Raw genomic sequence first — 144,179 nt, 5'->3', positions numbered from 1 at the left:
GGTGGCTCACCTGATGGATGGTGTGCAATATATCCTCGGGGTCTCCATGTTCAAAATGAAACTCATACTCTTGGCTTCCCTATGAGAGTGAGAGCAAGAATAAAACAAAAATATTGCACTATCATTTTACAACCCAGAATAATCATACCATATTCTCTGGATCATAAGGACGCACTCTTTAATTTGTCCTTCCCCCACAACTCTGATTAGCATGGTAGGCTAAATGCGGTGCGAAAGAAGTTCACACAGACACCCTTCCTCCTCCACCCCCAAGGCATTTAAAAGTAAAAGTTGGAGTGTGCATTCTAATCCCAGTAGGTATACGTGCGTGAGAACAGAATTTTTTTATATAACTTTGACACCCAGGTCACAAATTTGGGTGCGTCTTACTTTCCAGAGTGTTAAAAATCTTAAGAACAAGGCAACCATAAATCCTTAAGTGTTATTGTTTGTATCACCATCCTACAATAAAACTCATCAGTACGTTTTTCGGAGACTGTGTATCCCCCAAATGCAAATCAAGCTCTCACGTTGAAAAAAATTGTGTCAAGATAATGTGGGTAATAGAAAACGCCAGGGAAACTTCACGTTTCTCACATCTTTATTCATTCGGCAAAACAAGGTTGCAACTGTCAACCCCACAGAATAAGTGTGATGGGAAGAGTTTAAGGGTTCATAAAAACCTATTAAGAAGATTAGCAGAAACATGTTCTGCTCGTTTTTTTTATTTAACAAGGTTACAGGTTATATATTGTACATGGCACATCAACAAAAGCGGAGTCCTTTCTCCACGATGTTGGATGGATACGACTCAAGTGTTGTGTCTGACAGACACTCATACAAAATCAATCTCTTAGAATTTAATGCAGACGGCTACAATTGTATCCGGGTGCTATTTCTCATTATTGCTACCGTGACACTTTTTTATTGAACAGTAATGAATCTGAATTAAAATGGTTATATAGGTGACCTTGCCCTAAAAATATTATCAAGGACCCATGTAAAGTTCAGGAAAAAATTAATAACCTATATATTAGAAAGACAATTTTAAAAGAACCGTGTCACTATAAAAAAAAAAATTTATATGCAAATGAGACGAGCGTTTCCAAATAGCATGGGTTTTCTACAAAAACCTCTTCACAGGATATCAGATTACACGTGTCACATCCACTTTCCCCAACTCTTATTCCCAGTGCCTAAATTGATCAATCATGCTCAGAACATGAATTTGTGTGTCATTCAATCTCAGGAACCATATTTCCTCAACCTATTACACATAAAACACACCATCCAGCACCACACTGCGTAGGTTCTTTCCATTGTGTTATTTAGCACTCCTATGCGTGGTTGGATTGCATACGTATCTATGAACTTGTTGTGCACCGGACATAGCCAACGGTGCTATTCGGAGGTGCGAGGAAAGGACAAACACAATAAGGCAGTTCTAAAATAATTTAGTTTTCAATCTAGAGGATTTAAAAGTGCATAGATTCACAGTTGCTTCCTAATATCGGAAGAACGTTCCAGACGGCCGCAGAAGCACATCTGAAAGCACACGATGCAGTGACCGTCTTTGTTCGATGGTTCGCAAGAAGCCACGAGGATGACCGGAGTTTGCGCGATGGTTTATGCCCCTTGACGAGATCAGCAAGGTATTGTGGTACCACGCAATTTGTCGGCAGAAATTCAAACTAATTCTTCCACGTGCCGAGGGCTTATTCAGGTACCAACCTTAAATTCAGTTCCTGAAGTTCCCACCACATGGGGAAAAAAAAAACGGTCGGACATCGTGCCGTGTGTTTTCGGTACGACCCGAAAAAACGTGGCAGAACTATCTGCCATTCAACGTTATAGGATTCTCCAGCAGTTGTTTTTATTATCTACCAGCCACCCAAAAATAATGCATCCACTACATTTGGGTTATGCCCCGCACTGTTAAAGACATGAACGTAATAGAATTATTGGCAGAGGCAACTTATTGAAGACGTGTGGTCTTCAACAAGTTGTCTTTTCAACATTGTAATGTGCGATCAACATTATAATTTTGTTTGAAATATAAATTAGTCCATTTGGTAATACTCCTTTGATTATTGAAGGATAGGGCAAGTACTCACTCAATAGCTACTATTAGCGTAACTATTCATATGCCAATTTAAAAACGGTTTATGAGAAAACTTACACAATTCTCATATGGAGGCCCCATGGTGTTAAGTGCAGGCTCCAAAAATCTTATCAACTATATCGCTAATATTGATATTTTTAGGCAGTGTTTTGCTAAATGTGGAGTTTTCCTTTTCCCAACCATGCGACTGTTACTATACAAGGGTGATGATTCACCAACCTTGTACCGACCAAAATAAGTGAAAGGTCTGGTTAAATATTCAGTCGGAGGTTATATTTTGATGCCCGATTAAAGCACATATCCCACAATAAACCCACACATGGCAAATTGTTGGGGTTAGCCACCAACACTGGGAAGTTTGTTAAATTTCACAGGTGTAGAGAACAACAGAACGAAGCTCAATGTAATTTTTGGTGGCATGGTTATCAGGATAGAAAGCACCAAACCGTGAGTAACACTTGTGTTATATTTATCTTAATCAAATTAAATTTGAAGCCCATTACCAGCACCGAAAGACCCACCGGTTAAGAAGAAAATTGAATAGCCATCATAATCCACATGAAATGTGAATATATTCACACGTAATCATTTAATTCCAATTACACTGTTACGAGTTTAAATAATTTAGAACTCTCACAATTAGCAGGGCTCCAGTGCGATGGAGAATGGAGCCAAAAAGATACCATCGCTAAAAATAATTTCAGAAGAAAGCTTCAGTAGCTTATTCATCCACACAAGGGGCACAAACTTAAAAAAAAACCACCTGCATTAAATAGAGCACATTAATGCAAAAAAAAATATCACATTATGATTTGTGTGTTTATTGGTGACCAAGCCAAGACCATCAACTATCTACACTTTAAAACTCGGTTCAATGGTAGTTGGTAGCCCAGATTCAAATACAGGGGTTCTCAGAATTGCCTGCATAGTGCTCCGGACACGTGGCATGTCTGGAAGTGAAAGTGTGCACAGTCAAATGCAAAAAATAGAATAAATTCCCCCTTACTCACACGGCTTGATATGTATGGTGCAATTTCATTTCCTTTCTTGATTTCCAAGACCTGAGAGCATGGGGGGAAAAATAAAAAATTCCAACCATAAAGAGCTCCTGCTCAAGAGATAAAAAAAAACTCACACTCTGGCTTCTCCATGTGCTCTGAAGAGCCACTGCGCATTGCATCCTCTCCTTGCACAAGGCAGTGTTGACAAATGCGCTGGATAGTTTTGCTGTTTATGCACCACTACAAACGCAGCAGTATCAAATAATTTGTTGCGTACAGGAGGATGATGCGTGACCATTGGGGTGGATTTAGGAATTTTAGAAACTGAAAAGCTCGTGCAGTTACACATGTCACCGTATGCAACACGTATGTGATCGTGCTCGCAAATTTGCCATAAATTTTGCGACGGATTACGATTCCGAGGCACGTGTCATTCCACGGCTGGACGAAAGCCTCGCACATTGCCATGGCGGTCGTGGGGATTATTTGACCACACTTGTCATCATGCTGCTGCTCGGGGGCAGGTTTGGTGAATGGATAGCGCATGGATGGTTCAGACATAAAACACCATCGATGCTAGCCGTGGCCAGGGATCAGCCTCGGGTCACTGGGTTTAAAAGCAGTGGTGTGCGCAAACCTGTGCGCCATCACTTCCCCGTGAAATGTTAAATGGAGGTTTTTATTATCATCTGAAAGTGATAGCGCAACTACTTCATAAGCAAATAACCACATAAGTGATGAAACGAGAAGTAAAAACATCATTACCTGCTTACAAACCAATCCACAGCCAGATCCTTTCGGTCTGAAATGTAGGGGAAACAAAACACGCTTTAAGACGATTAAGATTTACACTGTTAGCAACAGTACAATCACTATGTTTGCTTAAAATATATATATATAAAAATGTTGGCACAATAACCGACAAAAAAGCATCACCGATTATACGAACAAAGCCCACAGCTGTATGCAGTAGGAAATGACAACGTCCATACGAGCCATAAGCGGTCAAATCAATTCCCCAAGAGTCACATGCTTAGGGTGCTAGGATAGATCCTATCACATTAATATCCCTTGGTCGTAAAAGGGTACACGTGCAGCGCTGCAACTGCTTGCTCAGCCTCCATCTTAGTGGAAGCAACTAGACCAGCTCTTGAAAACCTTTGGAGAGTATTTGGCCTACTCTTCCATACTGGCCAGACAACTTGGGGGGGGGGGGGGGGCAGATCTGAACCCACAATTTATCCCACCAACACAAAACCTACCGATGGACTATTTTCAGTGGACCTCACATACACGGCTAAGTGGATGGAGGCAGTGGGGAGGGAGATTTAAGAAACTTGCCCCATTGTATCAACAGCAAAGCCAGGAAGTCTAATCAAACTGGCAATCTTTGGAATGCAAGTCCTAAAGTATCAAGTCGTGCAAATCGTACATTAAAATGGTGTGGTGCCAAAAACAAAAGCTGCTTCTACGAGCTTAATCAACGTTTCACCGCACATATGTAACAATGAACACGACTGGTAGTAATCGTGAAGCGTCAATATTGGATTGAATCGTTGCCTTGACCAAGCTGGCATTTAGTAGTGCCAAATCGGCAGGAATTCATGTACTTGTATATTTACTTTATTTTATAATATTTCGTGACTTGCTTAGGTTTTTCCTTCACTTTGCACTCCTATCGTGTGCCGTGTATCTTTTGTTGTTGCAACTCGCTGACCTCATGCCCCTACTGGACATCTGTAAAAGAAAAAAGCTTCATAGCTCAGATTCCTCCAGGATAAACAATCGGATTCAAGAAATCGATTATTTCCTTTAGCAATGTGGCATGTGTAGAAGCTAGGTGGCTGCAGAGTTTACATTAACCAATTAGATACACCCAATGTAGTAAAAATAACTAATAACTTACAGCCCTTTAACAATCCACTGCTGGAGGAAGACCTCCTCCATGCTAGTCATAGTGTGGTGCAGAATAGTTACCCAATCCCCTGACACATGCAAGGTGAAGGTGGGTAGTGCCCAGCAAAAGCCATATTGTACTGTACTCGTATACTTCCACAACTATGCCCCGTGCCTTCATTAACCTGCACTGAGCGGCGTGGTAAAGTATGGTCAAATAAGCCTTAACCCGCACTGGCATGGCTCGGCCCTCATCCAGCAGCGGATTGACAAAAGTGTTGTCCATGTGGACGTATTTTTATGCACTTCTTGCAGCTAAAGAGTTATTGGGATGGGAAAAAATACGGGTAAATAGGACCCACAGGACATAGCAAGCACCCACCCACCTCGGCATGAATAAGAGGAGTTGCATTGTAAATCACGGGCTTTGGTAAGGAAAGTACACTTGGCATCGAGAACAGGAAACTGAATGTATTTTCAAAATCATATATTGATAGATAGCACAACAACTCACTCATCAAATGGATTCAAGGTATTTACAAAGCCAATTTCTTCAATCTTGGTGCAGTCCTTTATGGAAAACTGAAAAACAATTACATTAGCACAATGTCACATACTACTCTGCTATTACTATACCAAAACCACAATGTTACGTAATTGGTCGCAAATAAAGTAAAATTATTACGAGTTAAATTAAAACTTGATGCTTACCTTAATTATGGGCTCTTTAATGCTCTCTGGCTCAAACACCAAGGACTTGGAGCAAATCTTAAATGAACCTTTCACTTTTCTGGGGAAAAAAAAAATGTTGCAAATACAAAAACAAATCTTCATTAGTTATTGCAAGAAAAGGGCAACTTGAGACCTATTTGGGCTCCACACACAGCAATTAACCAGATACACAGCCTGTGAATTATTAAAACACCTCTTTCAAAAGGATCTGTTTATTGGTTGTGGTGGAATGGTGTGTTTATGTGAAATGATTAATACCAGGTGTGTAAATCTACCCACCAGCAATTATGATATTTCATGGATTGAAAAATCTATTCATTTCGTTTACTTATTTAGCATCCCATTTGTAACGCGACTTTATATTTTTCTCAGTTTTTTCAGCTTTTTTTTCCCCCCAATCCCTTGAAGTAAAATGTAACGTCAGAAAATCATCCTCAGCCACAATCTATCGAATAATGGATAAAGGCCCCCCCCCCCAAACCGTCACCATCTCTCACGGCTCGCGATACCACGACCCGCTGTCAGTCCTGCACATGAGCACATTTGATCGGTTCATCTAAAAAAGGCAGTTATTGAAGGCATACCGGGATCAATACAATGAAATCAAGCGGTGGACAAGAACAAGTTGGAGTGCTTTTGGAAAACTGAACTTAATAATAAATGAAAGGCAACATTCAAGTACTTCGCACATATTACCTAAATTTCAAATCATTACCATATTATTTGGCATACAATTTGCATACATCATACATTTTAAAAAATGCAAACACCGAATTCGTTGCATATACAGGTGAAAGCAACCATAATAATAATAATTGAATGGACGTGTTGTCACATGCTTAAAAGACCTGGGGCTACAAATCCTTAAGTGCAAGGGAACATGCACGGTAATGGGCTCGAGCGAAGTGCCTTGGGGCAGGCTAATCAAATTGTGTGTATCATATCTATTTATAATGGGAGAATCCAATGAGCTATACAAAATCACATGTCCACTATGAGACCTCCTTTACCAGTGGCAAAATATAGAAATAGGTTTTTACCCTTTAAACTGGTACAAAAACTGACACCTTTATACAAGGCATCATGTTTGCAAGAACCACAACACAAGCAGTCAAAATGCAAACAAAAAGAAACAACTCTGATAATGATATGCACTGTCCTTGAAGTTGATTAGACCACACCCGAGACAGCGTTTCTTAGAGCCTAGTCTCCATTGGTGTTGGACCAGATGACGCCAAAAGGCGTGCAACTCAAAGATAGCGCACTATCAGAGTATTGAGAGCTCGGGGTAAGCATTTACACTGAGACCTCCTTTACCAATGGCAAAATATAGTAAGGTTTTTACCCTTTCAACTGCTTGTGTTGTGGTTATTGCAAACATGATGCCTTGTATAAAAGGTGTCAGTTTTTGTACCAGTTGAAAGGGTAAAAACATTACTATCACAGGTCCAGTTGGTGCGGGTTAGAACGTTAACAATAACAAATAATACACAAACACAGATAGGATTGCAAAGTACAGGAAAGGCAAACAAAATCACCCAAAAAAAACATACGAATAAAACTAAACCATCCCCATCATTTTCGATTTAAAGCTTTCGTGACTGCAGGGATTCATCTTCTTGGTTATTTCGGTAAAGTCACGTAGAAGGGAAATAATCTATATATATAAAATCGCAAATCTGTCTGTCTGTGTGTGTGTCGCCGGACCATACGCAGTTTCATTGGACGAAATGTGAGGGATTTGCGAGACACGATTGGTCCGTTTGGTTTTCCACGGCAGTTGCCCCTGGCAACGGGTAGCGACGCATTCGCTGCGGGGTGGACGCCATTTTTAATTCCCGTTAAAAATATGCGCACGCATTAACACGCGACTCTGAGGTAAATTCATCAAAGTTTCACGTCCTCTTCACTCCCCCCCCCCACCACAATGTGTGCAATTACTATTATAGGGTCGGTAGATTATAAAATTATAGCGATTAGACAGTATTATTGTAGCGCGGGGGGGGGGGTAACGGCCCCAGTACCCAGCCTCAGCCGGGTGGGCAATCTAGGCGAGGCCGGAGGCTCTGCACGGTACTAGGCCTCGACACCCCACCCGTGTCAAGCGACGACTTTGTGGTATAAACTCGATATACCCAGCGTTGCCCGGGGGGAAAATACATTTAAAATCTTCTGAAAACTTTCAAACATTAAATACCAATGAAAAAACAACTGTGTAATTACTTTTAAACCCGACGCGCCAAGAATCGATTCTTTAAATGTTGACTGTACAAATAGTCATTAAGCTGGGTGAGCGTACTGGCAGTCTATAATGTAGACTGTAGCCTGGTTATTAAGCTGGGTGGGTGTACTGGCAGTCTATAATGTAGACTGTAGCCTGGTTATTAAGTAAAGTGAGTCAATTTGTAACACGTAGGCTTTCGCGACCATTATTCATAAACAACGTTATTGGGTTTAGATCGCCTTATTTATTAATGTGTTGTAACCCTCCACCACCCGACACGGCCAATCAGTAAAAAAGTGTCACGTTGATAAAAGACTAATAGTTCACTGCTTTAGTCCACCGGTGTGTTGAAGCGTGAAACCACAACAATTACCATTTCAGAGTACGACGTTTCGCTGATGCTGGATGCAATTACCAGCGAAACATCGTTCTCAAAAATTGTCTGTCCGTCTGTGTACGCTCGCTTGCGAGGGATTTGCCGGGAGGCACGTCTCGTGCCCCGCGATGGGAATAGGCATGTCAGTTTTTTTATCCGTCACCTTTAAAGTGGTTTAATGATCGATTTAGTGATATTCAACTTTATTTATTTATTTGCTCAGGTAAAACTTTGTTTTTACGGGTTATACTTATTTTTTTATTCATGTGCATGACCATCCCAACTCACGCGCCTTTCGTAGGGGAGACGGCTCATGCCAAGTCGCACGCTGGTAGTGAGGGGAACATTTTATTTTGCGTTAAAAATGCTTTAAAAATACACTAAACGCTCAGGTAAATTCTTCACTGCGTGATGTCCCCCCCACACCGATGCGTGCGGTGATTACTACTATACATTTGCTAGATGCTACCACTATAGGCCGTAGATATTACTGCACAGCGGCCGAGGAGATCGTGGCTGGGGGGGGGGGGCAGGGGTAGCAGCCCATCTGTGTATATATGTAAGGTTATTAAGAAATATATTTTTCACCCGGGCAACGCCGGGTACTTCTGCTAGTAACATAATAAAAATAAGTCACGTAGAAGGAAAATAATAAAAGAATAATTATAAAACATAATAAAATAATTCTCACGACGTTTCGGCCACAACGCAAGCAGCCGTCCTCAGGTGAAGACCAGGTCTGTCGGGGAGACAGCGTCTGGTCTTCACCCGAGGACGGCTGCTTGCATTGTGGCCGAAACGTTGTGACTTTACCGAAAGAACCAAGAAGATGCATCCCCATCCTACCTGGCAAAGACCATCAAGGAATTAACTTATTTTTTAGAAGAGACATGGCCACAAACGAAAGCTCAACAAAATGGCTGATCATGTGCACATGTATAGCAGCCAAATCATCTCAATGCACGTTTCTAAAGTGTGTGTAGATTACTCTGTGGGTGTATATTTGGGCATTCCAACGACAGGGCAAGCATATGCCTCTCATACAAACTTTCACAACTGGTACGATACAAACGACAAAACTCGGTGCCGAAAAGTTGCCTATTTTTTCCCATTTTAAGACCACACCGCGTGTTGCCTGCGCACTGCTGTCAAACACAGCCACACCAAATCGTTCGTATTAACCACAGTTCCCTTTCAAAAGTCAAAAATGATTACACCAAGAACTTACTTGGACTCAAGTTTAATGAATGAGTGGGTAATGTATAACTTTAACGCTAATTCAGTTGAAATTATTATATACCTGCCAAAAAAGTGTTTACACTTAAAAAGAACGTTGGAAAAATGGAAATATGACAACACGGGTTTTTGGTTAGATTACATGAGAAATTCAGGCAGAAAACGTCCTCTGCATTGACTATACGAGAATTAGATTTCACTTGCAAAAGATTACTACACCGTTTGAAAACACAATGACAGCTCTCCTTTCACTTGCAACGAGGATTGAGTAGGAGCCAAGTGGCTGAGGAATCCACGATAGTGGCACCACTGGTGAGATTCTGCCCGCTGTGGTCAAACTGGATTCTCAAGGTGTGGCGAGTTCATGGTGTCAGTCTGACAGCCAAATGACAACGCAAATAATACTTCCGCAGAAAGATTCAGTTTAGTACTTAAAAATGTGGCCCAATTCCTGGATCTGGGAATTGTTTTTGAATCAAAATCAGGTGTAGTTGCCACGTGACAAACATCTAGAACCTAAATACAGTAAGTAATCCTGAATGTGCTCCATCTAAATCATACCAAAAGCCAAGCAGGTCGAGCCTGGTTATTGCTTAGATGGCTGCAGCGACCAGGGCTTTCCCAGCGTAGTAGGTGGGGGGCTGCGAGGTGGTCGAAAGAGAGCAGTGATAAGCATTACCTTATTATAAATTAAATTGTTATTACATGCGAACGTTCTCTTCCGGTACCACGCTTTCCTCCCACAAACCAAACACTCGTCAATCGAATCGGCCAAACAACATCCCAATGGTGGATTCTCCTAAAAACAATAATATGGCAGCGTGAAAAATTATCGCACCTCCGATTCGCACGGCTGGTTACGTATGGTGTGAAAGAAGTTCAACATGCATACATACATCTGCAGGCTGGTGTCTACATAGGGTGATGCAAAGCTCTGAAAGACTTCTGAAAAGTAAATGTCTTTATCTCGTGACGCAATGCCAACCGCACCAATCCGACGTTAATCCTAACTCAGAGAATTGAAACCAGCGTACCTGCCATCCTCCTTACTGGTGTAGAAAGCAGAATGATGCTCAAAGTAAAACTCGCCCAAGTCAAGCATCAAAAGGGAAAACCTGCAAAAAGATCATTACGAATGAGATTAAAAAAGTTTTGGCGAATGTACAATTAGTAAAATCAGGCAGATTTCACGAGTGAGATTTCCAAGCAAATAAATCGTAGAATACAATACAAAATCACAACAGAATCCAGTGTTGTCATACTCGGTGCCAGCAGCACTATGAATCCGACAATCAGTTCGATTCTTTGCCACAGCTAACACGAGTAGAGAGCCGTTCATACCCCCTCCCAGCCACCCCTTCACCAACTTGCAATTATCAGTGTGGTGAAGTATGGCCAAACACTTTTCAAAACCGACATAGCATGGGGAGGCCACTGGTGGATTTACTTTTTTCCAAAATATTTCACCTGGAAAATCTCATTTGTAAATGCACTTGTACAAACATTTAATCAACTGCTGGAATTGAGCTGTACGTTTAAAACAAGCCAAACAATAGCAAAAAAAACACAGCCATTATGCATAAGAAAAATAACACGAGCATTTCCTGAAAAAATGCTCATTGGCATTAAGACTCATCAGCACAGTATAGTCACCAATGATCACTGGTGCAAAGGCGGTCTCTGAAACCATATGGAGTCTCCACGTTCAATAAAAAACTCCACCACGGCATCTGGTATTTTCCAACTCCCAAGTACGATGTAAATAGCATTAGACAATACAGTACACAGTTGTGCATCTGCTGTTTGTAGGGCAACTGACGCTAGTCCTAATAAATCCTAATGTATCAACTTCAACATCAGTTGCAGCATTATCAACGACGTAGGAATAAACACCTTTTTTAATCAGCCAATAGTGTAATTTGTGAACATGCTGACCAAACACACAGCAGTACACAAAATGCGATTTACATAATGCAAGCTGACTTTTTGGAATCGACAAAGTCCGGACGTGCGATTAAATATTGACAAGAAGCGATCGTTGATTTGGCCAGGCACTGGCACAAAGAAGAACATCTACATTTAAAATATTACAGCCCGGATAACATAAACATGTTGGACAGTGGCCCAAATCGGCAATAAATCTCGATGCAATTCCGTACATTATATTTAAATGAGGAATGGCCCAAAGCGGGCAAGTTCTGCCAATTAGGCAATTCCAGCTACATACAATTGTATTATTATTTGGCCAGCAATGGCCCGAATCAGGACATTTATGATGGTTAAACCCCTATTTGTTCACATTTGGCTCAAAATGGATAGAAACAATACACGACACTGACAATGGGTTATAATTAACGCATCTTAAAATGGATACATTGTATAACCGGTGCTGAATAAGTAATTATTTCCAAATGGAAAGCTTGCGCAGTGCTAACAATGGTCTGCGAGCCTAATATTAACAAACATTTCACATTACCGACAATGGCAAATCTGAAAAAAGGTCCAAGCATTCATCTTAAAAAGGGTACATACAGACGCATAATAAATTTCGATTTAAAGCTTTCGTGACTGTAGGGATTCATATTATTGGTTCATTCGGTAAAGTCACGTAGAAGGGAAATAATAAATTAACAAAAATACAACTTAATAAGATAAAATTCTCACGACGTTTCGGCCACAACGCAAGCAGCAGTCCTCGGGTTCTTCGCCGTAGTGATAATTTTATCTTATTAGGGGTTATTTTCATTATTTTATTATTTCCCTTCTACGTGATTTTACCGAAAGAACCAGGAATAAGACGCATAAATCAGCACTTGCAATGGGCAAAAAGCATTATACAGAACTGACGGTGAACCACAATTGCATTGTGATGTTGCACAATGATTGCAAAATTACAAACTATTGACAATAACCTCACGTTTAATAAAATAATATAAACTAGTGACAATGAACTTTAGTTTATCAAAAGATACGACTAGAATTGTCCCCATGTTTTGAAGGCCCTTAAAACTGCTTAAGTGTCTGCAGCCAAAACTTTTTTTCTAAATCAAAAAATATAACTGCAATCCTTCATCTTGGTGGCTTACGGGAGGTTATTACAATAAATAATCATTTTAACGGAATCTTACGAAATATGGAGCTACTTAAATGTTAACTTTAATCGAATTTACGAGGGGACATTGCGATCGTTAGCCTAGGCCTGCAGGCCTCACGCGATTATTTTGGTTCTCCGATTGAAGCTAAATTGTAATTTTTAAAATAATTACAAAACAACCACTCCAGGTATATTAACAAACAAAACTGTATTGGATTACAACGCATTGCAGAGCACATTGAAAGCAGCATTGCTAAAAGTACTACTCACCTCTCCTTCTGCCCGGGCTTTTTCGCCACGAAAGCCATCGCGTAGAGCCCCCCGCGAACGCCAAATTAATACGGAAAAAAACCCACCTTGAGATACTTTAAAACTCAACAATCGACGCAACTTTAAACGCTATCAAACACAGGCCCCTCGTTGCAGTACGCGTTCAGAGACACAATGCACACACTCACCCCATTCAACCTCGCTTTTAGTTCCTACGTTAATTACCAATGCAAACCGGCGCGTGATAGTCCACCAATAATCACCCCCACCCCCTCCCCGTTCAATCGACGCACGCGTTGATCAATCGACTCATTGAAACGGCGGATAATTAAACGGCAGCGACGTCTCAACATCGACAACCACCGCAAGCAATTTCTGAAGTCAGGAGTGGACCGGCCTCCTTTTTAATTCCGTAGACCGCATAAGCGGGTTCGCAGTGGATGTCGCCGCCTCCTGATTGGACCCCACCCGACGGGCCCAGGCGCCCCGCCCCTCGCCCCCCACCACCGTGCGCCAATGCGGACTAAGAGATTGAGAAGGCTATCGAGACCCGGCTCAGCTGATCAGCGCGCGCTTCCTGGTGCGTCACGTAAACAAGAAAAAAAGAGTTCTGTAGTGCAACGGTCACACAAACACCAGCCGCTCAGTCAACACGAGTTCGGTAGTGCAACGGTCACACAAACACCAGCCGCTCAGTCAACACGAGTTCGGTAGTGCAGCGTTCACACAAACACCAGCCGCTCAGTCAACACGAGTTCGGTAGTGCAACGGTCACACAAACACCAGCCGCTCAGTCAACACGAGTTCGGTAGTGCAGCGTTCACACAAACACCAGCCGCTCAGTCAACACGAGTTCGGTAGTGCAACGGTCACACAAACACCAGCCGCTCAGTCAACAAGAGTTCGGTAGTGCAGCGTTCACACAAACACCAGCCGCTCAGTCAACAAGAGTTCGGTAGTGCAGCGGTCACACAAACACCAGCCGTTCAGTCAACAAGAGTTCGGTAGTGCAGCGTTCACACAAACACCAGCCGTTCAGTCAACAAGAGTTCGGTAGTGCAGCGTTCACACAAACACCAGCCGTTCAGTCAACAAGAGTTCGGTAGTGCAGCGTTCACACAAACACCAGCCGCTCACTTCACAAGAGTTCGGTAGTGCAGCGTTCACACAAACACCAGCCGCTCAGTCAACAAGAGTTCGGTAGTGCAGCGTTCACACACACACCAGCCGCTCACTTCACAAGAGTTCGGTAGTGCAGCGTTCACACAAACACCAGCCGCTCAGTCAACAAGAGTTCGGTAGTGCAGCGTTCACACAGACACCAGCCGCTCACTTCACAAGAGTTCGGTAGTGCAGCGGTCACACAAACACCAGCCACTCAGTCAACAAGAGTTCGGTAGTGCAGCGTTCACACAAACACCAGCCGCTCACTTCACAAGAGTTCAGTAGTGCAGCGTTCACACAAACACCAGCCGCCCACTCAACAAGAGTTCGGTAGTGCAGCGTTCACACAAACACCAGCCGCTCAGTCAACAGCAGTTCGGTAGTGCAGCGTTCACACAAACACCAGCCGCTCACGCAACAAGAATTCGGTAGTGCAGCAGTCACACAAACACCAGCCACCCACTCAACACGAGTTCGGTAGTGCAGCGGTCACACAAACACCAGCCGCTCACGCAACAAGAGTTCGGTAGTGCAGCGTTCACACAAACACCAGCCACCCACTCAACAAGAGTTCGGTAGTGCAGCAGTCACACAAACACCAGCCGCTCACTCAACAAGAGTTCGGTAGTGCAGCGGTCACACAAACACCAGCCACCCACTCAACAAGTGTTCGGTAGTGCAGCGGTCACACAAACACCAGCCACCCACTCAACAAGAGTTCGGTAGTGCAGCAGTCACACAAACACCAGCCACCCACTCAAGACGAGTTCGGTAGTGCAGCGTTCACACAAACACCAGCCGCTCACTCAACAAGAGTTCGGTAGTGCAGCAGTCACACAAACACCAGCCGCTCACGCAACAAGAGTTCGGTAGTGCAGCAGTCACACAAACACCAGCCACCCACTCAACACGAGTTCGGTAGTGCAGCGTTCACACAAACACCAGCCGCTCACTCAACAAGAGTTCGGTAGTGCAGCGTTCACACAAACACCAGCCACCCGCTACAAACCTCATAATAATACACATTAATCGTCGTTATTTTCCACAATACAAACCTTATCAATTGGCTGTGTCGGGTGGTGGCGGGTTTAACGACACATTTATATATTTACGCGATCTAACCCAAAATAGAACCTGTATTATGGATGATATTGGTTGCGAAAGCCTACGTGTTAAAAATCCATCAGTTAGTAATATATCTCAAAATCTCAGGCGCGCTGTTCATCTGCAAATTCGATCAACCGCACGCGGATCAACTAGAGTCGACTGTACTTGCAATAATTTTGGATGATTATTTAAATTATGCATGTTTACCCAGGAAAGCCCTCACTCTTTTAGCAACATGCGTTTAGATTATTTTGCTGCTTTACATTTCCACATGATGAGCCACTTCGTTGAGCTATGATTTGTGGCCAGGAAAAAATTAACCCGTAAAAACAAAGTTTTTCACTATAAATCCTTTATATGCGTGTTCAATGGGCCACAACCCTGCCCACATTGGTCTTTGAAACGGGCGGCTAGAGTCCTCTCGTCCTCTGGCTTGAGATGGCTGCCACCTATGGGTCAGATGATTGCCTGCCACCGTTAAGCAATTGGTAATTAAATATAAAAAAAAAATTCCTAAAAAGTGTAAAGTTATGGAATTTTTTTTTCACGAAAAAAATTGTCACGCACAACGAGTCTGTGTGCAAAATGTCAGCTCGATTGGATCACGGGAAGTGGATTGAAAAACGACCGAAAGATTAGCACCGTCGTAAGCACGCAAGGAAGCGCGCAAGTGAACTTAATATAAAGGATTTAAAAATACGTTTATAACTCAGTGGACTTTACCTGGTAAGGTAAAAAAACTGTTTAGTTGTAGTTGTCTAAATTATTTTAAGTGATTTCTTTATCTTTCCTATACTTAGCACTCCTATCGTGTTTTGTATTGTTTGTTATTGTAACGTTCTAATCAACCCCTACTGGACATCTGTGAAAAAATGAACCCGTAAAAACAAAAATTTTCACTCTAAATCCTTTATATGCGTGGCGGCTAGAGTCCTCTCGTCCTCTGGCTTGAGATGGCTGCCACCTATGGGTCAGATGATTGTCTGCCAGCATTAAGCAATTGGTAATTAAATATTTTAAAAAATTTCCCTAAACAGTGTAAAATTTTGAAAATTTTTTTTCACGAAAATTAATTGTCACGCACAACGAGTCTGTGTGCAAAATGTCAGCTCGATTGGATCACGGGAAGTGTGTTAAAAAACGACCGAAAGATTTGCACGGTCGTAAGCAAGCAAGCACGCAAGCACGCAAGCAAGCAAGCGAACTTAATATAAAGGATTTAAAAATAGCTTAATAGCTCATGGGATTCCTCGAGTATGAATTAATATTCTGAGTCTCATGACTCTTCTTAAAGAAGGTCCTTCCCAAATTAACAGATGCAACGTTTGCCCAACGTCCCGTTTGTTTACTGGAGTGCCGAGTTTGTGTCGTAGGGAGACGATTTATTGACTTTATTTTCCAATTGAGGGGCCGTCCATTAATGACGTCACGCACCTAGGGGGAGGGTCAGACATTTGTGACGATGTGTGACGAGGGGGGGGGTGTTTGAGAAATGTGACGTCACATCAAAATGCGCAATTTTAAATAAATAAACACAACACGTTCTACTTAATTAAATAGACTTTTTAATAAATGTTTTCTCCTACAACATCAGAGTGCAGCGCCACATTAAATACGCACTACAACGACAATAGTTTAAAGCGATTCGAAGCATGTTTTATTTTCAAAATGGAAATATGGATTTGGGGAGGGGGGGGGCGAGCTTTGTGACGTCATATGTGACGGGGGGTCTGACTTTTTGTGACGTCGTGTGACGACAAAATCGCGTGACGTTATTTATGGACGGCCCCTGAGTGATTTGCGGGTAATTTGGCAAACGAGGATCGTGCCACTGACAACACAATGGCCTACTTTTGCGAATGATGTGCTTGCCTGTAGGCATCTGGCAGTTCACTATCAAGCAAGTCAGACTACAAATGAGACATAATGATAGGTTTTTACCCTTTCAACTGGTACAAAAACTGACACCTTTATACAAGGCATCATGTTTGCAATAACCACAACACAAGCAGTCAAAATGCAAACAAAAAACAACAACTCTGATAATTATAATGTATGCACTGTCCTTGAAGTTGATTGGTCCACACCCTAGACAGCTTTTCTTAGAGCCTAGTCTCCATTGGTGTTGGACCAGATGACGCCAAAAGGCGTACAACTTAAAAACAGCGCACTATCAGAGTATTGAGAGCTCGGGGTAAGCATTTACACTATGAGACATAGCGCCACATTAAATACGTGTTTAATGTGGCGCCACATTAAATACGTATTTAATGTGGCGCTGCACTCTGATGTTGCAGGAGTGTTGTTTAAACAATTAGTGTTATTATAACAATACTATATTTATTTAAAGTTGCGCATTTTGAAGTGACGTCACATTTCTCACCCCCCCCCCCCTCGTTACGCATCGTCACAAACGTCTGACCCCTCCTCCCCAAGGTGCGTGACGTCATTTATGGACGGCCCTTTATTACAGATCAATTCAGACCTTATTGGTCACCCCGTGCCCTTATAAATCTCAACGTTCACCCTACAAGGTCCCATCACAAGGGAGAAACAGAAACACATATATATATTTAAGATATATTGTAAATGTTGTGGATTCGCTCTCCAAAACACCGGTGTGCTGTACTAGCAACGAATTGGCCACGTTCTGTTTCCGTGACAAACCTTACGAATGAGCTATGTCGGGTGGTGGTGGGCTTAACGACACATATTTCCGCGATCTAAACCAAAAACCTGTATTTTCAATACATATATATTTTCCCCCGTATTGAAACGGCTGTACGTTGTGTGTGGACCTGAAAACTCAATTTCCCTGTACAAGAATACGGGTTTTAACCGCGTGGATTGACAGCTATGAGTCCAAATAAACACACTCCTGCGGAGGGAGCTGGTAGGAACGTTGGGTTGCTCGGTCAATGGCCAGGGTCAACGGCGGCGTGGTGTATTCCACAAATATGCCCGACTGTGAGGGCGGGCACAAGCCGGCGTGAGTAGGTGAAACGTTGAGTTTTATAAGGGCACCACGGGGTGACCAGCCCCTCCCCACTCAGCCCCACCCCTCCCACCCCCCACCTCCCCACCAAGCCCCTCCCCACCCTCCCCTCTCCACCCAGCCCCACCCCTCCCATTGTTGGATTCACGACGGACGGACGGACACAATAATCCCCTGTGGGCTGGTGTAACCAAGAGGTTCCTACCAGTATAAATACAGTATTCTGATTCTGATGTATAATGACGTAATCGCGCACCTGCTGGTGTCGCGCGTGCGTGGTGACGTCAACGCGTTACGTCTCCGTGCAATTGCCATGCGTTGACGTCATCGCGCAACTACGTCATCACGCAACCCGTTGTCTTCACGACGGTTGCCGTGACGACGCGCGTCGGCGTCCCGTCTCCAAAATAAAACTAGCTACAGGCCCACACCCTCCCCCGTGTGTTCACTAGACGCTTAGATGGCACGCTTGTTACGTCCGTACACTTCTTAACGTTTTAACAACAATGGCAGAGCGCAAGCGAGCGAGCAGCGCCGGCTACGAAGTGTTCAGGCTACGCGAGACGGTGGCGAGGTTGAATCGTGAGCTGATTGCTCTGAGGGCCGCGGTACACTTTGGACAGCAGCAGCTGGGATGCCTCACGGGCCTCGTTAAAAGGTGAAGAAATCGTCCAGATTTCATAAAGCTAATCGTTTTTTAAAACATATATATGCATATTGTGTTGCTATTCTGGCGGGAAGAGGAGCGTATCGGCGATTTGAACGGTCCTAAGCGCGTATGGTTACCCTGGAAACCCGCGCAGCGACACGTTGCGTAGCAACGGAGGGATCGTCATCGTCGGCACGATCTGCCATGGTTAGTCTACTGCTGGATGAAGGCCTGTTCCAAGCCGCCGCAATGTAGCAGTGCAGCGAGCAGTTAGCAAGGCAAATACCACCCCCCGTAGCCTTAACAGACTGTTGGGGCAAGTGCTGTTAGCGAGCACCTATGATGGCTGGAACGGCACACGAGGGAGTGGGTGGTCAACACCACGTCTCCCCAGAAGCGATGTTTATACACCGCACCAGGTACTCATTTGAGGTTGAGTCGACCTAGGGGAGGCCCAGCACCGGTACAGATAATCATCACCGTGGCCGGGTTGCTACACTGCCTCTTCCCTAGCAGCTAGCAACTACCTCCACACAAAGATGATTTCACCGCCACATCTCCACTTCACTACAGGGTTTGTGACAATGTCAGTGTGTTGAGTTTAATTGTATGGAATTACATTTCATGACATCACTGGAGTTATATATTAATATCTATGGCCACGCTCAAGGTGTCAACAGATCGCACGGCACACACTCGGCTTTTCTACAATTATTTATGGAAGAAAAAAAAACTATTACAAAATGCCCGTGAAATAAAGTACTGTATTGCAAAACACAGGTAAGGCACCGTGACTGAAAAGTGATCGCAGACTTTCCTTGACATGTCGTGTTTTGCAGTGAAGTTACTGCTGAGTACAGATGAGATATTACTCCGCTTTCTGAATGCTTACTCCTTATACAAGTCAGTTGCCCGAACCACCAAGGTATCACAATGTCAGCCAGTCATATTACAATGTCATTGTGTGCCTTGAGGGTTCTAAACGCGTCTGTCTTGGCATGGGTTATGCTAAATTGAATATTCTCGCTGTGTTGGGTGCTGCGAAGGTTACAGTTTGACAGTGATTAATTTGTTGGCAGCAAATGGAAATGAATTAATCCAGAGATTTGGACCATCCATCTGGTGAAGTTAAATGTGAACACTTACATTTAAAATATTGAAATTCATCAATCTGTTTAGGACTTGAATCTGAAAGATGAATTTCAATCTCTGAAAGATGGATGAAGAGTTCCTTTGCACCTCGTAAATTACTTAAAAATATAGTGAACATTCTCACCAACATGCCTGCTCTTTAGATTATCTGTATGTATATTTAACTTCTTTCGCACAGTACGTAGCCAGCCATGCTAATCGGAACTGCGGGGAAAGGACAATAAACTAAACACAAAAAGCAAATCTAAACAAATTATTTTTCAATCGAGATTTAAAGTGCATAGCTCCAGTGACTTCTTAATATCGGAAGGAAGAGTGTTCCAGACGGCCACAGAAGCGCATCTGAAAGCGCACGATGCAGTGACTATTTTTGTTCGATGGTTCGACCTCACAACAATGCACTTGTTCAACTGAAGGATGCAAGACAGGGTTTCATTTGTATTCACGTTTGCATACTTATGTAGTGAGTTCAACCGAGTCGCAGACGCACTTCTTAGAGGCAACACATATTTATTATACCAACACACGGGGTTAACAAGCTAACAACCTATGGTGGTGGACCACCAGGCTAACTGCACTAATTACTCTGTAACTAGCTACAACGGACCAGACCACAGCGTGGGTCCGGGTCCACTTGTTAGTGAGTCTTCAGGACGTAGAACGTAGAACGTGTAGATTCTTCAGGATGAATAACAGCGGCCGGTCCCTCTCAGGGACCCGGCTTATATCCTCTGTGGCGGGGCTGGCTCCGCCCTTAGCCACGCCCACCTTCTCGAACCCTCCAGCAGGATCTCGACCCTGACACGTGACCACCCCTAGCCCCCACCTGGGGGCCCCTTTGTCGACTTTACCGGTCACGTGTCGTCTAGGGTCAACCAGAGTGCCATGGCCTATAGTAACCCCATTCCCTTGGCCGGCAACCTCATACCCCATCCTGTAGGGGTCGGCACTGCACGCTGAGCGTGGTGCCACTCAGCGCTATCATTCATCGCACGCCGTGCCTCTCTAGGGCCGGCATTAAAAAGTGACGTCCACGATGTCACTACACTTACACAAACACTGAATCATTGTCAAGGAACTACCTGCAATATATCACCCTCCATGACCTGATGGTGCACAGTTCATCATGCTCTTTCAACTTCTCCTGCATGCTGCTCCTTCACGCACTCCATGTGTTAGAGAACGGCACCGCAAAACATAATAATTCACAACACTTCATAAATGGCCTTTTTAGCCTTTGCACCAAAGGGTTCTCGGTTTCAAAGGACCCATCTCGGCAAGCTGGCCCTGCCTGGTCAATGTACGCGCGGCCCTCTCTGGCAGAGCCGCTATCCGAGCCAACATTGTCTCCCCACGGTCTACGCACTGCTTTCTACGTGCACGCCGTGAGCGCTACCGTTACTTTTGCTCCTTAAATAATTTCAGGGGGGAAAAAAACGGATGTTGGAAAGTGTTACAGAATGTATGCATATATACGAATTTCCTTATTTATTTTTAGATCTGGAATTTAGCGAAATAACGTGCAACGCCAAGTTTATATTATAGGGGTTTTTTGTTGTATCGATCAGGCTGATACCATCAACTCGCTACGAGCGAGAAACTGGTTTAACCATGAGCAGCTGCCCTCGCTTGGAACTCAGACATCAGCTCTGCAAGCTCATCGCTCTGACCTATGATTCACCGGGTTACCTCGATCTCACAACGCTTGATGTTATATTCTTTCAGCTTCACAACGCTTGATGTTATATTCTTTCAGCTTACTCAATAGCATGACAACTTTAACTATTCGGGCATGGATTTGCACATTCAAGTGCACTCTCCTTGTTCGCACTTTGCTGTTGAGTCTGAAACTTTACATTGATATCTTTTACTGAATTAATATCTCTACATTTTTCTTGTTTGAGTAATCTTAGTTTCTTAAAAGTGGTATGCTAAGTGGATCCATGCAGGATATAAGTACACACCCAACGTTCGTATGATCTTGGGCATAGAAGATAACTTCAATCTAGATCCGAAGTTTTCGTGACTGCAGGGATCCATACTCTTTGGTTCTTTCGGTAAAGTCAGGTGGGTATAAAATAAATTAAATCTCGACGTTTCGGAAGCAACACAAGCGTCCGTCATCAGGTGGGAAAGCCACAGCAAGAAACAAATTGCTGCCCACTACAGCAATTTGCTTCTTGCTATGGTTGTCCCACCTGATGATGGATGCTTGTGTTGCTTCCGAAACGTCGTGATTTAATTTATTTTATTTTATACCTACGTAACTTTATCGAAATATCCAAAGAGTAGAAGAGAACTTATCGGTTAATCCTTGCAGGTAGGGTATATAAAGTATACAATTAATCTTGGTGTACCTGCAGTGTCAATTTGAAAACTTACCCAATGGCTCACGCTCTTGTGAGTAGCTCATATGTCACCGGGGATTCCAATGACAACCGGCATTGGGGGCTGATTAATTGACAGTGTTCCGTGTTAGGCATATGAACATTACATTTAAATGAGAAATTTTAATGAGAATATTTCAAGCGCTGGATGGGAGAGTGACACTTTCAGCTTATGTGCTGATTTATTGGAAATGCCAAGGAATTATAAAGCAGCCGAAAAATTTAATGGGATTATAACTGCATTTCAGAAGTATTAAATATGTGTTTCTGGAAGCAGTGGTTATAATTTATGGGGTCAGGCCCCAATTTGCTTGCATGAGTAACACTTCTTTCATGGCGAGAGTTGAAGTCTTAACTCCACAAAGTTACAATGTTTGAGACATATCATCATATGTATGTTGAACTTCTTTTGCACTGTATGTCGTCAACCGTGCTAAGCAGAGGTGCGGGGGAAGGACAACAATCGAAACACAAAAATCAGTTCTCAAGAAATGAGTTTTCAATTTAGATTTAAAAGTGCATAGCTCCAGTGGCTTCCTAATATCGGCAGGAAAAGCATTCCGTACGGCCGCAGAAGCGCATCTCAAAGTACATGATGCAGTGCCTGTCTTTGTTTGATGGTTAGCCAAAAAGTTTGACGGTTGGCACCTTCAGAGACCACCAACATAATGCCACTAGAACATAACCTCAACATCCTCATGCTGCGTTGTTACAACGATCATTGGGCTGCAACCAGCCCATTCACTAACCGGTGAAGTGACCGTGGCCTGGATTCTCGTGGCAAGCCATACCAGCCCAAGCCAATTCCCACCTGGCCATGTAGCCACTTCTTATGGGCCACGTGGCTCGCTTTGCTAAGGGAGCTGGACAATTTCATCTGGGCTGATTTTCCACTTTTGGGGAAGAAAATTGTAAAATCACAATTGCTCAGCACAGGCCCAAAGGTCCAAACTGCTAGGCGACCAGCAAGTAACGGCGCTATTGTAGGTGTGTTAGATAGTGTATTGAATTGAGCAAAGTAATACCAACTTTAGTGAATACACGAGATGATGGGAGGGGATTCCAAAGTCTAGCAAATTCAAGGAAATATGAGAGTAGTAAGAGAAGTCTTTGACCTGCGGTATGGTGCTTGAACGTCGTATGAATGAGACGAAACGATCAGTCTGGGTAGTCCGTGTCTTTGACATCACGGGGTCAACGTGGCAGAGAGACACGTGTTCAGTAACTTCTCTCATTTACGTCAATTTCAGGGCTGTGTTTTTTTTGTAAGAATATTGTGCAAAATTACGTACAATTTTTTCTTTGAGTACCATAACCTAGCTCAATCAGCCATGGCACGGACGGGGGTGCAGGGGTCAAGCCCGTGGAGCTTCAGAGTTTTTTAAGTGTTGGGAACAAAAACTAAGCCATGCTGTACCGAGAACTGTCGAGCACAGCTCAGCTGTGATGTCTGGTCTCCATGGAAACCTCGCATCAAACTGATTGACGAACCCACACGTTAGTCACGTGCAGCCAGTCGAGTATTTAACAACAAAAAGGACCACCTGTTGAATGTCATACTCTTACAAATATCACTTCTGGCATCATCAGAATAAGACTGTATTTAAACTGTAGGAATCCAAATTTCGATTTAAAGCTTTCGTGACTGCAGGGATTCATATTCTTGGTTCTTTTGGTAAAGTCACGTAGAAGGCAAATTATAAAATAATAAAATAAAACAATAAAACTCTCACGACGTTTCGATTGCAACACAAGCAATCATCATCAAGTGTGAAAACCACAATTATCATCAGGTGTGAAAACCACACCTGATGATTATTGCTTGTGTTGCACTCGAAACGTCGTGAGAATTCTATTGTTTTATTTTTATTATTTTATTATTTCCCTTCTACGTGACTTTACCGAAAGAACCAATAATACAAAGGAGTCTTTCAATTAAATTGCACATTAATATGAAACTATCGATACCACACGTGTGAGGATTAAAGTTACAAATTAAAAGGCACCACCAGTAAGCACAAGGCACCACATATTTTGTGCAAAGCCAGTCACAGTATTTGAGGAACCATGGATATCCTGGTTTGATTAATTTTCTAAAAAAAACTCTAAAAAGGGGAAGACAAACGATGTAGGCTGCACAGTAAGGACAATCTTGTAAGGGATGTGTATGCCGATATCTAAATCGGCTCGCGAAAGTACAATTGCTTCGTCTGTGTTGCGAGGATTTGCAGTCTTCTGGGAATTAGTTGAGAGTGGCAACAAGAGGTTGGAAGTAGAGCGGCTACCGTACGTCGATAATCCGCTTTGGCCGCAATTTAACTTCACACCGCTCTTTACAACTGTGTGCACGTTCCCCTCGCGGCCCATAACCCGAACAGCTTGTCCGTGTGGAGGTGTCGGCTTGAAAAGTCGAGTTGAAGACTACTCAACGGTCCTTTCGTCACCAACAATTCAGGGGTGATTGTTTCGAATGCTTCTACCATTTGCTGTTGAAAATCACTCAAGATTTGTCGTAAAAACAACAGCTTTAGGACACTACTGTATCGTTTATGAGGAATATGTTGGCAACATTTCAATCTTGCAGTTTAAACTGCGGTATAATAACAGTTTACAGTGTAATGGATAATACCTGCAATATTCTAGACATCAAACGCGTGCGATGCGTGTCAAGTTCAAGTTCATTTATTAGGTATAGCCCTGTGAGCCATTCGGCTCTTAAATCGGGTGCAACCGCAAGAAACAAAAAACAAAAACATGAAAAAGAAAACATCTTAGAGTGAATATGTGACTAAGTGCAAACAGATAATCCAAGAAAAGACAGCAAAATTTTGCAGAAAAAACACCGTACACCAACGCTGTGTGCAAAAATCCAAGTGTCATAAAAGCATTGCATGCAATTAACTCGCGTCGTGATCATTTCTGTACCGTAATGTATAAATCTCAGCATTCCGACGTCAACAATTTGAATTCAAAATGAAACACATTTTAGGAAGTACCTTGACTGTTTTTGCACAGACATTTGCCAGAAGGTGACGACATGGTGCCACCAATATGGACAAAACGGCTGATTTTACAAGGGAACACAAATGGAATTAATTTCAGTTCATGTTATGGTAATATTGAAATTATATGCTGCATAATTTTTTTTTAACAACTGTCTTGAAATGAAAAGAAAGATCGGATGTTGACTGCAATTTTGATTTTACAGGGCTTGGACCGGCGACGCTGCAGCTGCAGTTCACGTTGCAAACATAGTTGGTAATGCACAGCACCAAAACACCACTTCGATCAAACGCCTCTCCATGTATCGACCCAACTCAATTGTTCGCACAAAAAAAACACAAATGCATACGCGATTTTAAAGCAAGAAAATAATAATAATTTGCACATTTTCAATTATCGATGACATTTTACGATAAACATTTATTGGCGAACATCACAAAATGTGAATGCATGACCTGAAGCACGTAGCATGGTACCACCAGCGAACATGGAACCCGTCACACATTGACATGCTAAACCTTCCGTTAAAAACAATCAATGAGACTCATTGATACTTTCATGGATCAACAAATGGCATTACACATTGTTTTGTCGTCTCCGTACTCCTGCCAATGCAATCCAATATTTTTTTTACGTCACAATTTTTTAAGACAAACTCGTAAACATGTATTTACAGCATCAATAAAGTTCAACGAGTCTGGCATTGAATCTAAGCATGACAATAGGTAATAGTTAAAACCCGCTGTGCACAGCTCATGTTTTAATTATATTTGTCACGTACACTAATGTACACAGTGTTTAATTTTACATGCCTGTTTGCAGAGGTGTGGACTCGAGTCATGTGACTTGGACTCGAGTCAGACTCGAGTCATGAATTTGATGACTTGCGACTCGACTTGGACTTGCATAACAATGACTTTGTCCCACCTATGAGATGTGGACTCGAGTCATGTGACTTGGACTCGAGTCAGACTCGAGTCATGAATTTGATGACTTGCGACTCGACTTGGACTTGCATAACAATGACTTTGTCCCACCTATGAGATGTGGACTCGAGTCATGTGACTTGGACTCGAGTCAGACTCGAGTCATGAATTTGATGACTTGCGACTCGACTTGGACTTGCATAACAATGACTTTGTCCCACCTATGAGATGTGGACTCGAGTCATGTGACTTGGACTCGAGTCAGACTCGAGTCATGAATTTGATGACTTGCGACTCGACTTGGACTTGCATAACAATGACTTTGTCCCACCTATGAGATGTGGACTCGAGTCATGTGACTTGGACTCGAGTCAGACTCGAGTCATGAATTTGATGACTTGCGACTCGACTTGGACTTGCATAACAATGACTTTGTCCCACCTATGAGATGTGGACTCGAGTCATGTGACTTGGACTCGAGTCAGACTCGAGTCATGAATTTGATGACTTGCGACTCGACTTGGACTTGCATAACAATGACTTTGTCCCACCTATGAGATGTGGACTCGAGTCATGTGACTTGGACTCGAGTCAGACTCGAGTCATGAATTTGATGACTTGCGACTCGACTTGGACTTGCATAACAATGACTTTGTCCCACCTATGAGATGTGGACTCGAGTCATGTGACTTGGACTCGAGTCAGACTCGAGTCATGAATTTGATGACTTGCGACTCGACTTGGACTTGCATAACAATGACTTTGTCCCACCTATGAGATGTGGACTCGAGTCATGTGACTTGGACTCGAGTCAGACTCGAGTCATGAATTTGATGACTTGCGACTCGACTTGGACTTGCATAACAATGACTTTGTCCCACCTATGAGATGTGGACTCGAGTCATGTGACTTGGACTCGAGTCAGACTCGAGTCATGAATTTGATGACTTGCGACTCGACTTGGACTTGCATAACAATGACTTTGTCCCACCTATGAGATGTGGACTCGAGTCATGTGACTTGGACTCGAGTCAGACTCGAGTCATGAATTTGATGACTTGCGACTCGACTTGGACTTGCATAACAATGACTTTGTCCCACCTATGAGGTGTGGACTCGAGTCATGTGACTTGGACTCGAGTCAGACTCGAGTCATGAATTTGATGACTTGCGACTCGACTTGGACTTGCATAACAATGACTTTGTCCCACCTCTGCCTGTTTGTAATGTGTACCCACTGCTGAATGAAAGCTCAACAATAAAATCGGTACATTTTATTACCAGTTGAAGCGATGTTACTCAACGGAGCAATAACCCCAGCGCCTCCTTGCAACTGTTAATATACAACTAATAATTTTGAAATACTGCTGCATTGGCAGTGGTGCACAGATACAGATAACACAAAACTCAATTCATTATTCAATAGCGCTGCCTTTAAAGGTAAATTATAAAACGCAGTCACGCATGCTTGCCGGCCCTAACAATTTAATCAGTGGGCTGCCGATTTCTAAACCATTTCACCGCAGTCTAATTGTCAAAGCAAACATTTCCTTTGCAAAAATTTAAGTGATAAGGTTTTAAAATCAGAATGCGGTAAAAAGGGTTCAATAATTTTCTATGGTTTTTTCGGTAAAGACACGTAGATAGAAAAAAAAGTGATTAAAATATCACGACGTTTTGATCGAAACGTCGTGATATTTTTAATTGCTTTTTTTTCTTCAACCTACGTGACTTTACCGAAAGAACCATAGAATATGAATTCCTGCAGTCACGAAAGTTTGAAGTCAAACTGTAGGGTTCAAGAATCTACAGTTTACAAGCTACCCTACAATCCATAGGGTTGCAGACTGTTATATTAAGAAATATATTGTAGCACAGTACTCTCTGAAACATTTAGAACATGCTTTCTTAACTACGACATTCAGTAGTGGCTATGTTATAATACATCGTATTACAATGCAATCAAGGTGTGCGGTCGACTCCACCTGGTTTCGCTTTACATGTACAATATCAAAAGTTTAATTGATTTTTAAAGGTTACTCTGTGTTCATATTCTTAGGTTTTTTCGGTAAAGTCACGTAGGTAAAAAATTTAAATTAATTAAAGTAAAATAAAAATAAAATAAACGACGTTTCGGAGGCAACACAAGCTTCCGTCTTCAGGTGGAACAGTCACAGCACGATAGCTGTATCAAGTTTTTTTTACCTACGTGACTTTACCGAAAACACCTAAGAATATGAATCCTTGCAGTCACGAAAACTTCAAATCTAGAGTTACTTTGTGTATTGCTCACAGGAGTGGCTCCACCTCGGCTCACGGTGGGCGATGCTGCAGATGGACGGAAGATTGTCATGGCTCACATCAAGGTGAGTCTTCTGTCAGCAGGGACAAGCAGTGTCCACAGAACCGGCCCTAGACCTTTGGGGGCCCTAAGCAAAATTTGGTTGGAGGCCCCTTTGATGTATGATTTTTTTCACCCACTCGCGAGCAGTGACTCTAGGGGGCCCTCTGCTGGCCACGGGGCCCTTTGCAATTGCAAGGGTCGCTTAGTGGCTGGGCCGGCTCTGAGTGTCCACATTAGTCCTGGGGCTCCGGTCACCCTCGCAGCAGCAGCAGCATCTAACAAAGACGGTCACCGCATCGCGCGCTTCCAGACGCACTTCTGCGGCCGTCTGGAACGTTCTTCCTCCCGATGTTAAGAAGCTACTGGAGCTATGCACTTTTAAATCACCTAAATTGAAAATTAGTTTCTTTAGAACTGCCTTTTGTGTTTAGTTTGTTGCCCTTCCCCCTCACCTCCGATAAGCACGATTGAAGTTCAACATACATAAGGTATGGTGGCTTTGAAAAAATAATTGTGGCATTACAGCAGGCTCCAGGTTAAATATGCAACGAGGTCCCCATGTGGGTTTTCCAGTCTAAGATGACAATGCGTCAAACAGGAGGACTAATTAATTAGTATTGTTTACCTGGGGAAGCCTGAGGAAAGACTGTGTTTCAGGAGGGTCCTGCCCAGATTTCACAGTAGGGAGCTGCTGCTATGTGTAATCCCAATTGAGCAATTTCCAGGTAATTTTTCAGCTTTGAGGATATCTGGCCAACAACAGCAGTGACTAACAGCAGGTTTGCTGCACGAGTCTGGCAATGCCAGAGTTGGGGTTAGAACATCCAAAGGCCACACGGAACGGTGCCCAAGGTCGCAATCAAACTGCAGAGGCCCTTTTTGCCGTGAGGCACACGCAAGTGTTACCACTGCACCACTCTGCCACTCCAAAGACCATGTGTGGTGATAATGCATCAGTGGCGGGCTCACACCAGATTCATTCTCCTGGGAAGCTTGCGTGGGCGGTGTGTGCCCCCATTTGATACAGAAGGCCACTGCCAACACGTTCCAGTTTCTTAATGAATCCAAGCGGACTGCAACACAAAAACCCGAGGCGGATTCATTGCATCCTCAACCTGGAGCCGTAGTGTCACTAATGCCGTGAGAATAACACCACTTGAAAATTCTTACCTGTGAAAATCAATTTTCTTCTAAGAATGCATACTAAATTGACCATGAATTGATTGTTCATGCATTTGTGTGGACTATGCTTTGCATGTTAACAAGCGTAACACTTAGCCCAGCAATGACAAGTCTCAAATATAACCTCACCCTAATCCTTGTAAGTCTATTCACTACCCTAACCTACTGATACTAAGCTTATCCCTAGCAAAAAAAAAACTACAACAATGCTATTCCTTATGCTAACTTCTAGCCTAGCAAGCCTCTTACTCTCATTCAAACACACCTAGCCTTAACCCCTAGCCATACCTGAGCCAAGCTTCAAGGCCGCTAAGAGGTTCCTGGAGACCCGGGGCACAATGCCACGTGCGGTCCCCTTATTCCACCATCTGCAGGCCTACTATGAGGCCCTCTTTTGTGTAAGGCCCGGGATAAATAGTTCCTTTTGTCGCACCCCCTTCAGTACGTACGTTGAACTTCCTTCGCACCATACGTAGCCACCCGTGCTAATCCGGGCAGTCCTATTGAGTCTGAACCCATAACCACAACGCCAAACCATTTCAGGTCCATAACCGTAATCTGAACATTTATTTAGCCTTCATCTATAGTGCTGAATCGTACCTCATACATTGACATCTTTCTATTCATAATATTCATTCAACATGGTAATACAGTGCAGCAGAGGTGGGACAAAGTCATTGTTATGCAAGTCCAAGTCGAGTCGCAAGTCATCAAATTCATGACTCGAGTCTGACTCGAGTCCAAGTCACATGACTCGAGTCCACATCTCATAGGTGGGACAAAGTCATTGTTATGCAAGTCCAAGTCGAGTCGCAAGTCATCAAATTCATGACTCGAGTCTGACTCGAGTCCAAGTCACATGACTCGAGTCCACACCTCTGCAGTGCAGTATAACACATTCCTGCGGACGGAGCTGGTAGGAACGTTGGGTTGCTCGGTCAATGGCCAGGGTCAACGGCGGCGTGGTGTATTCCACAAATATGCCCAACTGTGAGGGCGGGCACAAGCCAGCGTGAGTAGGTTAAACATTGAGTTTTATAAGGGCACTACGGGGTGACCAGCCCCTCCCCATCCAGCCCCACCCCTCCCACCCCCCACCCAGCCCCACCCTCCCCACCCAGCCCCTCCCCACCCTCCCCTCCCCACCCAGCCCCTCACTGCACGACGGACGGACACAATAATCCCCTGTGGGCTGGTGGAAGCAGGAGGTTCCTACCAGTACTAGGGTATACGTGTACACAGTGCTGTGTCTCAGACAAAATCACCTGCAATGCACCCAATCTGATCTTCGGAAGCTCAGCAGATTTTAGCCTGCTGTATACTTAATGGCTGAGTCACCACTATGATGCAGAATGGATATTGTAAGTTGTGGGCTACAATGTGGGCCGCAAAGGGCAGTGCAGCAACATCTATTGTCCTGTACTTCTACGCTCCCACATATGCTCCCTCTTTGGTCATACCACCTTCACGACATGCACGGCAAAGGGGGAGACCTTCATTCAGCAGTGGATTGACAACAGGGCTGTACTACTACGGTTACATGACTAATCAGGATATTTTGCACGGGAACACTTCTCGTCCGTGTTGGGAATCTTGCATCTCATACTGACACCTTGTGCTTAAATCCGAGTACAGCAACGGTTCTTCAACATTACAATATACATTCGATGCACACCTCTTCTCATACGTCTGGCCAATGTGGAAGAAGAGGCCAAATACATTCTAGCAGTGGCTCTCTAGATCTCCCTCTAGTGGAGGCCCTTTCTCCAGGCAGTGGCGTGAGCGAGCAGTTGCAGGGCTGCGCCTTAACCTTTTATATACAGGACCGTGTGTCAAGCACAGGGGCATGACCACAGGAGATGAGATCAAAAGTAATTCAGTCCATTAAGTTCAATTAACCATGGCGCACTAAAAGCTATGTGCATGCTTCACAGTCTCCTACATCTAACCTGCTCATTACGCCTGTCACACACCTCTAAATTATCTCCCTTTTAAATTTAATCAAATTTCCTCGTTTTCTTTTGGATGTAGTGTCACAATCCACGATCTAATTACTTGTTTCACTGATAATGGCGATCGTATACTATACGTTTAATTGTCGCGCATGAAACTTAAACCGAACTTGAGGCTGACTCTGCTTTGGGCTAACACAGAGTGTCTTAGATGTTTCTAGTTACACTAATTGCCTCAACGATAATACATAAATAAAACATGTATAGCCCTATGTCATACCGCTACTGGATGAAGGCCTGCCCATGCTGAATTGGTCGCGAGGGTTGTTTGAACATACTTCACCACACTGGTCAGTATAGGTTGGTAACTCACTGGTCAACAAAAAAACAAAATTCTGGCCTGGACTTTTGCAGCTGTTTTGGACTAATTTCAGGGTGCTGATTCCAAATCTGATCTCAGATTTGCTCTATCACATCTCATTTTTATACTATCGGCATACCCAATTTTCATTGATTTTAGCCGAAATTAACTCTGTCACTTATGATTGCAAGTTGTTGCGAGTCAGTGACTGCTTTAGTGTTAAAATATGGTGCTGTATTTTTAGGAAAGTGTGTTTATAATATCATTTTATGTAGATATCCACATTTATTTAATATTTTTCTTCTGCATTTTTTATTGAAAATGCAATATTTGATATCTCAAAAACCTGACGTGATAGACAAAAACTGATGCCAGATTTGGAATCAGCACCCCAAAATTACATTAACACCGTTGGAATACCTTATGCCAGAAAACGTGTGTTGACCAGTATAATGAACGGGGCCTGAACCGGGTTCTGACATCGCTGGCCACTCGCCGTGACCACGGCCAGGAATAGAAACCAAATCACAGGGTTCATAGTGCAACGCGGAAACCACTGCGCCACCATTCCAGCCCCTTCCACGTTCAACTTCACTGTGTTTGTGAGACCTGTGATTTTGACTGTGTAATATGAAAATCCTCTGATTAGAAACAAATAAAAAAAAGTTTAATTTGATACCAATTGATGTGTTGCTTTTCATTTAAAAGTTTAGGGCTTTTTTTTTCCACCAACCTGGGTCCATCCACCTCTCTCTCGAACCATTATGACCCCAGTTCACCATTAAGGACTGGCCCAGGTACACGTACTGTAATGTGTATTTTCGAGTATCTCCTGCTATCACGTGGATCCGAGACGTTGGCAAAGAGAATGTAACATGGAGTTACACTGAGAGAGAGAAAGAGGAACGCAATGGGCAGAGAGAGCACACGCAAGGTAGAGATATTTATAATAATCCCAAAAACCTTTCTCTTGAATAATATTGGTCGCGAAAGCCTACTTGCTAAACAAAGATATCGTTATTACTACACTTGTTTACCCAGGAAAGCCTCACTCAATCTCAAGAATATTTTTCAGGTGAGTCCTGCCTAGTTTTCATGGTCGGGGGTTCTAAAATCGATGGTGTAATTTGCAAGTATTTTTGGAGCATTGGGAATTATTGGCCAATATCCATCCAGAACAGGGGGATAATATGCAAACTCTATGCAGAACGGCACCCCGAGTCAAGGATTGAACCCGTACCGCTTCTTTCTGTGATGCAGAAGTGTTTACCACTGCACCACCCCGCAGGACTGTCATCATATTGACCGCAACGACGAGTCTCGGTTTTGCTCATTCTCTGTCCTCGCCCCTCTTCACTGGAATAAACTGCCCTTGCTCGTCAAACAATCACCCTCTCTCACTACCTTCCACTCCTCGATTAAAACCAAATTATTATCTGCCTCACCAATACATACTTCACCTGGAATGGAACAATCTACAAACAAACTGAAGGCATCCCAATGGGTTATCCCTTGTCTCCGGTTGTAGCCAATATTTTCATGGAAATGTTTGAGACGGACGCCATCCAGGCATTCACTCTACGCCCGTCCCTGTGGAAGAGGTAGATAGATGACACATTTGTCATCTGGCCACATGACCGACCAGCTCTGAACCAATTCCTCAACCACATCAATTCCATACACCCAGCCATCAAATTCACCATGGAGGTAGAAAAGGATGGCATGCTACCCTTCTTGGATGTCCGAATCAAAAAGAGACCAGATGGCCCAATGAGCCATTCTATTTACAGGAAAGTAACCCATACTGACACCTACCTAAAACCTGATTCCCACCGCCATCCATCCCAGAAGAATTATGTCATCAAAACGCTACACCATAGAGCTCAATGTATATCCGACCATGAACACCTGACCAGTGAACTCAAACACATACACCAAGTTCTCAAGGCAAATGGATTTTCTGACTACACAATCCGCAAAGCCATCACCCCAGCCGTGAGGAAGGAGCCATCTGAGGATCCAATCAAAACCATCACCTTCCCATAAATAGCAGGGGTCACCAAAAAGATTTCCAAAATCATGAACAAACACAAGATCAAGGTCCGATTTAACATAAAATTTGTGAAGGACAAGATTCCTGACATGCAATATCCCAGCGTCTACAAACTAAGCTGTATTTGCAGCAGCACTTACATTGGGGAAACTAAACGACATGTCTCGGACCATGTTCGTGAGCACAAGGCAGATTTAAAACACGGTATGACCAATACTTCTGCCATGGCTGATCATTATTTTAATGCGGCTGGCTCACACGAAATTTATTTCTCTAATACGATAGTACTTTGGAAGCCTACTCGCTATCAACAAGGATTCGTTCATGAAGCCATCCACATATACAGACACAGCCACAATTTCAAGCGAGAGGATGGTTATAAACTCAGCAATCATTGGAAAGATGTCATCAACCACTTTGTGTCATGACTTGATTTGTGTTTTCTTGTCAACCTCCACCGTCAGCAGTGTGGGTGTGTGGAGCGAGGTGCAATGATTGCCTGGCGGCCCTTTGATTGGTGTAGTTGCAGTTGCATGTCTCTTCTCCTACATTAACATCAGCTGCCCCGTCCATGCTGCTGACACACTTGGGCTACGCCCATCTCTAAACATTTATAAATATGAGAATAGGTTTTCCCCTTTTTTCTGGCAAGAAAACAGGTTCTTGGTTCTTTCGGTAAAGTCACGTAGAAGGGAAGTAATAAAATAATAAAAATATTATGTTTTATTTTTATTATTTTATTACTTCCCTTCTTCGTGACTTTACTGAAAGAACCAAGAAGATGAATCCCTGCAGTCACGAAAGCTTTAAATCGAAAAAAGAAAACAGGTGTTAAGATGTTAAAACACCTTTTTTACAAGAAATCATGCCTGCATTAACCACAATACTTGTGGTCAGAATGCAAACAAAAAACATACTCTGATTATATACGCCTTTTGGCGTCCACTGGTCTAATACCATTTGAGACTAGGCTACAAAGAAAGCTGTCTCTGGTGTGGACCAATCCGTTTCAAGGGCAATGCATATATTATCAGAGTATGTTTTTTGTTTACATTCTGACCACAAGTATTGTGGTTAATGCAGACATGATTCCTTGAAAAAGGTTTCAGTTTGGTGTTTTAACATCTTAGCAGCTGTTTTGTTGCTAGAAAAAAGGGGAAAACCTATTCTCATATTTTGGTACTGGCAAAGGAGGTCCCATGATGTAGCATTTATAAACAGTTTGCCTTTAGAGGCGAACCCCTCTTCCACTTGTGTTGCAATCGAAACGTCGTGGTTTTTGTTATTTTATTTTATTACTGAAAGAACCAGTAATAAGTCTACACTATAGACTGCCAGTGCGCTTACTGAGGTTAAGAACCAGGCTACAATCTACATTATAGACTGCCAGTACGCTCATTCAGTTTAATAACCATTGCTACAGTTTGCATTACAGACTGCCAATACGCTCACCCAGCTTAATAACCATTGTTACAGTCTACATTATAGACAACCAGTACACTCACCAAACTTAATAACCAGGCTACAGTCTACATTATAGATTGCCAGTACACTCACTCCGATTAAAAACCAGGCTACAGTCTACATTCGTGGTTTATTTTATGTTTTAACTTTATTTTATTATTATAATTTTTCTATCTACGTGACTTTAACGAAAGAACCAAATAATATAACTTATTCTCTCTTTTGCCCACCCTTCTCCCCTTGTTCTCCTCCTCACTCGTACTAACGCCGCCGCCCCCAACTCCCCATGGTCACCCATCATCAATCCATTCATCTCATTTCCCTCTTGGGTTATTCCACGCATATATCCCGTCCTTTCATCTCGTTTCATCTCGCCAATCATCTTGTACCATATTTAGTGCACTGTACAGCGCCTTGGTTAAGGCCCTAGATAAATGTATGATAAAGTAAGATAACACACGCTGCTCGAGGTAAATGATAGCTGATAGTCAAAACGACTGAGTCGTGGCCAAGGGAGAGTGCATGCCCTGGAAGGGATGTTCAACGAGGAGATGACGCAATGAAATAATGTCACGTGCAGCTGCTGGATGGATTGGTACATCTAGAGACCGTGAGAGATGACGAGAGCTCGGGGAGGCATTCATCCAGCAGTTGATAGACCTTGGCTGATGGTGGTAACAGTGAACGCAAGATCATAGATGGAAATGTATAAGTATTGGAATTGATGTGTACTTACGAAGACTAAAGTGCATAGCACCTGAATGCATTGTACCATTTTTTGACCACGAGATGGTGGTAAAGGGTCAGGATTGAAAAATACCTCAACTGCTTAGACCACAACACAAATACAGACACCAATGTATCTGCTTAAAGGCCTTTATAGTGGTGTTTATGTGAAATGTTAGATCTCCTAATACATTAATGACAAGATAAGTTAATTGTAATGCTTTCCTAGACTGTGTGCAAGCCTATCCCACTTTAAAGCAGAATAAATCACTATAGTGTGAACACAGAAATTCACATTTATCATGGGGCCTTTTATACCAAGAATAATGAACGGCTTCATCATCATCGTCATCAGCCATGATCATTCCACTGCTGGATGAAGGTCTCCTCTAGCCTCCGCTACATCTCACCAACCACCTCTAGAAACACGCGTTTTGAGTATTTGGCTTCTGCTATAAATCCCCACGTGATTAGCCACTTTGTTGAGTTATCGTTCACGGCCAGGTCGCTTCTGAAAAAAAAGATCGATGTAGTTCAGTTGGCCTTACCTGGTAAAATCAAATAAAAAGTTTAAGTTAAAATTAACCGGCGGTGCAACACTCCTTCAGACGCACGTGAACGGATTTCATCGCTCCATCTGCACGGTGGACGTACCCTTAGACACGTTCCAAATCGGCCTCATGCAGCCAATTTGACTAAACCGTTCACGTTAAGTCACGTTCAGTTGAAATTTCGGAAAAAAATATCCACTTCATATATATATAACCGACTACAATCGGATGGTTTGTTGATGTTTTCCTCGAGGCCGTTGTGTCAATCCAACGAATATTTCCTCACGTTGCATCGGTCACCGCATTGCGCCCTTTCAGATGCGTTTCTGAGGACGTCTGGAACGCCCTTCCTTCCTTCCGATATGAGGAAGCCACTGGGAGCTATGCACTTTTAAATCATCGTCGTCGAGATTGACGAACGCATTTATTTAAAAACTGCGTTTTTGCATTCAGTTTGTTGTCCTTCCCCCGCACCCTCCGATTACACTGGTCAACAACAAAAAACATCTTCTTTCTGGGCTGGACTTTTGCAGCTGTTTTAGACTTATTTCAGGGTGCTTAGCTCCAGTGGCTTCCTCATTCATATATACATTCAGAATTAGTAAGTTGATTGGGGAAAGGACACATCGTAAGAAGAGTTTACTGCTGATGGACAAGACTGGTGACAGAACGCGAGCCAAGGGAGTGAATGAGCGTCAAAAAGCGACTCCTGTGGAGAAGGAGCGGTGAGATCTGTCCGTGTGTAGGAGTGGGATGGATTACACTGGTCAACAACAAAAAACATTTTTTTCTGGCCTGGACTTTTGCAGCTGTTTTAGACTAATTTCAGGGTGCTGATTCCAAATCTGATCTCAGATTTGCTCTATCACATCTCATTTTTTATGCTATCGGCATACCCTATTTTCATTGATTTTACCCGAAATTAACTCTGTCACTTGTGATTGCAAGTTGTTGCGAGTCAGTGAGTGCTTTAGTGTTAAAATATGGTGCTGTATTTTTAGGATAGTGTGTTTATAATATCATTTTATGTAGATATCAACATTTATTTAATATTTTTCTTCTGAAGTTTTTATGGAAAATGCAATACTTGATATCTCAAAAACTTGATGTGATAGACAAAAACTGATGCCAGATTTGCAATCAGCACCCCAAAATTACTTTAAAACCGTTGGAATACCTTATGCCAGAAAAAGTGTGTTGACCAGTGTTATCGAAATAAGCTCAAGTTCAACATACAGCTCTATCGATGCAACTGCACAATTTGATTTAGCTATGCATGTAGTGCCCAGCGTCTGTGACCAAATCACCTGGAGTGCGCTTCATTTCTTCACGTGAGAGAAGTTGACGTGAGCCTGGACAGCGCTCAGAGGGATGCCCACCGTGCCCAAAGTTGTCACAGAACTCGCGCGGCTGGGCAGAGAGGGCAGCAGAGGGCAGTGCAGAGAAATCCATTGTTGTACGCCACTAAGCACCAACGTCTGTCGACACTCCCAGCCTTCACCAACCCGCGCTGACCATTCGCGGTGAAGTATGGTCAAATAACCCCCGCAAACCCGCACGGCGTGGGGAGGCCCCTCATCCAGCAGTGGATTGGCAAGACGGCTCTGCATGTTTCGTGTATACATGCAGTGCCATTGCATCAGTCCTGACATCTGTGAAAAAGGGGCTTTATAGCTCATCGGATTCCTTCAGTATAAATGAATATTCTAATCAGTCGTAATGCAGGAACAAGCCTTGGTAAATTTTGATTCGTGAGAATTTTTATTGTTTTATCTTTTTATTATTTTATTATTTCCCTTCTACGTGACTTTACCGAAAGAACCAAGAATATGAATAGGCCTTGGCAACCTCTAGATTTGAAGTGTTCGTGACTGCAAGGATCCATACTCTTTGGTTCTTTCGGAAAAGTCACGTAGGTGAAAATAAAATATAATAAATTGTTATTTTCATTTTTTTTCACCTACGTGACTTTACCGAAAGAACCAAAGACCTTGGTAACTTGATTTTTTTCTAACACAGAGTGGGATACGCTGGGTTGTTGTTGCACCCTGAGGCAGCTTACTTGACTTCACATCTAAATCCCTTGGCTGGTAACACCCCTAATCTCAGCCGCTGCACTGGAGGCCAAGCACCAAGGGGCACACTGTACAATGCTGGGGGCCATGTACATCCCAAGATGACGCTCTTAGCGAGGATTAGTCAGTTGTCGTCTTACATAATGGGCCCGAGTGCTTTGCACCACATACACGCATCGCTGTGCATTTTTGCACAGTTACAGCAGCGTCCGCCCTCGTCCCGTTATACGTCTCGCAAAGCAAATGCAGCCTGCCCGCAAGGACACACACACTATCTTTATGCATACAGGGCAGCGTATTGAAAGCAGGCTGTTTGCGTTGGGGGCCATATAGCCGGTGATTGATTGGCTAATGACACCGGGACACACACAGAGTCTGTTTCCACAGAGCTCCTTCAACATTGAACAGATGCCAACGGGGGGGGGGGGGGGGGTTTGGTCAATCGCTCTAGGCTTGCGTGCCAGTTCCTAAAAGCCTCACGTGGCTTTCTCGCTCTCTCTCTCGCTCACTCGCTGTCTCACTTTTTCGTTTATCCTGCTACACGATGCGTCAAGATATTCTCCCATTCCACGTCAAGAAAGCAACTTGGAGGGGGGGGGGGGGAGCACGGAGAAATGTTCCCACGTGTCCATGCAGGCGGGCAGGCAGGCAAGAGGATGACTGGCTGGTGTTGCGAGTGCGAACAGAGCAGCGTGGGTAGTCGACGCGCGCTAGGTTGGAGGGCGCACTTTGCAAATGAAGTCACCTTTCACCGCCAATATAATCATTATTATCGCTTGATATTTGAACTAAACTCAACTATTAAAAAAAATGCGACTTTACGTGAACGGTTCAGACAATTTAATGAATTTATTTCTACCTACGTGACTTTACCGAAAGAACCAAAGAGTATGGATTCCTGCGGTCACGAAAGCTCAAGATCGGTTCAGACAAATTTGGTTGCATGAGGCCGATTTGGAACGTGTCCAAGTGGACGTCCACCGAGCAGATTGAGCGATGAAGTCAGTTCACGCGTGGAAGGGTTTGTTGCGTCGCCGGTGAAACTAAACTTTTTTTTTAAATGGCCCACTGAGCTAGAAACCTCTTTTTCAAAAGCGACCTGGCCACAAATTATAGTCATACTCTTAGGTTGTTTCGGTAAAGTCACGTAGGTACAAATAAATAATAATAAAAAATAATAAAAAATCATAATAGAAATAAAATAATAAATCACGACGTTTCGGGCGCAACACAAGCGTCCGTCATCAGGTCGGACAACCACATCAATAAACAATTGCTGAAGTGGGCAAATTATAGCTCTGTCGAGGAGTCTTTTGGCGACGTGACGTCATGCGCGCGGTGAGGCGCGATGACGTCATGTCACCTGAGGAACTTCAGGGGGACCCAGAGGTCGCAAACGGGTTTTGATTCCTTACCCGTACCCGGCCGCACCAGGGTCGCAAATGGGTACCCGTACCCGGCCGGGTACGGGTAGCCGGGTATCGGGTAGGGTGCAGATATCGGGTACCCGGTTGCGACCTCTGGGAGGACCCCGTGACGAATGGCGGGGTCGTTGTGGGGGCCCGGGGTGGTGAGCGTCTTGAGAAAGCTTCTGCTTAGCCGAGGCTAGGCACAGATGGAGCCGAGGGTTCACGGGAAGGACCGAGTGTAGGACACCTATACCCCTGGTTGTTTAGTCAACATCTTCTTTGTTAATAAACCGGCGCAAGCCCTTACCTGGAAATCTGCCTCCGAGTCTTCATTCACCACTCGATGAAGTGGCTTATCGCGTGGAAATGTGCAGCAGCAACCAAATACTCGATACGTGCCTCCCATGCGGTATATCTCGATGAGTCTTGTGGTTGTTGTTGTTTGACTTGCATCCCACTGGGATTTTTGCACACAGTGTTGGTGTACGGTGCTTTTTTGCAATATGTTGCTGTCTTTTCTTGGATTTTCTGTTTGCACATAGTCACTTTAAGATGTTTTCTTGTTCATGTTTTTATTTTTTGTTTGTTGCGGTTGCACCCGATTCAAGAGCCGAATGGCTCACAGGGCTATACCTAATAAATGAACTTGAACTTGAGTCGTGCAGCAGGGAACCCTTGGTGGCAGCTGTCCCTGTGTGGCACAAAAACAGTGAGCACAGAAACCGGCGAGCAAATGGCCATTAGACCTGCAGGAGGGGGGGGGGGGGATGTTGGCTTGTGACTTCCTAATTCAATAATTTGTTAGCATTTGATCAAATTTGGACCACGTCGCCAGCACACGTCCCACTCATTTCCAAACGACGTGACGGCATCTGAAGCAGGCGGTGCGTGTATTTCACGATGAAATAATGCCCCAGTGTTCACCGGGGGCGAACCTCTGCTACGAGTGGCAAAACGCGCTGCCGCTGGGCCCATGTGACTGCCCCGCAGAGGGGCTACCGACAGAATGGTGCAACGGGAGCGATTGCACCACAGCCCACACAGGCTGCAGGGGTCCAGGTACCGGGCGACATTTGACAGGGAGGCCCATTTAACTCCTCGCTCCAAAGCCTATGCCAACCAGGATAAGCCACTGACTCCACACATGCCGCCCCCCCCCCCCCCCCGGACTTCCGATTAGCACGGTTGGCTATGTAGGGCGCGAACGAAGTTCAACGAACTGTCATTGTGCTGCCGCTAATATTATGGGGGAGTGAGGTTAGCACCCATCAATTTCAGGCGGCCTGACAGTAAATGCGAATTTAAAACATGACCCCCAGATTCTTCAGCCTCTCCTGCTGCCCTGTTATGTCGCCAATTCACGTGAGGGGATAGCCTAATGACCGTTATTTTCATCCTGCGCAGTGTGGCGCAGGCAGATTGTGGGCCACGGACAAAGCGCAGGGTTCGACAGTAATTGTACGCTCCGCGGCGATAACACCGGGTATGGCGAACGTTCGCGTCGGTTTTATTCACAGATGAATAAGATACAAAGGTATATAATAAGGCGGTTTGAAAGCTGTTCTGCGCGGGGATGACCATATGTTCATGTTAAGTAAGCGTGACTGACCCAGGCCTGCATCCACACGTATTGCAAGGCAATTCTCGAAATCGAGCCGTCCTTCGAAGGGCCGTTTCAAAGCTGGAGGTTCCATCCATCACCTTACCAGGCGATGTTACAAGATCCCAGCCAGAGGAAGCCATCGCAAGCTGCCTGGTTTACCCTGAGCAGAGTGCAGCACGCCCAGTAATGCTCTGTATGAATGATAGCTGTGCATTCACAGGGATACCATCTGCAGATGTGTTCATAGCCCTCACTGATGATTTCACTCAGTGGGAAGTCACGTTTTCATCTGCTGCCCCCATAGTCTGGAACTTCCTACCGACAGAAGTGCACGCTGCCAACTCCCTGTCTCTATTAAGATCTACACTCGAGACCCTCTCGATCTACACTCGAGACCCTCCTCTCCACCTACGATTGGCAGTCTCTCCGTAATTATAAATTGTGCCCACTGTTCCTAGAGAGGTGTTCTTCATTGCAAGGCCATCACGTGGCCACCGGCGGCCCCTTGTGACTTTTCTTGCGGCCCCTGACGTGCAGCCCCCCGATAATATACAAAGAGTAACAACACCCCCCATCATCATCATCATCGTGCTGCTGTCAAACCCACAATGGGTTCAAATGTGTGGCGGCCCTCACACTGATGATGTCTTATCGGCGACAGTGCCCCCCCCCCCCCTCTCTGAAAACTCGTAAAGAACGCTGCTTTAGACGCTGTATAAATGCACTTTGTATCGATTGAATGTGGTAGAAAACGTAGACGCGTTGCATCTGTAGCATCAGTAAAATTCCACAGGGTATTTGTTGCTTTAAATTCGCTTTCCATAACTTGGGATCAATCGGGATCTCGGATGAAATGCGCCTTACAAATGTCAATTATTATTATTATTGGAGCCTTGAAATGTATCTTAAAATGTGGCACTTTATGCACACAGTGGTGCAGGAAAGTGGCTGCAATATGTGGTGCAACCATCGTAGATGATTACTCTCTCTCTCTGATCACTGCAGTGCGATTATAACGAATTTAAATATCACTTTACACGTGGCCTTAAACATGAGCGAATGCACTTACGCGCAAACTTTTTTTTGAAATGCCCGTTAAGTAAACCAACCCACATGTGGGTTGTTTGCATCTCTTTATGTGATGCTTTTCAAAAGCTGCAGCCAGGAGAAAGGGCTGCTATATATCAAAACTTTCCTTGGACCTAGGTCAAGTTTTTAATGCTGAACTGACAGATGTGATGAATGCTTTTAAAAGCATTAAGGCAGACTGGCAGCCTATACAGCGATATGTTCTTGTCCATTAAGGGACGTACACAGGTGGACGCGTTCATCATTATGAGCAATGGAGTTATCGCTGCATTTAAAATCATTAACTAGAATTAAAATACAATGCACCCAATATTACTGCCAAACTTCCCATGAGTGTATCGCCTGCAAGATTGCAAAGGCAAACAACTTAATAATAAAAAATTGTGGGGATTGCTATGGTTTCAATGGTTGTGTTTTCTTACTTTGTTTGCGGGTGGTTTAGTCGGCGGTTTGATCTACTACTGAAATCTAACATGTTACCGCATTTATAGCGCAACTTTTCCTGCTCTCTGCGCAGCATATTTCACCGTGGAAAGCAACCGGATCGGAAAAAGAGGACAATAATTCCACGCGCGAATCAACAAAGCGCCTTATCCAAAGGTAGGGAGCCCGTATCCACAGGATGCGCCAACTTTAATCGAGCATAAATTATACAGTATTCCGAGTATCGTAATTATACGCCGCTATTTGATGTATGCCATTTGTGTGTGCACATTCATATTCGCTCAATAATAAATTTGTCCCGGGGCATATCATTATTATTCGGTGATGTAATGGTCAGCCCACTGGATTTGCAATCCAGAGGTCACCGGTTCCATTTGATCTCCCGCCGTGACCATTGAAGTAATGGGTGTGTTTCTTAAACCGCACTGCCTCCGTCCGCGTGGCACTATAAATGGGTTCACCTGTAAAATCTAAACCGCAGGTCACGTGTTCTTGGTTTTTTCGGTAAAGTCACGTAGAAGGGAAGTAATAAAATAATACAAATTTAACATAATAAAATAATTCTCACGACGTTTCGGCCACAACGCAAGCAGCCGTCCTCACCTGCCGCTATTTGATGTATGCCTGAGGAGGGCTGCTTGCGTTGTGGCCGAAACGTCGTGAGAATTATTTTACTATGTTTTATTTTTATTATTTTATTACTTCCCTTCTACGTGACTTTACCGAAAGAACCAAGAAGATGAATCCCTGCAGTCACGAAAGCTTTAAATCGCAGGACACGTGTTGGTGGGATTGAGTGTGGCTATTCCGACCACTTCTAAAGGTCGCCGCGGTGGCGAGATATTCACTCCCTCGCCTGGTTTACAGGAGATCGTGGGTTCGATCCTGACTCTGACACCTGCTCTATATTTGGAGTTTGCATGTCTATCTACCCGTGGTCGCGTGGCTTTTTCTCCGGGTCCTCCGGTTTTCCCCTCCACATTTAGGATCTTGCTTTTAGAGTATTTGGCTGCGATACATTTCCACGTGATAAGCCACTTCGTTGAGCTATCATTTGTGGCCAGGTCGCTTCTGAAAATGAGCGATTTCGCTCAGTGGGTTTTACCTGGAAAAAAAAAGTTTAGTAGTTTTAGTTTAATTTACATCTGTCGTGCATGAAAGAGTAGGCCACGCACCCTCTTGATGTGGGAATCCCTTCACTCGCAAACTTTCCACCCTTTAGCTGAAGCCCTTCCCCAGCATTGGCATGAGCAAGCTATTTCAGGGCTGCACCTTTATCTCTGTCATGTCATTACGTGTATGAATCTTCTTGGTTCTTTCGGTAAAGTCACGTAGAAGGGAAGTAATAAAATAATAAAAATTAAATATATTATATTATTTTATTGTTTTATTTTTAATATTTTGTTACTTATAAAATAATACAAATAAAATATGATAAAATATATTATATTATTTTATTATGTTTTTAATATTTTGTTACTTCCCTTCTACGTGACTTTACCGAAAGAACCAAGAAGATAAATCCCTGCAGTCACGAAAGCTTTAAATCGAAATACTTGTATGAAGACAATGACAAATACGTCCGAGGGGCGCCGTGTTTTTGTTAACCCCAGAGCTGAATTATGGTGATTTCTACCTCTTGTGGATGGGCGCAGAGTGCCCTGTTTGTGTTTTTATTTTAAACCTGACTAATGTTCTTTTGACGTTTGCTGTGTTTATTTCGGTGGGTTCAGCCTCGGTGGGAAAGTTTAAGTAAATACAACGTCGAGGCGAAATGGCCTCGGCTTAGTTCATCATCGCATTGCGGAAGAAAAAAAAAACCCCGCGCGTCACAAACATCTGCGCGAAATACGCTCGCTGGGCCAACATGTCGGGGAAAACACATTCCTGTAACCTCACAGATGCGGTCTGTATTCTACAACGGTAGCTGCGTTCCTGAAGAACACCACGTTGGGGAAAAATCGCGTTACAATAAACATATAATATCGGGTAAAGCACAGTCAGGCGATAACACGTGAGATGCGTACGCGGCCCGAACAAAGCTTTAGACGCGTGGGGAGCATCTAGAAGTATCCAGCAGCATCCCAATGCCTTGTGCGGTGACGCTACGCCGAGGCAGCCGTACGACCGCTCATTCCTACTCGCGCGACGTAGTTATGTTGTCTCGATCGCGTTTCATCCAATTCGCATTCCGCGTTATAAAAGATGCGTTCCCTCACACATTCATCACGTTGTATGCAATTATCGTTATGAAAACAATACGCGTTATAGGAGAACAGACTGTTATAGCCGCCGCTACTTGAGCTTGAGCAGAACGACTAAGGGGGAAGGTAAAACAAACTACGCGTGGTCGATCGACTGCCCTCTCCAAAGATAAAGTACATTGAACAGAAGCAGCTCCATTTAGGTAATTACTGGAAATTACTGCCGTGACTTTTTCATCAGGAAATGTCAATAGCTTTTGATTCCCAGTAGATTGTACTGGATTGTTTGTAGTTTGAATTCATGTTTAATAATTTGTTCTTTTGGGGTTTTTGTTTGTTCCATCAGGGCTACATTCACTCCTTTTTTATCGCACGCCGCTCCTTTCTTCAAGATATCGCAATTAAATAGTATTGCATGCAATGCTGAATTGATGTAATGAACACAATCATCAGTTTTTGTCGGTCCACTGGACGAAGGCTTTCCCATCTCCTACAGTCCTGAGGTTCCGATAACACTGGTCAACACACTTTTTCTGACATAAGGTATTCCAACGGGTTGAATGTAATTTTGGGGTGCTGATTTCAAATCTGGCATCAGTTTTTGTCTATCACATCAGGTTTTTGAGATATCAAATATTGCATTTTCAATAAAAACTGCAGAAGAAAAATATTAAATAAATGTGGATATCACCAAAAAATTATATTATAAACACACTATCCTAAAAATACAGCACCATATTTTAACACTAAAGCAGTCACTGACTCGCAACAACTTGCAATCATAAGTAACAGAATTAATTTCGGGTAAAATCAATGAAAATGCGGTATGCCGATAGCATAAAAATGAGATGTGATAGAGCAAATCTGAGATCAGATTTGGAATCAGCACCCTGAAATTCGTCTAAAACAGCTGCAAAAGTCCAGGCCAGAAAAAAATGTTTTTGTTGACCAGTGTAATCCATCCCACTCCTACACACGGACAGATCTCACCGCTCCTTCTCCGCAGGAGTCGCTCTTTAACGCTCATTCACTCCCTTGGCTCGCGTTCTGTCACCAGTCTTGTCCATCAGCAGTAAACGCTTCTTACGATGTGTCCTTTCCCCAATCAACTTACCATTCTGAATGTATATATGAATGGGGAAGCCACTGGAGCTAAGCACTTTTAAATCTAAATTATTGGAACGATGCAACATGAGGCTGTTGAGGTTGTGTCCACGTGACATTATATCGGTGGTCTCTCCCGAGGTGCCAGCCATCAAACTTTTTGGCTAACCATCGAGCACAGACGGTCACTGCATCGTGTACTTTCAGATGCGCTTTTGCGGCCGTCTGGAACGCTCTTCCTTCCGATATTAGAAAGCCATTGCAGCTATGCATTTTTAATCACCTATATTGAAAACGTATTTCTTTAGAACTGCTTTTTGTGTTAAGTTTGTTGACTTTCCTCCATAGCTCCGATGAGCACGCTTGGCTACATACGGTTCGAAAGAAGTTTAACATAAATACATATAAACCTTCTTGCACTCTCCTTTGTAAACCAACTTACCATTCTGAATGGTCAATGCGATGCCTCTGATTTTCTCGCCAATTTATGTGCTCTTAATTTTTCTGCAACCCATATATATAACGTATACTTTCTGAAATGTTAACTGTGCGCAAACATGCAAACAGTTTATTGAGTTCTGTAGAGGTGGTGCTTTCCAACAATACGTGGTAGGAGAGCGTTGATACAGTTGCGCAAAGGAAATTCTGAAATTAAGTCACAGCACACACAGAGTTGGACTCATGAGGAAGTCTCGTTCATGTGTTGTGTGAAGACAATTACAGTGGTATAATGTTGATGTTTGAGGATATTGCAATCGAATGTAATCAGCATGAATGCATATGTTTCAAACTCCGGAAAACATATTTGACTACTCCCGTGCATTCTGAAGCATGATAATAAATAGAGTGATGTTGCTGATGTGATAATATTTGATTATGAATAGAGTGATATTGCTGCTGCTGATAATGATAGAATGATGCTTTCTGATGCTGATGATGATGTGTGATGATGTTGATACGTGCACACACGCGTGCGCGCACACACACGCGTGTGTGCGCACACGTATTTAATATTCATCATTCTCCTGCAATTTTAAAACATGTCCGCAAATCAGAATCATTTCTAATGCCTGTTAGCGATATACGCAAAGCTGAAAGAAGGCCTTTGTGCGGGTGGAATAAAGCGAAGATGAATGAGAAACGGCACATTAGGACCACTCAATGAAGCCCATCTACCAGCTGAGCCCAAGTCCTTCAGTCTTTGGCAGGGTGCATTTCTCTCCCCGTTGCTACTGTTAAGCCAGATAGGTACACTACTGCAGATTACATTAATCCTGATTAGATTTTACATGCAAACAGTGAAACGGGGGAATTATTCCCAGGGCTTTATTTTTGCCACGTCCTTTCGTACATTTAAATTGTTCGTGCCTGTTGAATTATTTATCTCGTGTTATTTCGTTTTCTTTGCAACTCCGGTATTTTGCACCAAAAAAAATGTGTATTCCTGTTTGGTTTGAAGTCGTACGTGCATACGGTTTTTGTGTGAAATGGCTATTTAAACTTTGATGTGATGGTTAATATATATATCCATATTTTATAAATATGTATTTCTGAAAATATTCGTGTTGCCAGTAGTGCATCACCTTGTGTCAGGCAATCCCTCTCTCGAGATGTTAACTACCACGCCTGGTAAACGGGAGGGCGTGGGTTCGATCCCGACCCTGATGATGCCTGTATATTTGGAGTTTGCAGTATCTCTCTCCCCATGGTTGCGTGGATTTTTCTCCGGGTCCTCCGGTTTCCCTCTCCACATTTAGAATCAACATCACGCGTTTAGACTATTTGGCTGCCATAAATTACCACGTGATAAGCCACTTCGTTAAGCTACCATTTGTGGCCAGGTCGCTTCTGAAAAAGAGCTATCTTGCTTAGCAGGGGCGTAGCTGGTAAAAATAAAAATTCTAGTTCATAGTTTCATCTTATCTCGATGCGCACTGTTGCAAATTATCTGGAATGTTCTCAACATCCATCACCGTGTGACCCGCAGACGACAATGAGGCAGTGGCCCCTGACCTGTTCGTAACTCTTCATTTGATGTGTTTGACCTATCTTCAGATCAGGTCACGCCCTGTCCACAAAGAAAAAACTGTTTGGAAAGTGGGAACTTTTGCAGATTTTGTGTGTGTGTGTGTGTGTTCTCATCCTTGCACTGTTTCAGTCTTCAGTTATAAGAAGGAGGACGGAAAAAATAATATTTCCATTAGTCCATAGTGGTATGGTTTAACATGTATATTACATACTCTTTGGTTCTTTCGGTAAAGTCACGTAGGTGTCAAATAAAATAAAATAAATCACGACGTTTTGGGCGCAACAAAAGCGTCATACCTACGTGACTTTACCGAAAGAACCAAAGAGTATAGATTTTTGCAGTCACGAAAGCTTCAAATCAAGAATGTATTTGACACATTACTAATCTGGTGAGATGGCACCAGCAATTCGAGCAGGCCACTCACGATACAGAATTTAAACCACCGGCTCAGAGCTGTTTAACGAAAATAAGTGTCGCCACACACTTATTTTGGGAGGATATCACTTTGGCTATTGGCTTTTTCCCATTGTACTTTCCTCCGCTTTTGTCCCGAGCCCGTCTAGCGCCCCAACCCCTGAGTCACCCAGCTATTTCCTTGACGGTTATTTAATCATAGATAGATATATATTCCCATCTATCGGTTACCTGATTTGATAAACTACAGGGCGGATGACCTACATGCAAGAGGCGCGTTGTGGTGGAGCTGTATGACGCCACCTCGATTTGCGCACACGTGTCCATGCCGACGACCTGGGGAAGCATTCATCCGACAGTGGATTGATCGTTGGCTGATGATGACGACGATGATGATCCGTAATAGAGGGTTTTTTTGTACTAGATCGCGTCAATATAATCAATTACCAGTTCAATTGGGTTTACTCTCCAACACCCCATTGTGCTGAACTAGTAACTAAATGGCACGTTTTGTTTACGTGACAAACCTTACTAATGGGCTGTGTCGGAGTGGTGGCGGATTTAACAACAAATTTATATTTACGCGATCTACCCAAACTCCCCCCCCCCCCCCCGCTATATTATGGATATTGGTCGCGAAAGCCTACGTATTAAACTGGCGATGATGATGCTATCCACACAGGACGGCATACCTGGACGAACAAATGCAGGAGCATGCAAGGCTACGATCGCCATCGCTCGGAGTTCCACGGCGCGGTTCGACAGCCCGGCCCCACCGTCCTCTCTCTCAGCCGGCTGCCACCACCACCACCACCACCGCCGCCACCATCACCACTGCCTTCGCCACAGACAGTGTCTGCTCCAGTGACAAGTCGTCACAGGAGCCGCACACGTCTCTCGTCGCTCACGCGGTACCGTGGTTGCGTTGAGTCGGCGGATGGCGATGCACGCCGCCTGTGATACGGCACCTTGGGGGCGAGGGTTGGTGAAGGAAAAGTCCAAGTGATTTCCTGCTCAAACGAGCATTAGTCAGAATCGTAATATTTATTTATTCTGGAGGAATCTGATGGGCGATAAAGCTCTTTTTCACAGATGTCCCGTAGGGGCGGGTAAGAACGTTACAACAACAAACAATACAAAAGGCGATTGTAGTGCACAGTACAAGAAAGGTAAACAAATCACCCAAACAAATACAAACTAAACCATCCCCATCCTACCAGGCAAAGCCCACTGAGGATTAACTTACTTTTCAGAAGCGACCTGGCCACAAATGATAGCTCAACAAAGTGGCTTATCATGTGGACATTTATAGCAGCAAAATCAATTAAATAGCTTGAAGACGGTGCTTATCTACAGTTTACTGCCCTCGGCCAGTGACTTAATTTTCACATTCCTATGGCGAGGGCGAGTGTCTCCATTGGTCAACCACTGTTGGGATGATGGGGCTGAGTTAACCCACAACCAGGAAATGCCCCCCCCCTCCCCCCCGCTGTACGTTATGAAAACCCCGAACCTGGATCAGTTTTATTGAATGTGTTCTCTCATGCTATGAGATATCCAGGGGCACCACGGTGGCAAGATGTGAACTACCTCGCCTGGTATACAGGAGGTCGTGGGTTCTATCCCGACCCTGATGCCTGTATATTTGGAGTTTGCATGTTCTCCCCGTGGTCGCGTGGATTTTTATTCGAGTCCTCTGATTTTTCTCTCCACATTTAGAATCAACACGCGTTTAGAGTATTTGACTGCTATACATTTCCACGTGATAAGCCACTTCGCCGAACTATCATTTATGTCCAAGTCGCTTCTGAAAATGAGCTGCATAGCTCAGTGGGACCTTACACATGTGTAGTGTCAGTGAGACGGAGGCAAGATTTGTAGGAGGCACCTTCTTTATTAAACAACTTCCACAGTCTCGTCCTCACACTCTCCACAGTAGCTCAGCCTAGCCTGTACACAACACCAGCCGTCTAACACTGATGGCGCTGACTGAGATAGCCAACTGCTCTTCTTCGTAGCGCAGTGTCTAGCGGAGACGTTTAGCGACGACGGCGACGAGACGACAGCGACGACGAGACGAGTCCACTCCCAGAACCGACAGCCTCGAGCCCCCCGCTCCCGGCTCCTTTTATGCTCCAAGCGCTGCCTGGCTCCGCCCTGACCGCGCATTCCCTTCTCGAACCCGCCAGCAGGTTCCAGGGGCCCCCAGATGGGGTCCTCCGTGACCCTTGCCCTATTTCCTCCGCTCTGCCAACACGCCGTGCTCACGCTCACCGGCGTGCGCGCTGTCTATCCACCACAGCCGACGCTATTGCACTACACATGGTAAAATAAAAAGAAATTTTGATTTAAAGCTTTTGTGACTGCAGGGATTCATATTCTTGGTTCTTTCGGTAAAGTCACGTAGAAGGGAAATAATAAAATAATATAAATATAAAACAATACAAATTCTCACGACGTTTCGACTGCAACACAAGCAATCATCATTAGGTGTGAAATCCACAGCAAGAAAAATTTTTCTTGCTGTGAACATTTTTCTTGCTGTGGATTTCACACCTGATGATGATTGCTTTTGTTGCAGTCGAAACGTCGTGAGAATTTTGATTGTTTTATATTTTTATTATTCTATTATTTCCCTTCTACGTGATTTTACCGAAAGAACCAAGAATAAAAATACAAATAGTTTTTAGCATTTCGAGAAGTGTTTTAAATGTATTAAAATATATTCAAAACTCATCTTTCCCGGGGTTTATCCAGATCTAGATTGTGTGACCGTACTACTCCGATTCTGTCGTCCCTGCGCTGGCTCCCTGTAAAGTACAGTCGACTTCAGCATTCTGCTTGAATGGGCCAGCTCTTAAATATCTCGCCGCCGATCTGCTCAAGCGTCATAGACACCGCTGCGAAAAACTTACATCAGCTGCTTCTGGTCTGCTCAGTTTATTTCATTTTATTTCATTACAGTTTAATTAATTTGGTATAGCCCTGTGAGCCATTCGGCTCTTGAATCGGGTGCAACCGCAACAAACAAAAAACAAACATGAACAAGAAAACATCTTAAAGTGACTATGCGCAAACAGAAAAATCCTGAAAAAGTCGTTCCTAAGACAAGACTGTGTTGTTGTTGTTGATGTTGATGTCCTAATGGAGACGGAGCCTTCTGCTACCATGCTCCACGATTGTGGACTCTCTTTCCTCGGTCCATTAGTTTATTATTATTTGCTTTTATCACGGTTCCTCATTTTATTTCAACTTCGAGTGTAGCCATTGATATTGTTATTAAAAGTTTCTATTTCGCTAAGATTGTATCTGTACTCGGGAGTGGAGTTTTACTTTAATGTACAGCGCTTTGAGATACTTCAATATGAAAAGCGCTTCATAAAACAGAGATTATTATTATTATTTATATGAGCAAGGCTTGGCATTCTGCACTTGTGAAACGTTCCGTATCTGGAGAATTGGTTTCATTGGACGAACACAAACCCGACTCGCACAATGCAAGCCGCAAACGACACGCAGTGAGTTTTCACCCAGCGGTGGAAGCAATCATTCGGTGTGTCCAGATTTTAACTTTTTTTGTTTTGCCCACTCATTTCACCAAAATTAAAAATTAAAATTGCTTCTATTTGGGTGCGCCCTGAACTTTGGAGGCAAGGGTTGTTGGATCACACAAAGTTGTGACACTTCCATAGCTTTTGATTTAAAGCTTTCGTGACTGCAGGGATTCATATTCTTGGTTCTTTCGGTAAAGTCACGTAGAAGGGAAATAATAAAATAATAAAAATATAAAATCCACATCAGGTGGATTTCACACCTGATGATGATTGCTTGTGTTGCAGTCGAAACGTCGTGAGAATTTTATTTTTTATATATATTTTTTTATTTCCCTTCTACGTGACTTTACGAAAGAACCAAGAATATACTTCCATACCTGCCAAGCAAACGAGGTGGCAGCGAGGCAGCAGTATAGCAAGCGGGTTTGGAAACCTAATCTGTGCAGATGTTTGCATGTCATCTTGTCATACGGATGGGTTTCATTCGGCTCCTCCGGTTTCCTCCCACACGCACAACATTATTTTTTTAAAGGAATTGGCCAAACATATGCATCCAAGATCTTCCTGCAAAAAAAAAAGTCTTGAGAATTCACGAGGTTTTTCTTTATAAATGGAATCGGAACAAAACGTGGAATAATATTGCTTCAGTCCTTCTCTTAAAACGTCCAACCTTGTAATGAAATGTTGTTCCTCAGATTGAATCAGTGATTTCTGAATCTGGAATGTTTTCTTTTCTTAAAGTTAGCCACAATTGTAAATCATACTTACCCCAGTTCAAACATTTCCTTGAGACAGCCGTGTGTTTTGTTGCTATGCACCACTTGTTTTGCGATTCCGTCGTCTATTGTGCCGTGTCAAATTCAGTGGTCACTGTTGAACTGCTGGTACGTAACACCAATAAGCTGTAACCAGAGTTTAACACAAGGCCTGTGGAGACAAATGTGTTGCTTTTATTAACTCTGTCTGATCGCTATGATACATAATACAAGTAGCAGCCTCCGCTGAGCTCTGGAACAAGATGCTGTGTACTTAACGGTATTATTTTTACGCTTTTCAACAAAGCTTGAAATTGTTTATGGATTATTGTATCTCCATACCTCCGTCTGTCTATCCATCTGTCTATCTATCCGTAACAGGGTTGGCATGTTAACTTTAAAAAAATACACGTTCCAATATAGATTAAACTTGAGTATGTGTGTTGCCAATAGAGACGGACACCATTGAATACGGGGCAAATTTATCAAAACAAGTGGGGCACAAACCAGTGCTGCAACGTGTGTATGTTGAACTTCTTTTGCACCGTACGTAGCCAACCGTGCTAATCGTCGGCGCTGAGAGTACCTGCCTCGGCATCCCAGACCGGCTGCCCGAGGCGCGCCCTCACCGGGCAGAGCCACTATGCGAGCGCCGTGGTTTCTTCATGGGCTACGAGTGTACTAAACTAGATTTGAAGTTTTCGTGACGGCAGGGATCCCTACTCTTTGGTTCTTTCGGTAAAGTCACGTGGGTATAAAATGAAATAAATTAAATCACGACGTTTCGGGCGCAACAAAAGCGTCCGTCATCACGTGGGACAACCACACCCCCCCCCCCCCTCTATCTCTCCCCCCTTGCTCCTCCCCCCTCTCTTACCTATATGGCCTCTTGTTACAGCAGCTCTTTTGCCCACTTCAGCAATTGTTTCTTGCTGTGGTTGTCCCACCTGATGACGGACGCTTGTTGCGTGCCCCAAACGTCGTGATTTAATTTATTTTATACCCACGTGACTTTAATGAAAGAACCACAGAGTACGAGCGTACTACTTGCTGTGCGCGCCCTGGTGCAAGCACTAGCATTAGTATCGCTCATTTATATACTACCCAAGGCAGATGCGTTCCACGACGTAATCTATGCACACGCATGATAATTCTTACTTGATGTCGTGTCTTTGTCAGCTGTCTGCACCGAGCCCAATGGATTTTCCGGCGTCCGCACCGGCAAACGCATTCCTCGGCAAAAGGAGCAACATGGTGTCGGAGCAAGACATGAGCGACATCAACTCCCTTTTGACCACGGCGGTGTTGACAGGAGACAAGGACCCAGATGACAAGGTGCGGGGGCGTACATTTGTGGGAACCTTCTTTGACCAAGGTCAAACGCTGTATAGGCCAATTCCCCGCAAATTCTGGTTTTAGTGAGATCAAATCCACGGGCAGTTCAAGGTGGCAAGGAGCTTGTGAGGGTTGGCCGTGATGAGGGCCCAAAGGTTTTGACGAAATTACCTCGAACGCAGACACCACTATCGTCTTCTTCATCGCGTCTCATATTCAACCTCTAGACCAGGGGTCGGCAACCAAAATAACAAGAAGAGCCATTTCTTTCCAATTCGGTACAAAATTCAGTATTTCAAGAGCCGCAATGCATCTATGTACATACGTACATATCGTCAAGAAGCAGCCCGTAAAGAGCCGCATGCGGCTCCGGAGCCGTAGGTTGCCGACCCCTGCTCTAGACGGTCGTTCCCGAAAATTCTGCACAGGTCACTGCTTGCGGTGTCGGCATTGCCAAGTCTTGAGGAGCGCATTGCGGTTGCTGCAGAGCATCTCAGGAGATGATCCATGGTTTGCTTCTCCAGACAAGCACACATTGGTGTCGGGGTTGTGTGGAATACCCCCACCCCCCACCCATGAGTTGATGAGAGAGTGGCATCTGCCAAAAGCCACTCTCTTGAGTCTGTTTAGGCTCCGCCATGTGAGCCATTTGGAATTGGAGTCAGGCGGGAGCTCCGTTCAACAGCTTTGTCGCTTGATTTTTTCCCATTCTTTTTGCCAAGGGAAGTTCTGGCAGATGTGGGTGATGTGGAGTCAGTGGTACAATCCCTCCCTGTGATACACGAGAGCAACATTTTGGTCAAAAGCCTTTGGGCCCCTCGTTAAGACCAAACTCCATGGTGCTTTGGAAGCTTAGAAACCTTCCCCAGGAATTCTAGATTTGAAGCTTTCGCGACTGCAAGGATTCATATTCTTAGGTTTTTTCGGTAAAGTCACGTAGGTAAAAAATTAAAATTAATAAAAGTAAAATAAAAAAAATAAAAAAATCACGACGTTTCAGAGGCAACAAACAGCACGATAGCTGACGGTTCCACCTGAAGACGGAAGCTTGTGTTGCCTCCGAAACGTCGTGATTTTTATTTTATTTTTATTTTACTTTTATTAATTTTAATTTTTTACCTACGTGACTTTACCGAAAAAACCTAAGAATATACTTGCCCAGGAATCCAGTAGACATCAGAGCGCTAAGCCAGCTCTGCTACTATCATGGGTTGCAATCCTGGCAGCTACATGTGAGGGGCACTGTGATGGAGAGATGTTAACTACCTCACCTGGTATACAGGAGGTCATGGGTTTGATCCCGACCCTGACGATGCCTGAATATTTGGAGATTGCGTGTCTCGACACTTCGTTGAGGTATCATTTGTGGCCAGGTCGCTTCTGAAAAAGAACCACATAGCTCGATGAGCCATACCTGGTAAAATAAAAGCAGATGAAAAAATTTCGATTTAAAGCTTTCGTGACTTCAGGGATTCATCTTCTTGGTTCTTTCGGTAGGAAATAATTAAATAATAAAATGTAAACATAATAAAATAAGAAGACAGATGAAAGACAGATGAAAAAAATTGTCTTCTCGAGTGTGGTGATTTTATGGTATTAGCCCAGTCACCATAGACTGGCACACACACACACACAAGATTTATTAATTTTGTATTCCACTCAATTTGGCGTATTCCAGCTCTGATAATTAATTTGTGGGTTTGAATGACATGTTTCCAGGGCAAAATAAGACTTTGGTTGGTGACATCGTGGTTTTAGGCTGTTCTCTGCAACAAGAGTTATGAATGCACATGCATAAATTTTGTACATTTATTCATCAAGAGTTATGAATGTACCGTCGTTCATTTTCAAGACATGACACCAACAGCACACGGTTGTGGCTCACTGGTGCCAGGATCTGGACACACTGTTGGAAAATGCAGGCAGAACATTAGTTTAACTCACCAGTTGATATTAAATATTGTTTCTATTCTTGTAGCCTTTGCAGGCTATGAAAAGGCAATTGACTCAATGGAAATTGATGCAGACATCCAAGTTCTTTGAATAAATGCCTAAAACACATCCCTGCGGACGGAGCTGGTAGGAACGTTGGGTTGCTCGGTCAATGGCCAGGGTCAACGGCGGCGTGGTGTATTCCACAAATATGCCCGACTATGAGGGCGGGCACAAGCCGGCGTGAGTAGGTTAAACGTTGAGTTTTATAAGGGCACCACGGGGTGACCAGCCCCTCCCCACCCAGCCCCACCCCTCCCACCCCCCACCCAGCCCCACCCTCCCCACCCTCCCCACCCAGCCCCTCCCCACCCTCCTCTTCCCACCCAGCCCCACCCTCCCCACCCAGCCCCTCCCCACCCTCCCCTCCCAAACCCAGCCCCTCCCTCCCCACCCAGCCCCTCCCTGCACGACGGACGGACGGACACAATAATCCCCTGTGGGCTGGTGTAACCAGGAGGTTCGTACCAGTATAATTCAAATGTGCCTATGTATAGAATAATAACTGCGTGCAAAATTCAACATCTACAATGAGCTTGCAGGGCTTGTCCTATGAATTTACTCAGCCCTGCCCTGGAAATGTGGAATGTCCACATCTAGCCTAGGACTGTATACAGGAGATGTGTGCCTCCTTTCACTTATCGGAGAGGGGCGTAAGTTTGATCAAATATATAAATCAAAAGTCTTGTCACCACATGTTATTGTGATTGCGCAATCTGGGTCATGTCATGAGACAAACGTATATATGTTCAACTTCTTTCCTTCCATACGTAGCCAACCGTACTTATCGGAGGTATCATTAATTTTGAACTTTTGCAGACCAGTGCGTGCATCCCCCCCCCCCGTCTCCATGTCAGAGAACGGTATGTGGAAAGATACATCACAGAACTACTTCTTAGATCAAGTGACCTCTGGTCCGCACAATAGGGAGGAGCACTTCCCACACATGCCGTGTCACACGAGGAGTGATGCTCGTCACACGACCGTCGAACCGATGCTTTTCATTTCCAGAGCTGGAATTTAGGCCAATTAAAATTGAGAACCAAAAATTTAATGCGATGGGGTTTTGTTGTTGTTGTTTGTGTGGTGCAGTCATTGGTGGCCGGGCTTAGAACCCTCAACTGACACTTGAGAACCTGGCTCTCACCCTGTGCAGTTGCCCAGAATCAAACCCAGGGTATCCGCGATGCCACCTTGGCATTCTGATATCTTAAGCCACCCCACCCGGTCACCGCTTTACCACTCTGGCCTTTTAAAATGAATACGAGTGTTCTCGCTGTTGCTATACTTCACAGGATTGTATTTTCCCTTCTCACCCAATAGAAATATTACCGAACTCTTTTTGGAAATCCTTAAGCTTCTGTTTGTAGGTAGGGGGGGGCACAGTCGATCAATGGGGAAAGTCAAGTCAATTTCGTATTTCCCATCCTAGCGAATTGTACATCAAGGTGTTGCACGTGTCCTCCAAATAACGCAACTATTCTACACACGAACGATTGATGTTTGACTCAGTATTGTCTTGTCCCCCCACATTGCTGTCACAGTTATAATGCATGCAAAATAAGAGTAGGCTTTACCCTTTGCAAGGAATCGAGTCTGCATCAACTACACACGGTACTTGTAGTGAACATGCAAACGAATTCTGATCATATATAGGCATTGTCTTTGGAACGGATTGGCCTGCACCAGGGACAGCCTTCTTAGTGGCTTAGTCTCACTGCCAGTGTCAAACCAGAGAACGCCAAAAAGGTGAAGAGTACAAAGACAATGCATGTATCAGAGCACCCGGAGCTTCGGTTGAGAACATTTGTGTTTTTGCTGCCACCACGCTGCGATCTGTCGTGGTGTGTCAATGAGGTTTGCTTTGAGACGAACAATTTCTTGGGAATCCATGACGGAGAAGTGTTTATCGGTGTTGGTCACTGGCTGCACAGGTGGTGGGGAGGGGGGGCTTAAGACAACACAACATGCGACTAAGCACATTTGCTGTTCATTTATAAATTGTATGTGCGTGCACATGATGACACCCCATAAGGAGTACTGAGCATGAACTCGGATGATTGTCTTTGGACACAAGGTATTATTTCTATTATTTTTATTTTTTTTACCTACGTGACTTTACCGAAAAAAACCTAAGAGTATGAATCCTTGCAGTCACGAACGCTTCAAATCTAGAATTTGGACACAAGTACAAAGATGCTCGTGTAATACAAATGATTCGTAAATTATTGTGTATCTGCGTAACACACAGTGACGCACAGTAAAATTGCGTTCACCTAACACATGGTACATTTCAGTGTTCCCGTTATTGCCCATACACGTCTTTATTATTTATATAAGCCTTCAAGACCAACTTGATCATCAGCAGACACTATCGACATCTCACAGGATCCCACACGGTCTCCTGGTGTCACGAACCATCGTTCTCTTGCGCGTATGCTGATTGCATGGCTCCATCTCCCCAGTGATCATCCTCCCGGGAATGTTCCCTGTCTGGGCTGGCATTCCATTACCAGCCTCTTCCATCGATCATCATCATGATCCCTTGATAGTTATACGTCCCACTTACTTTTCGGAACAGTCAATAGTATTAATCTTGATTTGAAGCTTTCGTGACTGCAGGAATCTATACTCTTTGGTTCTTTCGGTAAAGTCACGTAGGTATAAAAATAAAATAAATCCTTTAAAACAGTCTGCATCAGCAGCAGACCACGCTTTCCCACCTGATGACGGACGCTTGTGTTGCGCCCGAAACGTCGTGATTTCTTTTATTTTATCTTTATACCTACGTGACTTTACCGAAAGAACCAAAGAGTATAGTCAATAGTATGGCTCTATTCAACTGAATGGGTTTTTTATAAGGTGGACTGATAAATCGGCACAGCAACTGACAAGGACTGACAGACGGACAGGCAAAAGTAGAGGGAGTAGAAGACTGAAGAATCAGCAGTGCCGCCACAACCATTGTGGTTATGGATAGATGATGATGATACGGTAGGAACTTCCTGGTTACACCAGCCCACAGGGGATTATTGTGTCCGTCGTGCAGGGAGGGGCTGGGTGGGGAGGGAGGGGCTTGGTGGGGAGGGGAGACTGGGGAGGGGCTGGGTGGGGAGGGTGGGGCTGGGTGGGGAGGGGAGGGTGGGGAGGGGCTGGGTGGGGAGCGGCTGGGTGGGGAGGGGCTGGGTGGGGGGTGGGAGTGGTGGGGCTGGGTGGGGAGGGGCTGGTCACCCCGTGGTGCCCTTATAAAACTCAACGTTTAACCTACTCACACCGGCTTGTGCCCGTCCTAACAGTCGGGCATATTTGCGGAATACACCACGCCGCCTTTGACCCTGGCCATTGACCGAGCAACCCAACGTTTCTACCAGCTCCTTCCGCAGGAATGTGTTTAAACTAAATGGCATTATGTTGGACGATCCTTAGGATGTTAAAGAATCCCATTCTTTTTATTGTAGATAACATACATTTCCATTGCAATGAATGAGTATGTCTAACCTATTAATTGTCCACATAACATCCATTCATTTAAATAGTGTGTATAGTATCTCTATTCAATTCAATGGCATGCTACTGAATGGTTCTTCGATGGCAGAATCCCATTCAAGATAATTAATAATTTAATAGCCCATGGGAATTGCTGCAAGAAGCGTTCTACTCTGTGGCACGTGTGCAGCCCTGTGTCACTCCACGGCTGGAGGAGGCTTCCCCATGCCAGTCATAGGGGTTGTTTGACCATACTTCACCAAAATAAATCAGTGCAGAGTGGTGAAGGCGGCACTCAGCAACAGTTCAGACATCGGTCGCCAGCATTATAGCCGTGGCCGGGAAATGAACTCGGATCCATAGTGCGGTGCACGAACAGTTGTGCTTCCCTCGCTTCTATTAAATGCGACGCTGATATTTATGGAATTCCATGCAGGACGTGTTGACACATTAAGGTTAGCAGGAACAGCTGTTCCTTGAAAATGACATCAGGCAAAAACAAGGATCCATTAAGCGTATTCTGTATTTACTCGCCGATGCTCATTTAGTAACATACCGCGGTAGATGTTTGTGTTTTTTTGTTGCATAAATTACGTGGCCCTCTGTTGTTACTGGACATGAAATACACGCGTCTCTTGTGCAGCGTAAAACACGCGGGCACGCGGACAAGAAAAATAAACGGGGCGGATATGAATGTAATAACAAGCAAATTAATAAAATCAATGTTTGCGAGATTTGTTTTTTCAAGCATCAAGAAGGTTTTTTTTTGTGTTGCTCGCGCAAGCCGACCAGGTTGTGAACTTTGTTTTTTCAGCTCGCAGAACAAACGGCGCTGTGTGGATGGACCCCACGTGAACCGCCCAACACCGCGTTCAAACTACTTCAGCAGGTACGGCCAAGCATTACATCCTGGGTATTTCTGGAAAACACGATGCCTATGCTAACATACAAAATCAACTCGCTGAGGCGGGGGGCGTCACTTAATTAAGCCTCATTGTATTATATTCACTGTTGTCATGTCAGCGCAAGATCGATCAAGCGGTTTTACTGCTCATGTGTGTGTCGAGGCGATGGCTCATCTCCCGCTTGCTGCCCTGAGCCCGTTGATGGAAATGCCACATTCCTATGGCGAGTGGCGATTCTGTCACAGGATACCTATGATTGATTTTCCGATAAATTGGTGCTTTTTTATTGATCCCAGAGGGATGATGGGTTGAGTAAAACCCCCAACCGGGATTTGAAACTCACAGCTTCCCGATTACAAGCGGCTCGCTCTACCGCTTGCTAAAATGGATCGTACGACAAAATATACGGATTCTTAGCCTCTCCAGCCATGACCAAGCCAGCCCTCCGCCATATACCGTCAACTCGCATCACTTAAACCCACAAAACATTTCACGTGACGGCCAGTGAACTAAGGATGACCAAAAGAGGATTTTACATTTTAGCGTGACCGTGAAGGGATCCACTTTTAACATTTCCCCAGATCGCTTTTGATAAATGGCAGGGTAATGGGAATGGACATGGATTATATCCCCACGTTTCCAAGTTGGCATGTTTTTGTTTCTCTTTACAGCAAAAAAAAATCAAAATAGAAAGGCACACGGGCAACCAAACCGATCTAACAAAAAGGTCACGTGATCTTTTTTGACAAGATAGACCGCAGTTCTGGGGGTACGATGTTGTGTAACGGTGGCTCCTTCGTGCGAAAAGAGTACTTTGTTTTGGAAAGCGCTCCCATCAGGCTTTCATTGCGTGTCGTTTTTTTTTGTCAAATGGACATTTTGCCACCGCTTCAAAGCCTTTTTTTTGGCAAGAGTGTCACATCTTTTTGGTCGGAGACGACAAACAGATTCTCAGTCTCTGCCGCGAGGCATCCACACTGTTGTTGTCGTTCAACACCATCAACGCTTTCATTCAGAGGCGCGCGCCACTTTTCAGATCATGTCATCGTTCATTCATAACAATTTACCTCTCATTTCGAATTAAAGCTTTCGTGACTGCAGGGATTCATCTTCTTCGTTCTTTTTAAAAAATAAAACATAATAAAATAATTCTCACGTTTCGGCCACTACGCAAGCAGCCGTTCTCAGGTGAAGACCAGGTCTGTCGTCAGACGCAGTCTCCCCGACAGACCTGGTCTTCACCTGAGGACGGCTTCTTGCGTTGTGGCCGAAACGTCGTGAGAATTATTTTATTATGTTTTATTTTTATTTTTTTATTATTTCCCTTCTACGTGACTTTACCGAAAGAACCAAGAAGATGAATTTACCTCTCTTTTTGTCAATCCGCTGCTGGATGAGGGCCTGCTCAGTCTCGTGTCGGTTACCGAGGCCGTCTGACCATACTTCACCGCGTTGGTCAACGCAGGTTGGCGGTGCAGAGGGCAGACCCATGGAGCGGTTCAGATATAAACTCGCCACTAATGTGAGCCGTGGCCGGCGAGAGCGACTTTCAAGTCGGCGGGGTTCGTTGCGCAGCGCGTAAACCACCGAGCCTCCGCTATGCCCCCCACCCCACCTCATTCATGGTGCTGCGTTCGACAAATCATTCCTTTTTTCTTCAAGCCACGAATTGCCCTTTGATCAACCGAGTGATAATTGCACGGCAATTACCTTGTTACGCTGATGAAAATGCATCGCGCACCTCGCCCTTGTAAATGCAACGCAGATTGAAGAAGCAAAACAAAAAGAGAACGATGCAGATGGACAACATCTGCACTTTGTACTTTGTCTTTTTTGTTTCTCAGCGGTTTAATTGATGTGCACGAAGCGCTGTTTATCCCCCGTGGCGGGAGACGTCTTAATGAGAGGACAAAATGCCAGCGACCGAGTGTCGAAATTGTGTCCTTTCGAACGCCGCAGACGCTCGGCGGCACAAACGGAGACGTCGCAAGGCAGCGGCGGCCGGGGACAGCCGTCGTCGGCAAGGCCACTGTGGGAGAAGCAAGGCCATTCAGCGCTGGTAACAACCATTTCTCATCCAGATCGTCAGACGCGTGTTCCTGCGCGCGCGCGCGTGTGTGTGTGAAGCGGTGGCACAGCTGCGCTACGAACCCTGCGACCCGAGTTCGATTCTCGCTCACGGCCACCGACGCCGGTGACGATTGTTGATACCGGTCATGGGACCTCCCCTAGGTCGAGTCAGCCTCAAATGAGTTCCAGGTGCGACGTGTAAGACCATCGCCACTCGGAAGACAAAGGCGGCCGGGCGTGGTTGCTGGCCAAACACCCCTTCGTGTGCCGTGCCGGCCTTCATAGGTGGTACTCGCTAACAGCACTTGCCCCTACAGTCTGTTACAGGCTACACGGTGGAACTTTGTCTCTGTCTTTAATTCGCTGGCATGACGTCACGTGAGATTTGGGCGGTGGGGGGTGATGACAGAGACGCGGGGGAGGTGTTGAGAGGAGTATCGACGTCACGCCACGTCGGGGTGAGGTTGTGAAGAGAAGGGCGATGACGTCACGCTACACGGGGTGAGGTGTGTGAGAGGTAGTGATGACGTCAAGAGAGGCGGGAGTGGTGAGGACAAGGGATCCATGACGTCACACGGGATTTTGGTTGAGGCCGGGAGAGGGGGTGAATCATTGTCATATCTTTTTGGCATATATACACGACTAGCTTTACTACCCGGCTTCGCCCGGGACTTAGATTCTTGTCTTGGATTAATACATGACCTACGCGGAGGGTGGGGGGGGGGGATGCGTGACGTCAGCAGGCACACTGACGTGACGCTGCCGCATGCGGGTGACATCACAGATGTGACGCCACCGCTCACTTGCCGTGCAAAATATATCCATTATTGCGCCCCCCCCCCCAAATACAAAAGTCTATTTTTATACTTTTTGCATTGTGTACAGTCTGGAAGCTACCCACATGCCACATTTCAAGTTTGCTGCATGTTGTGAACACATATTCACAAATGTCCCTTTTATGTATATAGATTTAAGCTATAACCCAAACTAAACAGCACCGTATATCGTCAATCAAAATATACACAATCGATCAATATTCATTTTACGTGCCAATATATCCCTCGATAAAGTAGGCATCGGTGGTGCACAGTGAAACTAAACGGGTAGGGGGGGGTCACACAGCAACATGCACACAAACAGAGAGAAGCCCACCACGCACGCACTCAGTGCATTTGAACAAACAACAAATCAACATTTCCGTGTGAAGTCAGTGTTGATGAAATCACGAGAGCCTCTATGTGTTCGTTTTACCGCGAAAGATTCCTGCTCGGCGTTCTGTCCTATGCAGTTCGTCGGTAAAACGCCGTGTGATGTGTCCCGAAACAACGCGACAGATGGCAAATAGAGGGGTGTAAAAGAGAACGAATATGAAAAAAAAACTTTTACTCTTTATGGAAATAAAACAGGTGTTAAGATGATAATTGGTTTTTTACCCTTCTATCTGGCAACAAAACTGACACCTTTTTTACAAGGAGTCATGTTTGCATAGACCACACTACCTGCAGCCATAATGCAAACAAACAACATAACTCTGATAATGTATGCACTGTCCTTGAAGTTGATTGGTCCACACCCGAGACAGCTTTCCTTAGAGCCTAGTCTCACATGGGTTGGACCATGTGAGACTAGGCTCAAAAAGCGCACAACTCAAAAACAATGCACCATCAGAGTATGAGAGCCCGGGTAAGCATTTACACCATTGGAACTTCATTTGCCAGTAAAAAATATGATAATTGTTTTTTTACCCTTCTATCTGGCAACAAAACTGACACCTTTTTTACAAGGAGTCATGTTTGCATAGACCACAATACCTGCAGCCATAATGCAAACAAAAAACATTAATCTGAGTATATAAATGTTTTTCTTTGGTTCTTTTCGGTTAAGTCACGTCTAAAAATAAAATAATAAATTAAAATAACATATTACGACGTTTCGATTGCAACACAAGCAATCATCATCAGGTATAAAAGAAATAGCAACAAAAAATCTAACTAGAAAACTATAGACAGACATACAAGCAGACAGACATCACAACGGCACACAGAGAGAGGACACACATCGGCACAAAGAGAGGGGTTGTCTCTATGACAGTCCCTTAAATATAGAGAGGGGGGGGCGAGAACGGAGAGAGGGAGGGGGCAGAGAGAATTAGCATATCAATGAGTGTACGCCAACGTACTGCTGCTGCTGCAAGTAAGATGACAATGTGGAACGCGCACGCAAAATTGAAAACTAGGAGACAGGCACACGAAAATTAAATAACCCAGCAAAATATCGAAATGTGATGTAATACAACACAGAGAGTCGGTTAACACACAATTAACGCATAGCCTGGTTGATTACGTGTTTCAAAATTTGCTAAGTTAGAATTTTAAGTGTGAAAATTCCAAAGAGAGGACACAGGCAGAGAGAACAAATAGCCAGAAAGAAAAAGGATAAGCTTAAAACTTCCCCGTAGAAGTGGTTCAATCTTAATTTAGGAGCTTTCGTGACTGCAGGAATTATTCTTTGGTTCTTTTCGGTTAAGTCACGTCTAAAAATAAAATAATAAATTAAAATAACATATTAGGACGTTTCGATTGCAACACAAGCAATCATCATCAGGTATAAAAGAAATAGCAACAAAAAATCTAACTAGAAAACTATAGACAGACATACAAGCAGACAGACATCACAACGGCACACAGAGAGAGGACACACATCGGCACAAAGAGAGGGGTTGTCTGTGTTAACCGACTCTCTGTGTTGTATTACATCACATTTCGATATTTTGCTGGGTTATTTAATTTTCGTGTGCCTGTCTCCTAGTTTTCAATTTTGCGTGCGCGTTCCACATTGTCATCTTACTTGCAGCAGCAGCAGTACGTTGGCGTACACTCATTGATATGCTAATTCTCTCTGCCCCCTCCCTCTCTCCGTTCTCGCCCCCCCTCTCTATATTTAAGGGACTGTCATAGAGACAACCCCTCTCTTTGTGCCGATGTGTGTCCTCTCTCTGTGTGCCGTTGTGATGTCTGTCTGCTTGTATGTCTGTCTATAGTTTTCTAGTTAGATTTTTTGTTGCTATTTCTTTTATACCTGATGATGATTGCTTGTGTTGCAATCGAAACGTCGTAATATGTTATTTTAATTTATTATTTTATTTTTAGACGTGACTTAACCGAAAAGAACCAAAGAATAATTCCTGCAGTCATGAAAGCTCCTAAATTAAGATTATATAAATGTTTGTTTGCATTATGGCTGCAGGTATTGTGGTCTATGCAAACATGACTCCTTGTAAAAAAAGGTGTCAGTTTTGTTGCCAGGTAGAAGGGTAAAAAAAACAATTATCATATTTTTTTACTGGCAAATGAGGTTCCAATGGTGTAGGTGTTAAGATGTTCAAACACCAAATCGATCACTTTTGCAAGGAATCATGTCTGCACTAGCCACATATACTTGCGGTGAATATGCAAACCAAAAACATTCTCTGGTAGTATATGCACTGTCTTTGAGACTGATTGGTCCACACCAGAGATAAGCTTTCTTTAGAGTCTAGTCTCAAACAGTGTTTGACTAGAGGACTCTAAAACGCGACCAGCACAAAGACAACGCCACGATCAGGACATTGAGAGCTCGGGGCGAGCAGCTACATCATGGGACCTCCCTTGACAGTTTCACAATCTAAAGGTTTATACTGGTAGGAAACTCCTGCTTCCACCAGCCCACAGGGGATTATTGTGTCTTTCCGTCCGTCGTGCATCCAAAAATGGGAGGGGTGGGGCTGGGTGGAGAGGGGAGGGTGGGGAGGGGCTGGGTGGGGAGGGTGGGGAGGGGCTGGGTGGGGAGGGTGGGGAGGGGCTGGGTGGGGAGGGTGGGGAGGAGCTGGGTGGGGAGGGTGGGGAGGGGAGGATGGGGAGGGGCTGAGTGGGGAGGGTGGTGAAGGGCTGGGTGGGGAGGGTGGGTCTGGGTGCGGGGTGGGAGGGGTGGGGCTGGGTGGGGAGGGGCTGGTCACCCCGTGGTGCCCTTATAAAACTCAACGTTTAACCTACTCACGCCGGCTTGTGCGCGCCCTCACAGTCGGGCATATTTGCGGAATACACCACGCCGCCGTTGACCCTGGCATTGACCGAGCAACCCAACGTTCCTACCAGCTCCCTCCACAGGAATGTGTTGTTTGGTGTTTTAACATCTTAACACCTGTTTTTTTTGTCAGAAATTGGTCAAATATGTTCTTATACACACAGTACGTGTGGTGAACATGCAAACAACCATGCTCTGGTAACATATCAATTGTCTTTGTAACTGATTGGCCTACACCAGAGTCAGCCTTCTATAGGACATAGTCTCACTCGCCGTGTCAGACCAGAGAACGCCAACAGGCGAACAAATATAAATTTGTTGAACAAATCTTACTCGTGGAAGTATGAAGTGAAAGTGGTCGGCACTCAAACACATTTATGTGACTACGCCACCACACTGATATATATACGTGTGTGTGTGATATATGATATGTGAACAGGGCGCGTTGCGTTTAGCCACTGAAATTGATTTGGCTTTCGCGGGAGCCGTTTTTACGGCGGTGTTTTCGGGCAAAAGTTTGCAGAGGCAGAGAGGATGCCATAAAAAAAGGACAAGGCTGCAGGTCTCTCCAATCCCACCGGTTAATTTGAGGGACATTGCACTCCATAGCCACCGCATGCCACATGCTATTACCGCACAAATTGGCCAATGATATGTGGAGTGCCACACGGCAATTTGACTTTCATTTGGCAAGCCTTGTTTGTTCGTTTTGCACAAACGCCGCGTAATAGACACGGGGAAAGCACTGGGAAGGGATGGCGTGAAAAGAAAAAAAGTTGCCCCGAAAAGTGGAATATGAATAGAAATCTCCCTTTCGTTCAGGAGGGCCTCTGCGTGGTAAGCCATGGCTAATCACGACCGAGTAATGCGATGCTTTCTGCATCGAATTATCAAGGTAGATCCTCATTTCCTGGCCATTCGGCTGTGTCAACAGTTGTTATTTTTCTTTAATTCTCTTTTGGAAGCATATAGGGTAAAACAAAACAAAAAAACCCACCGTGTTTATTTACGCGGATATCGGCAGAGTGTGACGCACGACCCGCTGAACATCTGTGAAGAGCTTCATCGGATTCCTCCTGCAGTACAAATACAGATTCTGATTCTGTATCTTGACAAGAAGAGCTAACGAGGAATGACGCAGCGTACCCGCCGGCTTGAATATATCAATGATAATAGCTCGGTGGGCAGTTTAGACCATAACCACCCGGTGTTGAGCAAAGGGGGGCGGCAGCAGTCACACGACACAAATCTGAATCAGAATCTGTATTCATTCTGGAGGAATCCGAAGAGCTATGAAGCTCTTTTTCACAGATGTCGCCCCAGAATTTGACTGATCGTTCCGACGTTTCGGACCTTTAGCCGATCGTTTCCCGCGCTCTCCTCTCCCCCCACCGCCCACCGCCGCGGTCCTTTGCCGGACGGCCGCCTTCTGCGCCCAGCGATGTGGCGAAGGAGCCCTTTAAGAGAGAGAGAGAGAAAAAAAAACATTTCAAAAATAATGTTCCGTAAGTGCGTCATTTGAAAAAATTGCACGCGTGGTCGAGTGACAGTGGGCCACGAGTGCTGCGGGCGGGCGGGCGGTTGGCCGGGTAATTGCAGACACCATTGTGCAACTGATCCCCGAAAATTGCGGCAGAGCAAAGTTTTTGATTCAGGAGCCTGCAATTACGGCCGATTCAGCTGTCTCTCAAGGCATTGTTTAGGGGGCTCCGTTGTGGCTTTGTTGGGAGCTCCATTTATCCTCCCCCCGCGCCCCCTGCCCGCTTTCAACATGTAAACCCTCAGAGGCCATAGCAACGGCTGATTTGTAATGCTTACATCACATTCATTAAATAAACACGGTCATTTTGAAGCCAGTGTATTTTCCCATGTTTTGCCTTAAAGGGGGGAAGAGGTAAGAATACTGGCAATTAGTGTATTTTAATACCAATAAAATAATTGCCGCTTTCAAGTGTTAATTCAGGCGGTGTCGCGCAATAGATGCTGCGTGATGTGAAGACGGTGGATGCACTGCGTGTGCGGGCACACCTTTGTGCGTGCACAGCCCCCTCGTTGTCAATCCACTGCTCGATGAAAGACCTCCGCCACAACGTGTGGGTCGTGGAGAATATTTGACCCTACTTCACCACGCTGGTCAACGCGGATTGATGGAAGGCAGGGAGCGTAGACGCGGGATCATAGAAGTACGGTACAACGATGAATGTTGCTGCATTGTCTTCTCCAGCCCATCAGCTTAGTCCCAAAACCTAAAATAACATATTGTGCGAGGGAGTTACATATCCAAGTATGACCCAGTCTCAAAACTGCTAGGAGTTGTGCGAAATCGGGCACACTTTAGGTAATTTGATGATTTGGAACATGATTATACTTATACGAGTCGGTCACTCCGTGTATTTACAATTACCTGTAACGTATAGGATATCATAATTGAATCACGATCGTCTGTCTATCAGTATGATATATGATCATAGGCTGTTACAGAGTCCGCACTTAAAGTTGCACCTCCTTTCATTTGGATGGTTGTCCATCAAATGACTCTCCAGGCTCATACCGGCTTAGTTTTCGCCATGAATTGATGAGATCGGGTGCATTCCAGCTGATAGGCGAGCACACATGAGGCACAAATAGGCCCTCATTTAAGCCTACATAGACTACTGGGGCAAGTGTTGTTGGCAAGCACCTATTAAGGACAGAACAACAGCAGGAGGGGGTGTTGTGGCTAGCACCACATCTGGGCTCCCTTTGTCTCCCCAGTGCTAATATGTATTCGCTGCACCAGCTACAAAGGCTTAAGTTGACCTCGGACAGACAGACACATTCATTTTAACACGTAGGCTATTATGGAAGACACATTCATAATGGAGCTGTCAAAATGTTCTGAGAATGTTCTCTGCAATAAGGTTATGATTCGAGTCTTTGTCAATCAGAAATGCATTTTCGCTACGAGTGACTGCTGGTGGTGGAACGATGCATCGATTCATCAATTATTATCGATTTCTAAGCTCAAAATACATATGCTGAATCATGTGTAATGATCGATTTTGATTGATCTGTGTGTAATGGGTTCATAGCGTCCCTAAATTTACGAGAAGCGTTATCATTCAATGTAAGCAAAAAATCATTGATACTTGAATTAAATTGTGGTATCTTTGACCAGTGCCAGTTAAATTGCACTGCACAGTTTGTGTGTTTAGCTATGTCAGGAATTCCCAGAACCTGGAGGAAACCCATGCAGAACTGGGGGAGAACATACAAACTCAACCTAGAAAGGCACCACGAGTCGGGAATTGAACCCAGGACCTTCTGCGACAATGTGCCGCCAAGTAATCGAACGCTTCACTCTGTGTGCATTTCACAAGATACCTGTTAAATCCTAAAAAAAAAAAATGTAACCTTCGTTGCCAACTCAGATACATCAACGATCATTAAAATGACATTTAAAGAATAAAAAAAAACAGCAAAAGATTATTTTCTTAAATGTTTGAAAAATAAATGGATGGTAATAACATTACAGCCCCTAACCCAGTCACGTGCATACACTCGGGCAGCAGTCATTGGATAATTGGGGCGACAATTTCAATTGTAACTGTTGTGAGCTATTATCTCCCCCCCCCCCCCCCTTGAATCAATGCTCATCATGCACTTTGTGCATTGATAAATTAATTTGAGACCCCGTTGACATTTGGGGAGATCTATTATGTCAACATTTAAGAGCAAATTGTAGCGATACAGAAAATGTCACGGTTACGCCATTGCCTTTCTGCTCTGTGTTGTTTGAACTGTGGGCACGAAGGGGCCGCGGGTAAAGAGCGGTGGTGCAGTGATGATCGTCCTTCACTCACGTGAACTACTGTACACTCTGAGCCTCGATTTCCAGCCATGGCTAATATCAGCAGCAAGTAGGGGGTTTCTCAACTCTGCGATATATCACAGGAAGAAGAACACAATATCACAATACCATGAGACGGAAAGATCTATAGTCCGTGTAAATGCATCGTCGCGAGTGGTGTATTACAACTTACAACAACAAAAAACGGGAATTGTAATGTCCCGGGGTGGACTTGCAGATTTATCGCGAAAGCTGCCTGAAACAAAACCGGGACAGGTGGCAACCCAAGGAGCCAGCAAACCCAGTCCCTGGAGCACCCCTCTCCCCGCCTTTCCCTCTTCAGGACTCTCTTTTGGGATGCTCATGCCAATTTTTCGCAGTGGTGGTGTTATCCCAACTGAGTCATTTCCGGGTATTTTGTTGTTGTTGCATAGTAAGCAAATTTGGCCTACTTTTTTTATGACTAACGTCTTCTTATGGTACCCTAATCGTGTACAACCAGACTATTCATCAGGGAGAAGTTACTGGACTCGAACCGTGCAGCCTCTGCAACAATCAGACTGCCACTCGATGCCACGTGGCCGCTCTTGACCAGCAGCGTGATGACGCATGCTCAGCCAATTCCCGCAAAACGGGCAGCACTGGGAAGACCATCCAGCATTGGATTGAAAACGGGCTGTAACATTGTAGTCATGGTGCAATGGAGTGGCACAGTGGTTATCGACGGATGGCAATCAGAAGTTCACAACTTCAAATCCCAGGTCACTCATTCCTTCATATCCCTCCTTCAACATTTGTGGTTGTCCTACAGATCAACTGTCCCCCGCCATAGGAATGTGGAATTCCCACCACTGTCTCGGCAGGGTTGTGAACATCACTTGGTGGATCGTTGCTCCAGGTTGAGGAAGCAACAACATCCATCTCAAGTGTTCCAGCCTCAGCTGATAACCAGTGCAGGAGGTATTTAGAAACCGGAATGTGCTGCCGGTGTGTTCATGCTCAGTGCTTTGCGCCTCATAGAGTCCAGGGGTCGACAACATTTCAAAGAAGAAGGAGAGGCATTTTTTGCTGTTGTCTTTGACCAAATTAGTTCGAGAGCCGCATCATACGCAGAGAGAGAGCCACTCGTACAAAACACGGACACAGCGGTGATACAGCAGATGACAACAACAAGCCATTCTGACTTAAACCAAATAGGTGATGGAATAAACTGCGTTAATTTAGTTATTTTCCACGTTAGTTATTCATTAACAATACAGTTTGGAAGTTCATTTTGTTATCACCAAGACATTCCATAGTGACCCATTCCCTGCCATTCTACACATTGCTTATGATCATTGCGTTAAATTACGTTTAAGATTATTTTATTTTCTTTAAAAGACGGCTGCGCGTAAGGGGGCAGCCAAAGAGCCACGTGCGGCTCTGGAGCCGCAGGTTGTCGACCCCTGACATAGACCCATCGACTGGTGCACACCAACAAGACGCACTGGCAAAGCACCACCGCCACCAGACACGCTGTCAGGCGTGGTGCAAGTATCAATCAGTTCACCTGCACGTGTTCCATCACCTAAGATTGGAAACTCAGGCGGACTTTGTAGTCTACTACACAACCTGGAGACACTAACCACTCGCTGGTGGGCAGGAGGTCTCAATCACCTGAGATTGGAAACTCAGGGGGACTTTGAAGTCTACACAACCTGGAGACACTGACCAGTCGCTGGTGAGCAGGAGGTCACCATCACCTGAGATTGGAAACTCAGGGGGACTTTGTAGTCTGCCCAACCTGGAGTCACTGACCACTCGCTTGGTGGGCAGGAGGTCACCATCACCTGAGATTGGAAACTCAGGCGGACTTTGTAGTCTACCCAACATGGAGACACTGACCACTCGCTTGGTGAGCAGAAGGTCACCATCACCTGAGATTGGAAACTCAGGCGGACTTTGTAGTCTACCCAACCTGGAGACACTGACCACTCGCTTGGTGAGCAGAAGGTCACCATCACCTGAGATTAGAAATTCAGGCGGACTTTGTAGTCTGCCCAACCTGGAGACACTAATGACTCGCTTGGTGAGCAGGAGGTCACCATCACCTGAGATTGGAAACTCAGGGGGACTTTGTAGTCTGCCCAACCTGGAGTCACTCACCACTCGCTTGGTGGGCAGGAGGTCACCATCACCTGAGATTGGAAACTCAGGCGGACTTTGTAGTCTACCCAACCTGGAGACACTGACCACTCGCTTGGTGAGCAGAAGGTCACCATCACCTGAGATTGGAAACTCAGGCGGACTTTGTAGTCTACCCAACCTGGAGACACTGACCACTTGCTTGGTGAGCAGAAGGTCACCATCACCTGAGATTGGAAACTCAGGCGGACTTTGTAGTCTACCCAACCTGGAGACACTGACCACTCGCTTGGTGAGCAGAAGGTCACCATCACCTGAGATTGGAAACTCAGGGGGACTTTGTAGTCTGCCCAACCTGGAGTCATTGACCACTCGCTTGGTGGGCAGGAGGTCACCACCATCACCTGAGATTGGAAACTCAGGCGGACTTTGAAGTCTACACAACCTGGAGACACTGACCACTCGCTTGGTGGGCATGTGGTCACCATCACCTGAGACTAAGAAACTCAGGGGGACTTTGTAGTCTACACAACCTGGAGACACTAACCACTCGCTTGGTGAGCAGGAGGTCACCATCACCTGAGATTGGAAACTCAGGGGGACTTTGTAGTCTACAAAACATGTAGACACTAACCACTCGTGGTGGGCAGGAGGTCACCATCACCTGAGATTAAGAAACTCAGGCGGACTTTGAAGTCTACACAACCTGGAGCCACTGACCACTCGTGGTGTGCAGGAGGTCACCATCACCTGAGATTGGAAACTCAGGCGGACTTTGAAGTCTACACAACCTGGAGCCACTGACCACTCGCTGGTGAGCAGGAGGTCACCATCACCTGAGATTGGAAACTCAGGCGGACTTTGAAGTCTACACAACCTGGAGCCACTGACCACTCGCTGGTGAGCAGGAGGTCACCATCACCTGAGATTAAGAAACTCAGGCGGACTTTGTAGTCTACACAACCTGGAGCCACTGACCACTCGCTGGTGAGCAGTAGGTCACCATCACCTGAGATTGGAAACTCAGGGGGACTTTGTAGTCTACACAACCTGGAGCCACTGACCACTCGCTGGTGAGCAGGAGGTTACCATCACTTGCTTGAGCGGGAGACATCATTCAAACAAGGAATGTAGACACCATGTTGTTCTGTATACAACTTACTGCCTAAATTTACAGGACAAATTCACTCGTTGGCATTTGTTGCTTTTCTTTTCTGAGCGCTGGCAACACAAATAAAACTCCACGCGATGTTGATGTGTTCATGACCAGCAGTGAGGCTAATTGCCAAGGCGAGGAGTTTCGGTCAATACATCAAGATGTGAATCTGAGCCCGCAGTGTTTAACGGAGGAAAGGGAGCGGCTCTGGATTAGTCCTCTTAATCACAATGTGCATGCAATAACAGGGTGGTCCAGATGTCTTGTGATTCCAATTTCATTATATTAAAACATTTCTAAGTAACACTCTTGGGTTATTTCGGTAAAGTCACCTACGTGACATTACCGAAAGAACCAAAGAGTATAGATTCCTGCAGTCACGAAAGCTTCAAAGTAACATTTCTAAGAAAGTTTTATTGAAAGCAGAAATTAATGTTAGGGGTCAATTAATTGGGGTCATAAGACATCTGGACCGCCCTGTATCATGCGTGTCTATAATGCATGGACGGGCATGGTGTTGCGGTGTTAAGACTTGTGCCTCATGGCAAGACACTGCTGGGTTAGATCTCTGACTCGGGTGGCTTCCTCTGGCTTTTCTGGTTTAATCCCAGGGATAAAGACGAACAAAATACCCCACACAATGTAACTGGAGTTTTCCAAACATCCCAATGCTGAAGCATTACCTGCACACTAAACGACAACTTTTTATTATTTAATTTTAGTAGGCAATGTCCACTCAGCTATATAGCCGTTTTTATCTCCCCTGTATGGTATACTGTGTGTTTATAGTAATGTATGAAACAAAGTATAATCTTCTTGGTTCTTTCGGTAAAGTCACGTAGAAGGGAAATAATAAAATAATAATAAAATATAATAAAATAATGATTTTATTAGCGTCAGACGCTGTCTTTCCGACAGACCTGTTCTTCACCTGAGGACGGCTGCTTGCGTTGTGGCCGAAACGTCGTCGTGAGAATTATTTTATTATGTTTTATTTTTATTATTTTATTATTTCCCTTCTACGTGACTTTACCGAAAGAACCAAGAAGATGAATCCCTGCAGTCACGAAAGCTTTAAATCGAAAGTATAATCTATATATGAAAGGGAAATTTGTGATTATGTGTGTCTGTTCAAAATGTTTAGCGTACTTCCCGACATGCAAAAAACTTGAAATTTGCCATGTGGGTACTTTCCAGACTGTACACCATGCAAAAACTATAAAAATACACTTTCGTATTTGGTTTTGGGGGGGGGGGGCGCAATAATGCATATATTTTGCACGGCAAGTGAGCTGTGACGTCACATCTGTCATGTGACCCGTATGCGCAAGCGTAACGGAGTGTGCCTACTGATGTCACCCCCCCCCAACCCTCTGAGGGTAAAGTGAAATACAAATGTGTTGCAGGTCTAAGGCGTTCTTCGCGTAGCATTGCTTTATTATTTCAGTCGTTTACTGCCGTACGCACCCTGAAAGTTGGACGCGCGCGCGTGTGTGTGTGTGTGGGGAGTGGTAGTGTAGTGGTAGTGTAGTGGTAGTGTAGTGGTAGTGTAGTGGTAGTGTAGTGGTAGTGTAGTGGTAGTGTAGTGGTAGTGTAGTGGTAGTGTAGTGGTTTTCGCGCTTCGCTACGAACCCGGCGACCCGAGTTTGATTCCTGCTCATGACCACCACCGGTGACGATTATTTGAACCGGTCCTGGGCCTCCCCTAGGTCGACTCAGCCTCAAACGAGTAACTGGTGTGGTGTGTGAACATCGCCACTGGGGAGACAAAGGCGGCCGGGCGTGGTGAATCAAAGTCCCGGGCGAAGCCAGATTGTAAAGCTAGTTAAAATATAAAGGCATCTTTCTCTCGGTACACAATTGAATTTCAGTTTGGAATTTATTTTGAGTACAGTCTTATGAGAATTGCTCCGCATGCAATCGTACAAAGTCTACACGCATACATTCACGTCGCATTGATATTGCATATACGTGACGGATAAGGTTAGCTCGAGTGCACGAGCATGAATGATTGCAACATCACAGGATCAAACTAAACTGTGTACAACTATTTAAACTTTAACTGTTTTTATTTCACCAGGCGAGGCCCATTGAGCTATACAGCTGCTTTTTAAGAAGCGACCTGGCCACAAATGATAGCTCAACGAAGTGTCTTATCACGTGCAAATGTATAGCGGCCAAATAACTCTAAACACGTGTTTCTAAATGTGGAGGGAAAAACAGCAGAACCCGGAGAAAAATCCACGCTACCACAGGGAGAATATGCAAACTTCAAATATATAGGCACCAGGGTAGGGATTGAACCTACCACCTCCTGCATACCAGGCGAGGTAGTTAACATCTCACCACCGTGGCGCCACTGACAATTACTCAGTTGGGATCACACGAAGCAGCAACATTGCGCCCTGCTGTGAAAACTTGGCAGGATCCTCCTGAAAAAAGAGTTGTGAAGCGTCTCTGGTTAAACAAGCATCATCATCATAATAATAATGGATGTCGTGCTTTTGTTTGTCTTGGATAGGGAGACGTTACTCATCTCGATGTGTGTCCGACTGTATTGGCTTCGTCTTATTAATGCTCTCACCATGCCTCATTAACACTGCCCTGACTTATGATTCGGGATAAGGACAAATGTTTCCTGTAAATACAGCTTTGGCTGTGCAGAATGCCATTGTTTATTGAAACTGCCAAATCTCTAGGGCTTTCAAGAGTTCCGTTACTGAAATTTACAATAAATCTCTGATGGAAAAAACAGCTAAATGGGTTTGTGTGTGTGTGTGTGTATGTGAGCAGCGAGGCCTGCTTGCCATCGTTCTGTGAGTGTGTGTGTGTGACCAGCTAGACCTGCTTGCCATCTTTGCTTGGCCCAGCGAGTATGAGAGAAACGCATCAAGGCCCTCTTCCCGTTGATTTGTGCGGACAAAGTTTCCTTCGGGCCAACGAAAGGGCTTTTGTCGTTGTTTAGCTAGCAGCGTATTCCAGCAAGCCATGCAGCTTTTTATATATTAACATTCTTAAATGTTCAATAAAAGGAACGTTAGTGGGGTGGTTTTTCATTTGTTTTGTTTTGCGCATTTTCCCATGCGGCTTAAAATGTAAGTAAGGGCTGCAAGGGTTTGTGATAATAAAAAAAGTACCCTTTGACGAAGCAACCTTGACTTGTTTCGCATAATAAAAAAACACCCACACGTCACATGCCGACTGCATTGCGGTTGAGCAAGTTGGTATTTGAAGCACGGTTTGCTTCTTCTCGTCGGGCCCAAAGGCACCGAAACGGCAGGCAAGAAACAGCACCGTCAAAGTTGTAACCGGACAGGAGAGAGTGTGAATCGTTCGTGGAATTGAACGAGAGTTGTTGTGAGACGCCTGTCGAAAGGGATAGATGGGAGGCTTCATTCCGAGGTTAAGCGGGGAAGAAGCAGACAGACAAGCGGCCGGTGTGACTCGTAGTGGGTGAACGCGGTGCGGATGAGACGAGAAGGTCAGGTCTTCGGTGACCGGCGTGGAGGAATCGATGTGTCCAGTTCACAGGCACGACAACCGCGGTAGTTCTAGATTTGAAGCTTTCGTGACTGCAAGGATTCATACTCTTAGTTTTTTTCGGTAAAGTCCCGTAGGAAAAAATAAATAAGCAAAAAGTAAATAATAAAAATAATAGAAATAATATAAATAAAATAATAAATCACGACGTTTCGGAGGCAACACAAGTCAGCTGTGACGGTCCCACCTGATGACGGAGACTTGTGTTGCCTCCGAAACGTCGTGATTTATTATTTTATTTCTATTATTATTTATATTATTTATTTTTTGAGTATGTATTTTTAACCGTGGTAGTGGCGATAGCACGGTGATGAAGAGGAGACGACTTGACCAGCGGTGAGCGAGTGATAGGAGTGAATTGGTGAGTGCTGGAACATCAGTCACCCTGGCTGCTACGATGTTGAGTTATGCCAAGGAGAGTGACGTGGGAACTGGGGGTGCTCCATCCCCGATGTGGCAGCCGAAGGATTGCAGCTGAGGCCGAACTTGTACTTTGTACAGCTGCAGTCGGAAGACTTCATAAGTGAAGAACGAGGCTTTGGCACGGAACAGAACACCAAGCTTCTTCGATACCTCTAACTTACCCAAATCTCAATTTAAAGCTTTCGTGACTGCAGGGATTCATATTATTGGTTATTTAGGTAAAGTCACGTAGAAGGGAAATAATAAAATAATAAAAATAAAACAATAAAATTCTCACGACGTTTCGATTGCAACACAAGCAATCATCATCAGGTGTGAAAACCACAGCAAGAAAATGTTCTTGCTGTGGTTTTCACAAAAAAATTATTCTTGCTGTGGTTTTCACAAACATTTCTTGCTGTTGTTTTCACACCTGATGATGATTGCTTGTGTTGCAATCGACATATGTCTTCAAAGGAAAATTGTGGTGCGGTTGCATAGGCTTTAACATATTTAATACAACTATGCACGTTGGCTACATATGATATCCATATTTTTTCAAATATCGATGCCGTGTAAAACAATAAGCACACCCAAAGCAGCATTTACCTTTTGCTAGCAGAAGCAACAAATTCGTTTCAGCGGGCAATGTTAAATATGGGAATAAAAGAGAGGATTTAGTTTCTCCATTAGAACCTCATTTGCCAGTAGAAAAATATGATAATTGTTTTTTTACCTTTTCATCTGGCAACAAAACTGACACCTTTTTTACAAGGAGTCATGTTTGCATAGACCACAATACCTGCAGTCGTAATGTTGCCAGATGAAAGGGTAAAAAACCAATTATCGTATTTTTCTACTGGCAAATGAGGTTCCAATGGTGTAAATGCTTACCCGAGCTCTCATACTCTGATGGTGCATTGTCTTTGAGTTGTGCGCCTTTTGGCGTCATCTGGTCCAACACCATGTGAGACTAGGCTCTAAGGAAAGCTGTCTCGGGTGTGGACCAATCAACTTCAAGGACAGTGCATACATTATCAGAGTTATGTTTTTTGTTTGCATTACGACTGCAGGTATTGTGGTCTATGCAAACATGACTCCTTGTAAAAAAAGGTGTCAGTTTTGTTGCCAGATGATTTATTTTCTGTTTACCTGAATTGAGCCTCACTTCTGTTGACCCTCCTCGTGAACATTGCGAATGTGGTGACAAGTGTTGCTGGCAATTCCACTTGAAGTGGCAGTCCATTGATGATTCTGCTTGCTCCCTTCGGTGGCAGGGAATTCACGAAGCAGGAGAGAGGTTTGGGAAAGGTGATAGCAAGTTTAGCGGAGTCTTCTAAGTCCCGTCTTAAAACATATTTGGTTTCACGTGTGTACCCCGTCTGTGTAGGGTTTGTGCCTTTGATATTGTTTGTGTAACTTTTTCATTTTACACGCTTTCTATTAACTCACTCTGTCTGTTTGTTGTTGTCATATCCTCAAATCTTGTAACTCAATTTTAACCCACTTACCAATGTGGTATCGACTGCAAACTTGGTATACTTATGTCATACTGATGACAATACTGTATTCTCTCATTAAAAATAAAAAAATTCTATATTTTTAAACATTATTTTTTATATGTTATGTTTCGGCTTGGGTCTAATTGTCCACGCTTAACTGACGCTGACTGTAAATCACCATGGCCCCTTACGTTATGGCAAGCTTCGCGGCCACTTACTGGAGTCGTGGAGTTCTGCCATTACGAGTACGGTACATTTCGTTAAAGCGTGTTTTTTAAAAAGTATTTTTAAATATTACTTATTTGTTGTAAATCGCTGGTTCGCCCCTGCTGGACATCTGTGAAAAAGAGCTTCATGGCACATCGGATTCCTCCAGTCTAAATATAAATTCGGAGTCCTTTTAATTCTCATAAAATGTTATTTGTTCCGGGTTTTTTTTTATCTGTTAAGGTATTTTTTTGTTTAAGGGTTTGTTAAGTGTTAGGTTATTTTCCGTGTGAACGGCGCTTTATTGACGCCAAGCCCTGGCTGGGTAGGGGCGCCCCTTCACAGTTCGAGAGCTGTAGGCCACCCCGGTAAATACTGCCGCTGTGTTGACCAGAGACACACGCACCCTCTGCTGCACGGTGTGTCGTAAATAACCCCCGTCACCTTATTTGAAAATAAATATTAGGTCGTGCGTGCCAGCGTTTCGGTCCCAAGTAAAACAAAATGTATCCGTAAATTACTTAATTGGATCAAATTAAACACACGAGTTGGTGGTACCGCCGTTGGCAGTGGTGCCACGAGCACCAGCAACAACAACAACAAAAACAAACACTAAACACATTCGTCAATAACGAGGTGCAATATAATTGGGTAAAAGCGCGAAGCAACATTGGCCTCGACTACCAGACTTTACTCGTCTGGATAACAGAGCGCCTCGTGGTGACCTTGACATAAGAATGGGGCGAATTACGAACCGTTGAAAATTATGAATTGTTGCGTCATACACACGCAGGTGATTGTGACGTAGCGAGCGAGCGACTTGTTCGAGTTGTAACTCCGTCACGTTGCTGGCGGCTTGTTCACGAACTCGAGCTTGAGTTCCCGAAGAAGCTCCCAGCACGCGGAACGAAACGTCGGACATCGTGGCGAAACAAAACAAAAAACACGAGACGGGACTACCCGAGCACGCGGGGGAGAGCATCACAGCAGCAGCATAACCGTGAAAAACCCCTACACAGAAGTCTCCATAATAAGCACTATTATGATGCCCTTAGGGACAGGACAATAATAACGTGTACTTCTAAGCTTTGACACTAATTTGATTGTTAAGAACTCCGCTTAGTTCTTGTTATGATGCGTTTGTTTGTGTGTGCATTTCTCCATGAGACCCCACGCACCGATGGAATGATATGATCACTAATTAGAACTATAAATAAATATAATTTCCTAACAGTAATGACCCTTATTCTTGATTAGCAAAGATATAATGTTCAATTTAAATGGCTTTGTACTTGGAGATGGGTGTGATACGCTCGTCAACGATGTTTTTGCTTTGCTTTCCCATTGCTGTGTAAACGAGGTCAGAAGGGTAATACGAAGTCGTCATAATTGCTGTGTATGTTGAACTTCTTTCGCACCATACATAGCCAAACGCGCTAATCGGAGCTGCAGTACAACGCAGAACAATGGTTCAATGCTGTACAATTCAGTATTGCATTGTTTCAATGCAGTACAAGGGAATTCTAGATCTGAAGCTTTCGTGCTGAAAGGATTCATACTCCTAGTTTTTTCGGTAAAGTCACGTAGGTAAAAAATGAAATAAAAATTAATAAAAAATAAAATAATAAAAAATCACGACGTTTCGGAGGCAACACAAGTCTCCGTCATCAGGTGGGACCGTCACAGACAGATTTGCTGTATCACCTGATGACGGAGACTTGTGTTGCCTCCGAAACGTCGTGATTTTTATTATTTTATTTTTATTAATTTTTATTTCATTTTTTACCTACGTGACTTTACCGAAAAAACTAAGAGTACAGAGTGTACTCCTCTCCCGAGCGCATATTGAAGCGCTTAACGACGATCGATATCACTGCCCCAAAAATGAAAGAAAGAATATAAATAATATACAACGTTTCAGGCAATGGCCCTTCATCATGACAGAGAGAAAAAGGGCCATTTCCTGCAATGTCGCCCATTGCGTACGCATTTTTCGCTTCACAGCACTTGTTACGGACGTGTCGATTTTAAATAGTTTTAGTTATTTGTCCTAAATGCACCGCTGCCAATGAATGCGGTATCACACACACGCACACAAATGTTTGCCTAACGTTCGTTTAACAACTCTTGTCGTTCAAGCCACGGAAATGAAGAAGAAGAATATAACCAACAACTCGCCACGATTCGGACGGCTCTTTCTCACCGGCGGTGTCTCGAGACCGGCCGCGGATTTCCGAGGCGCGTACGAAAGAGACGGCGGCGGCGGTGCCCGGCAAGCCGATCAAATCCGCCCGCCGCATCCGTGGCGGGCCCTCGAAGGCACGGCGAGACACAAGCCCGTGTCGGGCCGGGCCAAGCTGTCCGCGCGAATATTCGCGGAAGAGCCGCGGCGCCGCGTCGGGGAGTTCGCGACCGTGGACGGCTCGAGCAGAACGCCCGGCACGGAGGGCGAGAAGGAGGAGAAGACGCCGCAGCAGCAGAGGAGAGCCGCCACGCTCTTGCAGAGGCGGCTGGGGATCGCGGACTCGGGTCTCGTTTGAAGCCCTCCGCCGTCGAGATGATGGCGGAGAGAGATGTTAACTCACTCGCCTGGTACGCAGGAGCGCGTGGGTTCGATCCCGACCCTGACGCCTGCTGTGTATTTGGAGTTTGCGTGTCTCTCTCTCATCATGATCACGGTGCCTAGGAGATGTTAACTCACTCGCCTGGTATGCAGGAAGTCGTGGGTTCGATCCCGACCCTGACGCCTGCTGTGTATTTGGAGTTTGCGTGTCTCTCTCTCATCATGATCACGGTTGCTAGGAGATGTTAACTCACTCGCCTGGTATGCAGGAAGTCGTGGGTTCGATCCCGATCCTGACGCCTGCTGCTGTATTTGGAGTTTGCGTGTCTCTTTCATCATCATCATCACGGTGCCTAGGAGATGTTAACTCACTCGCCTGGTATGCAGGAAGTCGTGGGTTCGATCCCGATCCTGACGCCTGCTGCTGTATTTGGAGTTTGCGTGTCTCTTTCATCATCATCATCACGGTGCCTAGGAGATGTTAACTCCCTCGCCTTGTATGCAGGAAGTCGTGGGTTCGATCCCGACCCTGACGCCTGCTGCTGTATATTTGGAATTTGCGTGTCACTGTCTCTCCCTGTGCTCGCGTGGATTTTTCTCCGGGTCGTCCGGTTTTTTTCCTTCCACACTTATAACCAACGTACATTTAGAGTATTTGCCTTCTATACATTTGCACGTGATCAGCCACTTCGTTGAGCACTCATTTGTGATCGCCAGATCGCTTCTGAAAAAGAGCCATATAGCTCAGTGGGCCTTACCTGCTAAAATAAAAAAATAAAAATTCGTCGTTTTTTTATTATAGATTTCCGGGAATCTCCTTGCACGGCCCTCAGTGTCGGGACAGCGGCCCGCGCTGGTCTCTTCCACGTTTGTTTATCCGAGCGCGAAATGTCGTCAACGTGCTTGGAGCCGCAGCGGTGTTAATGGTCAGCGCGCTCGACTTAAAAGAGGCCCAAGGTTCCATTCAAGCATCTGGCGCAGCAGTTGATGCATTCGGAAAGTTTGTCAAACTCTTACCCCCCCGCCCCCACGTTCCTTTGCTGATGACCTCTCAGCGGTTTTAACGGAGGACACCACGGTTAGTCGATCGGTAGGGCTTGTATGTGTGTCGTGGGGAGCGGTGGTGTAGCGGTTAGCGCGCTGCGCTATGAACCCGGCGACCCCGAGTTCAATTCCCGCTCCAGTGACGATTTTCTCAACCGGTCCTGGGCCTCTCCTAAGTCTACTCAGCCTCAAATGAGTACCTGGTGCGGTGTGTATACATCGTAACTGGGGAGACAAAGGCGGCCGGGCGTGGTGCTGCCCACCCACCCCCTCGTGCGCCTTCATAGGTGCTACTCACAGCACTTGCCCCAACAGTCTGTTTAGGCTATAGGGGGATGTATGTCATTGTTGTTGGTGTGTCGTGTGAGTTACTCATACTTTCCCCGAGACGTCTGGCCAGTGCAGATGAAGAGTAGGCCAAACGTTCCTTGAAATGGGCCTCTCGAAAGCTCCCTCCAGCGGAGGCCACTTGCACCAGCGGTGGCGCGAGCCAAGCACTTGCAGGGCTGCGCCTTTAGTCCTTGGAGCCCGATGCATCTACGCGGTTTTTTTATTAAACGAACCTTTCGTGCCTTTCGTGGACATTTGATGAAAACAAATGTTGCTTTATCGATAGCGCGCGTGAGTGATGTAAGCTTGATTTCCTGTGATGTGCAAGAAATTAACGTGAGAAATCTGAAGGTGTAAGAATTGTTTGCTTGGTAAAAGAATCATGCCTGCTGTATGAATAATAATGTACCGATCTATGAAGATAGCAGTACAATGTTGAACATCCTTTGCCTATACTGAGTGTATATATATATTTGGGAGATTGCACGGTAACGGAATTTCCAGGCCAACGTAGGTGCGTTAGTCACGGAGATTAAATTGTCTCGATACGCATCACACTGCTCTGTGTAATTCCGTTACCGTCGAATACGACTTCATGCACGTACATCGTACGGATTCCCGTCTGTCTTTACGATTTATTTTCATTGAATCTCTTTGCTAACACTTATAAATTATGATATAAGCATTTTTTTTTATGTGCTGAATAAACTGTACTGCTGTCACGTAGGTAAAAATAAAATAAAAAATGATAATAGAAATAAAATAATAATAAATGAAAATAAATCTACGTCTGTGTTGCCTCCGAAACGTCGTGATTTAATTGATTTATTTTCATTTATTATTATTTTATTTATATTTTTAAATATATTTTTTACCTACGTGACTTTACCGAAAAAACCTAAAAGTATGTACTGCTGTTATTTTAGCAACGCTTTGACCACGGTCATGAATGAGCCATCGTCTATCCACTGCTAGATGAAAGCCACTCGATTGCTTGTTGCCTTCCCTCTTGATCCGTGGTGGCGAGATGTTCACTACCTCGCCGGGTACGCAGGAGGCCGTGAGTTCGATCCCGACCCTGACGCCTGCCGTATATTTGGAGTTTTGCGTGTCTCTCTCTCCCCGTGGTCGCGTGGATTTTCTCTCCGGGTCCTCTGGTTTTTCCCTCCACATTTAGAATCGTGCGTTTAGAGTATTTGGCTGCTGTACATTTCCACGTGATAATAAGCCACTTCCCTGAGCTACCATTTGCGTCGAGGTCGCTTCTAAAAAAAGAGATGTGGGCCTTGCCTGGTCAAATACATATTCTTTTTAAGTTTAAATAGTTTTACACAGTTTAGTTTGATCATGTGATGTTACAATCATTCTTGCTCGTGCACATGAGCTTGATCTTATCCGTCACGTATATGCAATATCAATGCCACGTGAACGTATGCGTGTAGACTTTGTACGATTGTATGCGGAGCAATTCTCATAAGACTGTATTCCAAATAAATTCCAAACTGAAATTCAATTGTGTACCGAGAGTAAGATGCCTTTATTTTTTAATTATACTTTGTTTCATACATTACTGTAAACACACAGTATACCGTACAGGGGAGAGAAAACAAACTGTCGTAGTTACGAAAAGTATATAAATTGTAAAATACAAATTTAAAACGTATATTTCCATTATTCGATTATATATATTTTTTTCATTCATTGAGATACAACAAATATATTAAAACAGCAATTCGTATTATGGCAACACGATATAAAATGAAAAATAAAACGTACGTTTGTCATTAAGTACTGTACATACATTTGTGATATAAATACATGTAACAGGTAGAGCCGTAGAGCAATAACAACAGAGCCACATGTACAACGGGCAATCAACCTTCGACACTATATACACAGGGCAAACACTTTGAGGGTGATTGTATTTCTGATGTTCGTGTTTCCAATTCGCTGCACATTCCTTGGCCTCGGTTGTTCTTTGGATATCTTAAGTGGGATCTAAACGCGTCAATCTTATTCATCCATCGGGCGAGCACCGACCGTGCGGAGACGTCGCATTTCACCTTTGGGGTTAGATAGCCGCGTCAGTAAAAGTGTGTGTGCTGTGTGTGTGTCGTGCACCCTCCTCCACCCGACGCAGCCAATCGACAAACCCGTCGCGCGACGAACCAACGCGTCGGTGTATCACCGCTTCAGCAACAGAGCACAGCGAGCGATATACCAAAACTCGTGTTGCCACAAGACCCACTTTTCCCCGGTGAAATCTATGTTCCCCGGGACGTTCAATTCCTTTGTTGCCCAATTTCTGTCGGTCGAGGAATAATAATAAGACAGCACTGCCAGTCAACGCTCACACACATGGGGGTGTGCTCCCTTCCCCCTCTCAAAGCATTGTCTTTTTTGCGACAAATGTTACGTGCCGGTTATTTTGCCCCTCTAAAGGTGGCAACCCAAACCGTGCACCTGGGTGCCGCGTTTGCCGCTTGGCGGTGTTGGGACGGTGAAGTGTGCCGGTGCACACCCTCAGTGAGAACCTCCATGAGAAATTGACGATGTTAATCACGTCGTTTTTTCCCCCCGTGACATTTATGCCCATAGTCACTTTAATATGTTTTCTTGTTTATGTTTTTGTTTTTTGCTTGTTGCGGTTGCACCCGATTCAAGAGCAAGAATGGCTCACAGGGCTATACCTAATAAATGAAACTGAAACTGAAATGATTCCCAATCATAGCAAACATCAGTACCTGGTGCAGTGTGTATAAGCTTCAGCGCTTGGGGAGACAAAGGCGGCCGGGGTTATGCTGGCCAAACCGCTGCCTCGTGCGCTGTGTCAGACTTCATAGGTGCCACACGCTAACAGCAGTTGCCCCACCCACCCCCCACGCATTCTGTAAATCTATGGGACTGTGCGAGTCTATGGGATTGTGCGAGTCTATGAGATTGTGGAGTCTATGAGACTGTGCGAGTCTATGGGACTGTGCAGTCGATGGTTATGCAAATCACTGGTGACCAGATTTAGGCTATCGGTTCGCTAGGCTTGAGAACTCCGGTGGCCAGGTTCGTTGTGTGGAATGCTAACCACTATGACAACCGCTCCCCATTAGAATTTTGAGCCGATGTGTATCTATACATTTTTTTCTTTTCATGAATCTGAAGTCCCTTGGACCCACGTGGGGCCCTGAGCGTTTGCTTGGTTTGCTTGGGCCTAGCGCCGCCAGAGGGCTCGGTGGCTCCGCCGTTAAAGAAGCTTTAAAATTCTAGATTTGAAGCTTTCGTGACTGCAAGGATTCATATTCTTAGGTTTGTTCGGTAAAGTCACGTAGGTAAAAAATTAAAATTAATAAAAGTAAAATAAAATAGCTGTATCAAGTGACTCTCACTTGATACCAGCAATCGTGCTGTGACTGTTCCACCTGAAGACGGAAGCTTGTGTCGCCTCCGAAACGTCGTGATTTTTATTTTATTTTTATTTTACTTTTATTAATTTTAATTTTTTACCTACGTGACTTTACCGAAAAAACCTAAGAATATGAAAGCTTTCAAATTCCACGTCAGGATTTTTCAGTCTGGTCTCAGGTTTGCCGCGTCCTCGATAGAGCCGAACTGAATATAGCAACGAGTAATTACCTTAACATTTCTTGGCTGAAAGCATCTTTATACGTGCATATATATATAGAGGACTGCAGAGCTCGGGCAATCCTTGGTGGGGCCGGCTTCTCGCTTGTCTGTGGCTCCCATCATTAATTGTGAGGTTGAAATTGGCACGAGTGCGTGACGGCGATGTATATATTTTTACACTGGATCCCTGCGCTCGCAATATGCGGAATCCATCACGTGAACTGGGTTTCATTATTGACGGAATGTTCCCTCGCGACCCTCAGAAAACCAACCTCCCGTAGAACGGCGCTTTGTCAATGTAATTCATCGTTATTTTTGTTAACGTCAAAATATGTTCCAGTGACCCAATGAGAGCAGACAGTTATGGATGCTCCAACTGAAATGTAGCGCTGCGTGTCACAACTGTACGATGAATAATTTAAGGTGCAAATAATACACATGCAAAGCCCCCATGCTTTAAAATGTAACCGTGATCCCGAATTGTGCTAATTTATGGAATCAGGAAGGCAGAAACCATTACAATTAAGTCCCAGGATTAATGCACCAATGCTGGAAGTCCACTGAAAGCAGCATGGGATGTGTGTGACCATCTGATGACGAAGCCACTGCCAGTGCATTCTACGTGAGTCTATGGGTCTCTGTGTAACTACATTGGTCCCTGTGTGAGTCTATGGGTCTCTATGTCAGTATATGGGTCCCTGTGTGAGTCTATGGGTCTCTATCTTTCTATATTGACTCCTGTGTGAGTCTATGGGTCCCTATGTCAGTATATGGGTCCCTGTGTGAGTTTAAGGGTCTCTGTCTGATTCTATGGATGTCTGTATGTCTATGGGGCTCTGTGTGGTTATAATTACAGGTGAAACGTCACAGTACTCGAATTGTAAATGTTGTGGGTTTACTCTCCAACACACCGGTGTGCTGTACTAGTAACGAAATGGCGCGTTTAGTTTACGTGACAAAGCTTAATCATTGGCTGTGTCGGGTGGTGGCGGGTTTAATGACACAATTATATTCATACGATCTAACCAAAAAACACCCCTCCATTATGGATTCTGTGTATGTCTTCGGGTCTCCATGCGACCCCGTGGGGTCTCCATGCGACCCCGTGGGGTCTCCATGCGACCCCGTGGGGTCTCCATGCGACCTCGTGGGGTCACCATGCGACCCCGCGGGGTCTCCATGCGACCCCGTGGGGTCACCATGCGACCCCGTGGGGTCACCATGCGACCCCGTGGGGTCTCCATGCGACCCCGCGGGGTCTCCATGCGACCTCGTGGGGTCACCATGCGACCTCGTGGGGTCTCCATGCGACCCCGCGGGGTCTCCATGCGACCCCGTGGGGTCTCCATGCGACCCCGCGGGGTCTCCATGCGACCCCGCGGGGTCTCCATGCGACCCCGTGGGGTCTCCATGCGACCCCGTGGGTCTCTACGTGAGACAGACAATGGACAATGTAGCCACTGAGAGCTCGTCCATGAATTGACCCGCACGCGTCGTCGCCTGAGATTGGGAAAAATACCCGAGACAGACTTTGTGGCCTAATTCTAGATTTGAAGCTTTCGTGACTGCAAGGATTCATACTCTAAGGTTTTTTCAGTAAAGTCACGTAGGTAAAAAAATAAAAATAATATAAATAATAATATAAATAAAATTATAAATCACATTATTTTATTTCTATTATTATTTATATTATTTTTATTTAATAATAAATCACATTATTCACGTTATTTTATTTCTATTATTATTTCTATTATTTTGTATTTTTTAGAAAGAATAACATAAATATAATAATAAATCACATTATTTTATTTCTATTATTATTTCTATTATTTTTATCTTTTATTTTTTACCTACGTGACTTTACCGAAAAAACCCAAGAGTACTTTGTAGCCTACTCAACCTCGAGCCACCATCGCTGCATGTTCCTGGTTGGTGCAGTGGGTTATGAAGTGTGACTCTTAATTAGAAACGTACAAGTTCACAATCCTGCTCAGGGTTCGACTTGGCACTTCCTTTCCCCCTGTTCGAAAAAAAAAGCCATCCAGTGGTTGTCCCATAGATTAATTCGCCTTCGTCAAAGGCATGTGGAATTTCCACCACTGGCTCTCGCTCCACACTGAATATTTGTGTCTATACCTATTGTTAATACTATTTGCGAGTACCTTTTATTGTGTGTATGCAGCGTACCTCCACACATTCTTTATAATCTGAATCCTGATATGTATCCTTAGCGAATTACAATACATATTAGCATTTTAATACATTTATTATCCTCCCCCAACCTAATGCAAACTCTGCTTATTGGAATCACGGCACGAGACCCTTCCATTTTGGACAATGGCCTGCAGAAGCGGACACCACAGAGCTAGCTCTGAGAACCCTTCAGATGATCTCTGGTACACCCACACAGCAGCAGAGGGCAGCGCCTCTCCCGCCCGCTCTGCACATGAGAGTGATGTTTGTGGCACGGCGGTCAAAATCAACGTTTTAGTTCTCACGGCTGGAATTTTTTGCCAAAATGAAGCGCACAACCAAATGTCGTGTGATGGAAAATTGTTGTTGTTGTGCAGTCATTGATAACGGGACCATTAACTCGCTTGAGTACCCGGTTTAATCACAACCGTGTCTTTGCAAATGTATTGGTCTCCATGCGAATCTTTGGGTCTTCATGTAAGTCTATGGGTCTCAATGTGAGTCTACGGGTCTCTATGTGAGTCCATGGGTCTTTATGTGAATCTATGGGTATCCCTTTGAGTCTATGGGTCTCTATGTAAGTCTATGGGTCTATATGTGAGTCTACGGTTCTCTAAGTGAGTCTATGGGTCTCCGTGTGAGTCTATGGGTCTCTGAGAGTATATGGGTCTCTATGTGAATCTATGGGTCTTTATGTGAGTCTATGGGTCTCCTTGTGAGTCTACGGGTCTCCACGTGAGTCTATGAGTCTCTAGGTGAGTCTATCGGTCTCTGAGAGTATATGGGTCTCTATGTGAATTAATTATGATTGGGGTGAGACTATCAACCTCACCATAACTGAGAACCTGGCTGAGTCACTGGGGTTCGGTGCGGACTCAGCGCTCTGATCTCTGAGCAAACCAGCTACCTTCGATTGCCCTAAACAATTCATCACAAGCGTGCAACGTGCCAAATTGTAATCGTTACATCTGCGGGCACAACAACAACAACAAACAACCCCATGATAATTTCCCAATTTAACAATAAACAGTTTTTTCCCCCCAGAGTCTGCAAGTGCCTGACCTCGTCGCTTTTGCCCAAGGTAAGTTCACGGTTTGAGACTCACGCGTTCGCAAGCAGCGCTTTTCAAAGGAGGTCAGCAGTTTAAAAAGGAAAAACAAAGATAAACATTTAAACCAAAGCTTCCTAAAGCCCTTGACAAACTCCAAACAGCTTCTTTTATCAGCCGAATACGGGTCCCACTATGCAAACCATCAGCCAAGTAAATTTTTGTTTCAATATTTCCTACCCCCCTACCCCCCCACAGTGGCATGAGCGGCACAAGTTGTGATGAAGAGCAGCAGTACACGTGGAGTTTAAACTTCACAGCACCATCGACCGCTCCACCGCCATCTCACTTTCGTCCTCCCGAGTCGCCGCGCGCGCTGACGGATGCGCCACCCATCCAGCCGCCAGCCCCCCCCACTCCCCCCCGCCCCCCCCCCGCCCGCCCGCCGTGACCCCCACCAACTCGCACCGCCCGTTACCTGATGCGAGGCCGCTATATCGACAGCCAGTGCTGCATCTGAAAGTGAGAAAAAGAGAGAGGTGATGTTTAGTGACCGCGAGCGACGCACGGACGTGCAAGCCGAGGAACTCGCGGCTGAGAAAACGAGGGAGCTTCACTCGGCTGAGAGAACGAGGGAACTTCACTCGGCTGAGAGAACGAGGGAGCTTCCCTCGGCTGAGAGAACGAGGGAGCTTCACTCGGCTGAGAGAACGAGCGAGCTTCACTCGGCTGAGAGAACGAGGGAGCTTCACTCGGCTGAGAGAACGAGGGAGCTTCCCTCGGCTGAGAGAACGAGGGAGCTTCCCTCGGCTGAGAGAACGAGGGAGCTTCACTCGGCTGAGAGAACGAGGGAGCTTCACTCGGCTGAGAGAACGAGGGAGCTTCCCTCGGCTGAGAGAACGAGGGAGCTTCCCTCGGCTGAGAGAACGAGGGAGCTTCACTCGGCTGAGAGAACGAGGGAGCTTCACTCTGCTGAGAGAACGAGGGAGCTTCCCTCGGCTGAGAGAACGAGGGAGCTTCACTCGGCTGAGAGAACGAGGGAGCTTCACTCGGCTGAGAGAACGAGAGAGCTTCCCTCAGCTGAGAGAACGAGGGAGCTTCCCTCGGCTGAGAGAACGAGGGAGCTTCACTCGGCTGAGAGAACGAGCGAGCTTCACTCGGCTGAGAGAACGAGGGAGCTTCACTCGGCTGAGAGAACGAAGGAGCTTCACTCGGCTGAGAGAACGAGGAAGCTTCACTCGGCTGAGAGAACGAGGGAGCTTCACTCGGCTGAGAGAACGAGGGAGCTTCACTCGGCTGAGAGAACGAAGGAGCTTCACTCGGCTGAGAGAACGAGGGAGCTTCCCTCGGCTGAGAGAACGAAGGAGCTTCACTCGGCTGAGAGAACGAGGGAGCTTCCCTCGGCTGAGAGAACGAAGGAGCTTCACTCGGCTGAGAGAACGAGGGAGCTTCACTCGGCTGAGAGAACGAAGGAGCTTCACTCGGCTGAGAGAACGAGGGAGCTTCACTCGGCTGAGAGAATGAAGGAGCTTCACTCGGCTGAGAGAACGAAGGAGCTTCACTCGGCTGAGAGAACGAAGGAGCTTCACTCGGCTGAGAGAACGAGGGAGCTTCCCTCGGCTGAGAGAACGAGGGAGCTTCACTCGGCTGAGAGAATGAGGGAGCTTCACTCGGCTGAGAGAATGAAGGAGCTTCACTCGGCTGAGAGAACGAAGGAGCTTCACTCGGCTGAGAGAACGAGGGAGCTTCACTCGGCTGAGAGAACGAGGGAGCTTCACTCGGCTGAGAGAACGAAGGAGCTTCACTCGGCTGAGAGAACGAAGGAGCTTCACTCGGCTGAGAGAACGAGGGAGCTTCACTCGGCTGAGAGAACGAGGGAGCTTCACTCGGCTGAGAGAACGAGGGAGCTTCACTCGGCTGAGAGAACGAGGGAGCTTCACTCGGCTGAGAGAACGAAGGAGCTTCACTCGGCTGAGAGAACGAGGGAGCTTCACTCGGCTGAGAGAACGAGGGAGCTTCACTCGGCTGAGAGAACGAGGGAGCTTCACTCGGCTGAGAGAACGAGGGAGCTTCACTCGGCTGAGAGAACGAGGGAGCTTCACTCGGCTGAGAGAACGAGGGAGCTTCACTCGGCTGAGAAAACGAGGGAGCTTCACTCGGCTGAGAGAACGAGGGAGCTTCACTCGGCTGAGAGAACGAGGGAGCTTCCCTCGGCTGAGAGAACGAGGGAGCTTCACTCGGCTGAGAGAACGAAGGAGCTTCCCTCGGCTGAGAGAACGAGGAAGCTTCACTCGGCTGAGAGAACGAGGGAGCTTCACTCGGCTGAGAGAACGAAGGAGCTTCACTCGGCTGAGAGAACGAGGGAGCTTCACTCGGCTGAGAGAACGAGGGAGCTTCACTCGGCTGAGAGAACGAGGGAGCTTCACTCGGCTGAGAGAACGAGGGAGCTTCACTCGGCTGAGAGAACGAGGGAGCTTCACTCGGCTGAGAGAACGAGGGAGCTTCACTCGGCTGAGAGAACGAGGGAGCTTCCCTCGGCTGAGAGAACGAGGGAGCTTCACTCGGCTGAGAGAACGAAGGAGCTTCCCTCGGCTGAGAGAACGAAGTAGCTTCACTCGGCTGAGAGAACGAAGTAGCTTCACTCGGCTGAGAGAACGAGGGAGCTTCACTCGGCTGAGAGAACGAAGTAGCTTCACTCGGCTGAGAGAACGAAGGAGCTTCACTCGGCTGAGAGAACGAAGTAGCTTCACTCGGCTGAGAGAACGAGGGAGCTTCAATCGGCTGAGAGAACGAGCGCGTTTCAATCGGCTACGACGCTCCGTGCGTACACTTTGGAGAGAGAGAACACGTGAACCCTGAACTCATGTTGACTTCGCTGTTGTCATCACAGCCTCAATTGGCCTATTGGGTGCCCCGGTGGCGAGGTGCTAACTACCTTGCCTGGTCTAGAGGATACCGTGGGTTCAATCCCGACCCTGACGCCTGCTCTACATGTGGAGTTTGCATGTCCCCGTGGTCGCGTGGAGTTTTCCCCGGGTTCTCTGAGTCTTCCGGTTCTCCCCTCCACATTTAGAAACGCGCATTGAGAGTATTTGCCTGCTGCTATACATTTCCATGTGTTAAGCCATTCGTCGAGTGATCATTTGCGGCCAGGTCGCTCCTAAAAAATAGCTACATATCTCAGTGTGCCTTACCTGGTAAATAAAAAAAAATGGTTGAGTTATAGTTTTATCCTTTCACCCAATTTTATCTCGATCGTGTTACTGCCGTCACGTGACGAGATGAAAAAAAATTATCCATTCATATCCCTCACAGAGCGGTGTGACTCCGTGTTAGAGAACCGCCCGTGGAAGCGGATATCAAAGAGCTACCTCTGAGATCCCTTCGAGTGACCTCCGGTCCACACGGTAAGGGGCAGCACGTCCAAATCACCCCCTCCTGCCCCACCCCCACCATGCCATCCGTATTAACAAAAAAAGTCCCCGGAGTAAAAAAAAAAACATCCTAAATAAATGTGCACATCTCCCTGGTAACGAGAGATGAGGAACAGCTCCGAGCAGTTCGACTTCTTAGGCGGCACGTGACGACATTCATCCCTTGATGTGCGATCCAACTCCTCTCGGCGGCGGAAACCCACGTTGCGACCGCGTGTTGCATGTGCGGGACACAGTGTGGGGGGGGGGGGGGGGGCACAGCTCAAACTCCCGGGGGGGGGCGGGGTAGAGGAGGGAGATCGGGGGGGGGGGGAGCTTGTTTATCACATGCGGGGGCAAACGGAGACTCGTCATCAGCTTGGCCAGATGTTTCATTTTGTAATTAACGATAATTATTTGATTAAATTAGCGACGAAATCAGTTCGTGCGGCGGTGCCAGGTGGTTTGTTAAGTCACCGGATCGTGAGAGGTGGTGGTAGCGGCGATGGCTTGGAGACGCTCTCATCCAGCAGTGGATCGACCATGGCTGATGATGATGATGATGGAATTAATTTACAGCTTTTCCATGAAATCTCCTGCCATATCGGTCATGTGGATTGTTTGACCATACTTCACCACTCTAGTCAGTAGGGGTAGGTGGACATGGTGGTGCGTGGGTGCCCAACACAAATTCAAATATCACTCGCCACTTAGCCACGACTGGGAGTCGAACTCAGGTCGCCGGGTTAATACAGTGCAGGGTGCTAACCACTTCGCCATTGTAGCACCCAATGGCATGGGCATACCGAATAACATTCCGCTGCATCATCCTAAAACCATGTGGGTTATTGCTGGGAGCTGGGGAAACAAAGACGGTCGGGTGTCGTGCTGGCCACCCACCCCCTCGTGTACTGTTCTGGCCTTCATATGAGGTAAGGCCCCACTGGGCTGGGTATCTTGTTTTCAGAAGCGAAATGGCTTATCGTCATTTGGAAATGTATAGCAGCAAAATTCTCTAAACGCGGGATATTGACTCTATACTTGAAGGGAGAACACGCAAACTCCAAATACACAGTCGTCAGGGTCGGGATCAAATCCACGACCTCCTCCATACCAGGCGAGCCAGTTAACATCTCACCACCGTGGACTTCATAGGTGCTCGCTAACAGCACTATCCCCAAAAGTCTATTCCCGACAGACGGTGGATCATTGTCTTTGTGTGTGCGCGTGTACAGATGTCCCCACGACGTACCTTGAATTGGCGAATCTGCCCCTGTTTAACCAGCGGGTACTCCTTCTCCGGGGTGATGGCGTAAGCAATTTTCTGAAGGAGAGAAAGAAGAAAAAGAGAAACGGTCACCAACACGGCACGGCTTGGTGACTTTGCGAGAATGTCACAATAATCCACAGAACTCGAGGCGCTTTGATGGAGTCGATAAAACGAGTACCACTTTGTGGGCAAGCCAACTGCAGTTGTTCAATGGATGGGCTTTCTCCCCCTCTCCCCTCCCCCGCCACGCCCCCTCCCGCCATAGGAATGTGGAATTTCCACCACTGGCTCTGGGCTGTTAACGGGAGAGGGGCACCAATGCCTCAACGCTCCTTTGAGCCGGAAATGACGTTGACTCTTTTTTTTCAAAAGATAAAGGTGCAGCACTGCAACTGTTCGCTCGAGCCACTGCCGGCGAAAGTGCGCCAGCAAGAGGGAGCCGGAGAGCGCACCCCCTGAAAGGTATTTTGGATGAAACTCCCTCGCTGGCCAGACAAATGTCTTGCTCGTACCAACACTTACAAAGACACAGACCCTCCATTCATCCTTAACAGATTGCTGGGAGCAAGTGCTGTTCACGAGTACCTATTAAGGCTGGCACGGCACACGAGGGGGTGGGTGGCCAGCACCATGCCCGGCCAACTTTGTCTCCCCGGTGGCGATGTTTACCCTTCGCACCAGGTACTCGTTTGAGGCTGAGTCGACCTAGGGGATGCCCAGGGCCGGTTCAGATATAATCGTCGCTGGCATTGGCCGTGAGCGGGAATGGAACCATGTACCGCTCCCCACACTTAACCCAACTGCATGCGCGTGACCTGCTGGCGTGTGATTGGGCACCGTAGCATCAACCGCCAACGCAGGGAGACCGGGAGTCGAACCGGCGACCTCAGGGCATGAGCCGTCACGGCCGCTGTGGCCTGCGTGTCCGCAATCCAGATGGAGGCCCACTGAGAAGCGTGGGGCTGGGGCGTAAAACGCTTGCAGCTGCGCACACACGAACCTCTTGACTTATCTTGCCTTGCGTGACGAAAAAAAACACGATAGAGGGGCTGGGGGGGGGGGGGTGTTTGTTGCATGTGGAGTGTCGGCCACGATTTCACTGCGGGAAACACTGCCTCCCCTCCGACAACCCGCTGGGACACAAAGGGGGCTCGCGTTTTTGGTTTTTGTGCTGAAATTTTCACCGCATGTGGGCCCGGCACTGTCAACCAAAACAGCAACGCAGCTTCTCCCACTTAGGGCCAGCCACGTTTCGCTCACTCGCTCGCTCAGCCGAGCCAGGGCAAACCTGGTGTGGCTAATATTGTACCACCACTCGCTAAGCCAAGCCAGGACAAACCTGGTGTGGCTAATATTGTACCACCACTCGCTCAGCCGAGCCAGGGCAAACCTGGTGTGGCTAATATTGTACCACCACTCGCTAAGCCAAGCCAGGACAAACCTGGTGTGGCTAATATTGTACCACCACTCGCTAAGCCAAGCCAACAAACCTGGTGTGGCTAATATTGAACCACCACTCGCTCAGCCGAGCCAGGGCAAACCTGGTGTGGCTAATATTGTACCACCACTCGCTAAGCCAAGCCAGGACAAACCTGGTGTGGCTAATATTGTACCACCACTCGCTATGCCAAGCCAGGAACAAACCTGGTGTGGCTAATATTGTACCACCACTCGCTAAGCCAAGCCAGGAACAAACCTGGTGTGGCTAATATTGTACCACCACTCGCTATGCCAAGCCAGGGCAAACCTGGTGTGGCTAATATTGTACCACCACTCGCTAAGCCAAGCCAGGAACAAACCTGGTGTGGCTAATATTGTACCACCACTCGCTATGCCAAGCCAGGAACAAACCTGGTGTGGCTAATATTGTACCACCACTCGCTATGCCAAGCCAGGAACAAACCTGGTGTGGCTAATATTGTACCACCACTCGCTATGCCAAGCCAGGAACAAACCTGGTGTGGCTAATATTGTAACACCACTCGCTAAGCCAAGCCAGGAACAAACCTGGTGTGGCTAATATTGTACCACCACTCGCTATGCCAAGCCAGGAACAAACCTGGTGTGGCTAATATTGTACCACCACTCGCTATGCCAAGCCAGGAACAAACCTGGTGTGACTAATATTGTACCACCACTCGCTATGCCAAGCCAGGAACAAACCTGGTGTGGCTAATATTGTACCACCACTCGCTATGCCAAGCCAGGAACAAACCTGGTGTGGCTAATATTGTACCACCACTCGCTATGCCAAGCCAGGAACAAACCTGGTGTGGCTAATATTGTACCACCACTCGCTATGCCAAGCCAGGAACAAACCTGGTGTGGCTAATATTGTACCACCACTCGCTATGCCAAGCCAGGAACAAACCTGGTGTGGCTAATATTGTACCACCACTCGCTATGCCAAGCCAGGAACAAACCTGGTGTGGCTAATATTGTACCACCACTCGCTAAGCCAAGCCAGAGCAAACCTGGTGTGGCTAATATTGTACCACCACTCGCTAAGCCAAGCCAACAAACCTGGTGTGGCTAATATTGTACCACCACTCGCTCAGCCAAGCCAACAAACCTGGTGTGGCTAATATTGTACCACAATTCGCTAAGCCAAGCCAACAAACCTGGTGTGGCTAATATTGTACCACCACTCGCTAAGCCAAGCCAACAAACCTGGTGTGGCTAATATTGTACCACCATTCGCTAAGCCAAGCCAACAAACCTGGTGTGGCTAATATTGTACCACAATTCGCTAAGCCAAGCCAACAAACCTGGTGTGGCTAATATTGTACCACCACTCGCTCAGCCAAGCCAACAAACCTGGTGTGGCTAATATTGTACCACCACTCGCTAAGCCAAGCCAACAAACCTGGTGTGGCTAATTTTGTACCACCACTCGCTAAGCCGAGCCAACAAACCTGGTGTGGCTAATATTGTACCACCACTCGCTAAGCCAAGCCATGACAAACCTGGTGTGGCTAATATTGTACCACCACTCGCTAAGCCGAGCCAACAAACCTGGTGTGGCTAATATTGTACCACCCCTCGCTAAGCCAAGCCATGACAAACCTGGTGTGGCTAATATTGTACCACCACTCGCTAAGCCGAGCCAACAAACCTGGTGTGGCTAATATTGTACCACCACTCGCTAAGCCAAGCCAGGGCAAACCTGATGTGGCTAATATTGTACCACCACTCGCTAAGCCAAGCCAACAAACCTGGTGTGGCTAATATTGTACCACCACTCGCTAAGCCAAGCCAACAAACCTGATGTGGCTAATATTGTACCACCACTCGCTAAGCCAAGCCATGACAAACCTGGTGTGGCTAATATTGTACCACCACTCGCTATGCCAAGCCATGACAAACCTGGTGTGGCTAATATTGTACCACCACTCGCTAAGCTAAGCCAACAAACCTGATGTGGCTAATATTGTACCACCACTCGCTAAACCAAGCCAGGGCAAACCTGGTGTGGCTAATATTGTACCACCACTCGCTAAGCCAAGCCAGCACAAACCTGGTGTGGCTAATATTGTACCACCACTCGCTAAGCCAAGCCAGAACAAACCTGGTGTGGCTAATATTGTACCACCACTCTCTAAGCCACGCCAGAACAAACCTGGTGTGGCTAATATTGTACCACCACTCGCTAAGCCACGCCAGGACAAACCTGATGTGGCTAATATTGTACCACCACTCGCTAAACCAAGCCAGGGCAAACCTGGTGTGGCTAATATTGTACCACCACTCTCTAAGCCACGCCAGAACAAACCTGGTGTGGCTAATATTGTACCACCACTCGCTAAGCCACGCCAGGACAAACCTGATGTGGCTAATATTGTACCACCACTCGCTAAGCCAAGCCAGAACAAACCTGGTGTGGCTAATATTGTACCACCACTCTCTAAGCCACGCCAGAACAAACCTGGTGTGGCTAATATTGTACCACCACTCGCTAAGCCACGCCAGGACAAACCTGATGTGGCTAATATTGTACCACCACTCGCTAAACCAAGCCAGGGCAAACCTGGTGTGGCTAATATTGTACCACCACTCGCTAAGCCAAGCCAGAACAAACCTGGTGTGGCTAATATTGTACCACCACTCGCTAAGCCAAGCCAGAACAAACCTGGTGTGGCTAATATTGTACCACCACTCGCTAAGCCACGCCAGGACAAACCTGATGTGGCTAATATTGTACCACCACTCGCTCAGCCAAGTCAACAAACCTGGTGTGGCTAATATTGTACCACCACTCGCTCAGCCAAGCCAACAAACCTGGTGTGGATAATATTGTACCACCACTCGCTAAGCCAGCCAGGACAAAGCTGGTGTGGCCGAGTGAGTGGCGGCTACCGTTCCACGTGTGGCTGCCTGTAGCCCGACGCTGTGGAGGCAGCGGTGGCGACGGTTGGTGGATCGCCGCACCGGTGTTGCGAATGGTGCCGTCTCAAGGCTTCCCAGGAAATGGCGGTACAGCAAGTGGGATGAACCCGTTCCGATGACGTGCGTGCATGTACGTCATCGTAAGGGAATCGGAAGAAAAGCTGAAATGAAGTACCTTCTTTGGTACCGAGGCTCCCGCAAGGCCATGCTGCAGGGCGTGTGGGAAAGTTTGACGCCAGCGATTGTAGAGTGCGACGGTCGTGTCGCTACAGTTCTCTGCTGTGAGAACGATGTCTTTAAGAACATCGGCGCTATGCCTCTCAATAAAATTAATGCCGAGCCGCTTGCGTGTTCCGAGATTCAGCGGTGAAACGGGACCCCACCCTACAACTTGGAGACGTTTCCACCTGTACGGGGATCGAGCATTGCACCCCTCCCCTGGCACGCGTGGGATTTGTCTGGATACTCCCACATGTTTAAGCAACTCGTTCACGGAGTTCGCCAAACATACAAACGTAGGGCCACAGAGCTTGGGCAATTGTTAGTCGTGCTGCTTCTGGCTGCCTTCCCCTCTCCTCTGAGGTTTCCTTGCGCCTCTGAAACACAATTGAAACTGTGAAAAGCGTTCCAAACGCGTAGCTTTCACACATTGGGGCAATAACCGCTGTGGTGAAGAGTTGCGGCCAGTTGCTTCGTTCTATATTTATATATATTTTTTGCATCTCATTTCTTTGTAGTTTGTCCCCCAGGACTGTGCTCTCGGCTTCGCACGTGACGAAAAATCCGTTCGGGAACGCTCGCAGAGCTACGAGACCCTTCGTGTTGTACAACGTCCCGCAGAAGGGGATACCACAGAGCTACCTCTGAGATCCCTCCACGGAGAGCCACGAGACCCGTCGTGTTGAGCAACGGCCCGCAGAGGCGGAAACCACACTGAGAGCAAAGGTTTGTTTTGTTGCGTAACAGTAAACGGAATATTTTTTTCTTCTGAGAGATTGAATACTTCCAGAACTCCAAGTTCTGCACAATCCACTTTTTTTTTTACGTAACGCAGGGTTTTAACTTCACTGGTGCGACAGCGAAGCAATCGCGACCATTTTAAATAATTTTCACGAGGTTTAACTATCAGCTTGGGTTAGGTGTTGCTGTTCCAAAATAAAATATATAAAAAATTTTAATGTTCCATTTTACGTTTTAAGTCGATTTTGGCTTAATGTGTCGCTTCAATGCTGACCCTGCGAGGCTGCATGTGTGCATCAATGTTCAACCTCTCTCGCAACGCACATAACAAACCGTACTAATCGGACTTGCGGGGGAAGGACAACACACGAAACACAAAAAGCCGTTCTAAAATAAATTATTTTAAATGTAAAAATTCATAGCTCCAGCAGATTCCTAATATCGGAATGAAGAGCGTTCCAGACGGACCGCAGAAGCGCATCTGGAAGCGCCGCGCCATGCGGTGACCACCGCCTTTGTTTCGATGGCCCAGCCGAAAGCCACTGCTGCTGCCAGGATGAGCGGAGGTCACGTGATGATGGTTCATGCTCCTTTGACGAGCCAAAAGTCGCTGCGGTTGGGGCAGGGTCAGGCCGGTGACGCGGTGAAGACCCGGCCCCAAGCCGAAGTGCAGCGTTCAATCGCCACGTGGGTTTCAAACGTTCCTGCCGTCTACGACGTTGCTTGCTTTGCTTTTTATTTTCTTTCTCGCACGCCGTGTTTGTCGACGCAATTTTTGTTCACTCGTCCAGGAATATTCTTGGCGTGGAAACGAATTCGGCCTCCCCCCCCGCCCCCCCAAGAAAAGCTTTTTTGCCAAAGCCCTGAAATTAGTCAGCGACGCCGTGTCGACGCCGCGTCCAACTGCGGCCTGCGGAAGCCCAGAATTTGACGCGGCATGCGGCTGGCATGGAACGCCGCCGGGGGACCCTAGGGTTCGATCGCCGGCTTCGCGAGCCGGGGGGTTCGGCCTACTGCGTCATGGGTCGTGCGACCGCGGTTCGGGACCCACCTCGCGGAAGGTGCCGGGGATGGAGATGACCTTGTAGATGGCGTAGACCGGCACGAGCATCATGGAGGAGATGGCGATGCCCCAGCCGACCGTGTTGGCCCAGTCGGGGAACTGGTACTCGTCGTAGGAGAGCGGCTTCGCATTCACGATGCTCGCCACCACCACGAACTACGCGCACGCGCACACAGAGACAACGATTCCCGCCACCCACCCCCCGTGTATGCCGTTAACGGACTGGTGGTGTAAGTGCTTTCAGCGAGCGCGGTTAGCGAGCAACTATTGAGGCAGGCACGGCACGCGAATGTACGCACGGACAAGAGGCTGGGGACACAAGCTTCCGTCTTCAGGTGGAACCGTCACAGCACGATTGCTGTATCAAGTAAAGAGCTTTTTTTGATACAGCAAACTTGAAACAGCAATCGTGCTGTGACGGTTCCACCTGAAGACGGAAGCTTGTGTTGCCTCCGAAACGTCGTGATTTTTATTTTATTTTATTTTATTAATTTAAATGTTTTACCTACGTGACTTTACCGAAAAAACCTAAGAATATGAATCCTTGCAGTCACGAAAGCTTCAAATCTAGGAAGAGGCTGGGGCTCAGAGATCTGGAGATGAGCAAGTCTCGGACCGCAACAGACAACGAGCGGTGCTTTTGTCACGCAGCTGCGGTCATGTGCCCTATAAATCCACATTGCCTCGGCCTAAATCACACAGATATGCACCAAATCTCACTGGATTCTCACCGGATTCTCACCAGGATCTCGCCAGGATCTAGCCAGATCTCATCCGATCTCGCCCAATCTCACCAAATTCTCGCTGGATCTCACCCAATTTCGCCCGATCTCGCCCAATCTCTCCGGATGTTGGCGGCGAGATCGGATGGGTGCTCTGGGAAGGTAGCAGTGGGTCATCAAGCACAGGCAACGACACTGTTGTACTCGTTTCCTACATTCCCACCTTCACCAACCCACACGACTGACAGGTGTGGTGAATTTGGATTTAAAGCTTTCGTGACTGCAGGGATTCATCTTCTTGGTTCTTTCGGTAAAGTCACGTAGAATGGAAATAATAAAATAAAATAAAAATATATAATAAAATAATTCTCACGACGTTTCGGCCACAACGCAAGCAGCTGTCCTCAGGTGGAGAACAGGGCTGTCGAGAAGACAGAGTCTGAATGACAACCCCAGGCTTGGAGTGTCTTTTTGTAAGCTGGGTTGGCGCTCTCCCCCCCTCCAACCCAGCTTAAAAAAAAAAGACGCTCCAGGCCTGGGGTTGTCATTCAGACTCTGTCTTCTCGACAGACCTGTTCTTCACCTGAGGACGGCTGCTTGCGTTGTGGCCGAAACGTCGGGAGAATGATTTTATTATGTTTTATTTTTATTATATTTTTATTTCCCTTCTACGTGACTTTACCGAAAGAACCAACAAGAGGTGTGGTGAAGTATGGCCTCAAATAACCAACGCAGCCTGCAGAGCATGGGAGGTCCTCATCTTGCAGTGGATTGACAACGTCTTGAGGAGTGTATTGCTCTCTCTACACCAGCGCAAGCCTCGAGTCAGTCACGTGACTTGTGTAGTGCCCGTAGCTGGTTGGCTAGTTAATTAGGGTTTGGGGGAGTGATTGTAGGTGGTCACTCAATGTGAGTCTATAGGTTTCTGTGTGAGTATATGGGTCTTTGTGTGAGTATATGGGTCTCTGTGTGAGTCTATGGGTCTCTGTGTGAGTCTATGGGTCTCTGTGTGAGTATATGGGTCTCTGTGTGGGTATATAGGTCTCTGTGTGAGTCTATGGGTCTCTGTGTGTCTATAGGTTTCTGTGTGAGTCTATGGGTCTCTGTGTGAGTCTATGGGTCTCTGTGTGTGTCTATGGGTCTCTGTGTGAGTCTATGGGTCTCTGTGTGTGTCTATGGGTCTCTGTGTGAGTCTATGGGTCTCTGTGTGAGTCTATATTGCACCGGTGTCTGATTATATTTAATTTTTATATTAACATAATCAAATCAAACACATGTTTACTGTAAGCCATGGGTCCGTTGAAATACTAATAATAATTTTGAGAATTATAGGGTGGCGGTTGTATTAAAGCACAATATTTATGGGTATTATTTTAGCCAGCAACATCCATTGCCTGCAAATGATGTAATTCGCATCTGTTTCATATTTATGTTATATATATATATTCCCGTTCACTTTTCATTGTGAGCAGAAATGAATTTCGCTTGGGAACGCTTCCAAGTCATCCTCTGGCAGATATCACCACCAACTGATCAAAGACAATGACGATGACAACGACGATGATGATGACGACGATGATGATGATCATGATTATTTTGATGATTGGCCAGAACCCAGATTAATCACGGCCAGCTGTAGCTAGGAGTCAAACTGATGTCTCGGCAATACCGGCTCAGCGTCTCCGACACAGTATCAGCCCCATAATGTGACCACTTCTTCCACAGGGTAGTATTCATAATAGGCTGCAGGGTGGTGCAATGGTAAATCAGCCTGGGTTCGATTCCCGACTCGGGCAGCTTTTTTGTGTGGAGTTTCTACGTTTGTATGTTGTCCCCCTGTTGTGTTCAGCGTGTGGTGCGTGCGAGCGATTGAAGTTTTTCATTCTCTCCCCCAGTTCTGCGTGGATTTCCTCCGAGTTTCCTGCCGTGGCTAAACCCACACGAAACGTCAACGTTGTCGGCCAAACATCACAACACGAAGTCTACGTCATAATATCCAATTCAACGTCTAATACGCAAGCATACGATACGCGTTCGGTAACTGGATTCCGCATTCTCAGGAAGTCTGAGTATGAAGGCCAAGCAGTGGTTCAGCAGCAGAGAAGCAAGTTGACGTCCGGGCCACCCCAGACGCGAGCGTTTACACAGTCCCCTTCGTGCCAACTTTTTTTTTCCGGCTCCCCCTCTCCAAACCCTTTTATTAATTTAGCTTCCACCGACGCCCAAAATTAGCAGACGTGCGGGCGCGCGCCAGACCGGCAGTGGTGGCGGCGGTAATAATATTATTGACAACGATGAGGATGAACGACGATGTTGAAACCTAAAGAAGTGGGCCGGTGGTGGAGTGGTGGGTGAGGGGTTGGTGGGTCGGGTAGGCTCCAGCGAAATATCAAAGGTCGCGTGGACGCTGTGCCGGGGAGAGGTGCTCGTGCTTGGCAGCTGCCAAGTTGCTTTAGGGCGACCCGCAATCCGGCGCGGGTTCCCGTGTCTCTCTCTGTGTGACCTTCTCCCGATGCGGCAGTCGCCACGGCTACGTCCGCACTGCTCGTGGGTTCCGCTCCGTGACCCCGGGTGCGGCGGTGGTTGTGGCGGTGGGGGCGGTGGGGGCGGTGGTGGTGGCGGTGGGGGCGGTAGTGATGGCGGTAGTGATAGCGGTAGCGGTGGTGGTGGCGGTGGTGGTAGTGGCGGTGGTGGTGGCGGTAGTGATAGCGGTAGAGGTGGTGGTGGCGGTGGTGGTAGTGGCGGTGGTGGTGGCGGTAGTGATAGCGGTAGCGGTGGTGGTGGCAGTGGTGGTAGTGGCGGTGGTGGTGGCGGTAGTGATAGCGGTGGTGGTGGCGGTGGTGGTAGTGGCGGTGGTGGTGGCGGTGGTGATAGCGGTGGCGGCGGTAGTACCTGTGGTGGCGGTACCTCGCGGCAAAAAAGACTCGGGAGGATTTTTTCACCACAATGTTGTTCATCTGGATCTGCACGGTTGGCTACGTACGATGCCAAAGAAGTTCAACATGCGTACGTACAATATTAACATTGGGAATCACAACCAAGTGGCGAGACAACGGGAGCGTTGTTGTTCAGAGCGGGTACCAGCAGAAAGCAGGGGCTGACGAACTTCCAGCAAAGCCTCCAGTAGAGGCCGGGCTTGAATCCCATCATCTGCTCAATGTCCTCACTGAACCGGTCCACACCTAGAACAAAGACAAAGGTCCCCCGTGTAAGCCTTGAGCAGACTGCGGGGGGCAAGTGCTGTTCGCGAGTAGCACCGATGAAGAACGGCGCGGCTCACGAGGAGGTGGGTGGCCAGAACCGGCCAGCCCACGTCTACCCAGTGTTGACGTTCACACACCGCACCAGGTAATCGTTTGAGGCCGAGCCGACCTAGGGGAGGCTACAGGACCGGCGTTGGCCGCAAGCGGGAGTCGAACTCTGTTGGTCGCCGCTCCCCAACAACAACGAACGCGATTCGCCACTAAGTGGTGGCGACGTCACCACGGCGCTTGTGCCAGGCTCCCCACGCACACAACACAGCACGACTTGGAGGCTGTTTTCAATATCAATTCAAGTCACGTGGACGTTTGGTTTACGCCGAAGTTCTCATAGCACGAGGCCGTCACGAATACGCCCATTGCACACAGACGGTTGCAGTTTGGAGTTCCAAAAAACAAAATGAGCTGATTGTGAAAATATAATAACGCTACATATCCTGACTTTCTAGCCCACCCTGTACGTACATAAATATGTTTTAATAAAAATAATCTGCGACACGTGTCTGATTGTCTGTTCACGATTCCTACTTTCCGTACACAACTTGGTTCCAAAGTGTTTCATGCAGCAGCTGCTGCTTCTGCTGCTCCAAAGTCTTGGAACCAACCCTGGGATCTCTTCTCTGGGAATGGCCACGCTGCCAACTCGCTGCAGTCTTTGAAACAGACATTTTTGAGGTCGAACCAAGACGAATGCGAACGTACGGAATTGCTTTAAATTTTACTTAAAATATTTTTAATATTTCACATCTTGTTTTCACGAACTCTCGCTGTTGGCCGTGTCTGTCTGCTGGACGAGTCACCCTTGAATAACGGGTCTCATAGCTCGATGGGTAAGTTACCTGGGCAACAATAAAGTTTCGATTTAAAGCTTTCATGACTGTAGGGATTCATCTTCTTGGTTCTTTCGGTAAAGTCACGTAGAAGGGAAATAATAAAATAATAAAAATAAAACATAATAAAATGATTATTTTATAAAATAATAAAAGTAAAACATAATAAAATAAAATAATTATTTTATTATGTTTTATTTTTATTATTTTATTATTTCCCTTCTACGTGACTTTACCGAAAGAACCAAGAAGAACAATAAAGTTGTCATTCTGATTCTAACTCAAGGCATCTGGTTCCCGCGCGCGCACGCCTGTCCAGCAGGTGTGTGCCCAGGTGAGGAGCCGGGATGCGTTTCACCGCTTGGGCCTCAAATCTTGCCCGCCCGTGTGTCCCCTCTGGCAAACCAGACTCAGGGCACCGGCATCGCGAGCTGTTCATGGTACAAACAACAACAAACAACGACTACTGGACGTTGTTCAAACGTCGCTGCGTCTCGCCAAAAAACTAAAATCTCGATTCCCTTCACGTTGAAATATCACTCGGCGGCCCGTCACGCCTACCGACCTTTAATTTAATAAATAAATAAATGTCCCGTCCTGACCCCGTGGCTCTCCGTGCCTGGGTTTAGTTTCCACCCCCCTTGCGCAACCCCCCCCCCCCTCTCAATCCCCCCCCCCCACCACCCTCAGCTCCCAACTCTGATGCACGCAGACAGGGCGGCACGGCCAACGCCGCCGGCGTCGCCCGATGGAGCGTCGCGTTGCGGCCTCCTCGTGAGCCAGGATTGAGGATTGTCATCATCGGCAGCAGCAGCAGCAGCAGAAGCCGTGGTCGATCCACTGCTGGATGAAAACCTCTGCCCCCCCGGCAAGCCACCAGCCGTCCGTCACGATCCCACCCAGCACCGGCGCGTGGAATTATCTCACCGCTCCGTTTCCCGGACGCGGTCCGCTTCCTTGGCTGCCGCTACCGCCGGTATCCCCTGAGAGGCGGCTAGCAGCAACGCCACTGGCCGCCACTCCACGGTGCCGATCGGCGTCGCTCGCCACGGGATGCCGGATCCGCACGCGGATCTCGCCCCCAGCGTCGTCACCGCATTCCGCTCGCGCGTCTCTCTTCGTTCTCCCTCTACTCATTCCCATTCACTATTTACACTCATTCCCCCCCTCTACTCATTCCCCTTGAACTCTCCCACTCATTCCCCTTCCTCTGCGCAACCTTTCCATGAACACGGCTGGCTTACGTACGGTCGCGGAAGGAGTTCAGCGTGTGTGCGTGACGTATCACGGAGGAGGTCGTACGCCCGTAGTGTGCGGCCTCCTCCGTGTTCATCACCCTACCTCCAGCCACTTGTCGATTCTTCTGCCACTTCGTTTTGTAGTTTGAGCAACGGTTGGTCTACTTGGTAGTGCCGCCCGAGCCGACTCGAGTTTATTATCGTTGTTGTTTATTATTGTTCATTATGATTGTTTCTTTTTGTTGATTATTATTGTTGATTATTATTGTTTATTATTATAGTTTATTAGTATTGCTTATTATTGTTGTTTGTTATTATTGTTTATTATTAGTATTGTTTATAATTGTTTACTATTATTGTTTATTATTATTGTTTATGAGAGGACAATGTACGCTCGTACGGCATTTTCGCTTTCCCACGCAGCGGCACGGCTGTCCATGTTGACGCTGCCCACCCATGGGCGGGCGGGCAAACGTCCTGCACACCTGGGGGGGGGGCGACGTGACCGCGACGACCACCCGCACGGAGCGTGGTCAGCCACGGACCATGGCATCAATGCGTGGCCACTCACTCAGGTAGTCTCAGGTCCCTGCCTCCACGGCCGGTTCGGCAAAAAGAGCGTAAAAGTAAATAAGTAAATATACTCGGCAGTGTACTGAGTGGAACGCGAGGCCCCTGTTGTCCATACTCTGCTCCGCTGCCATTGGGACATTCGCTGGCAGGGCGGAGAATCTTGGGACACGTGGCTGGAAATCGTGAGGGCAGCCAACTCCTTCCCCGCCAGAGGCCGCAAACGCAAGGTGCAGCCTTCTCGTAGAGCACAACGACCAACTGTCCAGGTGAACCCTGACCTCCGGGACCGTTCCGTGAGAAGATGGTTTTTGCAACAGCAACAAAAATAAGAAAATGGGAAGTAAAAAAAAGTTAAAGTGACGATGCAATTATGCTTTTTGTTGCTGCTAAACCTTTGTGTGACGGACGGGCGCACACACACACACACACGTGCTTTTGTTTACGGGCTGCGGTTACAAATTCAAGCATGAGCTTAATTTGCTTTCAACTTTGCCGAACCCGACGGTTTTGAGTTTTGGTTTTTAGCGTGTGTAACTTGCGGGGAGATTTTTGGGTTGTCGCTAACGTGGGGAACGCCGTCGCTGACGCGGGGATCAAGAGCTCGCCGATCCACGACGAGATGGGACGATGGCCGATGGTCAAGAGTAAGATCGAAGCGGCCACCAAGGAGCGCAACTCGTCCTTGAGGACGTCCACTGGGAGGAGATGGAGCGACGAAACGAGCTCAAGGTGCATCACAGGATTGTGAAGGGTGGTCGGGAGCGGCATCTATGGAGGGGATCCTTCATCCAGCAGTGGATTGACCATGGCTGAAGATGATGACGATGATGACTGCAGTAGCATCACAACCGTGGCTGGGTGAAGCTATTAGTCATGGGCGGTGAAGCCATGCTGCGGGATCGCAGCGGTTGTGGGATCGGTGCAAGATGAAGATGAAGATGATGATGGTGATGATGGTGATGCTGATGATGCTGATGATGGTGATGATAATGCCCGCAGACATGTCACAACAGTGGCTGGCCATGCGCCGTGCATCATGGGCGGTGAAGCGTGCGCTCACCGTAGAACCAGGCGACGCCGATGGCTTCGATGAGGACGCCGAACAGGATCGACGTGCCGGCAGCAAAGTTGTCGAGGATGGTGAAGACGTAAATCCCTCCCTGGTGACACGGGGGGGGGGAGGGGGGAGGGGCGGCACGGGGCGCTGTCCTCCTCCTCGGCTCACAACAAGCACCAACACAGCTGCTGCCGTTGCTGTTGTTTTTGTGACGACCGCGACTTTTGTTACTCTAGAGTTGGACGTTATGACGAGCGATGGGGAAAGCCGGCACAACGGACTCTGGGTTGGTGTCCGGGACCAAGACGTGAGATGGTTTCAGAGGCTGCGGCCACAGGCATGCACGTGCTAGTGTGGTCGTGCGTCATGTAACCCGCACGCCCAGCCACCGCATGCCAAAGCAGCTTCTGTTTGGCCGCACAGAGGGGGCTAAACGGGCACGACACGGGCTGGTGAAGAGATGGAGCTGATGCGGTACGGGAAGATGTGGAGCTGAGTGGACTTGCCGATCACTGGTACCAGCGGTGTCAAGATCGGCCGTGGTGACGTCACCGTCACTTAGTGGCGAATGGCAGGCATGGGTGCTGGTAGTGTGGTGGCGAGTGTGCTGCGCTTCGAACCCGGCCACCCGAGTTCAATTTCGCTCATGGCCAACACCGGTGATGAACATCTAAACCGGTCTCGGGCCTCCCCTAGGTCTTTGGTGGGAGCGGTAGTGCCGGTAGTGGTGGTGGTGATGGTGATGGCAGTAGTGGTGGTTGGTGGTGGTGGTGGCAGTAGTGGTGGTTGGTGGTGGTGGTGGCAGTGATGGTAAATGATGGTAGTGGTGGTAGCAACAGTGGCAGTGGTGGTGTTGCTGGCGTGGTGCTGGCCACCGACCTCTTCGTGTGCCGGGCCGGCCGTCACAGGTGCTCGCTAACAGCACTTGCCCCAATAGTCTGTTAAGGCTACACGGGGGATCTTTGTCTTTGATGGTGGAAGTGGCGGTGGCGGTGCGAGCGCCGCGACTCACGTTGGTGACGCAGACGAGCGCCACCAGGAAGGTTCCCACGGCCACCAAGAGGGTGAACTTCTCACGGTGGCGCTTGAGAATCGGGAAGTCGTCGATGAGGCCGGTGATCACCGCCTCCATGCCACCCATCTGCACGCACACGGATGGGTCACTACCTACGCACGCAGTGGGTCGCTACGTACGCACGGAGTGGGTCGCTACGTACGCACACGGATGGGTCACTACGTACGCACGCGGTGGGTCACTACGTACGCACACGGATGGGTCGCTACGTACGCACACGGATGGGTCACTACGTACGCACACGGATGGGTCACTACGTACGCACACGGATGGGTCACTACGTACGCACACGGATGGGTCACTACGTACGCACACGGATGGGTCGCTACGTACGCACACGGATGGGTCGCTACGTACGCACACGGATGGGTCACTACGTACGCACACGGATGGGTCGCTACGTACGCACACGGATGGGTCACTACGTACGCACACGGATGGGTCACTACGTACGCACACGGATGGGTCGCTACGTACGCACACGGATGGGTCACTACGTACGCACACGGATGGGTCACTACGTACGCACACGGATGGGTCACTACGTACGCACACGGATGGGTCACTACGTACGCACACGGATGGGTCGCTACGTACGCACACGGATGGGTCGCTACGTACGCACACGGATGGGTCACTACGTACGCACACGGATGGGTCGCTACGTACGCACACGGATGGGTCACTACGTACGCACACGGTGGGTTACGTACACATGGACGGACCACGAGATGGACGGATGTAAGGATGGACGACCCGGCAGGGTGGAGACACGGGACAGATACGTGGATGGACCAACGATAACCATGCAGGCGGACAGATGGATGGACATGTGGATGGAGAGAGGGGCGTGTGTGTTGTCGCTGGTTCATCACGCGTGATGCCAGCCAACGTGATCGCGACGTGACCGTGTATCTGGGCGCAGTTCAATGCAGCTTAGCTTCTCGCAGCGGACCGACGGACATCCCTGGCGCCACCGGAGCCATGTCGGGGTGGCCTGCTCGGCGCGGTGGTGGAGGGGGGAAGAGGTGCACAACGCCGAGCGACGGCGACTACTCACGGCGCTGTCGATGCCCAACGTGAGCAGCATGATGAAGAAGATGATGGCCCACATGGAGGCGCCGGGTAGGGTGGCGATGGCCTCGGGGTAGATGATGAACACGAGGCCAGCTCCTGCAACATCAGCAACAGCACCAGCAGCAGTAGCACCAGCAGCAACAGCAGCAGCAGCAGCACCAGCAACACAAACAGAAACAGCAGCAGCAGCACCAGCAGCAGCAGCAACACAAACAGCAGCAGCAGCACCACCAGCAGCAGCACAAACAGCAGCAACAGCAGCACCAGCACCAACAGCAGCAGCAGCAGCACCAACAGCAACAACAGCAACAACAGCAGCAACACAAACAGCAGCAGCAACAGCAGTAGAAGCAGCACCAGCAGCATCAACAACAGCAGCAGCAGCAGCAACATCAACATCAACAGCAGCAGCAGCAGCACCAGCAGCAGCAACATCAACAGCAGCAGCACCAGCACCAGCACCAGCAGCAGCAGCAGCAGCAGCACCAGCAGCAGCAACATCAACAGCAGCAGCACCAGCACCACCAGCAGCAGCAGCAGCAGCAGCAGCACCAGCAGCAGCAACATCAACAGCAGCAGCACCAGCACCAGCAGCAGCAGCAGCAGCAGCAGCACCAGCAGCAGCAACATCAACAGCAGCAGCACCAGCAGCAGCAGCAACACAAACAGCAGCAGCACCAGCAGCACCAGCAACACAAACAGCAGCAGCACCAGCAGCAGCAGCACCAGCAGCAACACCAGCAGCAGCAGCACCAGCAAAAACACCAGCAGCAGCAGCAACATCAACAGCAGGACCAGCAGCAGCACCAGCAGCATCGTTTTCCCGTGGTGTCATCACGAACAGTGTCTGTTGGTCCGTCTATCCACACACGGACACACACAGACAAACACACACGGACACACACACAGAGAGACGAGGCACCGACCGTCTGTAGCCACGTCGTCTATTGGCACGTCGTGCTTCTTGGCCATGTAGCCGAGCAGCGAGAAGATGACGAAGCCGGAGAAGAAGCTCGTGACGCAGTTGATGGAGCTCGTGATGAGGGCGTCCCTGCCAGGGCGGTGAAGCACACGCAGACATCGGTGCTCTCATCATCAACATCAACACCACTCCTACCATTATCATCATCAACACTACCACTCCTACCATCAACACACCACTCTTGCCATCAACACCATCAACACCACCACGACTTCTACCATCATCAACATCAACACCACCACTCCTACCATCATCTGGAACACCACCACTCCTATCATCAACAACACCACTCTTACCATCATCATCATCAACACCACCACTCTTACCATCAACACCACCACTCCTACCATAATCATCAACACCACCACTCCTACCATCAACACGAGCACTCCTATCATCATCATCATCATCATCAACAACACCACCACTCTTACCATCAACACCACCACCCCTACCACCATCAACACCACCACTGCTACCACCATCACCACCACCACCCCTACCACCATCACCACCACCACTACAAATGATGAATCAAAGATTCGGTGGCCTGCGAGTGATGCGGCCACGAATCCCAAACCCTCGACCGGCATCGTGGACACTCCACCACCACCACCACTCCACCACCACCACCACTCCACCACTCCACCACCACCACCACTCCACCACCACCACTCCACCACTCCACCACAACTCCGCCACCACTCCACCACCACCACTCAACCACCACCACTCCACCACCACCACCACTCAACCACCACCACTCCACCACCACCACCACCACCACTCCACCACACCACCACTCCACCACACCACCACCACCACCACTCCACCACCACCACTCCACCACCACCACCACTCCACCACACCACCACTCCACCACCACCACTCCACCACCCCACCACTCCACCACCACCACTCCACCACCACTCCACCACCACCACCACTCCACCACCACTCCACAACCACCACCACTCCACCACCACTACTCCACCACCACCCCCACTCCACCACCACTCCACCACCACCACTCCACCACCACCACCACTACTCCACCACCACTCCACAACCACCACCACTACTCCACCACGACCACTCCACCACCACCACTCCCCCACCACCACCACTCCACCACCACCACTCCACCACCACCACCACTCCACCACCACCACTCCACCACCACCGCCACTGCTGCTGCTGCCGCTGCCATCTTAACTCCTTTGAAGGAGCGAAGATGGAACGAGATCCACGCACTGCTTCTGAACCATTGAGTTGCTAACGGATCTAAAATTACATCATTAATCTGCCGTTATTAATCCAAACGGAAGACGAAGAAGCCCTCACTTGTAGCAGTTGTTGTTGAACTTGTTGTAGCTGGAGAAGGCGATGAGGACCCCGAAGCCGGCGCCCAGAGAGAAGAAGATCTGAGTGGCGGCGTCAATCCACACCTGGGGGGCGACCGGCACGGGGGAGAGGGTGAGGTGTGGTGAGGAGTAGGGTGAGGTGTGGTGAGGTGTGGTGAAGAGTGGGGTGAGGTGTGGGGAGGAGTAGGGTGAGGTGTGGTGAGGAGTGGGGTGAGCGGTGGTGAGGAGTGGGGTGAGCTGTGGTGAGGAGTGGGGTGAGCTGTGGTGAGGAGTAGGGTGAGTTATGGTGAGGAGTGGGGTCAGCTGTGGTGAGGAGTGGGGTGAGCGGTGGTGAGGAGTGGGGTGAGTGGTGGTGAGGAGTGGGGTGAGCTGTGGTGAGGAGTGGGTGAGTTGTGGTGAGGAGTGGGTGAGATGTGGTGAGGAGTGGGTGAGTTGTGGTGAGGAGTGGGTGAGATGTGGTGAGGAGTGGGTGAGTTGTGGTGAGGAGTGGGTGAGATGTGGTGAGGAGTGGGTGAGCTGTGGTGAGGAGTGGGGTGAGTTGTGGTGAGGAGTGAGTGAGTTGTGGTGAGGAGTGGGTGAGTTGTGGTGAGGAGTGGGTGAGATGTGGTGAGGAGTGGGTGAGCTGTGGTGAGGAGTGGGGTGAGTTGTGGTGAGGAGTGGGTGAGTTGTGGTGAGGAGTGGGTGAGTTGTGGTGAGGAGTGGGTGAGATGTGGTGAGGAGTGGGTGAGATGTGGTGAGGAGTGGGTGAGCTGTGGTGAGGAGTGGGGTGAGTTGTGGTGAGGAGTGGGGTGAGTTGTGGTGAGGAGTGGGTGAGTTGTGGTGAGGAGTGGGGTGAGCAGTGGTCAGGAGCGAGTTGAGCTGTGGTGAGGAGTGAGGTGAGGTGTGGTGAGGAGTGTGGTGAGGTGTGGTGAGGAGTGTGGTGAGGAGTGGGGTGAGCGGTGATACATAGAGAAACATCTGTCTGCTTATATGTCTGTCTATACGTTTCTGGTTCTGTGTTTTATCTCTCTCTCAAATTTAGCATTCTCAGGAAGAACGTAATCAACCAGGTAGGGTGTTGACTGTTATGTTATCCGACTCTCTGTTGTATTACATTACATTTCTAAGTATACTAGAATTGTGCTTCTATTTCATTTATACCTGATGATGATTGCTTGTGTTGCAATCGAAACGTCGTATGCTAGTATTTAATTTGTTACTTTCTCTTTATACGTGACTTTACCGAAAGAACCAAAGAGTAAAGCGCAAGAAGCCGCAAGCCTCCGCATGGATGACTGCGACGCGGAGCGGTGGTCGGGGTGCGTTCGGGGGTTAAAAACTAAAACTACGGAGAGAGAGAGAGAGTGCAGAGAGAGGAAGCGAGCAAGCGAGCGCGGGGAAGGATACAAAAACGAGATGAAAGGTTAGCTGAGGATTTACAAGAAGGGACGGAACGATCACGACCTAAGATAGCACTCAGCCTGTGCCGTGCAAACAGAGGGCGCACTGCCAACGGAGCGCGGCGGGGTGTTTTTAGCGCCCACGCCGTTACCGTTTGCAGATGCCGCCACATGGCTACCAGGGAGTGTTGGGGGCAGAGGTCGCAAACGGGTTTTGATTCCTTACCCGTACCCGTACCCGGCCGCACCAGGGTCGCAAATGGGTACCCGTTCCCTACCCGTACCCGTACCCTACCCGAAATGAGTGACAAACGGTTACTCACCAGTGACTCACGGCCTACCCGTACCCGTACCCGGCCGCACCAGGGTCGCAAATGCGTACCCGTACCCGTACCCGGCAGGGTACGGGTAGCCGGGTATCGGGTAGGGTACGGGTATCGGGTACCCGGATGCGACCTCTGGGTGGGGGTGACGATGCTGAATCCGGCAGAGTGCGAGGTCGGAGCGAGAAATACCGTCGGGGAATGCCGCGGTCGACGAATCAAGTCGGCGGATTAAGGGGGAGTTCGCGTGCGTTGTTCGAACGTCCGAACGCTTGATGTGGATTCAGGGTAAGAACGCTTGATGTGGATTCAGGGTAATAATAATAATTATAATGCCATCCACAAGTTCTGGATGAATTACCACAAACATTTGTAGCTCACGTCTCACTGCAATCACCCCCCCCCCCCCCCCCTACAGTTTAAGTACGTTAAGTATTACACTTTTATCATAACAACAATAATAATACTGATTCGTATCCTGGTAAAGTGTCACCGAGTCTCAAGACTCTCTTGCAGGAGGGTCCTGCTACATTGGGATGTTTGGCCGATTGAATTCGCCACTGGGTGAAACTTCACAATTCATGTTTGGAAGGTTCGAGACAGAGTGGGGTAGAGGAAGGTCTGGAGCCTGGACTTGAACAGGGTGCAGGGAGTCAATAGCACGGACGGCTGGGGGAAGGGAGCTCCAGACCATGGGGGCAGCAGAGGAGAATGAGCGACCTCCCATTGAGCGAAGGTTGACTGGAGGATTCGACTAAAGGCGTTGGTTGACAATGTGTGTATATGTGTACGTTGAACTTCTTTCGCGCCGTATGTGGCAACCGTGCTAAACGGAGGTGCGGGGGAATAAAAAATAAACCAACCGTGCCAATGTAACAAGATGAAGGATTCCCCATGCTGTGTCAATATGGGAGGTTGTTTTGACTATACTTCACCACGATGGTCAGTGCAGGTTTGAGCGTGGAGGGGAGTAGAGATGAGAGGTAGGAGAGTGTGTGGAGGGGAGTAGAGTGAGATAAGAGGGGAGAGGTAGGAGAGTGCGTGGAGGGGAGTAGAGTGAGATGAGAGGGGAGAGGCAGGAGAGTGCGTGGAGGGGAGTAGAGTGAGATGAGAGGGGAAAGGCAGGAGAGTGCGTGGAGGGGAGTAGAGTGAGATGAGAGGGGAGAGGTAGGAGAGTGTGTGGAGGGGAGTAGAGTGAGATGAGAGGGGAGAGGTAGGAGAGTGTGTGGAGGGGAGTAGAGTGAGATGAGAGGGGAGAGGTAGGAGAGTGCGTGGAGGGGAGTAGAGTGAGATGAGAGGGGAGAGGTAGGAGAGTGTGTGGAGGGGAGTAGAGTGAGATGAGAGGGGAGAGGTAGGAGAGTGTGTGGAGGGGAGTAGAGTGAGATGAGAGGGGAGAGGTAGGAGAGTGCGTGGGGGGGAGTAGAGTGAGATGAGATGGTACAGGCAGGAGAGTGTGTGGAGGGGAGTAGAGTGAGGTGAGAGGTAGGAGAGTGCGTGGAGGGGAGTGGAGTGAGATGAGAGGGGAGAGGTAGGAGAGTGTGTGGAGGGGAGTAGAGTGAGATGAAAGGGGAGAGGTAGGAGAGTGCGTGGAGGGGAGTAGAGTGAGATGAGAGGGGAGAGGTAGGAGAGTGTGTGGAGGGGAGTAGAGTGAGATGAGAGGGGAGAGGCAGGAGAGTGCGTGGAGGGGAGTAGAGTGAGATGAGAGGGGAAAGGCAGGAGAGTGCGTGGAGGGGAGTAGAGTGAGATGAGAGGGGAGAGGTAGGAGAGTGTGTGGAGGGGAGTAGAGTGAGATGAGAGGGGAGAGGCAGGAGAGTGCGTGGAGGGGAGTAGAGTGAGATGAGAGGGGAAAGGCAGGAGAGTGCGTGGAGGGGAGTAGAGTGAGATGAGAGGGGAGAGGTAGGAGAGTGTGTGGAGGGGAGTAGAGTGAGATGAGAGGGGAGAGGTAGGAGAGTGTGTGGAGGGGAGTAGAGTGAGATGAGAGGGGAGAGGTAGGAGAGTGCGTGGGGGGGAGTAGAGTGAGATGAGATGGTACAGGCAGGAGAGTGTGTGGAGGGGAGTAGAGTGAGGTGAGAGGTAGGAGAGTGCGTGGAGGGGAGTGGAGTGAGATGAGAGGGGAGAGGTAGGAGAGTGTGTGGAGGGGAGTAGAGTGAGATGAAAGGGGAGAGGTAGGAGAGTGCGTGGAGGGGAGTAGAGTGAGATGAGAGGGGAGAGGTAGGAGAGTGTGTGGAGGGGAGTAGAGTGAGATGAGAGGGGAGAGGTAGGAGAGTGTGTGGAGGGGAGTAGAGTGAGATGAGAGGGGAGAGGTAGGAGAGTGTGTGGAGGGGAGTAGAGTGAGATGAGAGGGGAAAGGTAGGAGAGTGCGTGGAGGGGAGTAGAGTGAGATGAGAGGGGAGAGGTAGGAGAGTGTGTGGAGGGGAGTAGAGTGAGATGAAAGGGGAGATGTAGGAGAGTGCGTGGAGGGGAGTAGAGTGAGATGAGAGGGGAGAGGTAGGAGAGTGTGTGGAGGGGAGTAGAGTGAGATGAAAGGGGAGAGGTAGGAGAGTGTGTGGAGGGGAGTAGAGTGAGATGAGAGGGGAGAGGTAGGAGAGTGTGTGGAGGGGAGTAGAGTGAGATGAGAGGGGAGAGGTAGGAGAGTGTGTGGAGGGGAGTAGAGTGAGATGAGAGGGGAGAGGTAGGGGAGTGCGTGGAGGGGAGAAGAGTGAGATTAGAGGGGAGAGGCAGGAGAGTGCGTGGAGGGGAGTAGAGTGAGGAGTGGGTGAGGTAGGAGAGTGTGTGGAGGTGAGTGAGTGAGTAGGGGTGTGAGGAGTGAGTGAGTGGGAGTGGGTAGGTGAGTGTGTGGGAAGGTGGAGTGTGAGTGGGGGGTTGTGTGTGTGGTGGGTGGGTGAGTGTGTGGAGGGGTGAGTGTGATGGTGAGGGGAGAGGTAGGAGAGTGTGTGGAGGGGAGTAGAGTGAGATGAGAGGGGAGAGGTAGGAGAGTGTGTGGAGGGGAGTAGAGTGAGATGAGAGGGGAGAGGTAGGGGAGTGCGTGGAGGGGAGAAGAGTGAGATTAGAGGGGAGAGGCAGGAGAGTGCGTGGAGGGGAGTAGAGTGAGATGAGAGGGGAGAGGTAGGGGAGTGCGTGGAGGGGAGTAGAGTGAGATGAGAGGGGAGAGGTAGGGGAGTGCGTGGAGGGGAGTAGAGTGAGATGAGAGGGGAGAGGTAGCAATATGTGTGGATGGGAGTAGAGGCGACAGGTGAATAAGTAGCCAGGGGCGTAGTGAGGTGTATACTAGACGTGGTGTGCCGGGAAGCAGCCCACCGAGAGCTGACGAAGGCGGCGCAAGTCCACGTTGAGGTACTCGTAGATCCCGTCCATGGCTCCGGGCAGCGTGACGCCGCGTACCAGCAGCACGGTGAGCACCACGTACGGCATCGTGGCCGTGATCCACACCACCTGCGGGCCACAACCACACAACCACCACCACCACAACCAGACAACCACCATTAAACACCACCACCACAACCACACAACCACCACTAAAACAACATCAAGACCACCACCACCACCACAACTACCACCACCACAAACATACCACCACCACCACCACAACCACCACTAAAACACCATCAAGATCACCACCTACCACACCACAGCTACCACCACAAACACACCACCACCACTAAAACACCATCAAGACCACCACCTACCACCACCACAGCTACCACCACAAACACACCACCACAACTACACAACCACCAATAAAACACCATCAAGACCACCACCTACCACCACCACAGCTACCACCACAAACACACCACCACAACCACACAACCACCACTAAAACACCATCAAGACCACCACCACCACAACTACCACCACAAACACACCACCACCACCACCACCGCACAACCACCACTAAAACACCATCAAGACCACCACCACCACCACAACTACCACCACAAACACACCACCACCACAACCACACGACCATACATAGAGGCCCACCGACTTACAGAGAGACCCATATGCTTACAAAGGGACCCATAGACTTACATAGAGACCCATATATTTACATAGAAACCCATAGACTTACATCAAGACCCATGGACTTCACAGACTAAGAGACTTACAGAGAAACCCATAGACTTACACAGGGACCCACCGACTTATAGAGTGATCCATAGACTTACATAGACACCCATAGACTTACATAGAGACCCATGGACTTCACAGACTAAGAGACTTACAGAGAAACCCATAGACTTACACAGGGACCCACCGACTTATAGAGTGATCCATAGATTTACATAGACACCCACAGACTTACATAGACACCCATAGACTTACATAGAGACCCATGGACTTCACAGACTAAGAGACTTACAGAGACACCCATAGACTTACATAGAGACCCATGGACTTGAGATTGTCACAAACCTACGAAGAGACCCATAGACTTTCTCATACACCTACGGAGTTATTTACCCGCACCTCCGATTATCACAGCTGGCTACGTACAATGCGGCATACATCATCATCACCATCCACGGGCCGTAGGTGTCCACTGCACATTTCGTCATTTGTTGTTTCCACTTTCCTCTCTGTCTTGTGCCAACATGCTCAAGTAGCGGCCACATCTTCCTGGCGCCAATCTCTCATCGTCGTCATTGTCAAGCCATTCTCTTCCTCTCTTTCAACAACACCAACGCACTTTCACATTTTCCTGTTGCTTGTCCACCCTCCAATATGCGTGCAGCCATACGTACATACGGACACCCATGGCTCAATTACACTGGTCAACAAAAATAAAAATTCTGTCCTGGACATTTGCAGCTGTTTTAGACTAATTTCAGGGTGCTGATTCCAAATCAGATCTCAGATTTGCTCTATCACATCACTTTAATGCTATCGGCATACCCCATTTTCATTGATTTTAGCCGAAATTAACTCTGTCACTTATGATTGCAAGTTGTTGCGAGTCAGTGACTGCTTTAGTGTTAAAATATGGTGCTGTATTTTTAGGATAGTGTGTTTATAATATCATTTTATGTAGATATCCACATTTATTTAATGTTTTTCTTCTGCAGTTTTTATTGAAAATGCAACATTTGATATCTCAAAAACCTGATGCGATAGACAAAAACTGATGCCAGATTTGGAATCAGCACCCCAACGTTACCTTAAAACCGTTGGAATACCTTATGCCAGAACAAAGTGTGTTGACCAGTGTTATTGATCGCGCCAGCATCGACACTCTCCGAGTTTCTTGGTTCTTTCGGTAAAGTCACGTAGAATGGAAATAATAAAATAATAAAACATAATCAAATACAATTGTATAATAAAAATAAAACATAATACAATAATTCTCACGACGTTTCGGCCACAACGCAAGTAGCCTGTCTAGACTCTGTCTCCTCGACAGACCTGCGCTCCACCTGAGGACGGCTACTTGCGTTGTGGCCGAAACGTCGTGAGAATTATTTTATCATGTTTTATTTCATTATTTTATTATTTCCATTCTACGTGACTTTACCGAAAGAACCAAGAAGATGAATCCCTGCAGTCACGAAAGCTTTGAATCGAAATTTATTTATTTTATTATGTTTTATTTATATTATTTTATTATTTCCATTCTACGTGACTTTACCGAAAGAACCAAGAAGACGAATCCCTGCAGTCACGAAAGCTTTAAATTCGAAATTTATTTATTTTATTATGTTTTATTTATATTATTTTATTATTTCCATTCTACGTGACTTTACCGAAAGAACCAAGAAGATGAATTCCTGCAGTCACGAAAGCTTTAAATCGAAACTCTCCGAGCTCTCGCCTTGCCCGATGTCCGGATGCCCTTCCAGAGGCTGAAGTAGAGGATGAGCAGCACCACGAAGAGGCAGATGGTGAGCTGCCAGCGAGGAAGCCCCAGGTTGTTGAGACCGCTGCTGTCGTGCAGGTGCAGCACTCCTCTCCTGCAACGCGGACAAAGACGACGAGGATGATGGCAACCCATCCCCCCCCCCACCCACCTTCCTCGCGCGTGCCATGCATAGCCTTCAATATCAGAATTTGTATTTAGACCGAAGGCCGTGGGTTCAATCGTGACCCCTGTGATGCCTGCTGTATATTTGGAGTTGGAGTGTCTCTCTCTCTCTCTCTCGCTCTCCCCGTGGTGGTGTGGATTTTTCTCCGTGCCCTCCGGTTTTTCGGTCCACATTTAGAATCAACGGCGTCACGCGCTCAGAGTATTCGGCTGCTGTAAACGTCCACGTGTTGGTAATAATCCCACTTCGTTGAGCTATTATTTGTGAAAGCCAGGTCGCTTCTGAAAAAGAGCTATATTGCAGCTCAGTTGACCTTACCTGGTAAGATAAACATAGATAGATTATATATTTAACAGAATCCAATGAACCGATTAAGCTTTTGTTTGCAGATGTCCAACAGAGTTAAAGGTAATGAGGCGGAGATAAATAAATAAATGATAATAAATTGAATATCTCGGTACAAATTGCATAAGTACATACATTGCTGCAACAAAACATCAACCACAACACCACACCAAGACAACACAGCTGCTCAATAACATTTCACATACAAATTAAACTATCGGCATGTAGGTATCGATAGTCAGGTGCAGGAGCTCATGGGTCAGAACCAGGTGCCAAGAGGTTGACTGATGGTGCCAGGCTAGGTGCAGGAGATCATGGGACAGACCTAGGTGCAAAGAGGTTGACTGATGGTGCCAGGCTAGGTGCAGGAGATCATGGGACAGACCCAGGTGCAAAGAGGTTGACTGATGGTGCCAGGCTAGGTGCAGGAGATCATGGGATAGACTAAGGTGCCAAGAGGTTGACTGATCAGAATCAAAATTTGTATTCATCCTGCAGGAATCCGATTACTTATAATAAGACTATAACGAGACTATAATAAGATTGTTGGGCCAAGTGCTGTTTGTGAGCATAGCGAGCACCCTGATTAATGCAAGGCCTAGGCCTTACCGTTAGCCACATTGGCGAGATGTTAACTATCTCGCCTGGTATACAGGAGATCGTGGGATTTCATCTCAACCCTGACGCCTGAAAATGTGGAATTTGTGTGTCTCTCTCCCCGTGGTCGCATGGATAATTTCTCCGAGTCCTCCAGTTTTTCCCTCCACAATTAGAATCAGTCTAACACGTTTCGAGTATTTGGCTGCTATACATTTCCACGAGATAGGCCACTGCGTTGAGTTATCATTTGTGGCCAGGTCGCTTCTGAACAAGAGCTATACAGCTCAGGGGGCCTTACCTGGTAAAATGAATACTGAGTTTTATAGTTTAGAATGCGATAACAGCGGTCGCCATACACCAACAAGTGGCGGGGATGGCACCAGGGAGCATGTGCCAGGCTAGGTGCGCTTCGTGGTCCATGGCAGGAGGTTTGGGGGCAGAGCGATCTTGAAAACCGGGACAATCGTTGCCACTCAAGCACTTGACTGGATTCCAGCTTGAGGCCAATACCAGCGACGAATATCTGACAACACTTGTTCTTGTTCATCCACGTACATTCACACGTCACGCTTGGTTCAAGGCCGAGTCGACCTAGGTAGGAGGCGCAGGTCCGGGTTCAGGTAATCGTCAATTTGGCCCGTTGGTGGAGCCGCGAGCGGGAATCAAACTCGGTTCTCTCTTTGCCGGAGGGTTCGTAGCGTGTGCCCAGGCTACCTCCACACCTCCCCCACCCCAAACAACAATCTGCTCGCTAAATGAGCAATTGTTCCAAAGGTCTGCCGAAGGCTACATAGGGGATATTTGTTTGTTTTATATTCTAGCAAATTCTTTTGTCAAGCCGCTCTTCCCCCTCCAACCCAGCTTAAATATACGCTCCAAGCCTGGTGGTGTTTCATTCAGACGCTGTCTTTCCGACAGACCTGTTCTTCACCTGAGGACGACTGCTTGCGTTGTGTCCGAAACGTCGTGAGAATTATTTTATTATGTTTTATTTTTATTATTTTATTATTTCCCTTCTACGTGACTTTACCGAAAGAACCAAGAAGATTCTAGGGGGTGTCGGGGGAAGAGGGTGGGGGGGGGCAGGGGGGGGGGGCGGCGGGGGCTCTTACTCACTCGTAGTACTCGGCTGACGGCGTGCTCTTGTACTTGGCGTACTTTGTGTGGAGGCTGCGGGGGGGCCGGGGGGAGCTGGGCGAGTGGTACTCGGTGCAGTTGGGCGTGTTCCACGAGTTATTGCAGTGGGTCCACGGCAGGTCGCCCGTGAACGACGAGAAGAGGTAGTGCAGCGACCACGCGATGATCACGTTGTAGTAGAAGCCGACGTAGAGCGCGATGAGGATCACCGTGTAGCCCACGCCTACACGGAGACATGGAGACATCCAGATCCCCGCACGCCTACACGGAGACACAGAGACACCCAGACCCCCAACATGCCTACACCGAGATGTGGAGGCATCCAGAATCGCCAACGCCTACACCGAGACACGGAGACACCTAGACACCCGCACACCTACACCGAGACACGGAGACCCCCGCATGCCTACACGGAGACCCCGCATGCCTACACTAAGACATGGAGACACCCAAACCCCTCATGCCTACACCAAAGCACGGAGACACCTAGACACCAGCACGCCCACACCAAGACACGGAGACACCCTAAACCCTCATGCCAACACCGAGACACGGAGACAACCAGACCACCGCATGCCTACACCAAGACATAGAGACCCACAGACCCCCGAAGCCTACATCGAGACATGGAGACACCTAGACTCCGAACGCCAAAACAGAGAGATAGAAAAACCCAGACGCACGCTGGCCTACATCGAGGCATGGAGACCCCCACACGCCTATACTGAGACATTGAGACACCCAGACCCTCGTATTACTACATCAAGACACGGAGACCCCCAGAGCCCCGAGGCCTACACCAAAACATGGAGATACCCAGAACCCGCACGCATACTCCGAGACACGGACACACCCAGACCCCTCACGTCCACACAAAGACATGGAAACACCCAGATCCCGAATGACTACACAGAAACATCGACACCCCCGCACGCCTACACTGAGACATTGAGACACCCAGGCCCTCGTATTACTACACCAAGACACGGAGACACCCAGACCCACCGACACAGAGACACGGAGACATTCAGACCCCCTAAGCCTACACGAAGACACAGAGACACCCAGACCGCTCATGCCTACACCGAGACACGAGAACACGCAAAACACACACACCAACACCAAAACACGGAAACCCCCGCACGCCTACAAGCAGACATGGAGACACCCAGACCGCTGTATGCCTACACCGAGACACAGACACCCAGACCTGGCATGCCTACACATAGACATGGAAACACTAACCACTGCACACCTATAGCAAGACACAGATACACCCAGACCCATCATGCCTACACAGAGACACGGAGACAACCAGACCCCACACGACAACACAGTTAGATGGAGAAACCCAGACCGCCGCAGGCACACACTGAGATACCGAGACACCTATACCCCTCATGCCTACCCCGAGACACAGAGACACCCAGACCCCATAGGCCTACACTGAGACATGGAGACACCCAGACCACCACATGCCTAGACCAAGACACTGAGACACCCAGACCCCGCACGACTACACAGAGACAAGGAGACACCAGGACCATGCATGCCTACACACATACACGGAGACACCCAGACCCCCAAGGCCTACACCGCGACACGGAGACACCCAGACACCCACAAGCCTACATCAAGAGATGGAGACACCCAAACCCCGACCACCTACACCAAGACACTGAGACACGCAGACCCCCACACGACTACACTGAGACACAGAGACACCCAAACCCCCGAGGCCTAAATCAAGACACGGAGACACTCGGACCCCTCACGCCTACATCAAGACACAGAGACACCCAGATTCCCCGACACCGAGACAGGGAGACACCTAAACCCCCTAGGCCTGCACCGAGACAAGGAGACAACCACACCCTGAAAGCCTACACTGAGACACGGAAACACCCAGAAATGGCACACCAACACCGAAACACGGAAAACCCCGCATGTCTACACCAAGACGTGGAGACGCCCAGACCCCCGCATGCCTGCACCGAGACACAGAGACACCCAGTGCCTGCACAACTACACAGAGACATGGAGAACTCCCAGAACCCACACACCTACACTGAAACATGGAGACCCTGCACGCCCACACCTAAACATGAAGGGAACAACCAGAACCTGGACGCCCACACTGAGACATGGAGACCCCCGCATGCCTACACCGAGACACAGAGACACCCAGCCCACTCACGCCGACACCGAGACACGGAGACACCCAGCCCACTCACGCCGACACCGAGACACGGAGACACCCAGACCGCACATGCCTACATAGAGACATGGAGACACCCAGATCCACGCACGCCTACACCGAGACACAGAGACACTCAGACCCCCTCACACCTACGTCCAGGCACGGAGACACCCACACGCCTACAATGAGACACGGAGCCACCCAGCCTCCTCATGCCTACACCGAGACGTGGAAAAAACTAGACCCCCCTCCACGACTACACTGAGACACGGAGACACCCAGACACCCTAAGTCTACATCAAGACAAGGAGACCCCCAGACCCACATGCCTACACCGAGATGGGGAGACACCCATACCCCGCATTTCTACACAAAGACACAGAGACACACAGACCATCATGCTTCAACTGAGACACGGGAACAACCAGAGCCTGGACGCCTACACCAATACATGGAGACCACCGCATGCCAACACCGAGATATGGAGACACCCAGACTCCTCACGCCTACACCAAGACAGGGGATCACCCAGAACCCGCATGCCGACAAAGAAACACGCAGACCTCCGCCTGCCTACACCTAGACACGGAGACACCCAGACTCCTCACGCCTACACCAAGACAGGGGATCACCCAGAACCCGCATGCCGACAAAGAAACACGCAGACCTCCGCCTGCCTACACCGAGACCCAGAGACCCCCAGACTCCTCACGCCTACACCAAGACAGGGGATCACCCAGAACCCGCATGCCGACAAAGAAACACGCAGACCTCCGCAGAGCCTACACCTAGACACAGAGACACCCAGACTCCTCACGCCTACACCAAGACAGGGGATCACCCAGAACCCGCATGCCGACAAAGAAACACGCAGACCTCCGCCTGCCTACACCGAGACCCAGAGACCCCCACATGCCTACATCGAGACGTGGAGACACCCAGACACTGGAAGCCTACACAAAGACACTTGGACGCGTAGACCCCCAACGCCTACACCAAGACACGGAGACACTCAGAGCACCCAATGCATACACGAAGACATGGAGGCCCCTGCACACCTACACTGACACATGGAGACACCCAGACCCCACACGCCTACACCGAGACACTGACACATGGAGACACCCAGACCCCACACGCCTACACCCAGACACTGACACATGGAGACACCCAGACCCCACACGCCTACACCCAGACACTGACACATGGAGACACCCAGACCCCACACGCCTACACCCAGACACTGACACATGGAGACACCCAGACCCCACACGCCTACACCCAGACACTGACACATGGAGACACCCAGACCCCACACGCCTACACCGAGACACGGAGACACGGAGACCCCCAATGACTGCAGCAAGACATGGAGACACCCAAACGCCCTAGGCCTACACCAAGACACGTAAACATCCAGAGCTGTCACGCCTACACCAAGACAGAGAGACACCCAGACCCTGCATGCCTACACTGAGACACAGAGACACCAAGACCCCCTAGGCCTACACCGATATACGGGACAACACCCAGACCCCAACTCCACGACTGCAAGTTAAGCTAAAATTAAAATATTAATTAATTTGACCAGGTAAGGCCCACTGAGCTATATAGCTCTTTTTAAGTAGAATCCTGGCCACAAATGATAGCTCAATGAATTGTCTCATCGTGAGGAAATGGAAAGCAGAAAAATACTCTACACGCATCATGTTGATTCTAAATGTGGAGGTTGAAAAACTGGAAGACACTCAGAAAAATCTTACCCATCCCAAATAGACATCTGTGAAAAAGAGATGTATTGCTCATCGGATTCCTCCGGTGTAAATAAATATTCTGATTCTGTAATCCACGCGACCACTGGGAGAGAGACATGCAAACTCCAAATATACAGCAGGCATCAGCGTCGGGATCGAACCCACGACCTCCTGCATACCAGGTGACGGAGTTAACATCTCGCCACCATGGGGTGGGTCCCGTTCACCGCCGAATCACGGAACGCGCAAGCGGTTAAGCATTAAGAAGTGTAGCGCTATTGTTTTTAAATATATTCTACTCACCGCAGAGAACTGTAGCGACACGACCCCACTCTATGATAGCTGGCTCCAAACTGTGCCACGTGCCACAGTACTGATAAAAAAAAATTGTTTTTCTTCGGGTTCTGTTCCGATGTACACGTACGATGACGTACGTGCACATCATCAGTTAAATCACTGCTGCTGTAGCTGCTGCTGCTGCTGTAGCTGCTGTTGTAGCAGAAGCTCCTGCTGCTGCAGTACAGAGCACCAATCACAGAATACATTTAGAAACGTGCGTTCAAAGTATTTTGGCTGATATCAATGTTCACGTGATGAGCTGGTTAAGCTCAGTAGGGCCATACCCGTCAAAGATGAAAGATAGTTTTAGTTTAGCAACCTTCAACGCGAAGCGAACGCACGGTGCATCTCGCGGCTGAGCTGAGGCGTGCGGCGTTAACCGGAGCGGCCTGCCAGACCCGAACCGGTGAACCTCGGCACCAACGCGCCACCAGCCGGGCCACGCTGCACGGCCCCGGGTGCGGCCGTGGCCTCGGCTTTACCTTTGAAGAGGGGGCAAATCTTCCAGACGCTGGCCGCTCCCTGCCGGTTGAACTGGCCCAGCGCCAGCTCCATGTAGAAGAGCGGCATGCCAGCAATGACGAGGAAGAGTACGTAGGGGATGAGGAACGCTCCTGTGAGAGAGGGAGAGAGATGGAGTGAGAGGTGGAGAGAGAGATGGAGTGAGTGAGATGAAGAGAGAGAGAGATGGAGAGATAGAGAGGGGTGGAGAGAGATAAAGAGAGAGTGGAGTGAGATGGAGAGAGAGAAAGGGGGGGGGGGGGGAGAGAGATGGAGTGAGATGGAGAGAGAGGCGGAGAGAGATGGAGAGAGAGAAAGGGGGGGGGAGAGAGATGGAGTGAGATGGAGAGAGAGATGGAGAGAGAGAAAGGGGGGGGGGGAGAGAGATGGAGTGAGATGGAGAGAGAGGTGGAGAGAGATGGAGAGAGAGAAAGGGGGGGGGGAGAGAGAGATGGAGTGAGATGGAGAGAGAGGTGGAGATAGAGAAAGGGGGGGAGAGAGATGGAGTGAGATGGAGAGAGAGGTGGAGAGAGATGGAGAGAGAGAAAGGGGGGGGGAGAGAGATGGAGTGAGATGGAGAGAGAGGTGGAGAGAGATGGAGAGAGAGAAAGGGGGGGGGGGAGAGATGGAGTGAGATGGAGAGAGAGGCGGAGAGAGATGGAGAGAGAGAAAGGGGGGGGGGAGAGAGATGGAGTGAGATGGAGAGAGAGGTGGAGAGAGATGGAGAGAGAGAAAGGGGGGGAGAGAGATGGAGAGAGATGGAGAGAGAGATAGATGAAGCCACAATGCAGCGGCGGTTGCAGCACCTCCAATTGGCACGGTTTAGCTATGCATGGTGGAAAAGGAGTTCAGCATCATACATACGTGTGTGGGCCATCGGACATGTCCGTGGAGAAACTCACTCGTCTACTAGATCACTCACCTGCCTAACCTATCACTCACCCGCCTACCCAATCACCCACGCGCCTACCGGATAACCCACCCACCCTACCCGATCAACCACCCACCTTACCGATCACTCGCCCGCCTATCCGATCACTCACCCACCTACCCGATCACTCACCACTTATCCGATCATTCACGCGCCTAAACGATCACTCACCTGCCTATCTGAACACTCACCCGCCTACCCTATCACTCACTCACCTACCCGATCACCCATCCGCCTAACCGATCACTCACTCGCCAACCCAATCACTCACCCACCTACCCAATCACCCACGCGCGTGCCCTGTTACCCACCCGCCTACCCGATCAGTCACCTGCCTATCTGATCACTCACCCACCTACTCAATCACTCACCTGCCTACCCTATAATTCACCCACCTACACGATCATTCACCTGCCTACTTGATCACTCACCCTTCTAACCGATCACTCACCCGCCAGCAAGGAGATGAGCCTAACGGAGGGAGTTTGAATCGGCATGTGTGTTACCTGCTAGACTAGGACACATGGCCAGGATACATGGCCAACAAGAGCTTTATGGCTCTTTTTCTTTCAGAAGCGACCTGGCTATCATAAATGAAAGTTCAAAGAGGTGGCTTATTATCAAGTGGAAATGCATTGCAGCCAAATACTTAAACGGGTGATGTTTCCAAATGTGGAGGGAAAAACCGGAGGACCAAAAGAAAAATCCACACGACCACGTGGAGAGAGACACATGCAAACTCTAAATATACAGCAGGTGTCAGGGTCGGGATCAGACCCACGATATTCTGCATACCATCCGAGGAAAAGAACATATCGCCATCGCATACACAGAGAAGCACGCAGAGACAGACGCTGAGACGCAGAGAGAGAGGAGTACACAGGGTGTGTGAGCGTACGGTGAGTGAGACTACTTACGGTGAGACTTACAGAGTGACAGCTAGAGGCGGGAATGTCACCTACCCAATCACCTACCTACCCAATCACCTACCTACCCAATCACCTACCTACCCAATAACCTACCTACCAAATGACCTCCCTACCCAATCACCTACCTACCCAATCACCTACCTACCCAATAACCTACCTACCAAATGACCTCCCTACCCAGTCACCTACCTACCCAATCAACTGCCTACCCAATCACCTACCCAATAACATATCTACCCAATCAACGCATACCCAATCACCTGCCTAACCCATCCACTGCCTACCCAATCATCTATCTAACTACCCAATCACCTACCTATTCAGTCACCTACCTACCCAATTAACTAATTACCCAATCAACTGCCTACCCAATCGACTACCAATGCAATCACAGACCTACCCAATCACCCGCCTACCCATTTACCTGCCTACCCAATCACATGCCTGCCCAATCACCTACATAACTTCCATCCATCCAGCAATGTATTGACAACGGGCTGTAAGTGAGATTCATTCTTTAAGTCAAGAGCACAGAGTTGCCAAGCTTGTAGTCCAGAGCTTTGGAGTTGAAGTTTGTGGATCAGATGGCGTTGTCAACTTCTCAAATTGGCTGGGTTGAGAGGGGAATTTATTATTCCGTTTGTTTGCCTAGGAGAGCCACGATAAGTCTCAGGAGTCATTTTCAGGAGGGTCCTACCAGGTTTTTCAGTGCACAGGGCGATGCTGATGCTGCTGTGTATAATCCTAACTGGAGTAAATTGCAGGTAATTTGTCAACATTTGGGATGTAAATTTTGATTTAAAGCTTTCGTGACTGCAGGGATTCATATTCTCGGTTCTTTCGGTAAAGTCACGTAGAAGGGAAATAATAAACTAATATAAATATAAAACAATAAAAAATCGCAATTTTTTATATTTATATAATTTTATGACTTTACCGAAAGAACCAAGAATATTTCGGATGTACTTGGCCGGTAGCAGTTACACCATAGATGGGTTTTGTTATTTAGCAATGGGGTCAAGAAACGGGAGAAGCCGGAGGTAACCCCACACAGAACCGGGGGAGAGAGAAAATTAGAGCTTCCCCACAAGGGAGAGGGCACCTCAGTTGAGAATCGGAACCCAGGCCCCGCGTGGCTTTCAGCGCGAGAGTTGAGCACTGCGCCACCACCCTGCCCGCCCGGAGCACAGCGAGCGAGACAAAGACGGAGAGGGAGACGGAGGGAGAAGTGGGAATTCCTGAGCCTGGAGTTGGATCAAGGAGGAGGGTTCTAGGAACCTCCCAAGGTTCTCAGTCTAGATGTAAAGATGCATAGCTGCAGTGGCTTCCTAATACACTGGTCAACACACTTTTTTCTGGCATAAGGTATTCCAACGGTTTTAAGGTAATTTTGGGGTGCTGATTCCAAATCTGGCATCAGTTTTTGTCTATCACATCAGGTTTTTGAGATATCAAATATTGCATTTTCAATAAAAACTGCAGAAGAAAAATATTAAATATATGTGGATATCTACATAAAATGATATTATAAACACACTATCCTAAAAATACAGCACCATATTTTAACACTAAAGCAGACACTGACTCGCTACAACTTGCAATCATAAGTGACAGAGTTAATTTCGGGTAAAATAATGAAAATGGGGTATGCCGATAGCATAAAAATGAGATGTGATAGAGCAAATCAGATTTGGAAACAGCACCCTTAAATTAGTCTAAAACAGCTGCAAAAGTCCAGGCCAGAATTTTTTTTTTGTTGACCAGTGATATATCGGAGGGGGGTGGGTGGGTGTCTAAACTGTGAATCTGTTTAAATCGGGCCCTACATTCAATGATAATTACTCATTACAACGTTACATTTCTACGCACCAACGCCCCCTAGTTCCACCACTGTCTCCTCGGTACAAAGGGATTTCGTGGACAAAAGAAATTCCAAGCAGTTGGGGCAGCAGCAGAGAGGGAGCGATCTCCCACTGAGTAAAGCTTGACTGAAGGTTTGGACGTCCAGGACCTTTATTGCTACAGGTTCATTAAAAGGGAATTTGCCGACACAATGAAAGGGCAAGTGTCTCCGTGTCTCCATCACAGCGTGTGTCTCTGTGTCTGTCTCCATCCCTCCGCGCGTCCGTGTCTGCCTCCATGTGTCGGTGTGTGTGTCTCTCTCTCAGAATGGGGAGCGGTAGTGCAGCAGTTGGCACACTGCACTAGGAACCCGGTGATCTCGCTGCCGCTTGAATCGCTGAGCTGGGTGTGCTTGTTCACGTTCCCTCCTTTGGCTTCCACTCCGTAAGTCTCAACCGTAAGCAGTCTCGCTCACCGTACGCTCACGCACCCCGTGTGATCCTCGCTCTGCCTCTCAGTGTCAATCTCTGCGTGGTTCTCTGTGTACGTGGTGGCGAGATGTTAACTACCTCGCCTGGTATGCAGGAGGTCGTGGGTTCAATCCCGACCCTGACGCCTGCTGCATATTTGGAGTTTGCGTGCCTCTCTCGCTGTGGTTGCGTGGATGTTTCACCCATCTTCCCGATCATCACGCCTTTAGAGTATTTGGCTGCTGTACATTTCCACGTGATGATAAGACACTTTGTTGACCTATCATTTGTGATCGCCAGGTCGCTTCTGGAATAGAGCAGTACAGCTCAGTGGGCCTTCTTAGCTGGTGAAATAAAAAGTTTCGTTTTTGTTTTGTTCGAGTCCCACTCATGGCCAACAACACCAGTGACAATAATCTGAACCGGTCATGGGCCTCCCCTAGGTCGACTCAGCCTCAAATGAGTGCTGGTACGATGTGTAAACATCACCACTGGGGAAACAAAGGCGGTCGGGCGTGGTGCTGGCCACCCACCCCCTCGTGTGCAGTGACGGCCTTCATAGGTGCTCGCTGACAGAACTTGACCCAAAAGTCTGTTCAGGCTACACGGGGGATCTTTGTTTTTGTGTGTTTCTTTGTGTCGGGTCTGTGTCCATGTACCAAACACTTGGACAGCTGCGGCCTGTAGCTGTGTCAATGATATCCCAATTAGTTTGAGATCCCACGCGTTTTATTTACGTTTAATTCTGATTGCTCTGCAATCTACTTTTCTCCGTGGCGGCGTTTCGGCGTTGCACAACGCGTCTGTATGGATAATGATGATGATGATAGTAGTTCATAACTATTCTTAGGTTTTTTCGGTAAAGTCACGTAGGTAAAACATCAAAATTAATAAAAATAAAATAAAATTTTGATGTTTTACCTACGTGACTTTACCGAAAAAACCCAAGAATATGAATCCTTGCAGTCACGAAAGCTTCAAATCTAGAAGAAATAACTAGTTCATAATTTGGAACACGCACCATTTCCGCTCATTCGGGGCAACCAAAAGAGCGAGACTGACAATGATTCAGAGGTGCGGGAGAACGGAGCAAGGCAGACAGAGTCTGAGCTACCAATAATCGCCCAAGTTCTGGCCTCCAACGCTGGGTGGGATGCGTGACCAACTCCACGCTTTCTAAAATGATGTCAAACATCACAACCGTGGAGGGACAAGGGAAGAGAGGGACGCAGTGATGGACGCACACCGACACGACACTCACCTCCGCCGTTCTTGTAGCACAGGTAAGGGAATCGCCAGACATTGGCCAGGTCTACCGCAAATCCAATCACGGACAGCAGAAAGTCGATCTTCTTGCCCCACGTCTCTCGCTCCACCGAGCATCCGTCCACTCGCAGCGCCGCCTCGTCCAGCACCACCACCTCCCTCACGTCCTTCTCCGCATCCTCCGCCCCCTCGACCCTCCTCGCGTCGTCTCCGCCGCCGGCTTCCTTAGAGCCGTCGACGGCCGCGTCGCCGCCGAAGTCGTCTTCGTCGTCGTCGGGCATCGCGCAGCGAACGCCGTTCTGCCCCTTGCCCACCGCCTCGTGCATCTCGATGTGTTGGGGGCCGCGCGCAGACGACGCAGACGCCGCCGCTGCCGCCGCGTCCCCGGCACCTCGGGGGGCAGCCTCCGTGGCCTGGCCCAGGGGTCTGGCGTGAGCGGGGTCTTCTGTGGCCGGTGTCGGAGTGTCGGTGCCCTCTCCCTTGCGGATCTGCCGTGGGTCCGGGAGGTTGGGGGCGCAAACGTCAACGGGCGCGCCACGTCCGATTGGCGCGGATGGCTACGCGCGGTGCGAAAAAAGTTCAGCGCGCGCACACACAAAGACAAAGATGCCCACGTGTAGCCTTAACTGACTGTTGGGGCAAGTGCTGTTAGCGAGCTCCTGTGAAGGCCGGCACAGCACACGAGGGGGTGGGTGGCCAGCACCACGCCCGGCCGCGCCTTTGTCTGCCTAGTGGCGATGTTTACACACCGCACCAGGTATTCATTTGTGGTTGAGTCGACCTAGGGAAGGCTCAGGACCGGTTCGGATAATCATCATTGCTGTTGGCGGCCGTGAACGGGAATCGAACTCGGATCGCCGGGCTCATAGCGCAGCGCTCTAACCACTGCACTACCGCTCCCCGCAACATACAGTGACAGATGAATTATGTTTTCCCATCGCGACGGCTGACGTGTGAAGAGCACTCGGCCTTTGAGCATCACGAAATAAACCCATCAAGCAGTTCGTGGAGTACGGAACGTGTCGAGTTTTGTGTTTGCTGTTGTCGCTACCTACGCCACCGCTGCCTCGAGCTGCAGCATCGCCCAAAATGATCGGTGTCATCTTCTTGGTCACGTAGAATGGAAATAATAAAATAATTAAAATAAAACATAATAAAATAATTCTCACGACGTTTCGGTCACAACGCAAGCAGCCGTCCTCAGGTGGAGAGCAGGTATGTCGAGAAGACAGAGTCTGAATGACTCTGAGGACGGCTGCTTGCGTTGTGGCCGAAACGTCGTGAGAATTATTTTATTATGCTTTATTTTTATTATTCTATTATTTATCTTCCACGTGACTTTACCGAAAGAACCAAGAAGATGAATCCCTGCAGTCACGAAAGCTTTAAACCGAAACATTGGTGTCCTGTGCCGTCCAGAATGAGTTACGATTACGACGACGAAACAGGCCACGGGCGTCAATTCTCTGCATCGCTGCGAATGCTCTCCCTCGGTCATCGCTGGGTGGAATCTATTGCGATGGCGACCCAGCACGTAGTGGCCACGATGTGGATTAAAAACACGCAGTCGTGACTCGACGATTAACCCGAAAAGGCGAGTTACTTAACAGAGGCGCCTTGACCCCAACACCCTGTGGCGAGCCTTGAAATGAAAAAAAAAACGACACCGATCATTTTTCGATTTAAAGCTTTCGTGACTGCAGGGATTCATATTCTTGTTTTTTTCGGTAAAGTCACGTAGAATGGAAATAATAAAATTATAAAAATAACACATAATAAAATAATTCTCACGACGTTTCGGCCACAACGCAAGCAGCCGTCCTCAGGTGGAGAACAGGTCTGTCGAGAAGACAGAATCTGTCTTCAGGTGGAGAACAGGTCTGTCGAGAAGACAGACGCTGTCTTCTCGACAGACCTGTTCTCCACCTGAGGACGGCTGCTTGCGTTGTGGCCGAAACGTCGTGAGAATAATTTTATTATGTTTTATTTTTATTATTTTATTACTTCCATTCTACGTGACTTTACCGAAAAAAACAAGAATATGAATCCCTGCAGTCACGAAAGCTTTAAATCGAAAAATGATCGGTGTCGTTTTTTTTTTCATTTCAAGGCTCGCCACAGGGTGTTGGGGTCAAGGCGCCTCTGTTAAGTAACTCGCCTTTTCGGGTTAATCGTCGAGTCACGACTGCGTGTTTTTAATCCACATCGTGGCCACTACGTGCTGGGTCGCCATCGCAATAGATTCCACCCAGCGATGACCGAGGGAGAGCATTCGCAGCGATGCAGAGAATTGACGCCCGTGGCCTGTTTCGTCGTCGTAATCGTAACTCATTCTGGACGGCACAGGACACCAATGTTTCGGTTTAAAGCTTTCGTGACTGCAGGGATTCATCTTCTTGGTTCTTTCGGTAAAGTCACGTGGAAGATAAATAATAAAATAATAAAAATAAAGCATAATAAAATAATTCTCACGACGTTTCGGCCACAACGCAAGCAGCCGTCCTCAGAGTCATTCAGACTCTGTCTTCTCGACAGACCTGCTCTCCACCTGAGGACGGCTGCTTGCGTTGTGGCCGAAACGTCGTGAGAATAATTTCATTATGTTTTATTTTTATTATTTTATTATTTCCATTCTACGTGACTTTACCGAAAGAACCAAGAAGAAGGACACCAATGCTCGCCGCTGGGCAACCGCACACACGGAGTCTCCGCTTCCACACTCTACAGGGCCCACGATGCAGCGCAGTTCTCCAGGAGCCGCCGATGGTTTAACGGCCAAATGCACAAAAGGCTGAGCGCATTTCATGCGCGTTTTGGGTGTGCGTGAGTGTCGTGTGTGTGTGTGTTTGTGGGGAGCGGTAGCGTAGCGGTGAGCACGCTGCGCTACGAACCCGGCATCCCGTGTTCGATTCCCGCTCACAGCCATCACCAGTGACGATTATCTAAATCGGTCTTGGGCCTCCCCCTAGGTCGACTCAGCCTCAAATGAGTACGGTGTGTAAACATCGCCACGAAAAAGACAAAGGCGGCCGGGCGTGGTTCTGGCCTTCAAACCATTAATGTGCCGTGACGGCCTTCAATAGGTGCTACTCGCTAACAGCACTTGGCCCCAACAGTCTGCTGAGGCTATACGGGGGACCTTTGTCTTTGTTTTTTTTGTTTGGGATGCGCTATTTTCTCGGCCGGCGCGCTTTTTTAAATTTTCAATTGCGTTTAGATTTTCTGGCAAATTTACAGACTTTGCAGATTAGATTCGGGGCGGATTTAACAGATGCTCCGTTGCGCGAACAAAAAACTTTCGGCCTTATCCAGACCACCAGTTCAGCGGAACTGAGTGCGTGGCCGTGTTTATGTTAAAGATGTCACTCGGCCACCGCCGTTCGACGCGTAGCAGACGTGGAACTGAACGCAGGTGGTCGCGCTAGCCGCTGTGCCACAGCCGTAGCAGTCAACCCACACGGTCTACGTCGGATTCTTGCGCAGGGAAATTGAGTTTTCACGTCCATGCGGCATACAGCCGTTTCAATACGGGCAAAATATGTATACATATATGAATATAAAGATACGTATATTTTTTTGTCTATTTGTTTGTGTTTCTCCCTTGTGATGGGACGTTGTAGGATGAACGTTGAGATTTATAAGGGCACGGGGTGATTAATAAGATCTGAATTGGTCTGTAATGCGATAGGCACTGACAGGTATGCACCGATCCCCGCAAATTGTGTTAATTGTAAAGCTATTATATTTGATATTGTTTCGTTAATTTGCTGCGTGCTTAAAAAAATAATAATGACTACAAGGTTAGTACTCTTATGTTTTTTCGGTAAAGTCACGTAGGTAAAAAATTAAAATAAATAATGAAAATAATAAATTTAATAAAATAATAAATCACGACGTTTCGGAGGCAACACAAGTCTCCGTCATCAGGTGGGACCATCACAGCCAGATTTGCTGTATCAAGTGAGGCAGGGATTCCAAGATGCAAGTTCTTAAATACAGGAGTTTGTGAAGGCCACCGCAGATGACCTTCGTCTCATCTCGTGCCACACTTTCCGATTCCCACGTGACTTCGGTCGATGATTCTTTAACAAACAAACAAACAAAAAGATCTCCAAAATTCTAAACAAACATAAGATCCAAGTCCGATTCAGTACAGTGCCTAAAATCCGTGATCTGATTCCATCTGTGAAGGATGTAGTTCCTGACTTACAGTATCCTGGAGTCTACAAATTGAGTTGCATTTGTGGTGATTGCTACATTGGAGAAACGAAACGTCATGTTTCTGATCGTGTCCGCGAGCACAAGTAAGATCTGAAACACGGCAGAACTGATTCTTCTGCCGTTGCCGATCATTGCTACAACTCGGTGGGCTCTCATGAAATTGTCTTTTCCGAGACCAAGGTTCTCTGCAAACCTCCCGGCTACCATCAAAGGTTTGTACACGAAGCCATACAAATATACAAACACAGACATAATTTCAACCGTGATGATGGGTACAAACTTAGTAATCATTGGAAAGATGTTATCAACCACGCGAAAAAAGACTTAATTACACTTTTTTGGACCATCTTATCTGACAGGCACTATTTTACTTTACTTTACCGAGTGTTAACATCCCCAGTTATTTTTTGGCAGTGCTCTCTTCATTGTTCAGCCAGCATTGGTATAAACATGGGCATTTTCGTTCTTTTGTCTATCATGTGTATCAGACCTCCCCTCCCCCCTCTCTGTCCATTGTGTTGGCGTGTGCAGCAGCAACCGCGTCCAAGCCGTCGTCCATTGTTTTGGCCCCGCTCCCTCCCCCTCCCGATGCGTTGTGCTTGGCGCTCCGTGCTGTCTTTGAGCCCCGCCCCCCTCCCTCCCGATACGTTCCATTCATTGGCTACCACATTCTGATGAGCTCCCCCCCCCTCTCCTCCCCCCTTCAACTTGCTTATAAGGGATTACATCTTGAATCATTGCCTCACTTGATGCAGCTAATCTGGCTGTGACGGTCCCACCTGATGATGGAGACTTGTGTTGCCTCCGAAACGTCGTGATTTTTGTTTTTATTTTATTTTCATAAATTTTGATGTTTTACCTACGTGACTTTACCAGAAAAAACCTAAGAACACAACGCTTAAGTACAAATACGCGTACACGCGGATCCCATTATAGACACCCCAGCTGAGTTGAATATCGTGTGAGCGATATTGCTGAGTGGAGAATGTTCACGTATCTACTGAGAACATTGAGATGTGTAGATTGGAGCGAAAATGTACGTATATGTTGGAAGTCTCACTATGATTTGAGCGGGGTGTCTATGAATGGATCATCCTCATGCGTTTTGCCCCTAAAACAATCGATCAGCTGGGGGGATCAGTTGAAATAATCGGCCTTTCGTAGTTGATCACGTTTCACTTTCGTGATCCATCACCTTTATCGGCACACTCGGGATTTTGTTTCGGCTAACGACGATTACAATATTATTTTATTTCTATTATTACTTTCATTAATTTTAATTTCATTTTTTACCTACATGGTGACTTTACCGAAAAAAACCAAGAGTGTGAATCTTGGGGCAAGCGCCGCAAGAGAGCGTCCCTATGAAGGGTCGGGGCACGTGCGATGGGCGAGGTAGTGGGCCGATGCCATCCCCGGCCGCCTTTGTCTCTCCTCCGTTGCGGCAGCGGGTACTAGTTTTGTGGCTGAGTCGACTTAGGGGACGCCCCGATTTTCGCAACCCGATGTTAGCCATGAGCGGGAATCGAACTCGGTTCGCCAGATTCGTCGCGCAGTGCGCTAACCACTGCATTACCCTCCCACCCTCGATTATATAACAAAGACAAAGATCCCCCGTGTAGCCTTCAACAGACTGTTGGGGCAAGTGCTGTAAACGAGCCATCTATGAAGGCCGGCACGGCACACGAGGGGGTGGGTGGCCAACACCACGCCCGGTCGCCTTCGTCTCCCCAGTGGCGATGTTTACACACAGCACCAGGTACTCGTTAGAGGCTGAGTCGACCTAGGGGAGGCCCAGGACCGGTTTAGATAATCGTCACTGGTGTTGGCCGTGAGCGGGAATCGAACTCGGGTCGCTGGGCTTGTAACGCAGCGCGCTAACCGCTGCACCACCGCTGTCCCCCCCCCCCCCCAATTATATCCACGCGCTTGAACAGAGACAAACTGCACTCTCTTGACAAAACAGAGGCTCCCTCGCCGTGCGTGCTGTCGCCTCCCTGCGCCTATTCAGCCGCCCGAGGGACTCTACGTAGAACCCCATTGTAGCTGTTGTGTTGCAAAGACTCACACGGAGACCCATAGGCTCACACAGAGACCCATAGACTCACACAGAGACCCATAGACTCACACGGAGACCCATAGACTCACACAGAGACCCATAGACTCACACAGAGACCCATAGACTCACGCAGTCTCATAGACTCACACGAGGACACACAGACTCGTGCAGTGTCATCGACTCACACGGAGGGTCCATACACCCGCACAGAAACCGATTGACTAACACAGAGACCCGTAGACTCACATAGAGACCCGTAGACTCACATAGAGACCCGTAGACTCACATAGATACATGTAGACTCACATAGAGACCCGTAGACCCACATAGAGACCCATAGACTCACATAGAGACCCATAGACTCACACAGAGACCCGTAGACTCACATAGAGACCCATAGACTCACACAGAGACCCGTAGACTCACATAGAGACCCATAGACTCACACAGAGACCCGTAGACTCACATAGAGACCCATAGACTCATATAGAGACCCATAGACTCACATAGAGACCCATAGACTCATATAGAGACCCGTAGACTCACATAGAGACCCATAGACTCATATAGAGACCCATATACTCACATAGAGACCCATAGACTCAAATAGAGACCCGTAAACTCACATAGAGACCCATAGACTCACACAGAGACCCATAGACTCACATAGAGATCCATAGACTCACATAGATACATGTAGACTCACATAGAGACCCATAGACTCACATAGAGACCCGTAGACTCACATAAAAGTCAGGTTCAGCGTCAACAGCTGCGGCTGCATCTGTATGAATGTTGAACTTCTTTCGCACCACGCGTAGTGAACCGTGCTGATCTTTGATTGCATTTGTTCAAACTGCACAGGGTAGGTCAACAGCTCTGCATAAACAACAGATACGTTTAAAAATAGACCGACGTTTCGGGCGACGGGCGTTCTGGATCAAGGGCAGTAAAGGAGGCAGCCTGGCAATATAGTTTTTTTTCGGTTAAATCGCGTAAAAAAAATTTGTCTGTGTCGGGTGGTGACGGGTTTAACGACACATTTATTATATTTACACGGTCTAACCTGCCATAAAACCCTCGATTGTGGATGATATCGGTCGCGAAAGCCTCTTCTTACTGCTCGCTGTTGAGCTGAGGCTGCCTGCCGTTGCTGCGTGTGGATTTCTATCGCGTGGCAAACGCAAACGGTCAGCGAGGTGGACCACGGCGATTTGACGCTCACACCGCGGCACACAGTTGGACTATTTGTGTGCGGGTGTTGTAACACGGCGGCGCTGTTGACTCGCGTGACACGCGATTGCCAACACGGTTTTATAACTTGAAAAAAAATACACATTCGCGCGGCATTTTGATAATAACGCGTGCGAACGGAGGAGCCAACGTTTTCGATAGCAGTTTAGGAAACGTTTCGCGCGATCTCGGGCAGGATAACGGGATGATCGCGACGACGATGAACGGCACGGGGGAGTGGCAGAAGAGCAGCCAAAGGAGGGAAGAAGACGGAGCAGATGGAAGCGGCGTGGGGGATCAGCTGTCGTGCGGGAGCGAGACGGTGGAAGCAGTGAGAGAGATTTCCAGCCAGCAGTGGAGAGATCGTGACCGAACGACGACGACGACGACGACGATGTGGGAAAGCGAGACGCGTCACAACAGTACTTACGTGTAAAACTTTAAGGAAGCCTGCAAAAGTGTAGCGGTCGGATCTTAACATGACTGCTGATCTTGCAGCGGCAGTCTCAGATTAAAAGATGTCTTTGTGTGTGTGTATGTAGGCTACACGGCGGGAGATCTTTGCCTTTATATAAGCAGTAGACACTGTGTGTGTCTGTGTGTGTGCGCGCGCGTGTGAAGAGCACAGAGATTCCACCACGACCACCACCACCACCACCACGACCACCACCACCACCACGACCACCACCACCAACCACCACGTTAGCTCTCCATCAACTCGTATCCCTCGAGCGGCAAAAGGCAGATGGCTTTAAATGTGAGTGGAGGGTGTGTCCACGGAGGAGGGAGTGCTGGCGGTGGTGGTTGCGCTGCTGGTGATGATGGAGGGGATGATGGTTGGGGTGGTGGTGGTGGTGGGGGGAGATGGAGTCTGTCCACGCACGCCACGTAACTAACCAAAACAAAATTGACAAAGATCCCCCGTGTAGCCTTGGCAGACGGTCGGGGCAAGTGCTGTTGGCGAGTAGCACTGATAAAGGCCGGCACGGCGCAGGAGTGGGTGGGTGGCCAGCACCACGCCCGGCCGCCTTTGTCTCCCCAGTGGCGATGTTTACACATGTGTTTACACATGTGTAAACGTTTGGGGCTGAGTCGATCTAGGGGAGGCCCAGGAGCGATTCAGAAAATCGTCACCGGTGTTGGCCGTGAGCGAGAATCGAACTCAGGTCGCCGGGTTCGTAGCGCAGCGTTGCGCAAACAGTTGCTCTGCCCTTCCCCTCCGCCAGGGCCTCAGACGAAGTGCACCTAGCCTGGCACAAGCGCCGTGGTGGGGACTGGCTGCTGTTGTTTTTGTTGTGTGTGTGCGTTTGGGGTAAGTGCTGTTAGTGAGCACCTATTAAGGCACGGGACGGGGTCACGAGGGAGCTGTGTAGCCAGGACCACGCCCGTTCGACTGCGCTCCCCACCCACCCCTTCGCCGCAGCAAGTACCCAGTTTAGGCCGAGCCGACCTAGGGGAGGTACAGGACCGATTGCCAGAGAACACTCGCCCCTGACGCTTGAGTCGTGGCCAGGAATCTAACGCAACTTGGCCGGGTTCTGAGTGGCAGTTGGTCAAACAACAAACACAAATGTCCAGCTCCAGTGGTGGACAGCAGTGGTGTATGAGGGCAATTGCGGGGCTTTACCTTTGCTTTGTTGTTGCCTTTATAGGGGCAGACCTCGCTTAACGCGACCCCGTAGAACGCCGATTCGTTATAGCGCTTGTTGTTCTGGAGAAAAATATGAACGTACAACAAAAATACTAAAATTAAAAAAAGCCTGCACTGGAGTAACTATCCCCGAATCATAACCAGGAACTAATACGACGTTCATTCGGATCGGCTGTCCTATGAATCAGCGAGGGTTTGATGAACATGACACTGAAAAACGACGTCTTTATTGATGCAGGGAAGCGCCACTGAGGCTCAGGACTCTTTATCAAGAGGGACGATTATCTGAACCGGTCCTGGGCCGCCCCTAGGTCGACTCAGCCTTAAATTAGTACCTGGTGCGGTGTGTAACCATCAGCATCGGGAAGAGACAAAGGTGACCGGGCGTGGTGTCGGCCACCCACCGCCTCGCATACTCGCTAGCAGCACTTGCCCCAACAGTTAAGACCATACGGGGTAACTTTGTCTTTGTGTGGGTGTGTTTGTCCGTGTGTGTGCGTGGTGCTGGGGAGCGGTAGTGTCGTGGTTAGCGCGCTATGCAATGAACCCGGCGACCCAAGTTCAATTCCCGCTCACGGCCAACACCAGTAACGATGGACTGAACAGGTCCTGTGCCTCCCTTAGGTCGACTCAGCCTCAAATGAGTGACTGGTGCG

General features: G+C 47.4%; 3 protein-coding genes and 1 long non-coding RNA gene across 6 annotated transcripts in view; 2 read left to right on the top strand and 2 right to left on the bottom strand.

Annotated features, from left to right (window-relative positions):
* NSMAF (neutral sphingomyelinase activation associated factor) overlaps window positions 1-13,398 on the bottom strand; it is a 63,268-nt gene extending 49,870 nt beyond the window's left edge. For both annotated transcript variants that reach the window (XR_013639929.1, XM_078875754.1), the window contains exons 1-7: window positions 12,952-13,398; window positions 10,622-10,702; window positions 5,731-5,809; window positions 5,534-5,601; window positions 3,889-3,925; window positions 3,133-3,183; window positions 11-79 (exon numbers count right to left, since the gene is read on the bottom strand). Coding sequence is in view for 1 of the 2 variants with exons in the window: in XM_078875754.1 (XP_078731880.1) it covers window positions 11-79; window positions 3,133-3,183; window positions 3,889-3,925; window positions 5,534-5,601; window positions 5,731-5,809; window positions 10,622-10,702; window positions 12,952-12,989 (423 nt within the window). In the remaining variant the exon portion in view is untranslated. The remainder of the gene's footprint in view (window positions 1-10; window positions 80-3,132; window positions 3,184-3,888; window positions 3,926-5,533; window positions 5,602-5,730; window positions 5,810-10,621; window positions 10,703-12,951) is intronic.
* Window positions 13,399-18,764: 5,366 nt separating this feature from the next.
* On the top strand, window positions 18,765-43,688 carry LOC144946745 (uncharacterized). The gene is made up of 4 exons (XR_013639946.1): window positions 18,765-18,875; window positions 25,614-25,663; window positions 28,630-28,700; window positions 43,661-43,688. It is a non-coding gene; the product is annotated as an uncharacterized LOC144946745 (long non-coding RNA).
* Window positions 43,689-54,845: 11,157 nt separating this feature from the next.
* LOC144946744 (uncharacterized) lies at window positions 54,846-82,944 on the top strand. The gene is made up of 4 exons (XM_078875875.1): window positions 54,846-54,982; window positions 61,275-61,349; window positions 63,325-63,424; window positions 82,397-82,944. The coding sequence occupies exons 1-4, from the start codon at window positions 54,899-54,901 to the stop codon at window positions 82,795-82,797; spliced, it is 660 nt and encodes a 219-aa protein (XP_078732001.1). The 5' UTR covers window positions 54,846-54,898; the 3' UTR covers window positions 82,798-82,944.
* An 8,558-nt stretch (window positions 82,945-91,502) lies between these two features.
* On the bottom strand, window positions 91,503-143,578 carry LOC144946674 (sodium-dependent noradrenaline transporter-like). Of its 2 annotated transcripts, none has more exons than XM_078875753.1 (15): window positions 143,500-143,578; window positions 134,355-134,847; window positions 128,903-129,034; window positions 124,107-124,350; window positions 121,835-121,973; window positions 119,323-119,457; window positions 114,304-114,407; window positions 112,904-113,028; window positions 111,961-112,073; window positions 110,838-110,966; window positions 109,829-109,928; window positions 105,949-106,049; window positions 102,134-102,301; window positions 95,719-95,790; window positions 91,503-91,569 (listed from the first exon to the last, which is right to left on the bottom strand). In XM_078875753.1, the coding sequence occupies exons 2-15, from the start codon at window positions 134,683-134,685 to the stop codon at window positions 91,546-91,548; spliced, it is 1,917 nt and encodes a 638-aa protein (XP_078731879.1). In that variant the 5' UTR covers window positions 134,686-134,847; window positions 143,500-143,578; the 3' UTR covers window positions 91,503-91,545. The 2 variants fall into 2 exon arrangements, with proteins under 2 accessions (XP_078731879.1, XP_078731878.1); XM_078875752.1 differs by lacking the exon at window positions 143,500-143,578 and adding an exon at window positions 142,303-142,610.
* Window positions 143,579-144,179: the final 601 nt, after the last annotated feature.

The sequence above is a fragment of the Lampetra fluviatilis genome, chromosome 42 (genome assembly GCF_964198595.1).
Source record: "Lampetra fluviatilis chromosome 42, kcLamFluv1.1, whole genome shotgun sequence".
Taxonomy (NCBI): Eukaryota; Metazoa; Chordata; class Hyperoartia; order Petromyzontiformes; family Petromyzontidae; genus Lampetra; species Lampetra fluviatilis.
Note: the sequence above shows the minus strand (reverse complement) of the source record. Positions and strands in the feature narration are given on the sequence as shown.

Excerpts from the sequence above, each read along its gene's own strand:
- LOC144946744 (XM_078875875.1), top strand. The coding sequence starts at position 54,899 with ATGGTGTCGGAGCAAGACATGAGCGACATCAACTCCCTTTTGACCACG. Across the intron at positions 54,983-61,274 it reads ACAAGGACCCAGATGACAAG|CTCGCAGAACAAACGGCGCT; the intron begins GTGCGGGGGCGT and ends TTGTTTTTTCAG. Across the intron at positions 63,425-82,396 it reads AGCAAGGCCATTCAGCGCTG|CCACGGAAATGAAGAAGAAG; the intron begins GTAACAACCATT and ends TTGTCGTTCAAG.
- LOC144946674 (XM_078875752.1), bottom strand. The coding sequence starts at position 142,353 with ATGTTAAGATCCGACCGCTACACTTTTGCAGGCTTCCTTAAAGTTTTA. Across the intron at positions 109,929-110,837 it reads CGCTCGTCTGCGTCACCAAC|GGAGGGATTTACGTCTTCAC; the intron begins GTGAGTCGCGGC and ends CCGTGTCACCAG. Across the intron at positions 102,302-105,948 it reads TCAGCCCCTGCTTTCTGCTG|TTCGTGGTGGTGGCGAGCAT; the intron begins GTACCCGCTCTG and ends GCGTGCGCGTAG.